Genomic DNA, 123,056 nt, shown 5'->3' with positions numbered 1-123,056 from the left:
CTTCATCACCACGGCTGGAGCACATGATCTCCATTTCTTCTCATTAAAAAAGAAATCAAGTGCTCCCTGGAATTCACTGCATTGCTGCAGAAAGACTGATTTTGCAAAAACCATGAAGCATTACTACTAGCTGGAACTGCTAGGTGTTACTGTAGCGTTGGAATGGAACAGGCATAGATCCAGCCTGTAAGGACACAATGCAGTAGAGAAAGTTCTGTTGTCTGTGTGAAAGGAAGGGCTTAGAGGAGCATGGGCAGTCGGGGCAGTGCACTCTGCCAAGGGGTAGGAAATCAGGGAAGGCTTCACAGAGGAGGTGACATTTGAGTTGTAACTTGAAGTGAAAACTGCTCAAGAAAGCACATTCCAGACAAAAGAGAAAAGCATACCCACAGAGAAGAAACATACTTCTCTGCACCAATAGTAAATGTTCAAAGTGATTAATTTCTTTTTGTTATTGTTTTTGCTGCTGTATTTCCCATTTCTTCTTGACACTTTAATCAGCGTTTGCAAGTAAGTGACACCCATCCTGCCACTCCACCCTGCCCCCTTCCTGGTCAGACATCTCCAACTGGGCACAGGACTCCTTCCTGAGAGTCTGCTCAACGCTGGGCTCCATGATTCATACAAATAAAGCAGACTGAGTCCATCATTACTAGTAAAAGAGAGTGGTGGGGGAGAGAAGCGTGCTTGGTTGGGTGGAGGCATGGAAAGGGGGCTATCCGGAAGTGAGCAGAGAGGCCAGGTCCTAAGATGTCACCTGGGCAATTTCAAAAGGCCCAGACCTTAAGCCACAGCCCAGACAGATTAAATCCCAAGGCTTCAGTATTTTCCAAACCCCCCAACCATTTCCCATGCGTGGACAAGATTAAGTATGACCACCGCAAGGGGTCTCTGTTAGAAAAAGACAAGCGCGTCACAGACGTGAAGGGCTGGCAGGGTTGCTGACTGCTCCTCCTGGAAGGAGGATGCTCTAGGGCAGTGTTTTTCAACCTTTTTTGGGCAAAGGCACACTTGTTTCATGAAAAAAAATCACGAGGCACACCACCATTAGAAAATGTTAAAAAATTTAACTCTGTGCCTATATTGACTATATATAAAGTAATTCTCTTGAATAGGAATCAAATAAACACAAAGAAAGTATTTTATAATTACTTTATTATGAAATATTAAGTAAACAAAATAGTGAAAAATTATAAAATTCTTGTCTTGTCTGCACCTACGGCACACCAGGCAACATCTCGCGGCACACTAGTGTGCCGCGGAACAGCGGTTGAAAAACGCTGCTCTAGGGCAGGCGTCCTCAAACTTTTTAAAGTGGGGGCCAGATCACGGTCCCTCAGAGAGCTGGAGGGCCGGACTATATGAACTACTAATTCCTACTGTAACACCTTGGCTGCGCTCACTGCCCAAAAAACCTGGCGGGCCGGATCAGACTCCTCTGCGGGCCCCATGTGGCCCTCGGGCCGTAGTTTGAAGACGCCTGCCTAGGGCAAGAGGCAGGCCTCTGAGTCTGGACTCCGCTCAATAAAAAGAAGCCCAGAGGGCAGACCTGAGCCGGACACCGCTGCCCAGAATGCAGACCTGAGCCAGGCACCACTGCCCAGAGGGCAGACCTGAGCCGGGCACCGCTGCCCAGGAGGCAGAACCAGAGACCTGGGCTGGTCAGAAAGCTGAGCTGAGGATCTGGCCTTCAGGCTCCTTTGTTGTTGTTATTGTTTTAAATCAGTTTTGATGGACAGATGCCAAATCTACTTAGAATCGGCCATTTCTTATTTTCATTTCCGTATTTTAGAAATGGGTAAGTACTACAGCTTTAAGGACAATCAGCACAGCAACTCAATGAGCTTGATTTTGCTACATTCCACCTTCTTTCAAGATATTAAATTTGCATGCAGAAAAAAAGGTCAGGTACGTAAACATCAATGAAACTGTATCATGCCGAGTTAAAAGGAACATGCCTGCTTCAACAGAATACTCAGTGCACTGCCATTCACGTGAGAGTCATTCTGAGAACACGCTGCTTATTTCATTAGAATTTGAGGTCACAGCCCATTGAGAAAACATGGCTTTGGAAACAGAGCCAATATCAATACCATCCAGTATCTTTGCAAAAAGAGAGAGTGAGAGAGAGAGAGAGAGAGAGAGAGAGAGAGAGAGAGAGAGAGAGAAATCTACCTTTTCATAACACCACAGTGACTTGGAATCCTAAGGGAAAGTCTTCTGGTCTCCAGCTCATTCAGAATGTTTAGAGCTCCCTCTGGGAGGAAGGTGGAGAGGGAAGCGCATACCCTAATGTCCTTTGGCCTTCCATTGTAAAAGCGTGTCTGTACTGACACGGCGCTGTGAAATAAAGACAATCGGAGGGTGTAAGCTTAAAAGCAGCTCACTGTTTTTGCACAAGGAACAATTTTACTGAGTTAAATGAGGGACTTATGGTGGGGGGAGGAGAAGGGGCGGCCAAGAAACAGGTGATCTGAGACCCAGACTGGCCGAGTCAGTGCAGCCGAGAGCCTGGCTCCCAGTGCATGGACGGCACCTGGCAGCTGTGAGCACACGGTGGAAGGGGCAGGGGAGCTCTCCCCTTCATGTGGGCTCCATCCTCATGACCTAATCACCTCCCAAAGGCCCCACCTCTAACAGTCACCTTAGGGGTTAGGGTTATTTCAACCCATGAATGTGGGGAGACACATCCAGGCCACACAGCCCATCGTAGGCCCGTTGAATCGGAACCTCTACAGGAGTGGGGGAAGGGAAGGATGGGGAGGAGCAGCAATCTGGGTGCAACAAGCCTCCGGGATGTGGACTCCACACACTACATCTTATTCTAACACGCCACCCGAGATGTCAGTGTCACCATGAAAGAAATAATTAGAGGCACTAACCTACCCTGCTCCTCCAGGCAGAGGGCACGTACAGCTGACTGCATCAGGAAAACCACAGCGCTTCGACGGAGGAATGCCGCGTGCCCACACTGTGGTTTAATGAACGAGAAAGGGCTTGCAGCGGCTCTGGAACGATCCCCAAAACATGGCTTTAACGAACGACTGTGTCCCTTGATGACAATGAGAAAGCCCCCTAAGTGTGTGATGCCAGAGGTACAAGAGGAGAGGGGGTAGCCCAGCACCCCCCAGGATGGAGCACCTCCGGGCCATGGCGCGGCCTCTCCCGCCAAGCAGGTGCGCTCCGCCGGCCCCGCCCTCGGTTATCCAACTGCACAGGAGGCCCAACGTGCCGCCCCCTCCCCCATCCGGGTGGAAGTGAAAATAACAATAAACAACAAAAGACTTCCTATTTTTATAATCTTTTTTATTTAACATATATAGTACATGTAAACAACCGGCATAAAAGTCATAAAAATACAACGCTCCTCTGTGACATCCCTGTTCCTGATGCAGCCTCCCCTCCCTCCTCACCCGCCCCCTCTCACTGCACTGCTTCTGCGAGCACTGCCAGGGGCTGATCTTCTCCTAGAAGCACTGCCCCGGCTTTGTGTGTTCCCCTCAGAGCATAGCTGTCTTTACCGCCTCCTTGCCCATCCTCACCTTCCTCACCCTAAAGCAAAAATATCTTTAAATGCTAAAAATAAAGTGTAAAACACTGAACTTTAATACTGTTTTGTCACATTTATGAAACCTACTGCTACGCTGTGTTGCCATAAAAAGAGATTTAGAATTTGCAGCACCGGCTGCCCCAGACATGACCGTGACAGAGACCGAGACCGAGCGGGCCACACAGCTGGACACCTGCCCGCACCATCGGCTGAAAAGCAGAACCAGAGCTGCTTGGAGCCACGTTACAAACACCGGGACCAGCAATCTCTGGAATGACACCAACGTGACCACTTCCCCTCTCCCTGCACAGGCAGCAGCTGCCATAGCGCTTAATGTGCAATCACTACATGTGACTTACCAGGAAGGAGATTCCTGGAGGGTGGGAGGAACAGAAAATAACTTTAAAAGTACCATTTTTAAAAGACTTGTAACCACTGAATACACAAAACGGCCGCCTTTGGGTGGGAAACAGCTGCAGACAGAGGACAGCGTGTCCCTCTGCCGCCCTGCACGCCCTCCTCTCGGGCTCGAGGGCACTCTTCCCATTTCTCGGGATCGTTGCAGCTTTGCTCAAATTCTACTCCTTAGTCGCAACTCCCCGGCTACTTCCCAAGAAGTAAGTCACCCAGCAAGTGGCAAAGAGGGGGGCCAAGCACCTAAAGATAGAGACAGAATGGGGGGAGAGGAAGAGGGGTTGGAAGGAGGTTCCTGGGACGCAGAAGGGGGTGGAGGCCGCACCCTCAGGTCTGCTCACAGCTAGCACGCCCTGACCTGGCTGGTCCTTGTCTGTGAGGAGGCAGAGATGACAGTGATGCTGGCTCCAGGGTGGACACCGAGACCCTCGCAGAGGACTCAAGCTCAGGGTGCTCCGGCTCACCTGCCTGTGGTTCAGAGACACTGCATGATTCACTGGGCAGTCCGCCAGAGGCGTGGTTTGCTTAGAATTTAGAATATTAAAACCGCTTCTCAGAGCTACAAGGGTTCACTGTTTTTAAAAAATCTCATTTCACACAACTTCCAGAAAACAAAAATTCATAATAGGAACTCAAAGGCGGTTTGGATATTTTTCAAAATAAAAATGAATAGGAAGAAAAATATAAAGAGGAAAGCTGAATATATTCATTCCTCACACTGAAATGGTTTTTAGAACCAAAATGGTAAGGCTTAAGGCTTTGTCTTATTAAAGACAGGCAATTTTAAAAGTAAAATATAAAACTCCATTCAATATTATTATTCATTTACTTTCTGACAGAAAAATTAGTCATGTGGTAGTATATCTTAATAGTAACAGAAAAATGACCACACACTACAGTCTATTGTTCCATTGCAAATTATGTCTACAGAAATATACATTAGTTTCTGGATGTATTACATTTGAGGTTGTTCAAAATAGTTTTTCTTAAAACTACAATTAAACATGAAAAATTTTAAAAGTGGTTTAAAGGTATTAAAATATACACATTTGAATAATACTTAAAAATGAGAAAATATACACTCGCCATTAAATATTTTTAAACCAAGAATAAGTACTTGATAAGGAACTAAATGAGTAAATACCACTTATCTGACAAAGAATGCTGGGATGGGGGAGCAGGCGGAGGGAGAGGAAACGCTCACGCCGCACTGCTGGCTGGCACAGCCATGGACCGGACCGTTAGGTCTTAGAGTCTGGATCATTAACCGGCAGGACACGCTTCGTTAACAAGAGCAACAAAGGAACGAACAGGGAGAAGGGAAGTAAACAGGTAATTTCACACAGCCACCACCACTGCAGCCCCGTCTACCCTGATGACAGGGACCCACAGGACTGAGGTGTTCCCGTGATCGCTGGCGTGTCCCAAAGACAAGAGCGAGAGGCAGACGCAAAAGCAAGGGCATAATAGTCTGTGAGCTGTGAAATCAGCCTCACAGAGCTCAGAATCACTATATTTTCATATCATCTTTGTTATCACCTGTTTATTTTGTAGACAGGTAGCTTTGCTCCTTTTAGCACAAATGTCTAAGTCAAATACAAGCACATACTCATTTGCATAGCAAATTTTAAGGGGTGCATTGAAATAGTACCCAATTCATAGTGGTATACGTACTTTTACAATCAAAATGACATTCGAATCGACCAAATAAGACATTTTCCTGTTTGAAAACAGTTGGCTATAAAAGTTTTTGGGATCTGCTTAAAAACAAAGCATGAGTTATTAGCAAAACGTTAAAACCGTGACTGTCCTCTGGAGGCCGAGGTCATTCTTCGATAACTTCTAAGACTTTGTAAACACTGTTCTGGAACACGGTGGTGAAGTGAGGCTCCGAGTCCTTCACCAGGAGGGTGCACAAGGGCGGCTTCCCGGCGTTGGCGGGGTCCTCCACATCCCAGATCTCAGGCATGCTGCAGCCGGGCCTGGAAGATGCAAGCACGGGAGCCAGTGGGGTCAGAGCGCAGGGGAAGCAGAGCACACGCTGTATTCACGCCCTCCCTCCTTTCACCTGCTCCACCTCAACTAACTGAGTTCAAAAAATCCTCTCAGAGTAACTGACAGAGTGTGCGCCGCCCTAAGCCCTCCTTAGAACAAGGGGAACACAACCAAGCTGGTGCTAACGAAACACACCTATCAAGTACATGGATGCAGTGGTGGGGAGAGAGCTGGTTACCTCTGCCTCAGCTGCTTACCAGAATGTGCATTAGGACAGTTCGCTCAGCCTCACCCCACATTTGTAAAACAGGAATACCCCTGGCTTGGCTGTGCATAAGGATTAATAAAGACACTGTATCTAGCATCGTACTCAGCACGTAGGAAGAGGTAACCTATTATATTAATTTTACAAATTTTAATTGGCAAGTTTACTTAGTTCATATTTATGCAACTTTCCATAAACTGTATTCCAGAATGAGCCAACTTCAAGAAAATGCAGTAGTGTTACGCATAATTCAATCTTGAAAGCGACATACTTATTTAAAGAACAGAAGTAAAATTGGTATTGTGTGACATTTGCCCAAATAAGATTAAGGTCTTTGAGATAACATTTATTTCAAATCTAGAATTGATAGCTTTTGCTAGGGTTCACATTTTCCTTTTTTTTTTTTTTTTTAGCTTTTGTATATTGAAGATTTTTATATTATACTGCAAAATGTCAGTCTTTTCTTTTAGAGTTTATGACTTTTGTCTTGTTTAAAGAATTCTTCCATACCACACTATCATGAACACGTACGTTGCGTATTCTCCCATGAAAGTTTTAAGTTTGCTGTGTACATTTAAACCTAGAACTCAATTGCAATTAATTTTTCTGTATGATGTGAGCTAGAGATGTGATTTTAATTTTTTCCCAGTAGCTCTTGGCCCAATTACTGTTTATTAAATCTATCCTCACATACCCACTGATCACATCACTTTCAAATCTATATTGCCCAATACTTAAAAGCACTAAAGTAATCATCGATTCAGCAAGGAATGAAAATTGGATACAAAGGGTATCTGGTGAAATGCTGTTGAGAAAGGGGATGAACAAATGGCCTCTACGTACCACTCTATAGATTTCTCATTAATCATAAAGGAAAGCTGTCTACTTAAACTGGAGTAAGGACATGCTTCAATCACGTGATGGGACTTAGCCTCACGGATGACGGAACGGAGGGATGTGCACTCCTAAGGGACACGGAATGGGAAGCGCACACGACTTCTCTGCCAAACTGAACCTAGTCCTGAGGGTCGCGGGGGCAAGCCCACGTGTGGGACATGCTACACGACACTGGCCCAGTCCCTAAAACAGAGAAGGTGAACGCAAGTTCACAATCTTCTATTCGCTTTGAGAAATTTATAAAAAACAGAAAAATAAAAGAAATTATAGAGCGCTGGCAACTGCTCATGTTTTGTCACCATTGCTTCACTTTTTTCTCAGAGAAAAAGCCATTCCCAGCAAGTCCCTCTATTCCCAATGGCAACCCTGCTCACTACCCTCCACCGGGGGCAAGCACAGTGGCAGAATGCAATCCTTTCCCTTTTCAGAGCATCTTTACTTAGAGGGAGTCAATCATCCAGAAAGTGTCAGCGTCCCCTCCCAGCCATCCTCAGAGGGGGCTGCTGCAGAGCCCGGCACATCCTGGCCAGGCCTCCGTCCTCTGGCTCACTCAGGCCGCGGAGGCACGGGCAGGTGCGTGCACTGACGCCCAGGGCCGCTTTCACACACATGAGTTGCTCGGGGCTCCTCACTGGCCAATGAAACGTGGTCCTTTCCATCTCATTACATACAGACACGCTTTACTCTTTAATTGTGGCAAGTACTCCTATGCATTCTATAACCACTCTCCCTTGGGGGATATTTAACTGTTTCCCATGTTACCACAATAAAGCCACACTTGCATCAACATTCCGTGCCTCTCTCCTTCCGCAAGCTCCGCTGCTGGAAGCAGCGCTATCACCGTGACGAAGGGCGACACGACTTTCACGTGGCCTCCGTCAAACCATCTCCACGGGAGGTTTTCCCCACACGTGTTTGGGTGCAGAGTGTTCGATGCAGTTTTGCACACCGTGGCTCCCCCCAGATTCTACAAACACTGAACACACTCGACTGGGCTCGGCTCGTGTGCCTTCTCGTTCTCTCCAGGAGCCGAGGCCAGGCTGCTAGCACACACAGGCCAATGCAGCCGAGAGTGACCTGCACAGGAAGCAGTAACACCCCGGCTCCTGAGCTCCCCTGCTCGTAGGAGGAAAGAGAAGGCAGAGCTGCCTTGGGGAGTTCTGTCTGCCCAAGTGTAACATCCCTCAGTCCCTGTGGAGTTCCCCAAGTCTCCCCAGGCCTGTCAGCTACATCTTCAAACAGCATCAGTGAAAAACTGAATAGTTTTCTCCTAAATTCATGTATTTTAATTTCATGTCAACTGTATCATTGGGACTAATGAGAAAGAAAGCAGAGAATTGAGAGCAATTAATTAAAAGCTCATCTATAACTTGCATTTGAGTGTATTTTCATATGTTATTGGAACACGGGGTGTCAAGTGTAATAAGGAATAATCAAGGCACACAATTAAGCCACTTGTAAAAGAGATGGTATAATTTAGGGCTCACCCAAGTGCCGGCATGAACCAAACACGAGGTAAATGTTAGTCCCTGTCCTTTCTTCTGGCTGTGAGCTCCCCATGCTCCGCTGGTCGGGCAGGTTGCTCTGTCCTGGCACGCAGGTGTCTCGGGCCGGCATGGCGGAGCTGGGAGCGAGGGCCCAGGCGGGGGAGAAGGAAGATCCCAATGCGGGAGGAAAGTCTGCCAAGAAACTACAGCAGCCCTCGCCATCAGTCTTTCTCCCCCGAGTCCGCTCTGAGCGCCGGTTTGCTTCCCTCTCAGAACGGAAGGCACAGTGTGCATTTTGTTTCAAGGACTAAGTCCTGAGCTGTCCTGAGCTTTATCATCAGTCTGGCTGAAATCTTGCAACAGATCGGGTGTGGGGATAACGGGTTAGAGAAAGTCACTTCCTTCGCTTCTGCCTCCCCACTTCTGCTGAGCAAACACAAGGGCAACTGAAGGTCGCCGTGGGGACGCCAGCACCCCAGCATCCACCTCTGAGTCCTGTGCTGGCAACAAGCTCTGTCTCAATGGGGCTTCACTGCTGACTGTTCAGGGTGCAGGCTAACTGCCTGACCAAATTCCTCATGTACAGACAGCAGGGCTCTGCTGGGAGTATGTGAACTACAACTGCCACGCACATCCCGGGTGCTCCCACCTCAGCACCGGCCCACACTCCTCTGCCAGGCCCAGAGAACATGAAGACTCTTGAACCAAGGTTCGTCACTAGCTTGGGTGGCGGGAGATCATGAAACATGACATTTCTGTCCCCGAGACCTACAGCTGTCTCAGGCTGGCAGAGCCTTGGAATAAGGCCAAGCACAGTGAAAATCACCATTAAAAAAAAATGGAGTGCTGCACAGTGTGGCTCAGTGGTTGAGCATTGACCTATGAACCAGGATCCACAATCAGGGCACATGTCCAGGTTAAGGGCTCAATGCCCAGTGTGGGGCATGCAGATCAAAGATTCTCTCTCATCACTGATATTTCTCTCTCTCTCTCTCCATCTCCCTTCCTCTCTGAAATCAATAAAAATGTTTTTTAAAGGAGTACTTCTGACAGCAGATGTCAGCCCCATCCAGTTATTATCGATAGAAAGACCTCATAAAAAGTGTGAGAAAAGTTTAGAATTTTTTGTCCTAAATTTATCCAAGTTAAAGATAAGTATATAAACTTCATATACATTCTTATGTTCAAAAGGACTTCAAGCATTTTCTAAAACATGACTCTAAGAACAATAATATTTTTCATAAACCCTGATTCAAGACAAGTCACTTGGGACATATTCACAGAAAAACTGTTCAATAATCAACAACTGTTGGAGTTTCCTGGTGGGCAACTTGGACAAACCGTGTCCCAGAACTGCTTTTACTCCTAAGTCCATATCTAATTGGTCTGTCTGAACACCCTTGTGTACATTGAAATACACGTGAGTAAGTATGATCAAGCCATTGATAGCACTCTCCTGACGGCTTCTGTTTAGCTAAAGAGCAGAGAGAATGAGCAACAGGAGCATTCCATAAAAATCCCCAATTTCTGAGGAGACGCTCACGTCCTTGCCCCGCCCGGAGCCAATGCTTGGTGTTCCAGCAGCACGCTGCTGTCCTCGCTGCCCAGTCACCCGGCATAGCTGCGGCCCACTGTGGACCACACTAGCTTTGAGGGTCTTACCAACTCTTGCTGCTACACCCTTAGTGAGCGGCTCTGTGAAACAGGCATTTTTTAAAACGGTAAGCCCAAGAGCATATGGGTCAGGGTAAAGTTAGCTCTTTTCCCACTCAAATAAGACGTGAAACAGCAAGAGGGAAGTTTCTATCTAAGCTGCTACTGGGAGGGCCCCTCCATCCAGGCCACGGGGTGGCAGGGACACCCAGGCCTCACCACGTCATCACAACCAGAGTCTCGGCTGTGTGGTCTCAGCCTCTGCAAGTCTTTTAGAGAAAAGACATCCAATTTGAAATAAAAGATTAAAAAATATCACAGGCAAATATTAACAATCTGGGAAATTATCAATCAGTGCCTGTCTACTGCCTTTTAAGGAAGTGTACATGTGCCAATCATTATAAAGAAACAGATTTCTGTAATGGCGAAAGGAAAAAACACCAATTCAGTTATCTTACAAATATTTCCACTTCTACTTTGCTAAGTGCTGTATCTCACCCTGACGACTGAATGAAGCGCCTGCCCAGGAGCCTGCCACCTTCCCTGGCCCCGGTCGGCAAACACGAGCTGCGGAGTACTCACTTGGATCTCCTCACGCACCACGACTCCTCCAGGATGTAGTAATTCACTTGTAACTTGACCAGTTCTCGCTTCACTTCCTCGGCGGCTTTGCGGCTATACATCGAGTACACTATTTTCGTCCTGGCTCTTTGAAGGAAAAGAATCGGGCAGAAGAGTGTGGAGATGCAAAGGCGCCAAGGAAACTGTGCCAGGAGGCTCCACACAGGAGCCCACTCAGGGTTCGGGGAGGGGGCAGAAGGGAGGGAGGAGGAGGCACCGGAGACCGGGAGAGGGGCTCCCACACGTGGGCTTTTTGTCTGTCTGCTTGGTTTTGTTCTAACGCGTCACTCCCACAGCAAGAGGGGGCGGGATGTGCTGCATAAGCACAAGCTGGGCTCTCCCGCGGCCCCAGCAGCCCTGACCCCGGAGGCCAGCGTCAGCGGCTCTCCATGCCATCCATAGGTTTGCAAAAGCTAAAATCATCCAACATACTGCTCTGGAAATCAGCTTGACAGGAATGCTTTTTTTTTTTTTTTTTTTTTTAATAATGAAAAGCTTTTTATTTATAAAATGTATATCCCACTGTTATTGCTAGGATTCACCCAGTCCCTTAGGAAAGGAATAGCTTGACCTATCCTAGAAATTGCACGAAAATGGAGTCTATTTCCTTTTCAAAAGCATACTTTTATGTTTTTAAGGAAAAAAAAAAAAACAAACAGTAAAAGACAAAACACAAAATTATCTTAACAGGTTATACTGGTGAAAACCAGAATAAAAGCCCCTTTGATTGGAATTTCATAAAAATGGGCCATCAGAAAACTTCCAGAAGCTACAGGCTAAGGCGTCCCCAGGCGCCTGAGGAGGACGAGTGATAGCAGAGTTTGGGAGCCTGACTGGGCTGACAGGCTGGGCCTCCTCGGTGCCTGGTGGGAAGGTAAGCCCGGGGTGGGCTGTACTGCCCTGTGGAGCCTCACGTTGGCAAGTAACTTAGCATCTACCTCCAGCTTCTCCCAACTCTGTGAGGCCCAGTTCACCGCACCCCTGCTGAAGCCAGTCACTGTGCGGCCCCCACCCTGTGTGTCCGGAAACCTGCCTCCCGGTCACTGTGCGGCCCCCGCCCTGTGTGTCCGGAAACCTGCCTCCCAGTCACTGTGCAGCTCCCACACTGTGTGTCCGGACACCTGCCTCCCGGTCACTGTGCGGCCCCCACCGTGTGTCCGGAAACCTGCCTCCCGGTCACTGTGCAGCTCCCGCCCTGTGTGTCCGGAAACCTGCCTCCTGGTCACTGTGCAGCTCCCACACTGTGTGTCCGGACACCTGCCTCCTGGTCACTGTGCAGCTCCCACACTGTGTGTCCGGACACCTGCCTCCTGGTCACTGTGCAGCTCCCACACTGTGTGTCCAGACACCTGCCTCCCGGTCACTGTGCGGCTCCCGCCCTGTGTGTCCAGACACCTGCCTCCCGGTCACTGTGCAGCTCCCACACTGTGTGTCCGGACACCTGCCTCCCAGTCACTGTGCGGCCCCCGCACTGTGTGTACGGAAACCTGTTTCCAGGGGAACCCTGTACCTCAAACCTGCATCTTCATAGTGCGGGTGGTTCACAACAGGCCGCAGGGCGGAGAGTTTCACACTCGCCATAGTGGGCATGGCGCCCGCAAACACCGCGTCTGCAAAGCAGGAGCCACGTCTTAGGAGGGCGCTCACCTCAAAGAAGCGGAGCCCACAGAGGCCACGTAACGGCTCAGGGCAGAGCCACAGTCAGTCCGATGGCTAATAACGAAGCAGCCGCCACCCAGCTCCCACCCAGCTCCAGGAGCCCTTTTCCTCGGAAGACAGAGCCTCACAGTCTCCCTATTGAGGGTTTTGTGTTATGTTACTGTACACGTCTTGGATAGCTTTCCTAAGAAATACGTATCAACTTGACTAAGAAACTTTTATAGCACCAAAAATTTATGAAGATGATTTCATATTCAGTCATTTGATACTCAGATGACAAAATCTCTCTCTTTAAACATAAAGATCCCATGAGTTCATTTCAAGATTATGAGTTCATTTGGCTAAGATTAAAAATTCATGAAGAAAACAAGCATAAAAATTCTTTCAAATAGTGGCATGTATAACTTTAAAAAAAAAACTGGAATTTATGGAAAATAGCAAAATTAATTAATAAAAAAATAAGCCTACCATTTCCTTTGCGAACCACTTAAGCAAGATTGACACCTTACCTGGCCCGTGTGGCTCAGTGGTTGAGCGTTGGCCTATGAACCAGAAAGTCATTGTTCAATTCCCAGTCAGGGCATATGCTAGGGTTGTGGGCTCAATCCCAGTAGGGGGCATGCAGGAGGCAGCCAAGCAATGGTTCTCTCTCATCACTGATATTTCTATCTCCCTCTCCTTCTCCCTTCCTCTCTGAAATCAATAAAAATATTTTTTAGAAAAAGACTGAAATCTCTCCTCTGGATAACCCACGAGCAGCACTGATAGAAAGAGTAAGGCTACTGGCAGTTCCTGGGGTTCAGGGTTTTGGAGTGCATGTAAAATTTGGGCAAAACACTACTTTTCTTTTACCTGGTTTGGTACTATATTTGATCCATTCTATAAGTTCTTCTTGAGGTAAATTGCTGAATTCCCCTACGATATTCCACTGGGTTTGCAGATTTGCAGAACCTTGTATCGACATTGCTGCCAACAGAGCAAAAACAACGGCGCCTGGGTGCACTTTGCAGAAGAGCCATCCGAACAGCTGAAACCAAGGCAAAGGCACAGGGCGGGCAAGTGTCAGTAGGAAGCAGCATGCTCCAACACGCACACGTTCTTCCCAGAGAACCACCTCTGCGAGGGCCCCAATAAAGCATGGGTTACTCTACGGAAAAGTTCCAGAGACAGTGACCGTGGGAATCAGAGGATTCTCCCACCACTCCTTACACTAGCGGGCAGAGATTTAAGAAGCTCTTCTCTCAACTCACTCTCTCTCCTCCCAGTCAGACAAGGCCAGGCCAGGCCACTGCAAGATGAGAATGGGGCCCCTTGTGTGAAGACTATGAGATCACAGGAGCCACAGCAGAGCACGGAGCTCGGTGCAGGGTCCTTCCCCAGGTGGCTGTGCATGGAGCACCCGCCCCAGAGGCCAGCCCAGGGTACCTAGGACCTCAGTCTCACTGTGGGGGAGAGGAGGGTCATGGAGAGATGGAGTACAGGGAAAGCTTCCAAACAGCCTCCTTCCTGCCAGGCTGGGGGGCTGCAGGGCGGGAACAGCAGTCTCCCTGCATCGACCCTGGAAAGCAGTGCCTCTCACACCCAACAATATTCGGCCTGGGAACCAGAGGCCGGCTGGTGTTTTCCTTATCCAGAGTCCACTCTCCATAACAACACGTGCCGCTACCATTCTCTCCCAAAGATGGCTTCCGAGGACAAACACGGAAAATGGTGCCTTAAGGTGTTCCACCCATTGCTCTACCCTCATCCCCAGAACGTGCTTTAGAAGCCTAGTAAATACTGCTACGTTGAAAGAGGTACTGCTGCCACACAGGGCCACCTGACTGATGCAAAGGTGACACTGTGGCCCTCGCCGGTTTGGCTTAGTGGATAGAGCATCGGCCTGAAGGGTCCCGGGTTCGATTCCAGTCAAGAGCACATGCCCAGGTTGCGAGTTCAATCCCAAGGAGGGGACATGCAGGTGGCAGCTGATCAATGATTCTCTCTCATTGTTGATGTTTCTATCTCTCTCTCCCTCTCCCTTCCTCTCTGAAATCAATTTAAAAAATTAAAAAAAAAAGTTGACTCAGTGGAAGCATAAATCTGTGACTACAGAGCAAGGAGGCAGGTATCCAGGCAAAGAAACAGCAAATACCCAGCAGGCTATTTTAAACGAGAAGCACTGAAGCTTGGCATACATCTATCTGTATGCACTTGTGGACTCAATGAAGATCCTGTAAAGCTCAATACGGAGAGAACATGTAACTTGAAAGTACTGGTCAAACAAAATCAATTGTTAGAATTCTTTATGATATGAATGTCAAAGCAAACACATTATTTCTACAGTTGAGCTCTGCTTCCCTTCAACAGCTGTAGTAATCATTCCTGAATTCACGGCACTGATGGTTGTTTGTCAAGGACTGTTCTAGAAGTTAGGAGCTAGAACATAATCAGCTTTGGCTTTGTAGGAATAATCAGTACAAAACCATGAAGAGCTTCAATGATGATCATTTAGAGAAGTCTGGGTTCTTTGTTCATTATTGTCTCTGGTCCCTCAACAAGGGCTGTGACGTCAGCGCAGCGGCTACGCCGAGCCATGCCTTACCTGTCTCGAGCAGATCAAGGAAGCCATGACACACATGTGTGGCGTCAGGAAGAGCTTTAGTCTCATAATTAAAACACCGAGGGCTGTGTACGCGACCAGCTGCAGTGCATGGTAAGCCAGCTGGAAGGAAAAGGAGAGTTTCACCCCGGCTGTTTGAGACGACGGCGTTAAAATGGTGGACATACAGAAAAGGTAGTGCTTCTTAGTAACAACATTCTCCCTTCTGAAATAAACAAGTCCCCATATTCACTGTCCAACCCTCCACTCTGTCTGAGGGCTCCAACTCCATCATGGAGGCACGCTCTGAAGCTCCCTCACACTCGCAGGCACCGGCGGGAGCGGCAGGCAGAAACTGCTGCGGTTAAGCCGCACTGTGCTGGCCCAGCCACCAGGCCAGGTGGAGCGTGCGGTGCGGCCTCACTGGCTGCCTGGCCATGCGTGTGCTGAGAGGAGAGCGCAGAGGCCATCAGAGGGCAGAAAGGGCAATTCCTGTAGCTGAGTAGGGTGGCGGGAGTTAACTAGACATGTTGTGTTGATGGTTTTGCAATGTATATACATTCCAATCATTATGTGTTGCAGCTCCAACTATAATATAATGTTACATGTCAATTATACCTCAATTTAAAAAGAAGAGAAAGAATGGGAAAACCCAGGCTGAGTCACCAGGAGCCGGGAGCAGCAGCGGTCACATCTCCGAAGCCCCGGGCAAGGCGAGCCAAGGGGAAAGCAATCTCCAATCAGCCAGACACTCCGCTGCCTCTGATGGCGCCAGAGATGGCTGCTGTCACGTGGGTGCTCACAGAGGAGAGGACCACGTGGGTTCCTACCTAACATGACAGTCACGTCTGTCCTATTCTCATCCAACACATGAGGCCTAGTCTGAAGGTGAGTAGTGACACCGACTAGTAAACTCGGAAGGTGGGACTGGGGAAAAACATCCACATAGACAAACGTTACGTCTTTACCTCTCCGTGCTCACACTGGTGGTTTCTGAAATGGGAAAAGAAAAACTGCTATTAAATCTCCGAGGAAGCACTTCTTCAATGGTTTGCATTTTTATGGTACAAATGTGAGTTTTACAGCTCCTGTAATAGTCCCTCAGGACGCATCTATGTAAAGCCGAATAACTGAAAGTGATAAACCCAAACCGGCTACAGCCCGTAAGACAGTTTACTGGGAAGAAAGGGCGATGCTGCACGGGCCGTAGGTCTGACGCCATGGACGTTCGCCAGGCCGCAGGGAGGCAGGGAGCCGGCCGCTCACCGCAGCCGCCCCGCAGAGCGGCACCAAACCCTGCCCCCACCCCGTGCTCCCTCAGCCCCCCTAAACTGTAGCTGCTACAGAGACAATCGAGGAAGCCACACAGCAGATTATTTTAGCAGCAGCTCTGGAATACAAAAGCCTCAAAACCCCATCTTTAGCTTTGCCAGCTTGAACTCCCTGAGGAGGATGTGTGCTTGAGGCTCACACTCCCCCTCTGACCCCGCCTTGTGCCCCACCTTACAGATGCCTTCATAGTCCCCAGAGCAACCTTGAACATGGGAATCCGGGCCGCCACTCCCTGCCCAAAACTCTCCACTAGGTCCTCGGTAACTAGCAGAAACTCAAATCCCTAACGCGCCGCCCACCGCCTTCCTAAGCTGGTCCCTACTTCTCATCCTTGGTCAGGTCCCTCCTGATCACCAAGCTCTAGTCATGCGAGACTCCTGCTGCTCCTGCCGGCCTACAGGAGCCCTGTCCCCACATGCGGTGCCCCCTCCTCAATCGCCTCATGTCCACTGGTGACATGAGTCACCATGCTTCCCACTGTGCCCCGTCCTCAGTCACTCCCATGTCATCTCCCTGTGTTACTGCCTCATACAAACACCGTCATGGGCTTACTAACTATCATCTCTTCCTACGAAAGGAACCCTTCAGGACAGGGTGCAAATCCATCCATGCGCGCCATGTCCCTGAGCACAGAGGACACTGGATGTGGCGTGGTGAACACGGAGGGAAATGCCCTTTGCCCCCACACAGCTTACAGGGTGGGGAGGAGGGGAAAGGCAAAGGAAGGGGATCCCGGTACTCACATCTGATACTCAATCGTCTCTCCTACCCGCTCCCTGTCTACACTGCCATCCGAGTCCGGCCCGCCCTCAAGCCCTGCCCTGCTCCAGTGACCTGCTGCCCAGTGGGCTCTGTAGGTACTGCCACAGCCAGCGGTTCTCCCAGGGCCGCTCAGGTCAGGACAGGCCGCCCTTCGCCTCCAGAGTGGCCTTCACAGCTGTGGCTTCCTGTCTTGTCATCTGTACAAACCTTGAAGCTCTTTGTGAAAAACTCCGTCTCCAATGGAGAGAAATGCTGGCATTTATACCAGAAGCCTTTCCTGCCCTGGCCCCCAGAGGCTCCAGGAATAAACACGACCACGGCCATGGCAAACGTTTCTAAATGAGAACAAAGACTGTCTCTGGGTACGGGTGACCATTTCTCTCTAGTTGGTAGAAACTCACAGGTGAGAGAATAATACAAACGACTGTGTGTGTTCAAGTTATATATATACAGTATGTAAGGATTGAAGGCATTGGCCATACAGAAGAGCCAGGCTAAGGGGCCAGGGGCAGGGCAGGTATGGACTCAGCACGACCACTGCCAAACCACAGAGGCAGGGAACCACTGCCTGTTCAGGGGCAGAAAGGGAAATGAGAATTCATTTTTCTCTCAGTTGCCAGTTTGTGTCCTTCACTCGTTTTGTAATAGATTTTTATCATTTTTCTTATTAATTTACTGAAATTCTTTAAATAAGATGGCCCCTAGTCCTTCGTCATATATTACAAATACTTTCCCCAACTTGTCTTTTTTTTTTTTTTTTTTTTTTTAAACGATGCTTATAATATCTCGCCAAACGCAGGTATGTATCTGGTCAACCCTGTCATCTTTTCTTCTAGCTTATAGTTTTTATGTCAGACTTAACAAGGCTTTTCTAATCCTAAAATTAGAAATAAAAATTCTCGGTTACTTTTGAGGTTTCATTTTCCCCCCTGAATCTTTTTTCCATTTGAAATGTATTTTTGCATAAAAAGTGCAGTGTGGATCCCGTTTCATATTTCCCTGCCCTTCTCTGGTCCTGAAACCATCGACAGAATCCTATTTTCCCTGCTGAACAAAGCACCACGCTGTGTCCCTCAGGCACAGACCGTGAGCAGGTCCTGTCGGCCTGGGCGGGGCGGGGCCTGGAGTGTGGACAGGGATGTGCTGGGCTCTGCACACACGTAACAAATAACGAGGAAAGCGAAGAGGGGATGACAACCAGGGAAACAACGATTAGCAAATGTCGGTATACAACACAGAACTATGCACTTAACACACTGTATTTACTTTATAATAAATAGAGGAAGTATAACATTACTAATATTTATTTACCTTAGTTGTGTCTGTGGTTTAGATAAGACACCCCACATGTCACTAATGATCTGCAAAAAGATTTCAAACACTTCAGAATAGCTGTTTGGGGAAAAGCAGAATTTTAACTCAAGTGTCTTCTGAACTTTCAAACTTTTACTTAAATAAAAGTGTGAAGAGAAGAGATAACTCAGAAAGTAATAATTCCGACGACACAACGTTGTATCTGCAGAGTTCTGGAGCAGACAATCGGGCAGGCGGTCCCGGGTCCTCGTTTCTCAGGTGGAGGAAGCGGGCTCCCGGGAGGAGAGGGGCGGAGCCTTCCCTGGGTCTGCAAACCAGCCCTCTGGCTCCCGATTCACACGCGGTGACTTCTTCCCTCCGGCCACCCCGTCTCAGACACCGAGACTGAGAACAGCCTTTTCAGGCTGAGCAGTCCCTGGGCGGCCCTGTGACCGGCAATGCCATCCCCGCAGATGTCCTCCGGGCCCCCCTAACCGCTAACCGGGTTAACCCAGCTCCGGAAGAGCCACCGGCTGCTCCCGAGTCTGCAACACTCTCCTAATCACTTTGGATCAGTTCTGGTCAAAGGTCCTGCCTCCTGGAGTTGGCCATAATTCTAAGGAGCCAAATGAATGTAATCTGATTTCCAAGTGGCAGGCTTTTAAATATGGGAAATACTGAACTTCTTTCCAGTCGAATCTTCCTTCTTAAATCAAACATCCCCACTTCCTTGACCCAAACTAAGTCTCTGTTGCCTGCAGCCACCAAGATGGTGTCTGTTCCATGCCCTCTGAGTTGCCAGCATCTAGTGTTTTTTACTTCCTTCTGGGTGCAGACCCACATAAAGTGTGCAAAAGTGCAAAGGAGGCAGAGCCTGGCCGACAGCAGCACTGACGGACCTAAGCTGATCAGACTGGCCTGGGCTGTGAGGCTCCAAGCTGGATCCCGCACAGGCTGCTGGGGAGGAAGGTGTGGGTTCCCTCCCCGCTGCCCTAGCTTTCCCGTGGATTGCGGTGAGGCAGGGAGCAACCTCTCAGATCTTTTGATTCCACATCTGTCCAAATGGGCAACCCACAGGGCTGTCAAATAACCAGCTGAAATAATGCACTTGATGTGTTTTGGGGAAGTGCCAGTATATAATGTGACCGACAATTATAATGCAGAATATCCTACAAATATGCAACATTGTATTAAACAGACCTTATTAGCTACAGATCAGAAAACTGTCAGGGTCTATCACCTGTTATTCTATTACAGGTCAATCTCAATTCATTCTCTTAAAATGCCTACGGTTAACTCCACCAACTCTTAAAGAAAAAAGAGAGGCCATCACACCCGCTCTTTGCTAAAATTGCAACTTCCCTGACCTATATCTGGGCTTAAAGTTTCAATATCAAAGCCAAGCTGGGAGTCTAACCATTTTATTGAGTTTAATAATATATAGGTACTATTCTATTTTTCCTTTTGATTAATAATAAATTCAATCCAGGAGTTAGTGAACACTGTGCAGATGACTCACAAAGGCACATGTGAAAGATTAGGGAGCTACTGCATAAGAGTTAAAGCAAGTTGGTAATAATTTACACTGGCGGAAACCACTGTATCTGGGTCAATAAGGCCTCTTTGATCTTGTCTTTCAAATACATGCCTGTCAAGCCTGAGCCACCTTTTCCTCGGGTCTATTTTGAGCAGGCAGACAGCGGGATGTTTTAAGGGTTATTAATGTTCCTCCGAGGCGAATAGTAAGAAATAGTGACTGTTTCACTAAGTCCATGTGCTGGAGTAACATGTAGCCAGCACACACGCCTCCTCAGAGGAACTGGTAAGGGCTTTGCAGCAAGAAAGAGCGGACGTACCTTTCTGACAATCGCAGCAAACACCACGAGGACCACAGGAAGCAGCAGCGTCTTCGTGTACCTCAGTGGAGTCTGAAATGCACAGGGATGCTTTGTCAGAAGAAAGTGTTATTGTGAACAGACAAAATTTCATTTCGAATAATGAACTAAGTGAAGGGAAACATGAGCATGCACCCAGCGAGGGTCCAATCTAACCACAGACTCCTGTTATACAAATGAAGATGCGTTTCCATAGAAACAAATTTCCCCAAAGTGTTGAGTTGAAAACACTAACAGATCCTCACACGTGAGCGTGTGAAATGTGATGAGGGAGATGACTGTTCGCCCTTCACACCAGTTCCCCTAACGCCTGGGCCCGCCTGACATTCACCTGCAGCCAGCACGACTCCTTCAAGGGCCCGGGCCTTCCTGTGCTTTTTGTGGGGACCTGGGCCAGGCCCAGCTCAGCAGCTGAGCATGGACTTATGAATGAACCAGGAGGTCACAGTTTGATTCCAGGTCAGGGCACATGCCCAGGTTTCTGGCCTGATCCCCAATAGCGGGTGTGCAGGAGGCAGCCAATCAATGATTCTTTCTCATCATTGATGTTTCTGTCTCTCTCTCCCTCTCCTTTCCTCTCTCTGAAATTAATAAAAATGTATTTTAAGAAATAAAACCTTAATCATGATCCTATCTCTCTTTGTCTCACACACACACACACACACACACACACACACACACACACACTGACCAATATTTACAAGAAGAATAAAGCATGTTGGCATTTCCTTTATAACAGATTTTAAAAACTACTGGAAAACTTCACTAACAGCCTGGCACATTGCAATCCTATACACCTCTCGATAATTTGAGGTCACAGTCTTAAACAGTCCTGAACTTGAAATTTCTAAATCGCAATTGATTTGCTTGTCACCAACACTTTCCCTCACAAGAAATTCTATACTATTTTAAAAAAGAAACATGTTTCGTAGATAATAAAATATCATAAATCAGGGCCACATGGGTGGTATAAAAAGACACAAATATATGCATGTTTGTTGAACCAAACCAGCTCACAAGGTACTGCAAATACTGTTTTCTATAAAATACCATTAAGACAGCAAAGTGCTTTGCTGTGCGTGTCTTCTGTCTGCAGCATGCTGCTCATGCCCAGAGCTATGGAACCGGAAGGGAGTCCTCTGTTCCAGAACATGAGGCCACACTGCAGGTTTGTCTTTCAATCCGCCACTCTCTGCTTTCCTCCAAACATCTCAGTGGAGTTTTAACAGAAAACTGATGTGGGATAAGAAACTTGTAACGATAGTATTCAAAGCAATGTGATCATTCCAACCAGCACCACAGAGTGAGTGCAGTGCGGGAGCCTGAGATCCTGGACGGCGCTGTGCCTGGCAGGGGTGGCTGGAAGGAAGACTGTTTCCTCACCAGCTGCCGTCTGGGTGCAGGCTCTGCACTGTGAGGTGAGAGAGGACCCAGAGTCCGGGGAGCCGCACCAATGTCACAAGAACAGCTGCCTCTAAGCTGCCAGGTTTGCCTTTTCCTTCAAACTCAGATAACAGCACAGGGCAGAGCCTAAACCATAGGAATCCCCTTTCTGACAGACGAGGGAGCCACACCTTAAGGGGAAGACGAGGAACCCTGTCTTACCTCCTTCTCCATGAAGTCAAACTCCGCTGCGCACGTATACAGCAGCGTGTCGAAATCCTTGTAGCTGAAGAATTTTGATGTTAGTAAGTTGCCAATATGAGCCTAGTAAGGAATGAAACGAGGTGCCGTTAGATTAGGCCATTTATTGTAATAATTCACTTCATTCCTAAAAGTACCTGGAAGTAGTTGTCACTACATGATAGAGCTTCCTATTCCTATACAGTGAGCTTTGGTGAAACAACAAAGCACTGTACCCCCAATTGCCCAGTTCCCTCTTCTTTCACTGACAAATTAAAGCTCCAACAATCCCCTGCTTCCAAAGTCAATCATCCGCACACCCAAGCCTTTTCCCCTGGGTTTCCCTGCTCAGTGAGTTAACCCTGGTGCCCTACACTGCACACCACTGCCTGGTAACACACAGACACCCCGCCACCCATCAACGGACAGCATGGACACAGCAAAGGAAATGACACATCAACTCAGCTTTCTGAGAAGGACCGGAGACTTTCTACAAGAAGCAGGAGGCGGGCAGGCTGGGAATAACTGCGCTTTTCGACCGACAATCGACATCTGTGTAACCTTCATGTTACCAAGTGCTCCTGCCCACCTCCCTCCCCTCCGAAAAGCCATGCGAGAAAAGTAGGTTACTTTCACTTAAATGAGACATTTGCCAAACTTCCAATTCATTATTGTCTTAAAAAGGGGTAACAAAGAAAAGGGGGGAAATGACCTATAAAATAAAGCCTAACTGAGATCCTCTGTGGTGTCCAGACGGCGGGGGTCAGGGTGAGTAGGAACTGAGGGTGCTGGGGCATGCTCAATTATTTCACAGCACTTTCTTGTGCTGGAGAAGAAATGGGTGCTGATGACTTTGAGAAATCAACAGGAGAACAAATAGCACCTAAAACAGCCTAAGAAAACCGTGTGTCCAATGAAAAACAGAGAACATCTAAAGAGTAAGAAAAAATAGTTGGTAAATCTCAAATAAAATGCAAGCAATAGGCCCAGCTGTAATGATAATTGTCTGCCACAGAAATAAAGAGCTTACATCACTAATTAAAGAACAGCTGCTCAATTGGGCTTAAGGGGGAAATAATCCCATGTTATATTGTCTATGCAAGACATACTTAAACCAACGTCTGCGGGAACGTTGGACAGAGAAGAGAACAAGCCATGCCAGAGACTGAACCAAAGAAGCCTAGGCCAGCAACCTGATATCTCACAAAACTGAATGCAAGCAAGACTGTATGGAAGAGAGTGGCTAATACCACACACTGACGAAATGAATAGCAAAGCACGATCACACGAACATAAGCATGTTTACATTTAACTTTATAGACTCAATTTGTATAAAAGAAAACAACCACCTGGCTGGTGTGGCTCAATGGTTGAGCATCAACCTATGAGTCAGGAGGTTACAGTCGATGCCCGGTCAGGGCACATGTACCCCAGGTTGCAGGCTTGATCCCCAGTAGTGGGCCTGCAGGAGGCAGCTGATCAATAGCTCTCTCTCATCATTGATGTTTCTGTCTCTCCTCCCTTCCCTTCTGTCATCAATAAAAACGTATTTTTTAAAAAACTAAAAACTGTAGAGGAAATAGGTAAATGGACTGTGTTCACTAGAAATGTTAAATATTTCCATCTAAGATAGAAAAAGCAGACAAACGTTAATATAAAATCTGAATAATACTATTAATAAGCACACAAACATAAAATACTAACTTCACAACGAGAGAATACATGTTATCCTTGCACAAAAGTAAAATGTTTTCAAAAAAGTTCACATGGTATGCCGCAATAAATTTCAGTCATATAGTACTAATTGTATTTTTTATCATAAATACAATAAAATCGGAAAATGATAACTATAAAAGGCTTTAAAAATCCTGTTGGCTAGAAATTAAATAACATAAAACTTAACCTTAAGGTTAAAAAGAAAATCATAAAAGAGTTCATTGTAAGAGACACAGAAAAAGTACTGCTTGTGTGGAAATTTATAGCTTTAATGCATTTATTGAAAAATAAGAGAGGCTGAAAACGAAGGAGTCACACACTTTCCCTCAAGCATCAGGAAAAGCTCCAGAGCAAGCCCACAGCAGCGAGAGGATGATGGACGTGGTGACGAAGGGAAACACAACAAAGTCGAGGAGGTGGTGCTTGGAAATATTAATACCTAATGTCAATTCCAATTCCAAATAAGGAATCTGAATAAAACAGAAAAGACCACTTCACACACATGCAAAACTTCAACCTGAATGAACACCTTGGTCTGCCTTCCCCCGTGAGGCGGCAAATTCCACAAACCTAGGACTTGGGCTCTCTCACTTTTCTTCCTGCTCACTGTCCCCATCCTGGCGACTCAATCACCTTCTGCTCCCACCCCCCAGCTGGCTGCTAGGAGCCTCCCTGACTGCTGTGTCTCAGTGCTGGTGCAGCCACACTGTGTCCCTGCAGCCACCCTGTGTCTCCCGCAGCCACACTGTGTCCCTGCAGCCACACTGTGTCTCCCGCAGCCACAGTGTCTCCTGTAGCCACACTGTGCTGTAGCCACAAGGATTTGCTCCTCTTTCCCACCAGACCATGTCTTATTAGCTTTGTGTCTCAAGGGTGCACTCTCCTGCCAGCCACACAGCAGGTACATATTGTGCATGAACACATTTTAGACTACAGTGTCATACTTTTAAAAATCTTTCTGGAGGTTCTAGACCACCCATTAATAGCCTAATTGTTTTCAATCTTTCTTCAGCAAAAAATTCCCTTGATCACATGAACCTGTATCCATGTACAATGGGTAAGAGCTGAAAGCTACACTGCCCGGTGAAGGGGGCCGGGCAAGGGGACTGGGAAGTGATGGGCCCCAGGACTTCACAGAACCCAGTTCCAGAACCATAGACAAAGGATGGCCAATAAAATAAAGAAAATGTGTGGCTTGCTTTTACTCTTTCCATGTTGGTTCTTGTGTTTGTTCTTTTTAAATTTAATTTAATTTGCTTACTAAATAGCAAAGTAAAATAGCCAAAGCAAAATTATGATATGAAGGGTCCTTAATTTATGTTATAAAGCAAAATTCTCCTTTTAATTTCTCTCCTACCCAAAAAAAAAAAAAAAAAAAAAAAAAAAAACAGAACGACAAAAACTTCACTTAATAAAACTAACTTGGAAAAAATTATATATAAAGGCTCAAAAATAAACTTCTCACCGAGGGGGAGGAAAGAAAAGACTCTATAATATGACCAACTGGTGAAGATGCTCCGAAGACAGCGTCTTCACTGTGACAGAGGGGACTGCAGAGAAACCAGTGAGAAACCAGGACTCACTGACCTCAGGACGTGAGCACACGTCTCTGGAGCTTTCTCGCCTGAACATTTTATAATTTGGGCGGGAGCTGGGAGGAGGGGATTAGCAGGGGGGGAGATGGGGGGCATCTGCAATATTCTCAACAATAAAGGTAAATTTTAAAAATTATTATCTTTGTGATATCGAAAGACCAATATAACAATTCTATTGAGACATTAATTGTAAAGAATATAGATTATACATAGTCACATTTACCTCCTACTATGGTATAATAAATAAATAAAATAAAGATGAATAGACTTCATCCTGGGAGCTGGTTTAAATGGTGGCATTTTAATAAGCCAAGTGATTTGTTTTTAGCCTGTTTGATTCTTTTCAAGTCTTTCAAGTTGAAGCGAAAATGCACTTACATCATCTGCAATGCCAAAGATTTTAGATGTCAGATACTTGAGTATGACAGTTCCAAATAACCAACAACATCCTTGGATGACCTACAGAAGAAAAACACAACAAAACAAAGACTAGCTGATGCTTTACATAGCCATTCAGAGATAGCTCAGGAAGAAAAAATGCTTTAATCACACGCTAAATAAATAACTGCATCCAAGAGAAAAAAAAATTTTTTTAAATGCACCTTAAATTAAAATAATGATCCTCTAAAATCCAGGAGCGATCACTAAAAATATAAATGTATAACTTATTATAAAAAGTAATATACTATACAGAAGATTTATACAGCAATTGCAGTTAAAGTCCCCCTCAACAGTTTCTTATACATGCACCACTCCTTAGGAAAAAAATGGACAATAAATACAACTGGAATTCTTTAACTACCTATCAAATATTAACCTTAAATTGGGTCATGAGAGGGCAATTTAGTACATGAAATTGAGCCCTAATGTGTAATAAAACTGTTAGATCGCCTGTATTGCATACATGATTTCTTTAAAAGTAAAACATAAAACCAATGGCATATTTTAGAGAGGGAAAACATATGCATTGAAATAGATTGATTCTTACCCATAAACTAAGTTCAGATACATTTATTTTGAGGAAATGTGGTTTCATTGCCAGCACACCCTGCATGGAGAAAATAACACAGCATACAGTGAATACTTATAAATCCAAGTGCCAGAAAATACTTCTCAATAATAAGATTCTCAAGCCTCTAAAATCCAGCACACTGTCAGTGTTCCACATAGCATCACCACAAGCTCACCGACTTCAAGAACTAGCCCGTTTTAACCAAAGCAGATTAGGTCAGTTAGCGCCTTTGTAAAGAATCACCGTGTATTAATTTTTATGAGTGATTTTATATCTCTGACTCACCTAAGAATCAAGAAGTGTAAAATAAATTTAGAATTTCAGACAGATGCCTTACAGTCATAAGATTTTTCTTAAGTTAAATATTATTAATTCTTAGGATAAACATGTCCATGTATATGACAAACTCCAAAAATAGAATATCCTATCATGATCTAAATCTCCTTCAAACTTGGCAAAAATAAGGTTAGAGATCAGAACATAAATGCATGAACCAAATTCAATCTTTTCACAAGTTTCTGAATATCTGCAAACACAAAAAGATGCTAAGATTCACGTTTCAAAGTGATAACTATAAATAAAAATAGGCAAATGTTTGTTTATGCTTAAATATGCAAAAACATGCTATGTTCTGTAACTGTTAGCATCACATGTTTTTATACAAAAATATGAAATATCTATACATAAATACGCATCATTCATACCTACGACACACCTCAATGTCGAGCACCTAGTAGGAGAGCTGACACACTGCAGGTGCTCAACAGAACGAAGAGCAGTTCCCTGCAAATGTGCAGGTTAGAGGTCACTGGCATGCAATCTTCCATTCAATGGCTCCCCTGGGCACAAGTGCCAAGAGCCATGTACTTTAGCCTGAGTGACAGCGGGACTTGCCCATGAACACATGTAAAATGAGAACTGAGCACGTTTTCACATTTCCTAATTACATACACAATTCACTAACTATAAGAACTATCATTAATTTCAGAGCATAACTACTAAGTTAATGAGTTTTCTTGGTCCTTGTTGGAAAACAGCATCACCTCATGCTAATTGCTACTTTCTGTGACTAAGTATACCGAGGTCACACAACCTGAAAGGGTGTTGGTCCAGACTGGGGAGAAGCAAATCCTTAATTGGGAAATAAGATCTTAAATAAATGTTACTTATAAAATGGGACAAAGAAATAGGAGGTTCCAAATTTGCTAATGGGTCCTAGAAATCAAGAAAGCCAAAATGCCCTGAACCTTAAATGATTATTCAAAAAGTAGAACACATTTCATTTAAGACAGAACAGTATGTGCTGGTCTTCCAGAAACCTACCTAGACTAAACAGGAACAATTTCTTTCTTCTTAGGGTTACAAAACTCAGTACTGGGGAAACCCGTTGATTAAAAAAAAGGCATAAGCCCTCTGAAGTCCTTCCATTCAGGAAAGTTTATATTTAGAAAGTCATCTGACCAAAGTGGCAGAGAAGTTAGGTGGCCTTTCCCTGTTTTCTCTGATTCCCCACCACAGTGTCCTGACCATGTAAACCTGTAGTGATCTAGCAAACTCCAACAGAATTACCACCTGACTTAAACTACCCAACTCTCTCATACAAGTCAGCACGGGGAAACCCTAACACCCAAGGCCTCGAGCCTCTGATCCCATGGAACAGGAGGAGAGACTGCTGGGAGAAGCCACGGGCAGGAAAGGGGGTCAGAGTGTAGAGCAGGAATCGCGTAAAAACCAGAAAGAGAAGAGGACAACAGGTCCCTAAGCTGGGACCAAAGCTTAGGTGACAGAAAAGATGAGGTAGGAGGAAGGGTACATTAGACATGAGGAAAGTGCCAGGCTTTCCAATAGCAACCTCTGTTGTGTGGGTATTCTATGCACACAGATGCATTCACTGAGATGCTTCTTAGAGAAAAGCCCTCACAAATCCCGAGCCGGTGATAAAGAAACTGATACCCCTTAATTTCAAAACAGCCATGTACTTACAGAACACTTACCCAAATAATCACCAAAGAGGAAGCATAATAAGAAGTTAATAACATTGAGTTTCCAAACATCAAAACAAAACAAAGTGCAAGAGAAATCTGGAAAAATCCAAGAAAAATATAATTAATACACATAAAACAAAATAAAGTTTTATTATTATTCTGGAAATTGCACATGCCCACAATAAACAAAATTCAAGCTGTTCAAAAGGGAACACAGCCCAGGTGCAATGCCACACTTCAAACCTGAAAGGTCACTAGACAGGCAGTACTCAGCAAGTGAACACCCCTCATCATTTTAATAGAGGCCCAGGATAATTAAGCATTCTGTGCTTCTCTTTCATGAATTATCCCTCTTACAGATGACGTGTAAATCAGTCACAGACTCAAATCAGAAATATGACCCAACTTAAAACTCCTGGGTGGCCTATTTAAAACAGGTCCGTAAATTATGTCATAGTTTTTGAAGGACACTTGTTTTAGTTATGGAATCATGGAACGACCAGTTTTAACCATAAACAAATCAAATAATAATCAGGAGTTTGTTTTGAGGTCAAACTCAAGGGGGAAAAAAACAAATTTAAGAACCATTACCATATGTATATAAATGATCTTCTGTAATTTGCATATATCAATGTATCCCACAACATATACTGTGAATAATGAGGCAATCTGAAATTGAATAAAAATTAAGTCAAAAATAAAAATTATATATACAATGAATATATACAATGAGTGAAAATTATATATGCAATTCAGGTTTCAAATTGATTTATATTTATTATTGAAAGTAAGTTCTTTATTTTCCCTCTTATCTATCAATTTATTATTGAACTAGAGGCCTGGTGCATGAAATTCGTGCACCAGAGGCAAGGTGTCCCCTAAGCCCAGTCTGTACCCTCCCCAATCTGGGACCCCTTGGGTGTTGTCTGACTGCCAGTTTAAACCAGCAGTCGGACATCCCTCTCACAATCCTGGAGCACTGGCTCCTAATCATTCATCTGCCTGCCTGCCTGCCTGGTCGCCCCTAACTGCCTCCCCCCGCCAAAAGGTCTGGTCGCCACTCAAACCCTCCCCACCAGCCTGATCACCCCACGAAGCCTGCTTGTTCAGTCATTTGATAGGCCCTCACTAACCTCACTGCCGGCCTGGTAGTAGGCAGCCATCTTGTGAGGGTGTGAGGGTTAATTTACATATTATCTCTTTATTACATAGGATATGGATCAATATATTAATATAGCAAACATCAGTTGATTTCTCTTATCCATACACAGCTCTCTCAATTAACCATTTAAATTACCTACTCTGTGGGTTAACCAAAATACTCATTTCAATGTCAGGGTTATTCTATTGTTAACAGGTAAAATTACAAAGTGCCTTGCCCAATCAAAAAATATTAAAATTTAATTAAAACACTATGATTAGTACATAATTGAAGGTACATTAAACTCAAAAAGTAATTGTGTAATGCATGTGTATAACACATTAAGTTCTGCTTGTTAGTCATGCTTTACAAGTATCTCTATTAATGTTCTCCTTCATAAATATTCAAGTGGTAGTTATCAAATTTGTCAAGTTTCAAATAAGAAGTACTTTCACGCCTAAACTGGGTTGGCTCAGTGGACAGAGCATCGGTCTAAGGACTGAAGGTCCCAAGTTCGATTCTGGTCAAGGGCATGTACCTTGATTGTGGGCACATCCCCAGAGGCAGCTGATCGATGATTCTTTCTCATCAATGTTTCTAACTCTCTATCCCTCTCTCTTCATTTCTGTAAAAAAAATCAATAAAATATATATATTTTTTAAAAAGTACTTTCACTACAAGGTATTTTAAACTTTCTTTATAGTTTTGAGGAAAATTTTGTATGTAGGTACCAAGAATTCTAAAAATGCCTGGGTTATTTCGAGGATCTGATTGAATGGGGAAAGCGCACCTCCAAGAAAGCACAGATGCTATGTCAAATGATGCCTCTCCACCCTCCTTCATGGAGAAAGAAATTCAAATTGAATCCCATGCTTCTACTACTACACAAACAGGGTAAAAGACTGCAAACAGCTAAATACTTAAACACATGACGTAAGTTCCATTCATCAGATGGTTCATCTCCAAAGAATCTACAACACATTTACTATTAGCGAGAAATCCAAGTTCCCTTCGCCGGGTTTGTCCCCTGGAACACTGCGCTGCCTGAGTGACTGCCATGACCCAGTGACAGTGGAGAAGTGGGGGTGGGTGGGTAGATGGGTGGGGGACCCTCTCTATAAGCGAACCTGACCTTGTTCTACAGACCTCTGTTTAAAGGGCAAGGGAGACGAGGGCATGGAAAGACAGATGATACATAGATCACAGATCATAGGGGAGTTCCACAAAGCACAAACTGCTCAGCTTCCCATCCTATGCCATCCTCTGTGTATGTATCCCAGGTGTAAGAATGCACAACTCTTCCTAAAGAAATACGTTCACCAAAGAGAAATACCCAAAGTCAGAGCCCTTGTCCTCTGTTAAACACTAACGAATACTGAATAAGGCTGAGAGGCATTCCTACAATCAATGCATTCCACTAGTAGGTAAATAACACCCATTATAAGTAAATCTTATGTATTCCTCTACTCTGAACTTTGTTAAAAAGAATTAACAAAAAACATTCTAGACTTAGAATCATATAATGTCTGTTTTACAATTTTATACAAATGTGATCAAACACACCGCACGTAGTCAGTTTAGAGAAAGAAGCTCTTACCTGAGTCAGAAGCACGAACTGAGCGAACTGCCACGGAAGCATGAAAAACACATTGGAGATGCACAGCGCGACCAAGCTCCCGCGATAGAGTTTCGGGGCCCTCGAGAGGATGAATAAGGATCAGTGAGTTTAACAAGCATCCAAGCGTGGCTCCCAACTGCTGCAAATTAGAATCTCTAAACATGATCTGGTTGTAGCATAGAGTGGGCAAAGTGAGCCAATGGGTTAGAAATTATACCTCCTGTCACTCAATTACAACCACCTTCTATGAGAAGTAAATACCCATTATTACTACAAAAACAAAGCCAGGCGGGGAGAGGCACCTGAGTGGCATAGCCGCTTAACTTTTTCTACCTACGTCTGGCAAATTCTTAATCAGGCACGTGTAATGCCCAGTAGACCCATTTGGAGAGACCGAGGGGGCCTGAAAAAGCACAGGTGCAGCACATGCAGTGCTCTGGATTCTGCAGGCAAGTCCTGCAGGGACTCAGCTGAGCAGCTAAGGAGGGACCTGGGGGGCGGGGGAGGGATACTGGGGAGGATGTGGGAGAAAAGCATCAAGCCCGCTGGGTGGGGGGTGCAACCTCAGGTCCCCCAGCCCAGCACCGGGGCGGGGAGGCACACCTTGAGGTCCCCTGTCAAGCCCCACTAGGCTGGGGGGGAAGGGAGGTCACAGCCTCAGGTCCCCCACCCTGCCCTGCACCACGCAGCCTCAGGTCCCTGCTGATCGCTTATTACAGGAACTCTGCCTCCACTGTGGGCACAGCCATCTTGTGATGGTGTGCTTGTTAATTTGCATATTACCTCTTTATTATACAGGATATTGATTGTTTTTATCATGGAAGATTAAAAATCCTAGCTTAAGTTACTCGATGCAGAAGAAACAAAGTCCAAGTCACCTGAGGATGTGAGTGACGAGCAGCATCTGAAGCACGAGGAACGGGTAGGAGAAGCTCTCGCGGAGCGGCGGCGTCCACATCACCCGGGTGCACTAGAGAGAATCACAGCGCGAGGTGCGCGGCGACACTTGTTGAGACACACCAGGTGAACGCTGCCGTTTCTACCACAGAGAAGTTTTTCCACTCGTAATTTAGATCGTGTGTTTTCAAACATGTTACCAAGTTTCCACCAACAGCGAAACTGGGAAGTGGGAAATGTTAGCGAGCAGGAGACACACAGCACAGATCACTGTGGAATATTAACATCGGGACGTGTCAACAGCAAAGAGCTGCCATTTTAATGTGTATCCGAATATTGTCATTTACTGCTTATCTGCCATACAAGAATATTCTAAGGACTCTGAGACTATTTTCAATGTTCTGAGAATTTCTTTCCAAATCTCATATAAATAACATAACTATTTCAATAAGTAATCAGAAATAGATACATTTATATTAACATTTTCATCTCAGTTCAGTTAAAAAATATTTAAGGAACTAATACAGGTCAGAAAAATGTTACTGGGAACAGAAAAGGTAATTAGATATGGCTCTAAATCAGTCCCTCTTCATACTTTGAATTTCTTTGGTTTAAAAGATTTTCCTTTTTATATGTGCATATCTTTACATCTGTGAACATGGTTTATATAAAACAACTTCAGTCATGATTGAGAGTAAGTTTCTAAATCTCATCATGAAAAAAGAAACCTATTTCACGTATAATAAATTCCTAACAGTCAAATTGGGCAAAAATGTTTCCTTTTTTTATATGTGATCTCAGTGCTGTTCAATAGCATCATGCTAAGGGTCAAGCACGCTTCATACAGCGTGTCTCACCCGAGAAAGCAGCTGAAGCAGAGCAGGTGGGAGCTTGTATCTCAGCCAGAGCTCTCCATGGGGACAGGACCAATACGGGAAGAAACCTAGCAGTCATCTGCATGGTTTCATTATGAAATGTACAACCTCAATATTATCGATCATTACTCTCAGCAACTAATAGCCCCTTCACTGAATGTTCACGTTTCAGATTTAAATTTCTGTTTTAAATAATTGGGTTAACCCTTTCTCATACATTTTGTTTGTGCAGGCAAAAATTTTCCCTTGTAAAAACCATCTGAGAGAGATTATTTTTAAAAATATGTCATACACTATCTTTGACTGAAGTTCAAAGCAAACTAAATAATGGAAATAGAACTTAAAAGCCAGTAACAATTCACAACTATTTTCTGGCACATAAACTACTGGCTTCCATGATTAAAACATCTCTGCTAAGAAAGAAGGGTCCCGATCAGCAAGCCCCCAGCAAGCCCAGAGAGCAGAGCACGTGACCCTGTGGGAAGTTCGCTGAGGGACAGGCACGGCTGGAGTAGACATCCCTCCCCAAACAGCAATCCTATGCTTTAGGCGACATGTTTAGAAGTCAGAAAAAAAAGGGTCTGAAAAATCTCACAACCTGAAAAATAAAATTATAATAAAATAGTTCTCAGTTCCTTGAGTTCTCACCATTACTTTACCCAAAACTTCAATGTATGCTCTCAATTTTAATATACATCATTACTCAAAATGGTCCTTTTCTACTCCAAGCTACCCTTACTGGTGTGAGTGCCATGACTGTAAAACCACGGTTCGAATCACATTGAGTCACCTTTTCCTAAGTAGAAAGTGATAGCTCAGCATAGCCAAATAACAACAGCAATTAGCTGAAAAACGAAAAATCTATCCACCTGGAAGAGGAACTGAACAGTCTGGATTGCATCGTTAAAAACTAGAAAGACTTCGTAAGGAATGATGCTCATGCTCCATGAGTATCAGAATTATATGAAGGACAGAAGGGCCGGAATTGACCCCTAACACTGAGGTAACATCAGGCCTTTCCGCCGGACAAACAGCATCTTTAAACCCTGGTTCCCGTTCTTAATGAATCTATGGGTGACACTGTTCATAAAACTGCACAGGTGTCTTCCTGCAGCAGCTTACGTGGACTCCCAGTGCTCCCCCTGGCTGGCAGCCGCATCCTGTTTCATAGTTATTGGCACAGAAGTTGGGCTCTATGTTTCATGGCCCATACTGACACTGAGCAGCATCCAATCAAAAAGAACTAAATAATTCCTTGTTTTTGCTCAAAACACAGACCAAACCAATTAATTGATGTTTGTATTGTAATCATGTCAAATGCCATCACTCCAGCTTTAAATCTCTGTGATTCTAAATACTAAGCAGGAGTTAATTCAATATCCTTTAGTAACCCACTCAAATTCTAACAGTTCAATCTTGGCTGCACTGTGAAGTGCAGTGACTCCTGGCAGAGCTCCTGCACGTGTGCATCTGCAAGGATTGCAGCCACTTGGTGTATAAATCAGAAAGCAAGCTGACCTCTTACTTCACATGAAAGAAAGCTGTCCAGAGGTACCTTACTAGGAACTCAATACGACTCTGATTTAGTGGAAGGATTTCTCTGGCACCCTGAATTTACGTTACACTTTAATCTAAGTTACTAACAATACAGACTAACAGTTACAGAGCAGTTGCCATTTGTCAGAGATGGTCTCAGGCACTGTACACATCTGGATTCACTTAATGCTCAATAACCCCAGGAGGCGGGTCGCACCTTTGTGCCCAGGTACAAAGAGGAAACATAGGCGAGTGAGAGGCAATGACTGGGCCAGGCCACAGCCACCAAATGGCAGAGCCAGGGTCTGAACACAGGGGGAGGGACCCCGAGTCCATGCTTTCTACCAAGCTGTCTCTTAAGAAAGCCCTGGGGCATGTGCACATTTATAACTAAAATAAAATACTATACGAAGGATACTTAGAGTCTATCAGGGTTTATTATACATACATTAAAACAGGAATGTGTGCTATAGCTCCTATAAGAGGATGTTATCCCCACACCAGGAAGTTAACTATGTCCATGGCTGGCTATGTCAGTAACAGCTAACCCGTGAGCTTTCAGTCTGGAGTTATATAAAGCATCGACAGAAACCCATGATTTCTTCATCACTAAGAGATGCACCACATAAAAGCTACCACGATGATGAAAAGTTAACTTACAATAAACACTAGTGTTTAAAATTTGAATCAAAGTAAGGCCGAACATTTAAAGAATGCTACCATAAATTTTAAAGACATTAAATTTTAAAAAGAAACCTGCATTTCTATAAGTAAAATTTTAAAAATATTTGACTATCATAGAATAAACTCCATATTTCTAGGAGTAAAACCCCCTCGAGGACTTTGGACAGAACCCTGAGGCTGCCTACCTCTCCGTGATTGAAGAAGAAGCTCAGCACGGTGACCAGGCCTCCTAACCGGCTGCCGCTGCAAGAGAGAAAACGTGCTCAGGCCACAGAGCCCAGGCCCAGCCACCGGAAATCTCGGTGTGCGTCCATCCTGCACACCTTTCTCTGACCCAATCCAAACAGATTTTAACGTGATCACATTATTAACATGCCTCTGGAACTTTCTAATTAATTTGTCCTGAAGATTATTCCTGATCAATACATGTAACCCAAGGCACTCTTTTGAACAGATGTCAACTATCACATAATATAAGTGAATTGCAGTTTATCCTGCCCTTTTGTTGTTGGACAGATGTTTTTCAACTCCTTACTGTAATAATTTTAAAAAGTTCAAATAAACACCTTTGAACATGTTAATGCCGGTGCTTTCATTCTATAGGACAGGCCTAACCATAAGCCAGCCAAGTCCAAGAACATGAACTTTGCAGAAAACGCCGCACCATCCATACCCCCTCTCTGTAACAGACTGACAGGCCCATTGGATACATGTCCCACACCATCCACACCCCCTCTCTGTAACAGACTGACGGGCCCATTTGCCACCGCACAGGTGGACATGTGTTCCCCGCTGTCATTGAGCTGTACTTCCTCGGAGTGGGGCTGTTTTTGCTTTGTTTTGCTGACAAGATGCCATTTTCTCTTCTGTGAGTTGCCTATTCACATTCTTGTTTATTTTCCTGTTGGGCTGTCTGTTTCCCTAGTTAAAGATTAGGGAAATCTTTTTTTTTTAAAAATCATTTCTGTGACAAAGTCTCTTGGTATAATTTATGATATATTCTACCAGAAATCTGGATTTTATGTAGTGAGACGTCAATACTTTCCTATAATTCTTCTGTATTTCCTGTCTTCCCGAACACCTCAAAACTCTTCAGTTCTACCGTAATGTCCAGGGGATGAGCATCTACCCTGAGTGCAGGCAGCTCTGCTTAGCCAGCCAGGAGGCGGGTTTCCTGGTGCGCTCCAATGCCTGCCCCTCTACGAGAAAGGCTGCGCTACAATCGCTGTGGCACGATGTGACTCCCAATCACTCCACAATAGTGTCCAGCGCTTCCTCTCTCCCCGCATCCTTAGAGCATAAACACCATAGGTCCTTTTATTTCGCTACATAGAAAAAATGTTCTAACCAGAACACTTAAAATTGATTTTTCCCCCCGTTACAGTTGATCAGTTGATATTTCAGCATCCCTAGTGGTTATAAAAAGTTTCTTCTGCAATATGACCACCAACTGTCAGAAAATACAAAACCTGCTATGGTACAAATTATAAAACGCTCTGAGCTTGCTAAACATCTACCACTTTTGCTCATACATCTCACTTACCTTCTGGGCCTGGAGTTCGTTAGATATAAAATGAGGGGGTAAGAATGTAGACGTTTCAGTTCTGATACTTACTAACCTTATAATTTTCTTTTTTCCTACACCTTTCATTGACATGGATTCAAAGCAATCATGTGCACCTGACTAGCTATGTGACCTCGGGAGAGTTATTTAATTCCTTGTGCCTCAGTTTCCTCACCTAAAAATGGTTACCTGACCTCACAGGGCTAACCCTAAGGATTAATGAGTTTATGACAGTAAAGAGCTTCGACTAGCGCTGGGTACATAAGTGCTACATGTGTATTTCTTCCATAAACAGCTAGCTCTAAGGAAAGAGTGGAATCTACAGAGGGAAAGCTTCAGACGAGTCCATTGGAAAAGTATTTCCTAAACTAGTGAATGCCCATGAAGTTTATGTGATAGATAACATGTTCTTAGTGTGCCTTTCATACATGCAACCCTGAGCTCAGTGTTTCATACATGGCAACTCTGCACTCAATTTATTCACTTCATTCAATTAAAAACTGTTCTGAGAGCAGGCATTCTTCTGGTGCCTTGCAAACATTACCGTATTCTATTCTCACATCGAAGACGGTGTCTCCGAACTTACTAAGTCTCCTTCCTACCCACCCCTTCTTAAACATGCTTCTCTACAAAACTGCCACTTCAGTTAACCTGAAAAACACCTCACCCCATGGTCCAGCCCTGAAAGAAAGATCTTGTTGCAATACATACTATATATATGTATGTTGTAAAGGCAAACCAAAGAACTGGCAGTAACTCTTGCTTCCCATGTCATTTACTCAAATAACATAAAAACACAATGTAAATGGGTTGCACCCTTCTCAGAGCGTCCACACAGCACGTCTGCCCTCCAGCCTTCATCACGACAGCCTAGGACTATGGACAGCTAAGGACACTCTGCAGTGGGTACTGTACCTTCAGCCTTTGAAGCAATGGTTATAACAGGCACTTAAGAAAATTATACTGAATGATGACTTTAATAAATGCACAGAAATCCTTCTTGCAATGAAAAAAGAGCATGGCTATAGATTAGCGACTCAGCAGTAATGTCATTTCCATATTTTAACTTCCTTACTTAAAATCCAATCTCCCAAATGTAATAAAGCCATCCGTAAGACAGATGGGCAGTGCTCGGCAGGAGGACCCAACGCCAGCAACCCTCCTTGCTCCCAAGACACAGGGCCTCACTCCCCAGGAGTCAGCCTCCTCTCCTGATCACCATGCACTCTGCGTTAGGTTATCTTGTTTCAAAAACAAAATTTTCCACACATTTTAATCATGTATTTTCATTTCCATCTCCCCCAATTAAATCATTAAAAATACTTTCTTAAAGCTAAGTCAGAAATCTTAGCATCAAAGTAGCTTCAATCTATATGCAAATATATTCTGAACTGATATACCTGCTACCTCATTTGATAAATATGTATTGAGTAGCTGCTATATACTCAAACACTGAGTTAAGAACTCAACAGAGGCACTAAAATGAAATGCCACACTTCCAAAGCAAAGCAGACAATGGGAGAATAGCAGATTCAAACCCATTAACTCCAATTGAAAAGCATACGTATACTATGTCCACACTTCCGTGCTACAAAAAATCAGCAAGCAGAGAAAGGAACGTTCTAAGGGTACTCTCACGGCAAAATAGTTCAACAAGTAAACAGCGTGGAGACTTGTCAAAAAAAAAAGAGCGATAAACAGAAAAAGCCTTAGAAAATTCTCAAGCTTTCAGTTTTAGGAATGCTGCTCAATTACTAGTAAATCAGGTCGGACAGTAAATACCCGCACAAAATATATGCCTAGTTTACCATTAGTAAAGGAACAGCCACTGACCTCACCTGATAACGAGTGGTCCTTCCACTACATTGTATGTAAGTAACATATATTGCTTATGCTCAAATGCTATATAAATACCTAACATGTATCGCATATGCCCATCATGTTGCATGTAAGCCTCTAAAATGATTTTCAGTTTGGCTGGCCATGACAATGGTGAAATCATCCAAATGGGACGTCATTTTATATCTACAAGCAGATATACCAGAAATGGCACTGTTATAAAATGGAACTACACTTTAATGATACTCTCACTGTATAGATTATTCTAGCAAACATTATTAAAACATAAACTAAAATATTCTCAATGAACAATCTTACCTTAAGTATGTGCCATAAATGAAGAATAATGCCATCATCAGTCCATTTAAAAGGAAAATGACAGCAACATAAAAGCAAGCAGGATCTCCCAACCCTTTAAAGGAACAAAAACATATGCTCTAGAAATCGCTTTATGCATCTGGAGATTTATAGTAAACATGCTTATTTTGCAAACGGTTGCCTTGGTTTCCATCCATACACACACCACTACTGCGGACCTCAGGTGAAAGGGTGGCAGCCGTGGACAGACACTCCTCGTGTGGAAGTAGGGGGTCTACCTCCAGCCTTGGGGTCTGACTGGGCTTGTGACTACTTCACGGGGAATGCAGAAGCCACACGACGTGGGACCTATGTAAAGCTGAGGCCAGGCCCTGGGAGGCCAGCTGAGGTGCACGCTATATAAAAGCCACGCTGCCCGGCAAGGGAGCAGGCAGGCGCCCTAGCTGAGCCCAGTCTCGCAGTCATGGATGAAAGTGCAGCAGCCCCAAGGTGCCACCAGTCTTCCCAGCCACTGGAGACTAGCTGAGGCCCCCACATCAAGGTAACAGACCAGCCCCGCACCCCTGCCCAAATTCCTGACTCGGCGCGTCCATCAGCAGAATAAAACGGTGGCTGTTCAGACCCTAAGTCTGGGTGAGTCTACTGGGCTGCAGCCAACTGGACAAAGCCGCAGAGAGAAACTTGCCTTCACAGCTCTCGATGGGACTGAGTCCCTCCCCTCTGGTGACCGTCCAGCATATTTTGGTCTGAATGCCAATGAAGTCCATTATTTTGGTATAAATCCGGTACCAGCTGGCTAAAATGACCTAATTTTTAAAAAATGGAGACATTATGAGAAAAGATATTATCCTGAAAAGTTTCATTACTGGAATATTTTGAAGATACTTGGTCATTGTCCAATTTTCCCTCCGGTACCATCTTCTCGGCATCTGAGGTCTAGTAAAATGAGCCTCACACTCCCCAACACAGACTCCTCGCTAGTCAGTCCTCAACACTCACCCACCGGCAAGAATAAAATATAACCAGAAACATGCAAGATTTATATGGTCAAGAGCTATAAAACTCCACTAAGGAACAGAGAGGAGTTGAACAATCAGAAAAATGTCTTCATGAACAGATATAATTTTTTGAGATGTAAATTCTCCCTCAAATTAATTCATACAAATAAAACAATACTAAACAAATGTCAAGTATCTGTCAGGAACTTTTACCTAGAAGAAGGAGATAACTGAAGAGACTGTCCTAACACACATAAAAGTACTATTACTTACAACTAAAATAGTGTGGTCCTGGCAAAAGAATAGCGAACAGATCATACGGGTGGTGGACTGCGGGTGGTGGACTGCCACCCAGAACTCCAGGGCTGAGCCCTCCCGCTCCAGCAGCTGGGAGGATTGTAGCTGTCAGCTCTCAGCTGAGTCCCTCTCTGGAACTACCCTCTGCTAACCAGTAAATTCACTCAAGGTCACACTCACTGTCCAACGACAACTACATCCTTTGACTGACTAGTCCCAGAGCCCTGGCCTCCAGGTAGGACCACTGTGCAGCGCCCTCCCAGCTCCAGGGCCTCCCTGGGATTGGCTGTAGTCTTTATTGTGAATGCATCACCGCCCAACTCCTCCTTCCGCCTTATCCTGCTTCCTTCTTCCCATCCAGGCACTCACCCCAAGGGCACCCCCTCCACACACATCCTGCAGGAAATCTCAATCTCCAAGTCTGCCTCCGGACCTCAACCTAAGGCCATACTGAATGCAAAGTCCAAAACAAGCAAGAGCCCTAGCTGTTTTGACTCAGTAGACCGAGCATCAGCCTGCAGACTGAAGGGTCCCGGGTTTGATTCTTGTCAGGGCACATGCCTGATTTCAGGCTCAATCCCTAGTAGAGGGAATGCAGGAGGCAGCTGACCAATAATGATTCTCTCTCATCACTGACGTATCTCTCTCTCTCTCTCTCCCTTCCTCTCTGAAATCAATAAAGATATATGTAAAAAATAAAAACAAAAACAGAAGCATAAATGTATAACCATGTTGTATATAATAATGAACGTGGAGAGAAGATGGAGCACACTTCAAAGTGTTAGGTCACCCAGACGACCACTGTGAAAAAATATGATTACACTCCTACCCCACACGACGCTAAAACAAGTTCCAGACAAACCAGAAATGCAAATCTTACGAACATAATTATCACAATTAAAAAGAGGATTTTTTTTACGTGTGGATAAAAGAGAGAGAGAGAGAGAGAGAGAGAGAGAGAGAGAGAGAGAGAGAGAGAGAGGAAGTGCAAGTGCAAAAGATTACTCAAGGCAGCAAGGATTCAGTAAACAAGCATTCTCAAGAACACTGCTAGGGGAGTTTCAACTGCTGTAACCTACCTGGAAAGCACTTTGGCAATAGGTACAATCATTCAAATATGTATTCTGTTCAATTCAACAGTTCCACATCAACAAGTTACAGTGTAAAAACTAAGGATATGTGCAAAGACTGAGTTTAAAATGCTTTCTGCAGTGTTAGGATATTTTAAACAGTTGAAAACAAGCAGAATTTTCATAAAACATGCACTAAATAAACAATGGTACATTGTGCACACAGCCATTAAAAATGATGCTATGGAAGAGAAGATGACATAGGAAAACAGTTATAAATAGTCTTAAAAGACAAAAGGCATTTATTTTAAAAACTTGCCATGTGACCCCATTTTTCTTGTGATCCTCTTTTTGCAAAAGCAACTGTGTCCGTGGTTACAGAAAGTACTCAGGAAGCAGGAAAGCAATGAGCCGTGGTGGTACTTTACCGGCCTCCGTCTGCCCATTAATCAGCCGGGCCAACTCACTGACCTGCAAGTTCAACTCCTCTGGCTCACTGAGAAAGGAGCAGAGCCCTGCTGTACTGGTCCTGAGCCAGGGCTGGGACCCTGCAGAGACCGAGGCCTCCCGCCCTGGCATCGGGCCTTGCTGTCTGGCAGCCGCTGTGCTAAGAAGGGATCCAGGGGAAGTGGTGTAACTGGAGCACCAGCCATCAGGTCAAAGAGGAAGCACTGAGGCAGGCAGGGCTCAGCTGAGTCCCGGAGGACGCAGGGATGGTAAAGGAGAGCCCAAAACCAGTTACTGATGGCACTGCCTTCCTGCCTTGCCTTGTGGTGGGCCGCCGGAAGAACACACCTCCAATTAAAGGGAGCAGCCCAGAGAAGGAAGCAGCACTGTGGTCAATGATATGTGACAAGAAGGGTGCTGCCTTGTTATAATCCCCGCAAGCACCCCACCTGGACAATCTGCACATTTCCTAAACCCGCAGTCAAAACAGTCCCCACTGCATCTGTGAAAGCCCTTCTAAATTAATGTTCTTCACATGCCTTTCCGAGAAGAGATACATGCTTCTTTAAAATGGGGTAAAATTTATCTTGAATCATATCTTAAGATTTAGAATTAGCATTTAATACAAATAACACTCTCTTTTTAAGAAAATCACAACTGAAAAAGGAACTTACCTCAGGGTATAGATTGAACCTTTTTAACGTATTAATAACAAGGGGGTATTCAGTCAGCTTATCATTCATAATCATCCACACTCCGTTCAAAAACGAGGGTGCTTCCACAATAGTCTTGAAGTAGGAATAATACAATCCCTGAAATAAGCACATATTATAGTTATAATAAAGTGTACATAACTACTACACCGCGTATTAGCTTTTAAAAAAACGTAAAGTACACTGTGTTTGAAAAACAAAGCAATCAAGTAAGTAATAGCTATACTCAACTTCACAGGTTTTTAACCACTGATAAATTCTTAGATTGTAAAAACCTACATATTTTAGTATAACTTTGTCTTAACTGGACTCAAAAGAGCTTCAAAAATAGTTTCTACATTAAAAAAATAACATAGCTCAGCATACCTCATTTAAGGAAATCATATAATGTAAGTATTGGAGGAGGCTATCTTACAAATAGGGTGAGAGGTTTGCTATGGAACTTAAAATTCTTCATGAGCCACAAATTCTTAGCTAACCAAAAATGTCTCTCCTAACAGCCTATTTGAATTCTTGTTCTGTAAGTTTGATTTTGAAATCATGTAAATATCTTATTTAATCATAAAATTAAATGTAAATACCTATATGTCAAAAAAGTTTTAAGGAAAGAAATTAACTATTAATTTGGGAGATGTTTTCCAATAACTTTAAGATATAGTAATTTTACTGCACATCCCTACTATGTGCCCTTAAGTCATATTGAAATGAAAGGAAGTCTTAACTTGTTTTCAGATATCATATTTTAATCACATTTTTAACAATACCATTGGCACTGTTATTCTTCAAAAGTAAGTAATTTCAAACCAAGATTCTCAGGCTAACAGAAAAGATAGAAATTTAATATAAAATAAGTAAAAACCATGAAATCCTAAATTTTAATTTAAAAATATGAACATAAATTCACAACTTATTTTCTCTTAAAAGGACTGTTTCCTAATTCTATTTTACTTAAAAGGCCAATCTAACATAAAATAGCAGCAATGAGCATATCTAGCCCCAAAACTGTGGTCTCTAAATACCATCTGCCACTGAAAGGATTCAGGGCTTCTTAAAAAACCGGACACCTCCAGGTCAGGAGATAAAATGTCTACAGAACCGGAAAGTAAGGACGCTATATAGGGCAGCAGGGAATCATGTCTAGGGGACAGAGAGCCAGCTGCAAGGCCCCAGCACCTACAGAAGGTAAGTTTATACACCCTGTTAAATGCCATCAGATCATAATGAGAAGATGCAGGAGAACCAACTAATTTTTCCGAAAAGTGGTATCTAGAAAGAATCAAGAAGGACCCCATCTTATCTGTATGAGGTACACCCCAGAGAAACCAAATAAGTATTATGGGAAAGACCTTTATAGAAGAGGTACAGTCAGTAATGCAGAAAAGGAAATAGAATAGATAGCCATCACCTGGAAATCCTAATGAAATAATTGATCTAGGGTGAGGGCCAGCTATGACAATACCTAAAGCCATTGATCAATCTCAGCATCACAGAAACACGACCAGTGACGATGCCTCTTCACATGGTACAGTCAGTGCACAGCCCCACTTTTGAAGTACCCCCGTCCCTCCCCCCAAAACTCAAACATCTGGCTATCGAGACTCTTATCTGTCAATTTCCAGGACATCTGGGACAGTGGAACATATTAAATACGTGAATTACTGAAGGTAATTCTACAGGACAAAAGGTCAGGATTCTTCAAAACATAAATAGTAAGGAAAACAAAACAAGAATGGAAGAGGAACCTGTAGATTGAAAGGCTTAAGAGAGAAATAAGAGATACATCAACTAAATGTAATATTTGGATCCTGACTCAAACATACCAACACACTAACTATAAAAAAAAAAGATTTTTTTAACAGGATTGACACTCAACGTTATTAAAAATTGCTGTTCATTGTTTCCAAGAGTGATAAACCTCCTTCCCAAAAGATCCATATGAAAGTGCTTCCAGATGAAATGATACAAGGCTGCCTGTCCTTTGAGGAGAGAGGAGTGAGGTGTGGGTGGGAAGAAAAAGGGCTGTGTCCGAGGTGCTGAAACTGGGAGGTGAGAGATGGAAGGTGCCCACTCTTCCTACTTTGGAACATCGTTGAAAATCTCCATAAGAAAAGGCTTAACATGTTGAGATTTCTAAAATACTCCAATCAAATGCCACATGAAAACTAACCATTTCAGTGCGAAAAGCCATCTCCCTTTCCAACGTTGAGAGGTGAGAGAAGTGCCGATCATTTTCAAAGAGGTGTGTAATGTGGCTCCTGCAAAAACGAAAGAGCAACAGAGCAGCCATGCTGAAACTCACATGAAGCAATCTCTCAAAGAAACACTAAACACAGAAATAAAGTTATCTAATAATTTGCAGATAATTTTGTAACAACACGCAAATACACTGGTGCCCATATTTGTTTTCCTGCTCAGTATGTCTTACATCTGTACTAAAATTTCTCTCTGCAAGAAAGCACATTCCAGTTACATTTTAAATGTAAAATGAATCAGGAAATACTTTAAGCCAAGCACAATAAAATTTGTAAACTATAAATGTCATCAAATTACCATTCCAGAAATGTCTGATTAATGAATTCATATTTCTCTCTATCCAGGAGATTAAAAAAATTAATCTTCTTCGCAACATGAACACTATACTAATGTTAAGTGAAATAGAGTCTCAAATATAACCTCTTCAATAATGCATCTCTTTATTAAAAAATTCTATTACTCTGACCTGATTTATCAATTAAACTACTTTTTCAGACGCCTGTGTTGCATGTGATCATGTATATTCCCCCGATCAGACTGAAATGATGCCCTGACAGCGAAGCTAAGTCATAACCACCTGCACAGACAGGGCCACAGGAGGAAAGCGGTCTTACCAGTGCAGCACGGCGGCAAAGGCAGCTGGAAGGGGAAAAAAATAGATTATTATGTTGACATAAAGAAATGTTTCCAACCTAGCAGACCCTCACAGACATGCACTGCACAGTTAGGGATGCATATGTTAGGGGCTGTGAGAAGAATACTGTCTCTTCAAAAGAAGCCCCAAGACTCAGCTTAAAATACCAGTTGGTTGAATTGCAAAGGAATTAAGCAAATTAAGGCTATGTCTACAATTTTCACTGGCTCTTTCAACAAAACATATGAAGGCCTGTTATTTGCCAAAACCTGTAATGGTAGCTAGCCTCTTAGGGAAATCGCCACTAACAGAGCCGGGATCAGAGCACAGCCAGTGCTGAGTGGTGACCTGGGATGAAGAAAGACGCTCACTTCCGAAAGGGGCTGGGGTGGATAAAAACAGGGAACTGTAACTTTTACATATATATATATATTGTATATTGCTGTAATACCTGAATTTTTGATAAATTTTACTATTTTTAAACAAACTTAAAAGGAAATAAAGAAGAGGTAGAGAGGGAAAAGGAATAAAGAAAAGGTAAGAGGGAGAACACACGCTAATAATCAAATCAGTGCATGAGAATTGTTAACCAACAGACCACAGTGGAGCTAAGCCCCACAGCAGCAAACCACGACTTCATGCCAAAGGTAACTGCAGCCGCAGCCTGTGCAGGAGCATGACCTGTGACCAGTCAACCTGGAATCACCAGCTGCAGGAAGGCCCTTCCGTCCCCTCAGGAGGGAACCCTGGCTGAAGCAATGCGTTCCTGGCTAATAACCCACCGCCCACATCCCTCTCGCCTTTAAAACCTTTCCTTCCCACAGCCCAGCGGGCTCCTTTCTACCAGCCAGATGGGAGGCTGCCCGATGCATGAATCAGTCAATAAAGCCGATTTCGATCTTTACAATTTACTCATTTGAATTGTTATTTAACAGAATCAATAGTTTGCTTCTGTCCAAGTACAAAGAACATATTAAGATGAATCTAGAAAATACCACTCAATTCTCTTATATCTCAATGTTCACCTTACTACAGGCTTCTGATTAAATAATTACTAAGGAACCGAACAATGAAAATAGCTCAGATCTTTGCCTGATTCTTAAAGAAGTGTTTATGTTCTTTAAAATAATACACTTTGCCTAGGAGATATCAATGGTTATAAAAGATAAAGGGTTACTCTCTAGATCAATGAACCTGCAAATATTGAACTAGGTTTGTCATCTGACATTTGTTTGTATATGATACTTTGACCTTTGGAAATTGTGATTTTTTTTTCTTATTGACAAACACCATTCGCTTCCTTTTCATTTCAAATCTTCACCCCACCATAATAAAATCTGGGCTTTACTTTCTCAATGGTCTCAATAACCATAATGTTCTGAATAAATCATTCTTCCCTCATAGAACGTAAAAGCCACCTTTATCACACTGAAGACTTGTCATACTTTGATAATCCCTTTGGGAATATAATTGGGATTTCATTTATACATTAATTTTTGGAAGAATCCACATGTTTACAGTATAATTCCATAGGTTCACATCTATATACATGATATATACTCTGCATTATTCATCTTGCTTTTCAAGTGCCCTCGACAAAAATCCTATCAGTGGAGTTAATACACATTTAATACAGTCAATTCATATTTCTTATTAAGCTTTCCTGGGAATTTAATGTGTTTTTTTCTATCCACAAAATCATGTTTTCATTATATAAACTAGATATTGTTAAAGTATTTATTTTTCAAGTGTATCTATTTTGTAATACATGTATTTATGGCTTTTTTACTAAACTATTAATTCATAGTTTGGTTTGTCATCTTCAATTCTCCATTTTAAACAATATTATTTGAAAATAATAATGCTTCTCCTATTTTATAATGTTAGTTTCTTCTTCCCATTTGACAATAATAAACCTGTAGAATACTAAACGATTCTCTAAAAGAGTGCATCCTGTGTTTTACTAACAGCAATGCATTTCACGCAATACCTTTAAGCAGGCCTTGACCTCCACAATTCCCGAGTGATGGACAGGATTCCTCCAGGATCATCCCTCTACTTTCTCAGGAGAAGAGTGTAAGGTACAAAGTGGCCGTTGGTGCCTTCTGTAATTCCTTTCATTCAATTCCTACAGCACTAGAGTAAACAATTCTTGGGAGTTCTTGGCATCTGAATGGCACTCTTTCATAATCTCTGGGTCCATTAATAATGTGCTCAACATTTTGAACTCCTTTGTTCATTTTCATGTAGTAAAAAACATGATAAAGCAGCTAATATGTGAATTCTTATTACAGGCCAGAAACTTTTAGTGCTTTACTTGAGCTACCTCAATAAATCCTCACACCTACCCTATGTGGTAGGTACAGATATTGCCCCAGTTTACAGATGAAAAATTGAGGCCCAGAAAACTTGAGTATCTTGCCCAAGGAAACAAAGCAAGTAAACAGAGAAAGGGAAGTTGCAGGCAGGGACTGTGACCTCAGAGCCATACTGAGGGGACTAGGGTGTGGGGAAGACAAAGGCCAAGGCCTCCTTATTCTCAAGTATCTTATTCTTCCCTATCTTTTTTTATATTAAAGATAAAAGGGGGAAAGTTGCAGTTCATCTGTAGATTTAGGCAGTATGTTTTATAGAAGATATCCTATATAATAAAGATGTAATATGCAAATTAACCCTCTTAAGATGGCTGCCTATGAAAAAGCAGGTTGTGTGGGACCACCAGGCCGGCAGGCGGGATAGTGAGGGATGACCAAACAACTGAACCATCAGGCTGCATGGGACAACCAGGCCGGCAGGGGGGTTAATGAGGGACAACCAAACGACTGAACAGCAGGCTGTGTGGGGCAACCAGACTGGCGGGGGAACATAAGGGGCGACAAGGCTGGCACGGGGGGGGGGGGGGGGGGGGGCGCAGTTGGGGGCGACTAGGCTGACAGGTGGGGCAGTTGGGGTTTACCAGGCCAACAGCGGGGTCAGTTAGGGGCAACCAGGTTTTCTCACTGCACAGAATGCAGTCAAACACTGCTGCAGTTAAATATTTTACCCTTTGTTCTCCCTGCCTGATCTACAATAATAATCTGCTTTGTGTTGATGTTTACTGCTGTGTTGCTGACAATTAACTGAAAGAAAAGTTGGGGTGCTTCACTGGGCTGAAAAATGTTTAGCTACATCAGAAAGCAGGTCTAATTAAGCAAGTTTACTCCATATATATAAAAGACTAAGTTGTCTCACACATGTGTGACACATATAAAGCTCTCCTGAAGCCAATCACATGCATGTGTTTCCATCTGTCATTGTTGATTGAAAATTTGGTTGACACTGCTATTACAGAGAAAGGGCGAATAGCGATATTAAAATATTTCTTCTAATTAATTTCCTTTCAATGTTCATGAATTTGTGCACCGGACCACTGGTTTTTATATAAAAATGTAGAGCTATGCTTTCATTTATTAAATTGAAATAAATTATCGATATATGTATGTCATTTCAAAATGAAAGCACAAGTAGATACGGCCTTGTGAGCATGTAATTTAAGCATCAACACATAAAGCGATAAAAACTTCTGAAGGCCCCCTAAAGAACCTTTCTTGCCTTCTTGCCTACAAAAGAGATTAAAATTGATTTTCTCTAAATTTATTCTAGTGATTATCAAAGCAGTTTATACTCTTTTTGGAAGTATCACAAAATTGATAATCCATTTTAATACATGTGCTATATCTTGTCATTCCAAGGTATTGAGGTAAGTATAGCAAGTTGTTTTTGTTTTGTTTTTTAAATCAGAACATAAACCTATTCAGTAACAAGAAGGTGCTCAAGGAAAGAGGTTTGCTTCGTGGTCTAATTCAATATTGCAATCTTATGGCTGAGAAATGGGAAAGGCTCTAAGTTTTGCTGAAAGCACATAAATCACCCCCACTCTGAAACGAAATTGGACCCTCTTTCCTCTTTCTGATCAAAATAATGTTGAATCAGAATACATGTCACATTAGATCAATTCTCAGTCCTATGGGACTTGAGCAGCCTCTTCTCTTATCAGGATCTTGTTTAAACGAAATAGAATATTACTGAACTTTCCTAGAGCACTCAGCTGAGCACACAGCCAGACGCAAATGTTTGCTGAGCTAATGCGTACAACTTAGTATCACTAAGGGGGGAATGAAATCACCCTAAACCATACCCACATAAGGACCCCAAGTTGAATATACTTTGATTCATGGACAGACACACACGTGTGAGTAATAGCTGTTTCTGTTTTTTTGTTTTGTTTTTCTTTCAAAAATAGTCACCATTGAGTTGGTGCAAATAAGCCCCCTGCTTCCTGTGCTTGGCAGCCCAAGCTGGGGTACCAAGGAATGGAGCTGGGGTACCAGGAGCAGGGAGCAGGCCTGTGCTCCACCAGATGGGGCTCCTGTGGTCCTAAAGCAGCTCCTGTTCCCCTGATGCCCCTCCTTCCAGCCGCAGTCCCCAAGGCCAGCCAGGCCTTTGTTCTTGCCCTCTGCTGGCTCCATACAGGCAGACCAATGCCCTGCCCCGCCCACTGCCTGGGCAACATCAGCAGCAGTAAGGAGGGCAGGAACCCAGAAAGAAAGCGGCCGGGGTTCTTCCCTTCGTTCTGACCATCCTCAAGGGCTCTGCCCACCGAGCTCCCTACCTCTCACCTCCCCTCCTGGGTCCTCTCCAAGCACCCCACCCCGCCCCTACCAAATGACCAGGAAATAGAGCCCTGCAATCTGCATTTTAAAAAACACATTTTACTGATTTGAGAGAGGGAGAGGGAGATAGAAGGGTCAATGATGAGAGAGAATCACTGATGAGCTGCCTCCTGCACACACATCGACATGCCTTCCTGACCAACACATTTCCCACCGGGACATTCCTTCTCCCTGACACGTGACTCTGTAATGAGCATGTGCTTTAAAAGACCCAGCACCTTCCCGGCTCTCCTTGGGTTCTTACAGCAGCTGGAGAGTAAGGACAACGGCCCCAAAGGCATTCTCCCAGGCACACAGAGGGTGAGGGGCAAGCACTGGGGCCCAGGCCTTTTCACTCCCAGCCGGACAGCGGACAGCCCTGCCTCCTTCCTCGTTTGTGGGCACAGGATGGCCTCACCTAGTGACAATGTCTATTTGGAGAAATACATTCTCAGCCCAAAATATGGAGAAATGCATTCTAAGTCCAAAAGACTTGTGCATTTTAAAAATTATAAAAATAACCTTATTGAGGTTAATCCATGCTTAAAATATTCTAAAGAATTTTAGCATCCCTAACCCTCAAGTGACAAAATGACAAAAAGAGGGTAAGGGCGCCCCTTCAATCTATTAGGCGAGGTTTTCAAGCCAGCATGGACAATTCTACACACAAACCCTTCTTCTGTGACTAACAACTTCTGATTGTTCTCAAGCATCCATTCAGAGGGAGAGGGGGAGGGCTGAGTGGAGGTGGATAAAATGGGGGGCGAGGGGGGGAAATGGGGGACATCTGTCATGTCAACAATAAATAAATGTTTCTTTCCAGAAGCTGAGTCACCAGTAAAGAGCATCCTGCCCCAGGTCAACTCACGGAGAACACAGTCCAGTCCCACGTGTACAGGCCTGGCACCTCACCCCTTGTTACCCTGTTTCCCCGAAAATAAGACAGTATCTTATATTAATTTTTGCTCCCAAAGATGTCCTAGGTCTTATTTTCAAGGGTTGTCTTATTTTTCCATAAAGAAAAATATGGTACACATTTATTGTTAAATGAAAATAAAGGAAATGCATTACCTGTATACGGTACGGTAGTACGATAGTTGTCAACACAAACCAGACAAACTGTGAATCCTACAATATCAAGAATTTACTCTTTTATTCAGTGACAATCATGTCATCATCTTCTGGAACATCATCATAACAATCCAATTCCTGAATTTCCTGGTGAATTTCTTGTGACTCCATTTCTTTCAGAATCAGTGGACCAAATCTCTCATGTTTAGCCTAGGGGGCCTTATTTTCGGGGTGATGCCTTATATTTCACTCAGAAGAAAACTGTAAGTAAGTCTTATTTTCGGAGGATGTCTTATTTTCGGGGAAACACGGTAGAAAAGCCCCAGGACTCCCATGGCTCACACCGGAGCCCCTCGACTAGCTGATTTCCACTTAACCCATGCCACACAGTCCTCAGGCTGGGCGCTGGGCAACAACCCCCTAAAATGCCAAGTGCCTCTGCTCGCGCCTGAGACGCCTCCTCCGTCCTTCCACACTAACCAGCATCTGGGGAAGCCGCCCTCGGCCCAGCGGTGCCTCCGCAGCCCTGGGAGCTGGGCACCCCGCAGGTCCCCTGCTGGAAGCAATGCCGAGAGGCTGAGCTCCTGGTGAATTCACCTCACTCTCTCCATCTCCTGGCATGGCGCCTGGCATAGCACTGGGTTAGAATGTTAACTGGCCATCACCGTGTACGAGAAATTATAGCACGCACTCAATTCAGTAAGAACCTAAAGGCAACATTTAAGCATTTGAAACTGCCCAAAGCCTGCGCATTACAGAAGGAAAAGTGCATTATAAAACCAGAGAATGCAATGAAATAAATACTTCTGGGCTACCGTGTCTAGAAGGAAACAAAGCCCAGTTTCTGTGCAGTAAACTGTCAAGTGAAGACATTCTTTAGGCCGGGCTGGGAGAGGAGGCAGTCACCACACCACCCGCTCAGCCCCGCCCGCTCCAGCACCAGGATTCGTGTGGTTTTAGAGTCAGCAGATATCTAAATGACTACTAGTTGCACAACCCCTTTTCCCAGGAACCGAGAAGACCGTTAAAGAAATACTAGCCAGTCTGTGTGCCCTTGGAGAGCCGACCCCTGAGATGAGGTTTAGGTGCATAAATAACGAGCACACAATGGGCGCTCAGGGAAGTGGCACAGTCCGTGAGCGGGGCAGAACCTGAGAGGCAGGTCAGCAATGACCTTGTCAGGGCAGGTTTATCACAGTGGGGCTGGGGGAGCTCTCACGATATGATTACAACTTAGGTGGGGCCTACGGCGAGTGGGCAGAAAAGAAGACAGCTGTAAAAACTGTCCAACGTGACAAAAGAATTTCCATCCCTAACGGGGATGGTACGGAACGAAGTGGCAATGGCAATAATGAGAGACTATCTATTGCGTCCCACTCACTATATGCAGCCGTGGGCAAAAGTAGGTTTACAGATGAGCATACGCAAAATAGTAGCATTGTGTATTACTTATTGTATTACTTATTTATCACTGTGAACCTACCTTTGCCCACTCTGCACACAGTATCCAGCTCTCAGAGAGCCATGAGCACCAGGAGGGGGGTCGGCAGGCTCCCCAACCGAAGGGGCCTGGAGTGCCCAGGCCGGGAGTGCCTGAGTCCAGTAGCCAGAGGATGCCCTGACGACAGGAGTGAAGTCCTTAGAAGTAACTGACACATCAGGGCAAAGGCTTAGGGAGCATAGGCAGTGCGTCACCACCTGAGAGAATGTACTTAGGCAAGTAAACAAAGACTAAGTGAATTTTCCCATTCTTTCAGTATTTATGTGAGCGGCAGCCAGCAAAAGAGTTGTCAGGTGGGGAGCGTGTGCGGTCATCTTCCCATTCATGTAGGGGTGACGGTCCTCAGACCGCAGCTCTGCCACCCACACCTGACAGATGTGCTGAGCCTGGACTTCAGCCCCGCCTCACCAGCGAGCTCTCTGCTGATGCAGGGCACACCTGGCCTGCACCCCTCCTCCCGGGGAACCGCAGGAGGTAACCTTTACGAAATCTCCATGGAGATCACAGATGAAAAAGGAGTGAGAAAGAGGTCTTTAAAAATGTTAACCATCATAGTGGAAAACAGCAGCACTGTGCCAGTTACATAAGTACCTCATGATCAGAATTAAAATGCGGGGACAAATCCCGAGGTTTCACAAGAAGCCGTGATAAGGGCCAGGACATCAACAGCAGGAACGTGCAGGGCAGGAACGTGCAGGGCAGGAACGTGTAGGCAAGCCGGAGCTGCTGTAAGAACATGAGTAAAGCCTCGCTCTTCTCAAGTATGACACTCTTCTCACGCTAGAAAAATTGTCACGATGGCAAGTGTTCAAACGTAATTAGTCAACTGACTTCCACCTGTGCTTCAGATCAGCAGGTGCTGCTGACGAACCCCTGCATCCTCGCTCAGAACAGTGAGTCACCCTGGAGCCCTGTGCTCCATTCTGGTGACTACGCTGCTCTGGTAACATTTGCTGCTAGAAATTAAAATGACAAAATGCCACCTGAACACGGATTTTGTGCAGGGACAGGGCTAAAAAACACACCTGACAATCGGTTACTTTGGCAAGAGAATTGAACAAGAAGACACATGACAGACAAACATGAAGATATGTGAACTATTAATTTACATGCATTCAAAAAAAAAAACCACACACACAGTGAAAATGCTGAGAAAATACAGTATAACAAAGAAAAAAAAACCATTCCAATAGTTGTATAATAGATCTATGTGCTCTGAAAATTATTTCTTCTACTTTTTACATTTATTCCTATTCAATGATTCTTGAGTTTACGAAAGGTCATCCATGCAGAATTGATCTTTCCTATGAAATGAGACCGCCTTTTATAGAATTAAACATCCACATAATGGTCTTTTCCTAGAAATAGATGTAATTTTCACTAACTCTGATGACTGGTAATCATTAGAATGGTAACAAAGAAAACAGCGACACACAGGCTGTGGTCCCTATGATAATGTATCTCATTTACATAAAGTTCTTTTTTTTTAATCCTCACCCAAGGATATTTTCCATTGGCTTTTAGAGAGAGTGGAAGAGAGAGGTTAAGAGAGAAAGCCTGCAACCGAGATACGTGTGCTGCCTTGACCGCCTTGACCAGGACTTTTCAGTCCGCAGGCTGATGCTCTAACCAGTGCGCCAAACTGGCTAGGGCACATTTACATAAACTTTAAGAGAAATTAATACAGCCAAACAGTTCAGTGTGTAAAACTTATAAAAATGGCTACCGTTCAAATTTTAGCAACATCCAAATATGCATATGTATACAATAAAATTGTATTTGCTTGTACTACTGATGCCATAGTATGACCACAAATCAATCACAAATTGGTAATATATCCTCATATTTACCCTAAACTCATCACATTTGTTATTTATTTGAGCAGTCATGAATGTCAGGTTCAGAGTCCTAATTGTACCTCTAAAATATGTTTAAATGAATATGAACATTCTTTAGAGTTAATCAGAAGTCTATTTTAGAGAGAAAAAAATGGCTTTAAACATTGAAAAAAAAACAAAAAAAAACACCTCTTTTAATCCTGAATTCCCACCCTATTCCCTGGCTCTCCAGGGAAATGTATCGGTCCGACACCTCCTTACGAATGCACCTCAGCTCCAGGCTCAGCCATGCCTCTGCCTTTGAAAGCAAGCCCACCAGGCCAGCCGTGCTCCTGAGCCTCAGTCCTCAGCTCTCCTGGGCCCACGCCGCCCCTGATACACTCTTCCCACTTCTTATTCCGCTCTCGGTGTGGAGTCCCTCTCTCCCTGAGGAAGGGAGAAGCAAGAAGGGTAACGCTATCGAGCACCAAGTGTTGGGCTTCCTCTCTTCCCTCGGCATACTTGCCTGCAAAGGGTGAAACACAGCCTAGTGGTTAGAGCACGAAGCCTGGTGCCCGTCACCTGGGTTCAATCGCTGCCCTCCCACATTCTAGGGGTGATCGTGGGTGTGTTACCTAACATCTGTGGGCCTCAGACCCCCCACCTGGGTAGGTCAGTCACAGCGAGTGAGTGAGTGAGCAGTGAAGTGAGTCTCAGGCAAGTGAGTTCATCTCAGACCCATGCCTGGCACACAGTAGCCGTGTCAGGAAAGATGCTGTGACAGCTCCATGCGCTCAATACCACCCATTGCCGATGGCCCCTATGCCTGTTTCCACTCACACCTCTGCTCTGAGGTCCCATCACCGGCTTGACATTTTTTTTAAATTTTTTAAATATATTTTTATTGATTTCAAGGAGGAAGAAAGGGAGATAGGGAGATAGAAACATCAATGAAGAGAGAAAATCATTGATTGGTTGTCTCCTGCACGTCCCCTACTGGTGATCAAGCCCGCAACCCAGGTATGTGCCCTTCACCGGAATCGAACCCAGGAACCTTCAGTCCACAGGCTGACACTCCATCCACCCACCCAAACCAGCCAGGGCCTGCTTGACATTTCTACTGGATGGCTCAAATGCCTCCAGGGGAACACGCCCAAGAGAAGACAGAATGCTTGACCTTTTCTTTCTGACCTGTCCCCTCGGACCCGGTGGCTTCCAGCACGCTAGGAATAAAGCCCAGCTCCCTCAACGAGACCTGTTTGTGCCCATCTCATGTGCCCGCCACCCTCTCCTCTCCAATACGCTAACGCTGCCCACCGCGGCGCATGCTGCCCGCTACACCCACGCCCTCCTCCTCTGTGCACCTCGCACCTTCTCTTCCTTTCCCCGGGGAAAGAGGGAGGACACACAAAGGGGGGGGAACAGCAGTTTACCACCGGCTACCTTTTCCACACTCAGGTTAGTTCTTAAAATTTTTTATTGATTTCAAAGAGGAAGGGAGAGAAACATCAATGATGAGAGAGAATCAGTGATCAGCCGCCTCCTGCACACCCTACACTGGGGATCGAGCTCGCTACCCGGGCCTGTGCCCTGACCAGAAATTGATGCTCAACCACTGGGCCACGCTGGCCAGATAGGTTGCAGTTTTTATGATGTTTGCTTAGTAAATGGCACCTGACATTTTGGTCTTTCACCACAGACCAGCTCTGTTTTACATTCTTCACTTCCACAAAGGAAAGCACTGTTCCCTGATTCTAGAAACTCAGAGCCTCTCAGGTGAGAATTTTGTCACTCTTCTTCAAACCCTAATACAGATAAGCCAAATCAGGTAATAAATGGCAACTCAGAGCCATGTCGGGAAAACCATTGAGACTGGGAGAAACTTCTGCACCTGGACTGTGTCCCCATTAGTTCCAGGGGACTCCCCGTGGGAAGGCAGCGCAGGGACGGCAGGCAGCTGCTCCCAGTGAGCAATGGGGCCTCAGGCTCTAAACCGCTGATGCTCCCCGCTCCACCCCGGCCCATTCTGACTGCACTGGCCAAGCTCCCTGGGGACAGCCAAGGCTGAGGACACTGGTGCAGTCCAGATCTCCATCTTCACGGGGACAGACAGACTCAGAGAAGCTAACCGCTGCGCTCAGGCGCCTACCTCGTCTGAAACAGGTAGAGACAGAACGCATCTTCTAAGGCAGTGTTTGCAAACTGCGGGTCAGAGCAGTAGGTCAGGAAACAGCCTAATGGCTCATAAACAGCATTTTTAAAAAGGGCAGACAGGAAATCAGCATGTCCTCCACATGTGGGCTAAGTGTTCTTACATGACCCTGCTGAGTATGTGCCCGTGTGTGCTTCTCCAAATGCGAGTTCTCCTCTCCTCTGCCTGTTCCCAGCCCCGGAGGCTGACTCTACCCACCCTCCAGCTGGGCCCCTGGGAAGGGCTTCAGGTGGTGAGCAGAGAGAAGCACCAGCAGATCACAGCGCTGGAGGAGCGTCTGGAGCCACTCTTCTCGGGGGGGCCTGTCCCCCGGCACAGCTCTCCTGGGGTACAGCTGCTGACAGCGCCCCCCCCCCCCCCCCTGCAGACCCTGAGGTGGCAGCACCTTCCCACTGTGCACAGTGCTGGGGCTTCAGGACCCTCTGTGGACTCCTCATGCCTGCCCAGACTTCTGAAAACAGCCCTGTGTTCGATGTTCCCGCCCGGACATACAGAAATAGACAGAGAAGCACGTGCTACATGCAGCGGGGTGCACTTTGAGGATGTGTGAGGACTGACTTCAACATAAATTATTGCTCACTGCGGGTTGTGGTCTGAGCAGTCTGAGGAGCACTGCCATGGTTTTCCTGTCTACAGCACGGCCTCCCTGATGGATACAGGAAGCTACTGGGTTGAGACGTCCAAGAAACATTTCAAGAAGCCTTCTTTACAACTGTCAGTGTTCCACAGATCCTAAGTCATGTCCCCAAATGCGAAACGCATGCGTTTACTACAATGGCTTTTTAAACGATGTCTAACACTGCCCGACTGTGGGGAGGGTCCCCTTGGCAGGGAGCACTCAGCACTTATCAAAGAGATGAGAGAAACTGCCTTAGGGGACCATGGAGGCAGCTTCTGACTCTTAAAAATTTGTAGTTTTATCAAGGAAACTCAGGTTTTAAAATTTCTTCCCAAACATAAATGAAGCCATTTCTGTCACATCAAAGTCCCATGTAAAGACTGTACTGGGTCAGCCCAACTCTCCCTCACTCTGCAAGGGGAAGAAGAGAGGGAATGAGGCGGTTTCCAATGTCTGTGTACTGCTCCTCTCTGCAAGATCGAGAGCAGAAGGCCAGAGAAAGAAACGAACATCCCAGGTCGTATGGTTCTCCAGAACCACCTCTCACTGTGTCCTGTGGCCTTTTGTAGCTGCTCAGCCAGGACAGAAGTCTCTAGACCTACGTCTAGTCAGTGGCCAACGAAAACCCAAGAACATGAGACAGCTCCTCACTGAGCCTCCTTCCGATGGCCACAGGGGTGAGTCAGACAAAGCGGCCCAGTGTGACAGTAACACAGCACTGTATGTAGGTGTGGGCGCCGCTAAACCCAAACACAAGCCACCCAACATGACAAGATCCCAAGAAAATGCAATTACAAGAAAACAGGCACCAAACAAAACGGCAATGGGCTTTGTTTCTGACTGGTTACTGCACCTCCTTGAATTAGCTCCACCATCCCCTGGTTCATTATAAAGCGGTGAACGTTTACACTGCGAATGTTCACGACTTCATTCTGCCACTAGAAGCCGGGTAGTACCCACACGCCTTCATAAAACGTGTGAAATGCTTTAGACACAAAGTGCCTTTCCACAGACAGGGTGTCCCCAAAAACGTATACACACACGTGGAATCACCTTAAAGCCAGTGTTTATTATAAAAAAAATATATTCCACGTTCAAAACTGAGCTAGCAGCTGCGGACGTGTGTATACGTGTCTGGGGACACCCCGTACAGTACCCACCCTTCAGTTCCGCTCCCCCGGGCATTCCCGGGAAGCAGGGAGGGGGCAATCCCTTGCCAGAGAGAAGGGAAGGTTCCCAAAGGAGATGACTTGAAACTCAAACCAAACTTCACCACCGGGCACAGAACCTGGAGTGGGCCTCATCCGCTGTACCATGCTGCCTCCCCCAGGTGAGCTCACCTAGCCTGCACACACACCGGCTTTCCCAGCCCGCGACTGAAAAGAGGGGAAGGAACAGTACTGAGAGTCTGGCACCCCAGGAACTGTAACAATCTTTCTGAGCCCATCTCAGTCACACACACACACACACACACACACCCCACACACAGTGATGTGTCTGGGTTTTTATGAGTAGAGTGCTCTCGGGGGAAGTTGATTTTGCTGGGTTCTATTTCTCGGCCTATACTGAGGTCCGGATTGGAGAGGTTAATAAGAGATAAATCACCAGTGGTTAAACAATGCAGGAGCCAGAGCCCTGTCAGTGGCGCTGCTAGGAGCAGCAGCCTTAGAGAATGCTCCCGGTTGGCTTAGAAAAACCAGGCCTGCCATCTACACCGCTCTGACTTGGCCTTATTGGGATGCAGGTCACGAGACAAAAGGCAAGCTGATGGAGGTCCACACAACCAGCGAGCGTTGCCACTTAATTTTGTTCAGCACCTTGCACACCATCCTTTGTGCTGCCTGGCCGCGGGGGGGGGGGGGGGGGGAGGCCGAGGCCTCCCCACCAACCGTCCCAGGTCCCAGGTCCCAGGTCCCAGGAAGACAATGAGGCTGGGGCACCCAAAAACGCCCTGGAAAGTGGCTTGCTGATGGGGAATCACAAACCAAGGGCCCCCAGCGGTGCCGGTGGCCAAGAAGGAAAAAGCAGGCTAACATGTAATAAGTTTAGCAACTTTCTAGGACAGGGAGTGTGCTCTTGCTTTGGGCCGGAAGGGTCACTCCTGACTCAAAGCAGAGCACCCTCCGGGCGCCGATCGGCAGCGCCCGGGCCCCTGAGCGCGGAGCGGCCAGTCCGCGGCGGCCCCGCCGCTGTGGATCCCGGGGCCATGTTCTGAAAAGCGGAGCCTGGAGGGGGGGGGGGGTGAAGGAGGAGGAGAAGGAGGAGGAATACGAGGAAGAGGAGGAGGAGGAGGAGGAGGAGACGCGGCTGTCCCAGGAAAAGTCCGAGCGGGCTGCATGGCGGGGGCCGGGGGCGGGGCCGGGTGGCGGGAAGCGGGAGCGGAGCGGAGGGGGACGGGACCCGCGGCTCAAAGTTGCGCGCCCGGCGGCGGCGGCGGCGCGGGGTGCTCACCTAGCAGGAGCGTGGTCCAGGTCCGGCCGCGCCCCGCGCGCCGCAGGCCCAGCGCCCCGCGCAGCGCGGCCGCCAGGCGCCCCCCGAGGCCGCCACCCCAGGCCGGCGGGGCGGCGGGCTCGGCACGGGGCCCCTTCCTGCCCGCGGCGCCCTTGCGCCCGGGGGCCGGGGACGCGCGCTCGGGCCCGGGCTCCCCGGCGCCCGGCGCCCCCCTCAGCGGCGACTGCGAGGCGGCGCGGGGCGGCTGGGGCGACTTGGGGGCCGCGTCCCGGTGCTTGTTCCGCGCCTGCAGGACCATCTTGGCATAGTCGCGCCCTCTGGCTGCGCGCGCCCAGACGGCGGGGCCGGGGCGCCGCTCGCTGCCGGCGGAGGGCGGGCCGGGAGGCGGGGAGAGCGCGGCGAGGCCGGGCGGCGGCCGCCTGCCTAGCGCTGCCAGCGGCCGGGAGGAGGCGCCGGACTTGCGCGCCCGCCCGCCGCCGCCGTTGCCTCCGCTCCGGTTGCCACGGCGACCGCGGAACGCCGGGGGCGGGGGCGGGGACACCCGGCGAGTGGCTCCGCCCCCTCCGCTCCGCCCCTCTGGGCGCGCGCTCCCGGCCGCCCAGCGCGCACGCGCAGACTTCGGCGCGGGGGCGGGAGCCAACCCCGTGGCCGCCGGGCGACCCCGGTCCGGCTCGGGACCCGCGCGGAAGTCGGCCGGGGCGAGCGCACGCACCGCCTTCCGGGCGCGGCGCTCCGTCCCGCTGGGAGTGGCGGGAAGGCGGCGCCCGCCCTGGGCAGGGGCCGCGGGTCCGAGTTTTGAGCGGATCCAGGCTGCGCGTGGAGCCCCGCGGAGCTCCCCGCGTGGCCAGGAGGCGCGGCGTGGGCTGGCTGGCCCCGGGGGGGGAGGCTCTTGGGACGGCCACGCGGGGGCGCTGTGGGGGGCTCTGCGGCCGCTGAGAAGCGAGTGGATAGAAGCCGAGCCCCCTCCCACGTTCACGCCGCGGCTTCCACTCCACGGCGTGGGGCCTCGCAACTTGGCAGGACGTGGAGTACAGCCCGCGGGTTCGCTCCTGCGATGGACGGTGCAGCCCGACTTACAGATACAGCGGCATGCTTAGGGTCACGGGCTGTCACCTTGCAGCTTAAAAGAAAGCAAGAACTTTATTTGCTAATAAAAAAAATTTTTAATCGAAAACGTGGGGTGGGTTTTTTCATAGCCTCGGAATGCATGAGTAAAGGGAATCTTAAGGGCTGGGAAAATCCGGGCGGATGAGGGTTGTCCCTCCCCTCCACCCACTCCCCCATTCCCCACACCCCACCCCCACATTCTGCGCGCAAATCCTTGAACCTCCTGGGAAACAGTCTAGTTGGTTTATCCCAAAAAGTGGTACCTAAGTCGCAGTCTTGTAATCCAAGCCACATGGTTCTGATTTGATGATCTCCGTTGTACTTCCAGGGACTTCACGGGCCTGTGGACCCTCCCTCTCACACAGGTTTATTCATTAAGGAAGTTACTAACTGGCATTCGCTATGATGCCCTTTTTAAGGGACAATGCATTATTTTGTAAAGGGAATTTCTTTTGCATGCAAATTAATAATCCCGCATACGCTACATTTTGTGGACTTGGATTTTCAGATATCTTTTTTGGAGCTGGGAACAACTATTTTTAGACACTTGTAAAAAAAATTAAAAAAAAGATTTGAAAAGTGATATGGCAGAATGCTTGGATTTTAATACAATGTGTCAGGTGGATCCAGTGTTACCATCTTGGATTAAATTTGAATTTATTACCCATTCTATGAAAAGAACCCTAACTTAATGTCTATTAAATGTAATACAAATAATTTGTTGACTGATTTTTTTTTTAATTGGAAAAAACACGTGGAAGCGAGGTTTGCTATTTGAAGTACTGGATCGCTTATCTGTACCTGGTGGAAGGCTGTTTCACACACAGGGATGGTGATGGTACAGAAACTAGAACATTCATGAAAGCCTAGGTTTCGGGGACTGCCTTTCAGCTGGTACCATTGGGCCGGAGAAAACACTTTTTGGACGTTGGACGAATAAATGAGAGACTCAGTGATTGAATGCAGGTGATAAAAAAAATCAAATGCTGATTCGTTAGGCTGTGTTCAGTACTGCACTTGAAAGTCAGTTATTTCTCTCCCATGGTTTGAATTTCTAGAGGGCAAAGAATCTTTCTCACTCAGCGTCACATTGAGCCACAGAGCCTGTCCCAGGCCTGGCTGTGGCAGCTTGCTGAAGCTGAGCTGAATGGAAGGAGCCACACCTATATTGAACACACACCCAGCGGGTTTTTTCTCAGTCCCACCAGTGCTGACCAGTCCTCTTCTTGGGTTAGTTACCAAGTAGTGAATCCCAGAGAGGACGGTGTAGGGTATTGGTTAAAAAACATGATAGCTTTCAGGCCTCATTCCAGTCTTCGCTCTGACATGTAATAACCCTGTGATTTTGGCCAACATACTAGATATTTTTGAGTGTTGGTTTTCTCATCCCTAAAATGAACATCATAAAAACATCTCCATAGCACAGGTTTGCAACAATTAAATAAGACAACTGCCCTGCCAGCGTAGCTCAGTGGTTGAGCGTTGATCTATGAACCAGAAGGTCATGGTTTAATTCCCCATCAGGGCATATGCCCGGGTTGTCAGCTCTATCTCCAGTGTGGGGCTTGCAGAAGGCAGCTGATCAATGATTCTCTCTCATCATTGACGTTTCTCTCGTCTTTCTCCCTCTCTCTCCCCTTCCTATCTGAAATAAATAAAAATATATTTTAAAAAAATAAACATGACAATGTATAAACCAATATATTTTTAAATATATTTACCTAGCAATTACTTCCATGGAAGTAATTTTTCAGTAAATGTTCAAAGCAGTGGGTGGTGTGTAAGGAAGATGGTGGCTCCTTGGCCCTCCCAGAGCCTGAGGCTGCCAGGGGGCATTAAGCCTGGACAAAATAGCAAGCAACTGCTCTTGCCCTTCTCCACCCTCCCAGCCTCCGGAAGAGGAGGAGGTTTCACACACAGGGAGGTTGGTGGGACAGAAACCAGAACACTCATGGAAGGTCACATGTCGGATTTCGTCTTGTCTTTAACACTGAGCTCCCCAGTGCAGCCGTGCGGCTTATGCAGAGCTGTCTCCTCTGGCCGGTGCCTGCCACTTAGTGGTGGATGCAGGGAAAGAGAAAAAACGGAAACCTAAGGCTGACTTCACACTGTGTGGGGGACCGTGCCTGGATGATTCCAGGAATTGGTTGCAGGTTACAGTGACTGTAGAGAGCGTGGCAATGACTGACCACCTTCCTGTGCAGCAGCTCCAGGCACACGTGAGAAGGTATTTCCTCACGTGACTGCAGAAATACTGGGCCAAGACAGATGAGTTCCAAGCACAGGGACCCGCCAGAGCCACCACTCCGGAAGAAGCCCTGGGCTGGTGCCCAGTGTGCAAACCCAATCCTTTTCTCACTTAAATGCCCCACTGTGGGCATTGAAACTTATTAAAAAAATTTTGTTAATTGAAAAACAATTTTTAATAACTTTGGAGATGGAGAAAGAGGAGATTAAAAGGAGGGAAATGAGCATAAAATAAAGAGGGAGAGCATAAAATAAGAGAGGCAAGCAAGTAAATTCCCAAAAGATAGAGCACAGGAGAGAATATTGTGAAATGGGCCAAGAGAAGACTATGCTGGGAGCCTACTTCCTTCTTCTGCACATTGGATTTTAGTTTATCTCTTAATATATATACATATTTTTTTTCTTGATTTCTGAGAGGGTGAGGGAGAGAGAGAGAGAAACATCAATGATGAGAGAAGATCACTGACTGATGCCTCCTGCACACCCCACACTGGGGATTGAGCCTGCAACCCAGGCATGTGCCCTGACTGGGAATCAAACCAATCGATGCCCAATAAAACTCCCAGATTTCTACACCGTGACCGCCAAAGGAGAACCCTGACTGTGGCACCCATTTCTCACTTCCTTGGACTAGGTCACTGGACCTCTTTATTGGAGAAGGAAGTGTCTCAGGGTGAGGTTCTAGCTTCTGGCCATTGTTGCTCATGCTGAAAGAGGAACTGCACAGGCCCAGCACACTGCACGGTAACATAAAGTGGGCACAGCAAAGCTTATCTGTGCGACACCCACCCGGGTCTCAGCAGATGGCCAGCATTCACCGGGCGCTGTGTTGTAAGAGTCCTTTGGTTTCTGGGGAGGACACATGTAAAATGCTACTCTTTTGCTTTTCACATTTATCTACTGTCTTCCTCCTAGCTGACTTTGTCATTTAAACTGTTCATGCTCCGGTGAGCATGCCTGAGAAACTCAGAGTTCATTGTCAGGTCTGGTTAGAGTTCATGTCTAGAACCACTTTATCCCCCCGTCAGTGTGGCTCAGTGGTTGAGCCTTGACCTACAAACCAGTAAGTCAGAGTTTGATTCCCAGTCAAGGCACATGTCTGGGTTTCAGGCTTAATCCTCAGTAGGGGGTGTGCAGGAGCAGCCAATCAATGATATTCTCTCTCTCTCTCTCTCTCTCTCTCTCTCTCTCTCTCTCTCTCTCTCTCTCTCTCTCTCTCTCCCTTGCAGAGGGGCCTGACTCTCTAACATGCAATTTCTGTTATTGAGGCTCGCTATGTCCTTTGGACCCTAGGACGTATCAACAACATTAAAATTCATATACTAAGTCCTCCTCCCCAAAGGGCTTACAGTTGAGTGAGAGAGGCTGGGTAAGCTGGAACAAAACATAGTTACATAGGAAAAGACACGATTCAGGGCCTGAGTACAGAGAGAGCTCCAAAGATAAGAGACCATAGTTGCCAGGACTGAAGAGTTCTCGAGGAAGAGAGAAAACGTGATCTAGACCCTGTTAGAACAACAGGTTTTGTCCGAACAATGGAAACATGAAAAAGGCATTCCAAACAGAAAGAAAAGTTCAGAAACTCCTGTGTGCCTGACACATAGTAGGGGCTTGTATAAATTTTTTTTTAATTTTATTGATTATGGTGTCACTTGTATGAATATCTTAAATCCTTTTCCAAATGAGGGAGGGAAGAAACAGCAACGGTAGGCTTGAGCAATCATCAGATGGATTGCAAAGACTGGATCACCTGGAACAAACTTTTGTTGCTGGTCAGATGAGATGTAGGGTTCATATGACTGGTTCCTTGGTCACTACAGAAGTAGGAGTCCCACAGGAGTTCAAATCCAAGGTCAGCCACTTACTGCCTGTGTAACCTGAAGTGGGTTACATTCTCTATGTCTCTGTTTACTTCTCTGAAAAAGGAGGATGATAATATCTGCTTCACCAAGTTGTTGTAATACTTAAATGAAATGATGCTCGTAGAATACTTAGAACAGTACCTACACATAGGAGGTACACAATCAAGTGTAAGCTATTGTGTTGTTGGTTTTAAACTTAGGATAAAATCCAATTTCTTTGCCAAAAGAGAAAGAAGAAAAAAAAAAGTGCACAAACGAATGAAGCAATAATTGGAGCAGAAAATACCCAGAGTTCCCCAGCACTGATCCTGGCTTGCAAAGCCCTGCTTATCAATCTAGCCCTGAGCAGACTCTTCCCAGAAGGATACTGGTCATCCCCTATACCCAGGTCATCCTCCACCTCCAGCCTCTGGTCCAGGCCAGGACTTGCTTGCACCCAGCAGTCTGGGCCTCTCTCTCACCTGCCCTCAGACACAGAGAAGGAGGGGACTGACTTCTATCTGTAATTAGGCGCCCCCCCCCAATTCCTGCCCCCATTTATTCTCCAGGGTAAGCGTCTGGATGTACCACACAATTTATCCTCTCACCCCCAACCTCATCACACACCCCCTACAGAGAGAGAGAACAGGAAGGAGACACATTGGAAGATGGGTGGCTCAGGGGAAAGGGGAGGCAGAGAGGAAGGACACTGAGGTTGGGGTCTCTCAAGCAGCTGCATGTGGAACCGCAGGGAAGTGTCCAGCACAGGCCACCTGCTGACCCCCGACCTGCCTCATCACGGAGGCACTCCACCCTCACCAGTTTTTCTCCAGGATCCCATGGACACTCTTATTTTAAAGATGGCTCTGCATCTTTAAAAATTCAAGTCTAGCCCAGCCAGCATGGTTCAGTGAACCAGGAGGCCATGGTTCAATTCCCAGTCAGGGCACATGCCCGGGTTACAGGCTCAGTCCCCAGTGTGGAGTGTGTAGGAGGCAGCCAATCAATGATAATCTCTCGTCACTGATGTTTCTATCTATCTCTCCCTCTCCTTTCCTCTCTGAAATCAATAAAAAAATATATTTTAAAAAATTCAAGTCAAGCAAAATTCCTAGGAAGCTCACTTAAAATGCAGATTATTGTCCCCTGCCTGCAGAGAGGGCGGAGTTTGGGGTGAGGCCACAGTGGCCTGCATTTCTAGCCAGAGGTTTTGACCACCCTCTGAAGAACCTGGCCTGGGTGCTGGTCTAAGACTCATTGACTCCAAAAGAGGCAGCTCTGAGTGTCTGGAGAGCCCACTCAGTACATCCTTCCTTTTGCCTACCTTTTGCATTTTTTAAGACAATTCTCAAATCCCCCCATTATGAATATTTAACAGTCTGCACATGTGTGGCGGAAACCAGTTTGGCCTTTAGAATGAAGGGAAAGAGCAGTGGGCATGCATGCTCACCAGAAGCATGCTTCATCCTTCCCTTTGGAGTGGTGTGTTGGAGGAACAGCTATTGAATGTCCACCGTAATTCTCCTTTAGTGGTTTAAGATGGATCTTAGGAACAGGTCCTAAAAACACTGCCAAGAAAGCGAGGCCCAGTTCTGTTTGTAAGCCCTTTGGGACGAGGTTACACAGATACTATGTATTACATTGCTCTCCGGTGCCACTGACCCTTTCCTCGGAACCGGAAGTGGGGGAAGGAGGTGAGGGGACCCCCACAGCTGCTCAGTGCAGACCCACAGGCCTTCCAGGTCTCACCCCGGGGGCTCTGGCCACGTTAACCTCACCTGGAGCCTTTCAGAAACACGGATGCTTAGACCTCACCCGGACCCGTGGAATCAGACAGGAAGGGCGTGTGTGCCTTTAGAAGCTCCCCAGGTGACTGCCAGAGGGTGAGGCAGGGGAAGACGCAAAGCCTCTCTATTTGTGTTGACTATCAGTGTTTCCCAAACTTTTGACATATGTGTACCCCTTCTATAATTTTTGTAACTGAGTGCCCCTCGTACTCATGAGAACGGAGAATTAGGCGCAGCTAAGCACGGTGCAGTGCATATCCCCACCAAACTCCGGTGCAACGCGTACCCCCACCAAACTCTTCCCGTACCCCTGGAAGTATGCGTACCACACTTCGGGAAACAATGGACTGGGTGATGGATTAGTAACACACATTAATTTTCTTTTACACAGTGTCTGTCCAGTAAGAAGAAAACACAATGGCAACAAGGAATGCAGGGTGTTGGTCTGCCCAAAACGCAGGTGTGGCGTTCATGCATCAGAGCAGACCTTGGCCTTGCTGCTGGTCTCCCTGAGAGTCCCTCCTTTGCGTCTCTCCAAAACTCAGCTCAGGCCCGGATGCCAACTTCACCTCAGCACACAGCGGGACACAGCACCGCCTAGAAGCCACTTGGAACCTCAATCTGAAATGCCAGCATTTGCCCCTTCCCTCAGCCCGCCCAGCTTTGCTACAGCTTGGAAAGCCAGAGCAGGATCTCCCCTGCCCCTTCCTCATGGACTGGCCAGAGAGAGGAAGAGCGAGAAAGTAATGGCTACCGGGGGGTGGGGGCTGAATCAAGGTGCAGGTGTGAGGAGCCCGTGAAGAGACTCATGCAATACAGAGAAAACCTCCTTGTACCAAATCCCATTTTTCTGGAGCTGCCCACACCCGAGACACGGTGCTGGAGCCAGCCAAGAGGCCCATGGAAGCACAAGGACCAAACAGAGAAATCCAGGCTGAGGCACCGCACGAACTCATGTGCAGGTGTGACTCAACATAGGAATGAGGCACATGTGTGTTCTTTACACCCAAACAAAGCCACGACAGGTGAAACTTCAAGGGAACCCCTCGGAAAGGAACGCCCGCAGTGACAAACAGCTGCCGTAAAGCTAGCCTTTACCGGTGGCAGGCACTGGTCTGTGTTTCATGCACATTACTCCACCCTACGGGCGAGAACTTTAATTTCCCGGGATCCACAGGGTGGAAAACACAGAGAAGCTGAGTAACTCGCTCAAGGTCAGGCAGCTAGTTAGAGGGGATGCTGGGAAATGATCCCGGACGCAGCGCTCCTGTTCTGGAAACTACCTCACCGCTCCTGCCACCACTGCTTGTGATGCTAGTGTCATCGCTGGCTTAGAGGCCTGTTGTCCTCCCCCAAGGCAGAGGATGTATCTCTGCGCTCTGAGCTCCGCCCTCTTCCGGCACAAAGCAGGAATGCGATCACTCTTTTTTTCAATTGTCTGACTTTGCCTTAAACTTGACTTTCAGATTCTTGGCATGAGTGATGGCAATTTTTCTTGGCTTGTTAAACAAAGCTGATAAGAACACACCACTCCTGTCTGAGAGCTAGCCTGCCACCCCAGGCCTCTGATCCCCGAGATAAGGGTCCACCCTTTGGCAACATGGGCGTCCTGGGGCTATTAGGGGTGCCCACCCCAGTCCGGAATCTTCTCCACTTCTGAGACAGGAAACTAAACCTGGGGCGGCCAGATGTCTTTCAATTCAATCAAAAGCTATTAATCCCCATGAATAGATCGAAATGGGGAATCTGAGTCACCCAGACTCAGAGCGGCAGTTCCGACCTCGCTTCCCCTCGGCTGCGGCTGCACAGCAGACGGCTCCACGCACAGGGATGGGCACTCATCTTCACTCTTGAGGAAGGACATCCTCCAGAATAGGCTTTCTGACTTCCTGCTGCTCAGACCGAATTAACCACCACACTTCATGACATCACTGCTCCACAGTAGCCTTTAACGAGTATTTTAGTTTAAAAAAAAAAAAAGCACTTACAATGTTCTGGTGTATGAGTGCAGTCAAGGCCATTTCATGCTATTTTCAAAGGTTTTCAATTTACACTAGAAGCCCAATGCATGAAATTCATGCAAGAGTAGGCTTCCTCCCCTCCCCCATCCTTCCAGCACCTGCTTCCCTCTGGTACCTGGGACCCAGGCTTCCTTCTCAGCCCCGCTTCTTCTGGAAGGTCGCCTGGAAGCACATCCAGTCTAATTAGCATATTACTTTTTTTATTATTATTATTATAAAAGATACTTGGGGAATTTTGCATCCGATGTCATCTCAGTCACTCACCTACGTGTTTCAGATGGAGGGCCCACCCGGTGTGGCTGAGGGCTGCATGCACCTAAGGCTGGGGACAGTGCCACACCCTCGGGGCTCCGCAGAATTTCACTCTAGCACCCTACTCCCTCACAATGGCCTCCGCAGGGAATCTGATTCTCTGCAGAGTTTTTAATCCCAGGGAACAGGAAATGGGGAGTGCTTCCAAGGCCCGCCTCTAAATTCCTGCTGAATGCAAACCCAGTGCAGGAGCCACGTGGCAGGGACCCTCGGTGGTCTGCATGGAAGATGTCTGAACTTACCCCAAGAGGAAGCCCAATCGTCTCCAGTTTGCCAGCGTGCCCGCTGCAGGGCCGTCAGCGGAAGCCTCAATGCTGCCTTCAGCTCCGAGAATTGGCTGCTGAGTGCGGGGATAGAGAGAGCGGGGTACTGCTATGGGCCGAGTGCCCGGGTTCACAAAACACCCTGCTTGCCTGCTTCCCTGTCCCTCTCCACGGGTGTCTGATGGAGACCGTTGCCCCTGCCCCTGGTCAGCCCTGCCTGCACCTCCAGGCCTACGCCAACCTGGGCAAGGTTTGGGGCCAGGAGAGCTGGGTGGCTGCTTGGGCAGTGATATTTGAGGCAGTCCTTGGGGTGACCTCTGGAAGCGAGGTCTTTACCTGCAGGGGTCACCCTTCTTTCTCCAGGGTCTGTCCTCAGCCAGCTCTCCTCGGTCCTTCCTCTCCCTCTCCACCCGGCCCCAATAGAAAAGGACCTCTCCTGGTCCCTCCCTTTCTAGACCTCCATCTACGTCCCCACCTTGGTGAAGGCAGTCCACCCAGGCAGTTTGGGTGCTAAGGAGTGATTCCTCCACTTTGCTTTGTGTTCATTGGGGAGATGCTGGTCAGAAGCCGCGCTGTGGAGGTCTGGGTGTAGCGGTTCTTATTTAATCCCTGGAGGGAAAGTCCACCCGAGTAAATGCAAAGTTGTAAAGCTTAGCACCAGGGGATGCCACCAGCAATCCCGCAGGCTGAGCTACAGTCATATATTTGGGGCTGTGCGCATTTTCTGTCTGCAGCATAATGGCTTCTTACAATTAAAGATATTCCTCATCAGAGAAATAGCACAATAGTAAAAGCTTTCCAAATGGGCATAGCCAACGACTGGTAACAGACTCTGGAAGGCACAGTCGGCCCCTAAAGAATAAACAAATTACTGCGTGGAGAATAGGAGGCCCATCCATCGCACTCAGTGCTGATCCGACTTGAGCAAGAACCACAACAAAAAGAGCAAACGGCAACCTCCAGGGCACGCCTGTTTCATGTGTGCTACATGCATTACCTCATTCCCCCCCCCCCTTAAAACACCACTTTGAGCTGCTAAAGGACAGAGCTCAACCAAGTAGATTTAAAGACCTACATGGACTTTATTAAGCGATTCATGAGTGGAGCAGCATCTGATCCAGCAGGGGCACTCAGCAGGGTTGTGCAAAACGGAAGGGTTTTATAGGGAGAAAGATGGGGCAGAGGAGCTGCTCACTAAAGAGGAGAAAGGATTATTTTTTAGACCATAGCATCTTTCAGGGGGTTTTACTATGCAGATCCCCTCTTCTTCCCACAGGGCACGGAGAGGGCCTGTGTGACAGATTACCTTACTGGTGTTGACCAGGAAAGTCCAGTCTCATTAAGATTCTATTTCTGGGAGAGCATGAGACAATTAGGCCGGCTATTAAACCGAGGCATGGTTATCAAGGACTCGGGCACAAATGAGGCCATTTGGGGCTTGTGGTTTTTCTCTTTAACAGAGGAGTACAGGGGTGGGCAAAAGTAGGTTTGTAGTGCGAGTACACAAAATATTCTTGCATTATTAATTTAGTATTGCATTATTTGTATTACCACTATAAACCTACTTTTGCCCTCACCCCTGTATACCTTTTATATCTCCATTTTGCACGGGAGAAGCTGTTTAAATGTTAAATAAATTGCCCAGCTAGTAAGTGGTAGAGCAGAGATTCAAACCCACTCCTCATCTACAGACTAATATTTTGTATTTGGTCCCCAGAACACCCCAAACAGTGTGTGAGACCTAAAAGACGTGTTGACCCATTTGGGGAATGAATTAAGTATGTAGTAGAAACAGCAAACAACAACCGTCACCCAATGGGACCACCAACCACCCTAGCTTTTTCCCTATGTTTGGACCAGTTCTTTTCCATGTGATCCCTTCATGCAGCATTTACCGAGCACCTACTATGTGCTAGGCTGGCACTGTGCTAAGAGGAGCACAGAAACATGGCATAAACCCTATGTTCAAGTAGCTCATATCTCAATAAGAGATTCCCAAAGCTGAAGAAGCGGTTTTTACAGGATCAAACACCATGGCAGACCACAGAGGGGATGGTCAGGCAGGCTTCCCGGAGAAGGGGACAGCTGAGCCACGAGGTAAAGGTAAAAGCCGGGAGAGGAAGTGAGAGAACAGGTAAGACTTCCACAGGCTGAGGCGACAGAGTGAGCACAGCCAGAAAAGAGGGATGCTGGAGGTTTCAAGCAGTTCCTTGTGGCCCACGTGAGAAATTGGGAGTGTCAATCACCCTGGACAGGAGGAGGGGACCCAAGTGAAAACCTCCTGAGGCGTCAGAGGAAGGAGATGTGGAAGGAATAGTGGAGATGTGATGAGCAGGGCAAGGGAGAACCAGGAATTACTGTTCCGTTACTGCCTGCAGCGACCATCACAACGCTAAAGAAGTGCAGTTAGCACTCTTGAGTTCTCTCTTTCTCTCTGGATTTCTCCCATTTTCTCTTAAAACATGCAAACTAGTCCCCCACTTTTCTGTACCTGTTTCATGACAAGTGTTACATTACACAGCCAGCAGATGGCGCCAAGTCTACATAAAATATTTTGCCCACTAACAGTTTTTATTCTTATTGTTAAATATATTTTTGATTTGAGAGAGGAAGGGAGAAGAGAGCGAGCAACATCAATGATGAGAATCATTGATCAGCTGCCTCTTGTACGCCCCGTACTGGGGATCAAGCCTGCAACTGATGCATTTGCCCTGACCAGGAATCGAACCACAGGGACTCCTGGTTCATAGGTTGATGCTCAACCACTGAGGCATGCCGGTTGGGTCCCACTAACGGTTTTTAGCGGGTATTTCCTTCTATTCATTTTAAAAGAAATTTTTTATAATGCAGTACATTATTTCACTAAGTGTGGGAATAAACAACTGCATTTCAGATTAAGATAGTTTTGCTTTTTACAACCCGGTGAAGAGTCTAACGAAGTCCAACCATCTGTTTACAGTCTCTGGATTTGGCAGGAGTATTCCTATGACCAGCTCCCATGTTTACCATTCCACAGCTGTGCACAGTGTGTACACACGGTACCTTCAGGTGTACAGGTCTGGGCTCTGCTGTTCTCCACGGACTCTCCTCCCTCTGGCAGCTCTGAAACCAGACGAGGATCTGGCACTGCGAGGAAGTGCCAGACCCTCATAGCCACACTGCCCCTCTCCTAGCAGCGGCTGCTGTGAGCAGGTAAAAACGGTCACCTTTTAAAAAAATAAGAACCTCATTTGTATTTTTCTTATAATAGAACCTGGTGTTTGATATACAAAAACTATCAAATACACAGATGTGCTTCATTGCAAAAACAGAATTCTTATCATATGGGGGCTACCATCCAGCTTTCCTGCTGACTGTTGGGAATTCAGAGAGAACCCACCAGGTAATTGACATTCCTGAACTGGCTGTTCAGTGAGCGGGGAGAGGGAGCACAGGGACGAACATCTGTGGAGTCCTTTCACACACTCTTCCTCATCCTCATAATGACCCTTGCCAGGATGTGCTGCGACTTCTGATTTACAGATAAAAAACAGCAGCTCAAAGTCAAGAAACATGGCCTAGCTTAGCACAGAGCCTGGCATTCAGCAAGCGCTCGATAAATACATTTTGAATGAAGTGCCAGGATTCAAACTGGGACCCACCTGGTTACAAAGCCCATACTATTTCCGCCACATATACTGTCTTGTTTGTGAGACTAGGCAACTGTTTTAAAATGGCCAAGAAGTATCATTGCCCAATGTACACCTGGTTAATCAATCCAGGAACCTGCAGTTTCTACCTTCAAGAACCATTTCAGGACGCACACTTGGTCAAGGATGGGGGAAAGGAGAACACACGTAGAGACTCTTCAAGGTTTCTTTTATTTTTTAAACATACATAGCACATGAAAATAACATAAATCCTTATTAACACATTATAGCTACATGGAACATTTCATGAGTTAGTACAACTTGTCCCATTTTGTTGAATTCTGCCAACTTTAAAAAAAGTTTCCTTTGAAAACATCACCCAATGTGTTAATTTCATGAATGTTAGGTCTCTTTTTCTTCTTTGCCCCACACACCAAATTATTTGAAAGAGCTAAAATAAAATACAGCATACTTTCTTAGCTGATTTATATCCTGTAATAAAATATTTACAACTATAAAAGTTGAAAAATAATTTTATTGGCTTTCTTGTATTAATCTCCTACCTACTATATGTGAACTAATCTATGGAAGTAAGTAATTTTGTTACCTCAACTACAGAGGACCAAGAACATAAGAGAATTACAAAAATTCCAAGATGTTAATTTAAAATAGATGCACATTAAAAATACTATAGATGTGGCATACTTAATATCAAGCATAGAGTGTGTTTATGTTTGCATTTAGCAACAATATATTCAAGATCACTACCCCTTTTCAAACCATTATTGTTGGGTAGGTTTTATTTTAGGGAGAGAATTTATAAACCACCGCCTTCCTCATTGCATACCAAAAATAAATGAGGACTTAAAATGTTATTACAAAAGAGGGTGACAAGAACGAAAGATTATGTCCCATGCACTATGCCCTACAAGGTGAAATGCCTTTGCCTCATTCAAGATCTGGAACCTGAAAATCTTATTTGATAAACCTAACTGGATTTTTTTCTGATTATGTCTAACCCCAAATCATGTCATGTACAATAGCAATTTTTATTTTATTTGGATATTAAAAAGAAAAACCACTGGGTCCTAAAGACAGATTAATAACTTGTTAAACTTAGGCTGACAACCAACCAGTGAAAAAAATATTTATCTGGTTGGATAAAGATATTCGAGAAGTTCAAAACATTACAAAGCAAGCTGTTTTTTTAAAAAATGCTTAAGTTGAAATGATAGGAAGTATTAAAGGGAATAGAGACCTTTCCGAAGGCTAGTAAAAGCCGGAAGACACCCCTAATAGCGGCCTGGCTACAAGCAACGTCCCCCAGGGAAGAAGCCGTGGTGTCGGGACCCGAAGTGTCACTTCAGGAACCGCTTCCGTCTATCCACACGGTTTCGAGAGTGAACACCAGTGCATCCTGGGACTAGAGAAAACTGGAAGCAATTCACCTCACTGGATTCAAAAGGACATACATACCTTTGATTTATTAAGTAATTGCTCTTTCACATACAATTTTTTAAAACATTAAGATGTCCACCTGTCCACGCTGTGTGAAACAATTTAATTACTGAAATGACAAGCTTAACAAGGCTGACATTTGATGGGAAACAAAGAAATAATTTGCTCTTTAGTAATCAGAAACACCAGATCGTTGTACTGTCTTCTTTTTGAGGGCCCCTTATTAGAGATGGTGATTTTTATGTATGCAAATAAGCCAAAGCAATTGTGTCCGATGCACTTCTTTGCGCCACGGCAGCCGCGGCCGCCTCAGGCCACCTTCAGCACCCGGTACATGCTGTTCTGGAACACCAGGGTGAAGTAGGGCCTGGGGTCCCTGAGCAAGGTGCTGCACAAGGGCGGCTTGGCTGCATTCGAAGGGTCTTCCAAATCCCAGATCTCAAGCATGCTGCAACCAGGCCTGAAGACAGGGCACAGCAAGCCACGTTAGCAATCCTTCACAGCCAGAGGAAACAGAGACATTAAAACACAGCGCCTACATTTGGAGAGACTAATTTTTCAATAAACTAAAGATTTTAAGGCACCGTTTCAAAAAACATAAGTTCAATATTTAGAGACAAAAAAAAATTCATTGCATTTTCACGTTCCATGTAATCAATATGTTACTGAATCAAATAAAGGATCCATATACATTCAGAATTATATATTTAAAAATTCATTTCCAAAATAAGTGTATTTCATAAATGATATAACCAACCAAACATAAGGCCTGTAAGTACTGGAATGAGGCATTTTTAAAAAGTTAACATAATTCCTGATGAAACTCGTATCCTTGAGTTTAAGGTATGAAAACATAGAACACAAGACAGGGAAGGGAAGCTCTCACACCAGGTTTGTTCCCCTCAACCCGCTCTCATTTTGGTGGCTCCATGAGTGGACAAATGAAGTAGTATTTCTCATTAAACAGTATTTTCCTTAGTTACTTGACTACTGAGTTGCCATATTATGATGATCTCTGAATGAATAATAATCTAGCCTCAGCGAAGGGGAGGGGGAAGGGGAGGGGAAGGGGAGGGGAAGGGGAGGAGGAAGAAGAGGGAGAGGGAAAGGGAGAGGGAGAGGGAGAGAATTCGTGCATGGGTAGGATCCAGCCTGCCTGGCCAGGGGGGAGGGACATGGGCGGTTGGCCGGCCTGTCCTGTCTCCTGGTTGAACTCCTGGTCGAGGGATAATCTGCATATTAGCCTTTTATTATATAGGATATACAGTAAGTAGCCAGATTATTATGCATTCAGAGATCATAATAATCTGGCCACTCAGTGTATATTTGTAATAGCGGTATGGCAGGTTTTGACGGCCATATCCAACATCTGGGCCTATTTAAATCAGTTTCTACCAGCCTTTTCTCTTAGTATTGGTCACACTCTGTTTTTTCTTCTGGTCTGATAAATTTTGGGTTGGAAACTGGACACTAGAGATTACCAATGGTCATGATTCCGGAATCTGCTTTGTTCTTGTGATGACTGTCATCTGTAGTCAATGAACTTGCCTGGGTCCCCAGGCGTGTGCAGCAGGATCTCTGCTCAGGATTTCCAGATTCTAGTGATCATTAATCTGTAAGAATTCTTCATAGAAAGTATATATGTAAGTCCTTTATCAGGTACATATATTGCAGCTGTTTCCTTCCAGTCTGTGACTTGCCTTTTCATTTTCTTTTGAGGAAAGTATTTCAATTTTCATGCATACAGTTAACTTCTGTTTGATGGTTAGTGCTCTGTGTTCTAAGAAATCTTTACAATTGTAGCTTTTACATTTAGTTTTGCAATCTATGTCAAGTTAATTTTTGTGTGTGGTACAGTGTGGGTCATGGAACAATTTTTCTTCTATACAGATATCCAGTTAGATCAGCAACATTTTTTAAAAGACTCCTTTTCATTCAAGTAAAAAATATACTTTTCATATTTCCTTTGTTTCTTTGACCCATAAGTTATTCATACGTTTATTGCCTAGTTTCTATTAAGTACGGATTTACTAGATATCTATTTATTACTGATTTTAATTCAGTTCTGTACAATTTCATACCCTGTAAGCCCACGAGGCTACCTTCACAGCCCAGCATATCTTCCCTTCCCATAACGTTCCACGCCCCTTTAAGAGGACATGTGGTCCCCAGCTGTTCGTCGTAGTGGTCTACACATGCCAACCAGACCAGGGTATCTGATACTGTTTGTTGTTTATATCCTCGCTGGCTTTTTATCTACTTTTCTCTGTAGAGAAAGGAATGTTCCCATTTCCAGCTATGATTGAGGATTTGTTTTTTCTTTTAGTTCTGCATATTTTTACTTGAGTACTTTGAAGTGCTATTTAGATGTATATACATTTATACTTATTATAAATTTTTTGATAAATCAATCCTTTTGTCATTATAAAACACCTATCTCTATGACAATAAGCCTTGTTCTGAAGTCTACTTTGTTTTATAAAATTTCAGCTAATGTGATATGCACACACATGAACATTACGATATTCCCGATTCTTCTTTTGCGAGATGCCAATTCTTCCTAATACATTTACTAGATGTTAAAATGGTATATAAAAATAAGCTACTTAAACTGCTGCACTTAACTTGTTAACACTGTTATAGCCTAATTCCCAATTATCCATAGGATAAATGAACATATTCAATATTGGCTTAATACAACTAAGCACTTCTTAGAACAAGGAGTCTAAAACAGGCTTCAGGTTACCCAGTAAACATTTTTAACTATGATTTTTAGAGATTCAAAATTCATAAATTTAATACTTTAATTAAAAATATTACTATGTCCTTTTAAGCTATGTGAAACTTCTCATAATCTTATAAATTCAATGTAATTCACCTGTAGTAGCAAATGCTAATATCTCCTCTGCTGTAAATTCAAACCTGTATTTCATACATCTACTAATAAAAATTATCATAAAAACAAAAAATATTCATGAAAAAAATGTTTAATATAATCCATTAAAATTTAAAAATCAGGAAACTAAAAATACCCTAATTTTCTGAAATTAAATTCTACTGAAATGATAATTTACTTTCCTACAATAAATAATTTTCAATAAAATATTGTAATAAAATTATTTTAGAATAAAAATTCTTCAAAAATCAGGACTGCTTTAATAAAGTAAAACCATTGTTGCTTAAAAACGTCATAGGATCATACTCACTTAGTTCTCACAACACACCATGCCTCTTCTAGAACGTAGTAATTCACATGTAACTGCAACAATTTATCCCACACTTCTTTTGCAGTTTTTCGACTATATGTGGCATAAACTATTTTTGTCCGGGCCCTTTAAATTTAAAACAGGTTCAAGAAATTTTAATACATGGTAATAGAATAAAGAAATTTTGCTAGCAAATTAAAATGTCAATGCTCATTGGATGGGGCATATTTATATGACTCTCAATAGCAAGAATTATTTGGGGGAGGCAGTTCCCACACTCCTATTCCCCACATGCTAAAACATACAGCAGTTTGAATCTTGCATGTGCTGCTTGTTTATAAACTGGTTTAGGGTCTAGAGTTGGAGAGCAGGATGATCCTTTAGAATATAAAATTTCTTGGGGTAATTCATAAATTACTCTGGCTCATGGAACACATTCCGATAGAGGCTAACTAGAGTGACAACATAGATTTCAGTAGCCAATTCCATCTATAGCAGCTCCGGAAAGCATACGGGTTGAAGCTGAAGGTAGGGGACAGAACACTCACTCAGTGGGTGCCTAGGGTAGCGGTCAAAGTACCTTCACAGAAGGCTGGGAAGCAGGGATGCATACCAAAACATGGTACAATACATGGCTTAGCCCTACCTGGGAGTTTTATTTGCCATTTATGTATTGGGCATTGCTTAGGAGTTCAAGCATTTGGGATGCCCAAACTCCATAGCCAGACATAAAGCTTTTACTAATTTAAAATTTTACCTTTAACAATAGACCAAAAATATATGCAAAGGCAAAGATTACCCTGACAATGATTAAAATAATTTCTGAAAATCAGTTACTTAAGAAAAACATAATTTTCAGATGTCAATGGAAACTTGAGGTCCCAAAACCACTTAGTAAAAGAACACCCTAAATTTTCATAAAAGCATGTAATACAGCAAATTTCACATACTTTTCCTTTTTAAAAAGGCTTGCCATTTGCCCTCAGTAAGGTGGAGAAAGGTTTGTAAGTCAGACGGAGGGGCTGTGAGTCCAGAGCAGGGGCTGGAAGAGTATGGCCAGCTCATCACACACACACACACACACACAGAATAGTCATAAGGATGCGACACATTATGAGGATGAGAGAGAGAGGGAGAGGGAGGGAGGGGAGGGGAGAAAGGGAAGGGGAGAGAGGGGAGGGGGGAGAGGGGGGAGGGGAGAGGGGAGAGAGGAGAGAGAGGAGTTGCAAGTGTGTCTAAACTATCCCACCAGCTGCCAACCTCAGGTCTGCGTCCTCATAATGCGGGTGATTCACGATGGGGCGCAGCGTGGACAGCTTGATACTTGCCATGGTAGGCATGGCGCCCGCAAACACAGCATCTAAGAAACAAGATTGCCTTCCTCAGTGACAGGCCTTGGAGAAAACCGCGAGTTACTCACCCAGCACGTGTGAACCCAAATGAGGAGCAACAATGACCCCGGCACCATTATTCTCTTCATGCGATAGTGACGGACTGTCCGCCGCGAGAACAGCCAGCCTTCGGTAATGTCACCCTGGTGCCGGGATCTGTGCTAAACACTGCTATCGGGGCCAACATTTAATTCACACAACTGTCCACGGTGGGTTCTGTGCGATTCTCAGTCTGTGGACAAGGAAGCTGAGACACAGCAAGGTTAAGCAACCTGCCCAAGACCACACAGCGAGGACGCGTCGGAGTCCCCTCACCACCCCCTCACCTCAGCTTCCCGCAGCACCAGGCACTGTGCTAAGGTAGAAAGAATTGTGGGATTACATATCTTGCTCCAACAATTTAACCAGTAAACTGCCACGATATTTTGAATTTAATTTAAAAAGGCCCACGGCTTGCATCTATAGACGCTTACAGCCTACAAATGGTTAAAATGCCAGGAACTGGTAGGCTCCAGGGCAAGTCTCGTGACTCATTTTTAGAACCACTTGTGTGGGTTGTGGACTGTAGTTCTGAGGACCTGTCAGAGAAATGCCTTGCTTTCTCCCCTTGGATTAGCTTTAAATGTTCATAATTTGTTTCCCATTTGATTTTATAATGTATACCCTTGCAGTAATGGCAGGTATAAATGTATAACCTTTTGTGTAACTCGGGATTCACCAAAGCCCACTACCTGACTTCACTTCCAGTTTCTTCTCTTGGAGACAAAAAGACCAAACACTGACCTGCAGGCACTTCTATATAATAAATCATTGTAAAATTATGAAAAATAGAATCATTTTTAATCAGCACAATAAAATCACCAATAAGAACAGACTTATAAATAACTAAATGTTTACTTTCAAATATAACCAAGCATTCTAAACGTAATTTTGAATTGAAATCTTTTTATATGCCGCTCTGTTGACTGAGTTTGCCAAAAATATTTAAAAATATTTAAGCCAAAGAAGTAGAAATGTGTATGGAATATGGCAAGATTAATAATGAAAAGCTGCCGGGTTAGAGCCGCGGTTCCCCAGGAGTGACTTTGGCTCCTGGGGACAGCGTCACTGCTGGAGACGTGTGGCTGCACGCTGTGGGGGAGGGGCTGTGGGTGTCCGAAGAGAGGCTGATGCTGCACACTCTGCGACGCACAGGACAGTCCCCAGTCAGCAGAGCCTGCCAAGGCCGAGAGGCCCTGGGCTGGAGGCCCCCAAACCCAGGGCCACCAGAGAGACACTACGTAGGTCTGTCCAGCAAAAGCTGGAACCACTGAGGAGAGATCATCAATGACGGAGAAAATAAGAACATGACAGGGAAAGGGTAGGCTATTTTCCTTTAAATATACTGAAGTCTGCCCAGTTGGTTTGACTCAGTGGTTGAGCATCGACCAGGAGGTCACGGTCCGATTCCTGATCAGGGCACATGCTCGGGTTGCTGGCTTGGTTCCCAGTGGGGGGCGTGCAGGAGGCAGCTGATGGACGATTCTTTCATCATTGATGTTTCTATCTCCATCTCTCCTCTTCCTATCTCTGAAATCAATAAAAACATTTTTTATTGTTTTTAATAATGTTTTTATTAATTTCAGAGAGGAAGGGAGAGAGAAAGAGAGAGATACATCAATGATGAGAGAGAACCGTTGATTGGCTGTCTCCTGAACGTCCCCTGCTGGAGATTGAGCCTACAACCCAGGCATGTGCCTTTGTCTGGAATGGAACCTGGGACCCTTCAGTCCACAGGCTGACACTCTATCCTCTGAGCTAAACCAACTAGAGCTATGAACATTATTTTTAAAAGTTACAGCATGGAGCTGTGAACAATCTTTAATTTCTGATGTTAATGAAAAATCTTTTTGACGGTTATCTCAGGGGAATTGAAAGAGGGCACAAAACCACTTTTTGAAAAGCTTTGCTTCAGTGAGTACTGTAAGTAGCCTGCTCGAAGTCTCTGCAGGCATGAATGACTGTATGTGTGGGTGCATTTTTACACGTGTGTGCATAAAACATGCTGTGCGTGTAACTAGCAGGCGCACACCTGGCCTGGTGTTGTATTTGATCCACTCGATCAGTTCCTCCTGAGGCAGATTATTAAACTCTCCCAGGATGCTCCACTGACTGCGCAGGTTGACAAAGCCTTGGAGCGACATGACTGTGAGGAGACCAAAGATGACATTCTCAAAACGAACTTTGTAAAAAAGCCAGCCAAAGAGCTGAAATGAGAGAAACCGTTTGTCATTCATTCTTCATTTCTCTGTAGAATTACAGTATTACTGATGTCCTCTCTTTCCCAGACCACCACCACCCTCCTCCTGCCTTACAAGAAGAGTGCTGTATGGTCAGTAATAAATTCGCCCCCGGCTACTTAAACCACTGGTCGGCAACTGCGCAAGCCACGGTTTGCCACTCTGTTGACTGAGTTTGCCAACCACTGCTGTAAGGCACTACCCTTACCCAGAAGTTTTGACTTCAGGTTAAAGACATTAGTAAATTATTAAAATTTGTATGTGTTTTTCCCGAAGGCAGTGGCCGGCAAACTCATTAGTCAACAGAGCGGCAAACTGCAGCTCTTGAGCCGCATGTGGCTCACGGGCTGCAGTTTGCTGACCCCTGACTTAAACCAAGGTGGATTAGCACTTGAGGATGCCAAGTGCACTAATAACTTACAGAAGTACCATCCCCTACTGTTATAATCAGCAAGTATTTGGAATTATTGGGCCCAGTTACAAAAGGAAGCTAGCTCTCTTCTCTAAAGGAAGGAAGGAAGGAACCACGAATCCTTCCAGTACTGATTTACCCCCAGGGGTTAAGGTCAGCAAATCCCCTATCTGAAGTGTCCTGCGACTCCATACTGCAACTCCTGCCTGCTGCTACGGACATCCTGAGTAATGAGGGGAGGCCCGTGAGCATGGACATGGACATTCCTCCAGGAGCGTCACAAGACGCTCATGATCAAAACTAAGTGAGGAGTTTCTGGAAGCACCTTGGTCTCAACATCCCAGCTGTTTGTCTAGCATCGTGGCTGCAGTGGGGACACCTCCACCGGGATTGCCTGGCCGGCACACAGCGCCAAAGCAATCACTGCATCCTCTCGTGGCCAAAGAGTACCCGGGGCTGGGGCTGATGGGCCAAGACTCTTGCCCGGACCTGAACTCCACCCACAGGGCTTTGTGGGGAGGCCACTGACAGAGGAGAGTGCACCACGTCAGGTGTATTAGAAGTAGCAGCTGACATCTGGGGGCAATTCCCACAGCTGCGTGGAGTTGCCTTTCTCCCTCTCTCAGAAAGCATGACCTAACGCCGAAGGTGTCACTAGTGCTCTGGGGCTGGGTTACCCCGCAGTCAGGGCAACGGCACCGCAGTGGCTACAGCTATCATCACGCAGTCAGACGAGGTGGCCGCCTTACCCGCCAGGAGCATATCAGGGAAGCCATCACACACATGTGCGGAGTCAGAAACAGCTTCAGCCTCATAATTAAGATGGCGAGGGCAGTAAACGCCATCAGCTGCAATGTGTGGAAAATTAGCTGCAGAAACACAAAACAAAAACACGGTAGTGTCACTTCACAGGCTTTTAAATTAATGAAGTATATTAAAACTAGTATGATTCATTAGGATAGAAACTTTTAACTTAGCAAGAAGTCTATTAATATTTATTCCTTTATTCAACGAAGATGAGTTGAATGCCTATTATCTGCCAGGTACTGTTCTGGGTGTTGCAGATTCAATATATCAGTGAGCAATTTCTGCCCTTGTGAGGTTTACGTTTTAGTAAAGAGAAGCAAAGTAAAAATAAATCTATCATACAGTCTTTTAGGAAGTGGTGAGCACGATGGAAGAGAACACGGAGCAAGGGACAGAGACAGGGAGCACCGGGGGCGGGGGGGGGGGGGGGGGATTGCGGCCACAGGGGAGTGGCTGCGAGAGAAGTAGAGCCACCAGGCTGGGCCTCAGGGGAGAAGTGGTGCGTGTGCCAGGACCTGCCCCAGGTGAGCAATGGAGCCAGAGAGAGAGAAATGTGCAGCGCTGCACAAATCCACAGGTCACTTAGACAACAACACACAATACAGCAAAACATAGCCTGGATCACCTTAAAAGCAGAGGGACTATATAAACACATGGAGTCATTAGCCTGACACCCCATTTTGATTAAGATGGAGTTCCACTAAGCAAAGGTCTCAAACGAAACTTTTCTAACAGACATATTCGTTAAAATATTCACCAATCCTGCCCTGGAAAAGCAGAAAGAATTAACGCAACCAGAAGTAAATGGCAACTCAAAATTCATGTTCTAACAGTCAAACACAATGTCAAAGGTAATAAGGTGTTTTCATCTATAAAACTGACAAAGAGTAAATGGACACTAAGTGTTAGGAAGGCTGCTGTGAAGCGCAGTGAAGTAAACTGGCGCCTTTTCCCGAGACTGAGCACATTCATCAAGTCCCCGGAAGAGAGCCCACCCCTCCGACAGAACGTCCCATTCCAGGAGCGGACCCGACGACGACGACGGGAGGAACCAGAGCACAGAAATGTGTCTGCAAGAAAGGCCACTGCAGTGACCTTGCAGCAGCAAAAACAAACACCCTAAGTGACCAAAGAGGAATTACTAAGGCACTGCCCTCCCACAGGCACACGGCCACTCAGAGATCACATAGCGGAGGATTGCTTAATGGCATGAAAAAGGGCTCAGAGTGTTGAACTCTGTACAACAGAATGACATGGATTCTGTGTGTGTGCATGCCTGTGTATGTATACATAACTATATACACATTCATGCGGGGGGGGGGGCGCAGAGGGAGGCAGGGGGTGGGGAAGATGACCTGCAAGAATATATGCCTAAAAGGTAAGAGTTTATTTCTGAATCATAATTTTTCTGTGTTTTCTAGAATATTTAAACATGTCATTTTTATAAGCAGAAATGCATAATTTATATTTAAAACAGAATTGCAAAAACTCTACCAAGAGCTGTTTCTTTCCCTTTTTAAGTAAAGATGTTTAAAAGTGAAATTTGTTACTTCTTTTTTCCTAATTAGGGGACCCAAAGTTGGAATGTGGAACATTTATTTCAAAATCAATCCTTTTTCCTTTTTGTAAAATTCCCCTTTGGGCACAACCAGGAGCCTGTGCAGGGGAAAAGGCAGAACGCTGCGGAATAGTAAGCCTCTAAGAGAGGTGGGTTTTAAGTGCTGTCTGATGAAATATAAAGTGAGGATGTGAAGGCAGAAGTAAAACTTGGAGGAATGTGACATGGCCGATGTACATAAACGCAGTCACACTAGGGGCAGCAGAGTGACGGCTAACGGATGGATGCTGCTCAGCACACTAGGCTCACGTCCTCCTCAGTCCACAGAGCTGGCCACTAACCTCTCTATGTCGTAGTGTCTCTCATCTGAGAAACAGAGATAACAGTCCCGGATTTAACTACTACTAAGTTATGTTAGTGTTTATCTCTCTAACAGGTAGTATCACCTAATTAACAATTTTATTTGCAAAATGGGATTATTATGAGAACTAAATAGCAAGAGTGTGTGGCACATAGTAACTATTCAGGAAAAGAGTAGTTGTCATTGTAAGCTATTCCTACTAACTTCAAACTTAGTTGACCTTTCCTTTAAGACTCATAGTTCTATCAGGAAATCATATGTCCTTTATGTGCCACAAAGTAGTTTAGCACTGAATAAAATGCTGCTTTATCTGTTTCATGTCTCCACTGAAAATCTCTGCACATTTGAGAGGGCAAGAACCCTGCTGTAAAGTCTTTTGTAACGTGTAGCACTGCTAAAGCTTGTTAACTGACCATCCCATCTGTGCGGGGCAGGAGCCCACAGGTAACCATCCTGATGGCTGAACAGGCAAAAAGGTAACGTTTGTTATCGTCAAATGAATGAAAGAATAAAAGTATGGGGGCAATTTAATTTAATTACGCTTCATGGTCATACATCAAGCTTCTAGCTTTCTAATCCTTACTACTATTCAGATTAAACAGAGCAGATTAAAACGAGAGAAGGACCAGCAGTAATTTACCACCACGCCTGAACCACTCAAGCAGTGCTGATGGTTGCCAGCAGCATGGTTTAGACCACATGTGTCAAACACAAGGCCCACGGGCCAAATCCGTCCCGCCAGGCCTTGCAATGTGGCCCGCACCGCGCTGTCATCACTGCACTCCGCTGCGTTTCCATCACAATGACAGTTTATGATTGTTCAGTAAACCATTCAGCCCGTGATTTAGGCTGGATTTTAGATTTTGGCCCCTTCTCTGATTGAGTTCGACACCCCTAGTTTAGACAAACTGGCCTTGAATTAGAATCAAATACACAAGTCTACCAGAGATGAAAATTAAGGCTTTACCTCACCATGTTCAAGGAGCTGTTTTCTGGAATAAAACAAAAATATTCTCTACTTACTAACCGTCCACTTTATGATTACATAAAAATAAACTATTTTTTTTAGATCTTACAATTTTGATTCTCTCTAAATTACTTAAAAGCATAAAAGGAAATAAATATATTAGGTAAATCAGCGATACAAAAGGAATGATTTACAGTCATCCTATTTAAGGTGTCTCTTAAGATAAAATAGGTTTGACTAACTGCTGGAGAGTGTACCTCTGAGCAGGGATAAGAAGAAGACTGTCTATTATATATTCAACCATATACAGTGCATGCAAAACTTTACATAAGCATTGCTGGACTTCAGAACTGTTTTCATTTTTCACAATTATAAACACCATGAACATCCTTCTACATAAAACTGGGAGCATCTCTGAGTACTTCCTTAACATAAATTCCTAGAAGTTACTGGGTAAAGTCTATAAATATTTTTACTTTCAAATTTACTAAATATTCACAGCTATATACTGACTAAATGTTTAGGGCACTCTGTTCAGTGAACACAGAATAAAGAGCACTGATATCGGCTCTATCCTCAGAGAGTTTGTATTAGATTCACACAAGAGTATAAGACTGCCTATTTTTATGTTTTATTAAAAAGACTAGATATTTTAGTTTTACAGCAAAGTTTTACAGGATGTAGAGGCCTCTTAATATGGATTTCTTTAATCATAATGCTTAAGTTTAATGTCCATTAATTTGAAAATGAATGACAGCAAGTCATTTAATAAATATAGCATGATTTAGAAATAACTATGATAGCATTACCTTTGATAAGTGTTTGAAGATAAAACACATAAAACATCACGGAAAGCCTGTGAATAGAATCAATGAAAGTTTTCTAAGAAATTATTTGACATTTAAAATGCTCTCATTCATTATCATAAATACACCCAATATAAAGTTGTTCTTTTTTCATCCTCACCCGAGACTATGCTTTTCCTGACTTTTTTAGAGAGCGAGAGAGTAAAGGGGAAAGAAAGTGAAACATCTATTGGTTGTCTCCCATACCACAACTAGCTATCTAACCTGCAACCTGGGCATGTGCCCTGACTTGGAACTGACTCCCACACCCCCACCTTTCAGTGCATATGAAGTGTTCTTATTGTCCAAGTCATTTGGTTTTTACCAGGTGTCCCAGTTATTGGGGTTGATCAATTCCCCAAGCTGTTGTGGGTTGAGCAATTTTCCAAGTCATTGGAGTTGACCAGTTATCCAAGTCATTAAGGACCTGGATCAGGGGTGAAACTACAGAGATGTGGAGGAGATGCCTTTCTCATTTATAAATTACTCACATTCTATGTGAAAACAAAGGAATGAGAAACATGGGAACTGGAACTACAGAGAGAAGATAATCAATTTGATTCTAAATACCAACAACCAGTTTCAACAGAGCACCCTTGGTAGGAGACAGGGTAGAGAAATCACGTTATTGTTATCTGCCCAAAAGCATAAAATAAATATACTAGAATAGTGACTTAAGGCAAGACAACTTGTAAACCATATAAAACTAGTTCAAAATTGCTAAAACTAAGAACCCACTGTCTTTAACCAGGCTTCCAGATCAACCATTCTGAGACCAAGAAAAACTACCAGTTTAAACATTATTTCTTCTATAGTGATATGTTCTTTGTTATAAAAACAATGAACACATACAGATGGTTTTTTAATGGCTATAAAAATTTCTTCTGTGCATATCTCCAAATGGATCAAAATTTCTTTGAATGAGCTTTATACTTGAAAGATGAAAGCTGTCCTATACTTCATTTTCATAGCATCCGACACAACTATAACTCTTCAGCCATATGTGTGGTTGTTTACGTCCCCCAGCTCCCACAGGCTGTGGGTTCTAAGGCACGGGCCTTTTTGACCCATTGTCCCTACGATGTTAACATCGTTTTTGCTACATGGTGGGTGACTGATAACATGAAAATACCTTTTATAATGTGGCTTTCTGAAACAAATCAACAAACATAATACTAGATTTTTTAAAAAGTTAAATAGAAAATGGTTTTTAAGCGGGGAGGAGTTCATCCTAAAAATAAGATAAAATTCTGAGACATTATCCCTCTACTATAAGTTATTATCTTTAACTCAAAGTGTTAAAAAATTTAAATACCTTTTTTAAGATGAAATAAGTAATCGTCATAACAAGTGGAAGCAATAATGTCCTTGTGTATCTCAGTGGAGTCTGAAATAAAACCAATTATTCAAAATAGTCATTTATTAAGTTTCAAAGTGAGATTAGTGGTGTTCCTTTGCTGGCAATGTCTTGTCTAAATTTTTTGTAGTAATTGGGGTATTAACTGAAATAAAACTGAATTTTTAAAAAACCTAAATAAGAGTTTGGATTTACTTTTTCTGGGTAGTCCCATACCTCCAACTGACCTAGATTATTACAAGTGATTGAAGTGTCATAACAGTCATTCACTGTGGCTCACATGACATGCTAAGCACCCTCCTGGACTGTCTCATTCAACCACCACCACCAACTTCGTAAGATAGGAGCCCTTGTTTCGTGCTTTTACACGAGAAAACAGGTGAGGAAGGCCATGTGATTAGCAAAGTAACTGTGAAAAGTGATAGGGTAAGAGTCAGATGTTTCTGAATGAAAATTTTGAGTTTCAGATTCAAAAGAAAACTTAGGAGCAAAAATTATCATGCCAGTAGAGAAGGAAAAAAACAAAACAAAAAAACATACCGCTTTTTCCATAAAGCCAAATTCAGGAGCACAAGTGTAAATTAAAGTATCAAAATCTGTAAACCTCAAGATTCTCGCAGTTATTAGGTCACTCAGGCGAATCTGGAAGAAAATAGAGTAGAGCAAATTAAAATTATGCCAATAATTGCAGTCAATAACAACTCGTTTGATATCATGGTAATAAAAGCTACAGAGCACATAAATCCGGTACCTGGTGTCCCTCTCAAAGGAAAAAGAAAATACAGTGAATAATACAATGCATGCTATATGCTGAACTATGAAAAATAAATGTCAAGAGAAATGAAAAGTTGAAAGAGGTCAGAAAAAACAAGCAGAGATGATAATGTAAAGAGTGAGCCAAAATCAATATTTGCTGGGCAGAAACCACCACGCAGTTAATCATGAGATTTTATAATCACATCATTTACCAAGGAAAAGCAGTTTCATGTTAAGCCCTTTTACCACACATTGTAAATCATGAACCAATTTTCTATGCGCTGTCATTTTCATCAAGCCTCATGCACTGATTACAACTTTTGGTGCTTCTTGAATTTCTCAGACGTACCATCAAGCCATTAACGTGACAGCTGTCCTTCAGAGGAGTTACAACAACTGCGCATACCACTGGGAGTTCCCTGATCTCCAAGGACTCTAACATAAGCACTACCAAGCACCCCCACGCGGGACTCCTGTGTATCACCTGCGGTTGGGGAGACAATGCTTTTCCCACTGCATTCTCCGACGGCCAGATTAAACAGGGAAGTAGTTGGTATGAGAACCTTAATTTGGAGCATTTTACAAAGACAGAAATTATTTTATATCAAGCTTATATGGTTACCTGTGGTTATTCATGGTTCCCATCACCTACCAGGACAGAGGATGTGGGGGAGGGGGGAGGGTTCCTTCATGGTTCTAACTTACAGCAAGTCTGGTGACTAATAATTTAACCAAAACACATTAGTTTCAACTCTTTCTCACTGCTGTCTCAGAGGAAGTCACTTAATAAGAGTACCCAGGATATATGTATATGTGTAAAATTTGTAAAGAGTCAGTTGACAACATGCAGCAAGGCAGGAAAGAAAAACACAGATGAACCACAGAACTAAAGAAAGTTTATCATAAAATATATACTCCCCAAAGAATAAAAAGAACAAAGGGGGAAAGAAAAAAAAGAAAATTGTCAGATATAGAGAGAAGAGTAGCAAATACCCCTAACAAACTACTATGTAAAGCTAGCAATGAATAGCAAATAAATCCCCACATTCTAAAATTGTACTTAACATGCACACTTATGCAAGTTTAATTTTATTGGATGACAGCACTTGACCTCTTAGAGAAAAAATACCACACTCCCTTGTTAAAGCTGAAGTGATCTCAGCATTCCATAGGGTCTTAATTGGACAGTACTAGGTAAGATAAACCTCAGAATAGATTATTGCAGGATTCATGCATGTATGCTCATATCCCAACAGTAAGTGCTAAAAATCAAAAGTAAATTCATTGTTTTCTATTCCTTAAACTAATTTTTAAGTAGGGACTTATGTTTTTAAAAGGGCCATTATTAAGGCATTAGCCTTAAAACATGCAGAAATGCCATACATGAGGGGTAAGTGGTCCATGTATTTTCCAGAAAATAAAAAGATAGCGAACTTTTAAGAAAAAAAGTTTTTAAGACATCAAATCACCTCTTGCATTTAAATCATAATTATGAATAAAAATATTGGTGTTTTAAGAGTTCTATGTTTCAAAGCTGAGTACAGACTGCTCATGTGCTAACAACATCTGCAATAATTATTTAAACAAATAATTATTTGTATTTCAATTGAAATTAACTAACTACTAAACATATTTTTTTCCTAGAAGGCTAAGTCAGCACTCATTGATACACATTTTTCTCAGTATTTACTAATAATTAGCTTGGGGCCCTTGAAGAAGGCACTTAACCTATATAAAATGAAGGGGTAAGAAAATAGTTGGTTGCAAAGTTTTCACCCAGGTATACATGTTTACAAAACGTTTTATGTTTTAACTGGCAAGTACTTACATGATCTGAAACACCTAAGATTTTAGTTGTCAGGAATTTCAAAATGATTGTTCCACAAAACCAAACAAAACATTGAATTAGCTAAGGAATAAAAAAAATAGAAGTCAGATACTAAAAATTACCCGGTTAAAATATTCAATCATATCAATAAATGGCATAGAAAAAATTTAATCATTCCAATACCTCACCTGTACAACCAATGAAGGATAAAAAATTATATTAGGTTAAGAAAACTCCCTGCTATTTCTACTGTGCTAAGAGTTTTTACCATAAATGGGTGTTCAATTATATTCAATTCATTTTCTGCCATCTAATGGGATAAGTCGCTTTTCTCCTTTAATCTATTAGTGTGATAATTTATATTTATGGATTTTCCAGAAACATATTTGCATTTCTGGGATGAATCCAATTTGATCAGAATGAGGGTACGTAATTATATACAGGTGTTTTCTTTCTTTCAAGTGGCCCCATGACAGTAAAGAATATTAAAAATAGATTTTAATCAATCTTAAGTGACGTTTCTTTTATTTTTTATTCTCACTCAGTATAAAAATAAGAGCTTCATTGTTTTCAAATTTTCCAGTTATGATAGAGTAAGATATGCAATATAATCTTTATTCCACTACCATGAAAGAATTACTTGAGAAATAAAATAGGTTTTTTGCAAGAAAAAGTGTTAATTCACAAAATATCTTTGCTTTTCCTTTTTGACTGGCTTTTTAAAAGACAGGACATCTTCTGCATGGTTTTAGATGACTACCCTGATTTCTTTTTCCCTTTTGGCGATATAAATTATGCAAATTTCAAAACATAAATACTAGTATGTGCTGAACCCTCATTATACCTCAACTTTTCTCTTCTTAAAATATTGTTTCTCTTAAATTACTTAAATAAAAGCATAATTTTTATTCTTTCCAGTCTAAAACTGAAAATATTTAAAACAATAAATTTGCCTCTGCAAATGTTTTGACAGAATTCTCTAAATGTCCAAATACACTGTTCTATATTATTTTTCAATAGTTTATAAATGACATTTTTCAATTTATTTGAGTACAGTTATTAAATAAAAACTTTGAATTTTCTGATTTCTTAGTTTAATATTTTTGAGAAAACATTACCATTTTTTTCTGAAGAAAAATTTCATGTATTGAAAGGGTCATGTCACCAATAACTTAAGGTTACAAATATTTCTACATGTTCATCACAAGTGATAGGAGAATTCCTCAACCAAGAAGAAACTGGCAATACATTCCACTTTATTCTTTTGCTTTCTGAATTGTACTTTCTTTTCTTACCACAACTTTCCCTGTTTTACCCCATCATTATCAATATATAATCACATAGTCCTTCAATATGGCAGGTCTTAATTTTTAATAGAAGTAAATCAAAGAAAAACAGTGTCATCTGCTGATAGTATGGCAATAAGTATTTGCAGTGCCTTCCTAATAATATACTTATTTTACTTGGAAACAAAATACACAAACATAGAGGTAACATGGCCCACGCATTTGTATATTTGGAAGGAAGTCAAAGATTAAGTAGTGTCTAAGTTGAAATAAGAAGAGGCTAGGAGATTGTGGAGAAATGCTTAAAGGACAAAAATACTAGAGTCCACACTTGAAAGCATAGAGGAAACAGAAGGAGAAAAGTAGTAACAGAACTACAAATGTAGTTATTTTGAAGAGATGGTTAGTCAGTTGAGAGAGACTCACAGCAAATAGAAAAAAAAAATTTTAAATAGGGTAGTGGGGGTATAGCAGAATGGGAAGTAAAGGAAGAAAGGCTGAGGGTAGTACCAAAATAAATGAACAAGTTTCTTAAAAATGACTTGTAGACAGATAATAATTTAATAAATTAAAAAAAAATGACTTGTAGTTGCCAATATCTATTTCCTACCTTAAGAAGTAGCTATTTATAAGATTAACTCTAAATCATTCCTTTTGAAGTACATTACCATGTTTAGTTTATAGAAATGAAGAGTAAAGAAATTATGTTTAAAATGTTGAATCTTACCCAGAAGTTGAGTTCAGATACAACCAATCTGTGAATGTTATTTCTCTTTAGAATTATCACCTAAAGAGCATGTAATAAAAAAAGAAACAAATTAACAAGCATATTTCATATGAATTATGTGTTTCAAAAATTACACAGCCACCCCCATCTTCCATCTTGCCTACATCAGCCATTTTCCTAATTGTTGATTTTTCAAAATTTAAAAATGACAAATTTTCCTTGGTATGAGAGATAAATGCTGTGTGTGCTAAAAAGTTGCCTCTAGAATCAAGTTAATTCCTTACTGCATTACTTGGAATGTTTTGTGTAGGGCAACTCCTTCTGATAAGGTAGATAGTGGATATATGTAAGTTATTCAGCAAAATTAGCGGTTTAAGTTAATTTAAAAAATCCTTCCTCTTAAATAAAATGTTTTGAAAAAATTTTTTAAACCTGACTTTTAAGAAAATAAAGGAACTTTCCAGATTCCAAACAAAAGAAGGCAATTTTAAAAACAAAAACATTAATTAGGAGAGAACCTATGGCAGCCTTTAGGGAGGACTGCAGAGAGAGGTTATGACCATATGCTAGTATTAAAAAGGAGGACAGCAGGGGAGGGCTTGGAGTTATGAAAGGTAAGAAACTGAGACTGATTTATAAAGCCAGGGTCCTCAAAAATCTCGGTTCTATCAATGATACGTTCATGTCCCCACCAAATGCAGGTGCTGACACCCTAATCTCCAATGTGACGTACTGGAATGAAACCAGTGGAAGGTAATTAGATCTCTAATGAATAGAATTAGTACCCTTCTGAGGAGGATGCAGTGAAGGTATCTGATTACACATGAAGAGAGCTCTCACCAAGAATCAAACCAGCTGCATCTTGGTCTCAGACTCGCCAGACTCTAGAACTATGAGAAATAAGGCACCCAGCCTCTGGTACTTTTGTTGTAACAGCATCTCTAGCTACCATTTCCAGGGCCTCATTTGTGCAGGGCCATACCGACACCTAATATTCTATCCCTTCCGGTGAAGGACCCCTTTAAAAGTTCTCTTAGTGCAAATCTGGTTATGGAGTCTTTAATATGTCCTCATTTTTGAGCCATATATTGCTAGGTATAGAACTATACATTGACATTGTTTTTTTCTTTAAATGTTATAAAGATGTTGCTTAACTGTCTTATTGCTTGCATTTTTTTTTCCTTATGAAAAATCTGCTGATATCCTTACCATTTGTTCTTCTATATTTAACACATCTTACTTCTTTGGCTATTATTAGTATTATATTTTTACCACAGATTTTGAGAAATTTAATTGTAATATGCCTTACTACAGCTTTCTTGGATTTGAGATATACTGAAATTCTTTATCTCTGAGTTAATAATTTTCATTAAGTTAGAAAATTTTTGGCTGTTATTTCTTTAAATATTTTTCTACTTTTTCTCAACTCCACTCATTTAGATGTGTACTTTTATTTTCCCTATACTAACTGCAAATGATCAACTGGTCTATCACCAATTTGCTATTTTTATTGAGTTAATGGATCAGTTACAAAGCATTGATGGCTACTATCATAAAAAGGGAAGCTCTGAACATTGTGTGCATTCTGCTAAAAGAATACTACTATGCTAAAGGGATAAAACCTTAACCTATCCAAGTTTTAGATTCAATTATTAACACATTATAAATACAGAAAACAAAGGAGGATGTAAAGTTATATACCATAAGAATTCAAAGAATAAAATCTAGACCATAGCATCCTCTACATGTTCAATGACCTAGGCTCTTACATTTTCTAGGAAAGAAAACAGGCAGATATATAGGAAACCTATAGATTAAAAATAGAGATACAAGTTATAAAAATATAAAGGAAATCTAGGAATGATTACCATAGTCAAGTCATTATTGGGGCAGGATGGTAGGAAAAACTGATTTTTTTTACTTGATGTCAGTTTATTTGCCAAAAACAGTTCATTAATAAGTACTTTCAGTACTAGTGAGTACTGTCAGTACATAAAACACTGGTTTTACGCAATTTTCTGTATTTCAAAATAAAATAACTTCCTTAAAAAGAGGTGGATGAGCATACTACTACAAGTCTTTTGTCATGCTTAAAAGGCTTGACAAATTTTTAAAAATGAAAATCCTGCATTTTTGGGGAGCAAGAGAATGGATTACTTATTGTAAAGAGGGAAAAGAAAAAAAAAGTGTGGGAAGCAAAATATGTTAAAACATAAGGGCAATCTCAAAAGGTTCAATCAATAATTTACATGGGGAAGTGTTCTATTTTGGTATTACTGTGGTTGGCATCATTTTTGGTAACTGCAGAAAGAGAACATGCCAGTATCATTCCAGTGGAGAACATTATAGGTTCTGGCTTATGGATATCAAAAGTGTGACTATAAAGTAATAAAGCCAATTTACTGAACCACTGTTCCAAATACAAATCCAAATGGTTGTCATTCAGTGAAAGTCAGTCACATGAGGAGACTACTTACCTATTTTAATTATGTTATCATTGCTCACAACAGTTTGGAACTCCATTTTCTAAACTACCTCCCGAAGATAATTTAGGTATGGGTGCAAGAAAATAGGTCTTATTACTTTAATGTCACACCATATTTTGATCAAAATCTATATATTACCCAGCCCAATCACCCACCTTATTCACAAGACTTTGGTTGTTTCCAAAAATCAAATCCACCCTTGAAAGACGAAGTTTTGCCACCATTGAGGATATTCAAAAGAATGTGCCACAGTCTGTGAAGGCAATTCAGAGGAGTTCCAAAAATGTTCTGAGCAATGGCAGTGTCACTGCAATATGTACTTAATCTACTGAAGTGACTTAGAAGGAAATAACTAATCTTGGTAACAAATTAATGGTATATTTTAAAAGCAAATCTTGCCCAACCAATGTTGTTCATTGGCCAAGTGTCGACCTATGAACCAGGAGGTCATGGCTCAGTTCCCAGTTAGGGCACATGCCTGGGTTGTGGGCTCAGTTCCTAGTTGGGGGCATGCAGGAGGCAGCTGACCAATGATTCTCTCTCATTATGGATGTTCTCTCTCTCTCTTCCTCCCTCTCTGAAATCAGTAAAAAGAAAAAAAAAAAGAAAAAAAATTCTAAAATAAAAGTCAGTCTTACCTGCTAGTTTTTTTTTTTTTTTAAATATTTACTTGGATATCTGCCCTACAATGGTAACTTTGTACCATGTTCTTTTCTAAGGATGATATAGAAAACTAGTGGCCCAGTGTACGAAATTCATGCACATTAAAAGGGAATTAGAGGAAATATTTCAATATTGCTATTTGCCCTTTATCTATAATAGAAATATCAGAAACACTGAAATTCGTTTGATTCAGTGGATAGAGCATCAGCCTGCGGACTGAAAGGTCCCAGGTTCGATTCCAGTCAAGGGCATGTACCTTGGTTGCAGGCATATTCCCCAATAGGGGATGTGCAGGAGGCAGCTGATAATGTTTCTAATTCTCTATCTATCCCCCTTCCTCTCTGTTAAAAAAAAAAAATCAATAAAATATATCTTTTCAAAAACTTTTTCATATGATTAATAAACAGGAAAGGGCCCTATTTGTTCTCCTAAACCTATATTAGGTGCATTAAACCTCCTATTTCACAGGTTACAAAAACAAAAACAAAAACTTCATGAGCTTAACAAATACTTACCCATGTTATTAACAAAGATGAAGAATAATAAGAAGATAAATACATTGTATTTCCAAACATCAACACAAAACAAAGGAGAACTGAAATCTGAAAAGTGAAGGAAAGAATGTTTCATCATTATTGGATTTATAGCATAACTTTGTCTACAGGCATATAGCCATTCCAATACAAACACTTTATGCATAAATAAGATTAATAAATAGATCTTGGATGAATGATAGAATTTCAACACAGATAGATTCTAAGTAGTTTCAACATTATGAATTCTATATAGAAAAAATTTTTTCTCTGCTACTTGGTACAAAGAAAACTGCAAAAAACTATTATTTCTATTGATTCAATAATGGAGTAATATAATAAATAAAGCTTAGTTGTATTAATTTTTTATCTTATTTTTGTTGCCCTACCTGATGATTTTTATTACTAAGGAAGCTTTACTTTATGTTTTTAGCTAGAAAATATTTGTTATTAAGGGAGATGTGTTTGGAAACAAAGATAGAAACAAAAATGCAAAACCAAAATTTATAGAGTGTCATATTCATGCACAGTGCTAGAAATTTCAGGTCTCAGGGAAAAGGTAGTTTCAAAAATAGTGACTAATAATAACTAAAACATAAAAATAAAAGTTTCAGAGAGTATGTTATAATATGGTATCTATCATGTACATTTCCATTTTGGTGTATTAAATAAGACTTTAAAGAAGGCGTCCCTGAGATCTTATTTTAATATTTGACTTATAAGTATGAAAAACGTTACCATGTTCATATAAATGATCTTCTTAAATTTGCTTGGCTCAATGTACCCCACAACATACATGGGAAATAATGAGGCTATCTGAAATAAAGATATTTAAAAAAAGCAAAAGTGAAAAAAAATTTAGAAAACAAATACTTCACTATTCATAAGCAAAGTACATGTAAACAGGAGAGTCATATTTCTAATAATGATACTGAAGTAATTTCAACTAACCTCACTGGGAACTAGAATAGCTAGGGAAAATACCTAAATAAAAGCCACAAAGTACCAACAAGGCCAAAAAGAAAAAAGAATTAAGAAGCTAAGACCGGAGAAAAGATGGAAATCTGCAGTGCTAAATCATGACAATTTGGGGTACTTTTCTCCCAGAGGCCATTTGCCAATTCCAATAGTAGCAGATGCCTGCCAGCTGACATGCAGGAGGGAGATTTCCACACTCAGAAGTGAAAGCCCACCCTTGCTAAGTCCACAGGCTTTGGCGTGGGGCTTCAAAGAGCTATACTAAAAGAGCCAGAAATCAAGCAGTGCTCAGAAAGGTGAAAGCCCACCTTTGAACCATATCCTCCTCTGATCACATGAGGGTGACTCAAGATTGTGAGCATCTTTATTTGCCTACTGGCAGCAAATCTAATCTTCTCTGGAAGATATTAATATCAAACTAGTCTTAAATGAACAATACCAGTGGTTGACAAACTCATTAGTCAACAGAGCCAAGTATCAACAGTACAATGACTGAAATTTCTTTTGAGGGCCAAATTTTTAAAACTTAAATTTCTAACGCCACTTCTTTAAAATAGACTTGCCCAGGCTGTGGTACTTTGTGGAAGAGCCACATTCAAGGGGCCAAAAAGCCGCATGTGGCTCACAAGCTGCAGTTTGCCGACCATGGAATTATACCATTGTTAATACACAATGTCCAATACCACATCAAAACTAACTAGATATAGGAAGATAAGGCATTATTACAAACACAATGGAAACAGATCCTTAATCTACTTCAGGGGTCAGCAAACTTTTTATATAAAAAGCCAAATAGTAAATGTTATACTCTGCGGGCTATTTATAGTTTCTATTGTATACACTAAGTTACCACTCAACATGGTCAATAGGCTTCAGTGACTTTAAGCTAAAAGACATAAATGAAAACAATTTTACCATAGGCTAATTGATATAAGTTCTCGTGGAATCTCATCAATGTTATAACAATACAATATTAAATGAAACGATGGTTGAGGACTTGCTGTATTCTTTCTTGGTTTTTGTTGTTGTTAATCCTCACCCACAGATATTTTTTCCATTGATTTTTATAGCGGATGGAAGGAGACAGATAAGAGGGAGAAATATCGATGTGAAAGAGACACATCAATTGGTTGCCTCCCCCATGCGCTCCGACGGGGCCAGGGATCGAGCCTGCAACTGAAGTACATGCCCTTGAGCCGAGACCCTTTGGTGCATGGGCTGATGCTCTAAAACACCGAGAAACCCGGCAATGGTTCTCTTTTATTTTTTAACAACACTTTAAAAATATAAAAACTACTCTTAGCTTACAAATCACTAAAAACATGCCTGACATCATCAGGCAATGACTTTATGTTTGACATGTGCAAGGAAATAACAGATAGGATTGAAAATTCCAGGAGAGTACATGAAAGCCATTTAAGAAAGAAACAAGTTGAAAATATACAACTAGACACTGTAATAACCAAAATTAATAAGACAAAATGGGTTTAAAAGCAGGTTAAACCAGTGACAAACTGAAAGACAGATCAGAAGAAAACATCTAGAAAAAAGCATAAAATGACAAAGGGGTGAATAATGTATGCAAGAACATGGGAGATGTAGAGTATATGTTGTAAAAATCTAATATATTTTACTTTACATCTCAGAAAGGAATAAGGGAATTAAGTAAAAGCTATATTTAAAGAGGTTTTACCTGAGAAGTTCCCAAAATTTATAGAAAAAAAATCAAGTACTGATTTATAAACTATTACAAACCCCAACAAGGGATAAATTATAATAAATAAACCTGACCACACTTAGGCACATCATAGTAAAAACTGCTCAAAGCCAAAGGCAAAGAGAAAACTCTCAAAAGCAGTTGGAGACTAACTGACTTTAAGACTTTCTACAAAGCGGCAGTAACTGAGACACACAATATCGCTATCGGAGAAAGAATAGACAACTGACCAGAGGAATAAGAGAGAGCTTAGGAACAGATGCTCACGATTACAGACAACTGAGCTTTGACAGAGGAGCAAAGATGATTCTATGGAGAAATTATAGCCTTTTTAACCAACAGTGCTGGAAGATTTGCACACCTGGGGACAAAAAATAAATCCAGACCTAGACCTTACACATTTCATGGTCACATCTACTGATATCCTCCTTTATAGCATAGCTCAATGGTTGAGCATACACCTATGAACCAGGAGGTTACAGTTTGACTCCAGGTCAGGGCACATGCCCAGGCTGTGGGCTCGATCCCCAGAGGGGGCGTTCAGAAGGCAGTCAATGATTCTCTCTCATCATGTTTCCATCTCTCTCTCACTTTCTCTCTGAAACCAATAAAAATATGCATATTTTTTAAAAACTCAGATCAGCTTCTTGCCATAAAGTACTGAGTTGTTTAGGTAAATAGGATATGGTCTCAATTCGCTCAAGAAATATCACAATTAAAATTGAGAAATGGTGTCCAGCAAGACTGTGCTTCAGACCAAACAGCTGATGTTTAAGCTGGAGCAGAAGCGGCACCATGAGAAATAGGATTGGTCCTTACCATGTTGCATACAGTATTTTCCGGCGTATAAGACGACTTTTGAACCGAAAAAAAGTCAACCGAAAATCGGGGGCAAAAGACCAAAATTGCACAAAAATTACCTGCAGATCTTGACGGCAAAGTAAGTATTTTCTTTGAAGTGGGGGGTAGTCTTATACAGCGAATATAGGCCTAAACCTATGTTTTAACTGTAAAATTAGGGGATCGTCTTATACGCCCAACATAGTTCCTAAGGCAAAGACAGTCTGCAGGTAGGTTTGTTTACAGAGCTCACTTCCAATGCCAACAAGAAAAGTGTGAACTCAAATAATCAGGAAAATCCTTTTCATGCTGACAATGAGCATCTGCCTAACTAAGCAGTACACCAGCAGACTATAGATGATATGACTTGTTATTTTTCAAAATCACACATACATCTAAACTTCACAATTACTCCACTTTTTTTAAATCTATCAGGGCACAAATATAATCGCATTGTAACACAGGTAAAGAAACAACCAAGTACATTTGCATTCAATTTGAATTGGTTTAATCATCTTACCTGCGTAAAAAGTATAAACTGAGCAAACTGCCAGGGGAGCATGAAGGCAACGTTGGAGAGGCAAAGCGCAATGAAGTACCTCCCGCTGCTGTGCGAGGGCCTGGGGGAGAGAACGGACACCAATGAGTGTGCCACTAAACAGGTCAACTAACCACATCCAACAAAATGGCCACATCTAACGATTCCCTCCTCCTTCCTAGAAGACAAGGTGCAGTTCACTTTTAAAAGCTCATTTAAAAGGACTTAAATGCTACTTGGGTTATAAAAATGTTTAGCATAAAACTATCTGAATTAGAGCTCTGAAAAGAAATATCAGGCTTTGTTTATCTGTAAATATCATTCAGTGAGAGGGCTCACTAACTTGTGAAACCTACTTCTATGATAAAAGTATTAATGGGATTCTACTATTCACACCTTTTTTTTTTTTTTTAACACTTTTGTTGTTGCTGCTGCTGCTGCTCAGACCTCTTCAAGTCGGAAAGGCTTAAAAAATTAATTCCAACACAAATAAATGTGTCCAAGAAAAGCACTGGAGATAAACTGATGGAACTGCTAGAAACATCAGTGGTTAAGAAATTTTCACAAATGTCTAAATATATATGCTCCTTGTCTAGCCTAGCATTTCCTAAGTTCATCCTTGTATGGGACACTCCTTTCTCGGAATATATATTCATGTTCCCTCAAAACCACAGGTGGGAAAACAAGTCGGATTACATAAGCTTGGAAGGGGAGAAATTTATAGTTTCCTTAAAACCTATACACATAAAAACTTATGTTTTTTATTAAAACATCATGTAGTTATCGAAAACTTAGTATTTTAGATTTTCTTAAATGGCTAACTTATTTTAAAAGTGATTAAAAAAATCAGCACCTACATTTGAATAACTTTTTCTTTTTGAATAACTTAAAAGGTTGATGCATTTTTTAAGAAACGTACCTTATAATACACTTAGATTTGTTTCATAAATACAAATTACCTGAGGATCAAAGTTAGAATGCACATCTGAAGTACAAGAAATGGATACGAGAAACTTTCCCGGAGAGGTGGAGTCCACATCACGCGAGTAGCCTGAAACCAGTTAAATGCGTATTCACTTTCCATTCCATTGCAATAAACACTATTAATCTCAAAATCATGGCTGGGGCCTGGCCAGTGTGGCTCAGTCATTAAGTGTCAACCTATGAGCCAGGTCACGGTTCGATTCCAGGTCAGGACACTGGATTGTGGGCTCGAACCCTAACGGGGTATTTAGGAGGCAGCCAATCAATGATTCTCTCTTCTCATTGATGTTTCTTTCTCTCTCTCTCTCTTCTACTCCCTTCCTCTGATATCAATAAAAATATACCCAAATCATGGCTGGGCTGGTTTTACTGCTTTTAATATCACACTCATTCACTTCTGAAAATGCACGTGTAGGAAACGCAAAGTTCAAACAGGATAGTAGGAAGAGCAGCAGTAAGAGTCTGGGAAGGAAAAATAGACCCACATCCCAGCACTGCAGGGATGACACGGCATCCCAAGGCTTGAAGAGGCACACACACCCAGGAAACACCTAACCAGATGTTAAGATGTTAACTCGGGAACTCACAAACATCATCAAGGCATCATCTTTTCACATGAATGTATTTGGTGAATAACAAGGCATTCGTTTGCTTTTAAGTTACTATATTTAATATATTTATCTATAATTTTATTACTCCCTTGTCTAAAAGATTTTCTTTAATTAACCATCAACCTGTCTCAGTGATAATGAATAAAGGTCATACCATGTATAAGCTGTGCCATAACATTTTTTGTAAGCAAAATTACATATTTTGCTTACAAAAACAAGCCTTTGGATTCTCTCTCTTCTTTTCACTGCCACATCCTCAGCACCTGACAGAGAGTCTGGCACATGTCAGTTGGATGGATGGATCCTATTCTAAACACTTTTTACAAACTCTCCTAAGGTGGCACATCCCGTTGGATGGAACTGGATGCGTTCTATTCTGATTCAGCATTTTGTGCTACTGAAAAGGCAGCAGCATCATGTAAGAGAAGAAATGAGGCTTTAGAGCCAGACAGATGTGAATGGGAACCCCGGCCTCCTCATATAGCGAATGTGAAATCTTGGGTACAGATCTTAACCTCTGTACATTTCTATTTCAAATCTTCTGTGAGGATAACAGCCATCTTCCCAAAAAGGATTGGTAGGAATAAATGAGATACAAAGTGCCTCACTGGTAGGAATAAATGACATACAAAGTGCAGCAAGTACATTATTTCCCTTTTCTGTGAATTATATGTATATGAGTGCACACACTAAAAATCAGGTAAGACATTTCATGTCACAAATTCTAAGTATGTAAAAATGTGGGTCAACAGGATTAAATGTCAATTTATAGCACAAGGCTCTTTAAAGTATTGCAAAGTCCTAAGTAATATGCAACTTATATACTGTTTTGATGGATATATTTTTTTGTTCCTATACAGCCCCTTCTATTTCTTAAAAATTATTTTCTAGGAAACAAACCTCTCCATGGTTGAAAAAGTAGCACAATACTGTAATTAGACCTCCAATGTGAGTCCCACTGTAAGGAAAGTATACAATCATAATTCACACAAAACATAGAGAGTGTTACACAAGATTATCTTAGAACTTAAAATCATATTTAAAATGTGGTAGTACTAAGCCATATAAAATAATAGTAAAAATTTTAAAAAGTACCCATTGTTGTTTTAATGTTGAATGTACAAACATATAAAGTGTACATATAAAATAATCTGAATTTTATATTTATTTTCTAAATAAAATTTATAGGATGTGAACATAAGATAACAGGCCACACATCAGAGCCTCTATTGCATTATTTGAATATTCATACTGGAGGCAGATTTTTGTCTTTTGACTAAGGGATGAAAACAAGAGTCTAACAGTTTCATTTAGCAGTCACTTTAAAGTCTAAATTCCTTCAAATATTCTTGAGTCCCAATGAAACTAACAATGTAAAATACAAAAAGTCAGATGAAGGATAACTATCCACAGTTGAGAACCATTTCTTAAAGCTGACTTTTCTCTGTATGTCGGTCATCACTTACAACCATAGCTCCATGCCTGGAAGACAATAAGTATTGGCTGAATGACTGAAAAAGGAAGAAATTGTGTGGATTAAAAAAAAAAAAAAAAACAGAGGAGAGGAAAGCAAATGAGAAGTGATTTGCCATTTAGTAAGTTTTCACTAAAGGAAATTCAAAGGGTGCATTTTGCAAAGTAAGAAATTGAGAGAAGGAATGTCTGAGAACAATACTGTTTATACCATAGAAAGTAGGAACATGTTGGTAGAACCAAGACCTGACAACGTAAATAATAGAGGAGTACACACACAAAAATTAAGTCCTGTGGAGGGGCAATAGGAGTATTAAACTGTGGTGATAATTGTGAGATGCCAGGGGCTGTCTCGAAACAAGGGATATAAAATTCCCTGTACTGATCAGAAGGACAGGGAAGACATTAAGTGTACATGTGATGAAGTTAGATATGCATGTTAAAATGTTAGCCTTTGCCACCAAAACAACAGACATGGAGCAGCTGCTTTCCACGTTGGTGCTGGTGGGGGAGGGTACCACAGGAAGAAAAACAAAATATCCCCACAAATTCCCATTTCTCTTGTTTCTCTCTGCCACTCAACATCTCGGTGAACACCGATGGCCAACATTTGCTGAAGACAGAAGCTTCCTTTGATATTCCAGAACTATGAAGTAATTTAAAGACGACGATACACTGCCATTGCTCAGCAATGAAAAATATAAATTTTAAAACGTCTTGGTCTTGTGTAACATTTTCCATGTTCAAAAAAGCACAAGATATACAAACTACTTTCTAAAATAAAACATCTTTAAGCCTTACACCATAATCTTAGGCAATCCTTTCCCCCCGCCTCAAAAAATCTGTGATGTGCTTCAGGCTATTTTTCCTGTATGACATAAATATAGGAAAGTACATAACAATTCTAGAGAATTTATGGGGTAATCATAAAGTGGACATCCCTACTACCACCATGTCACTGATACAGAGAACCGATGGCACCTGAGTCCCTAATCGTCACTCCTTGAGACAGCCACTATCCTGACTTCCGTGATTATCAATGTAGCCACTTCCACATGCATATCACACTATCACTTACTTTCATGTTTTTTCAAGTTTAGTACAAATGGAATTATGCAAGATTTCATTTTGTGCCTGCCTTCGTTCATTCAGTTTTATAAGATTTGTCCATGTTGGTGTGTGTAGCTGCAGCTCTCATCCATTCTCACTGTTGTATTCACTATACTAATAAGTGTTGTACTCACTATATTAATAAGCTGAAAAAATATTCAAATGTTTCTACTAATAAATGGATCTCATTAATTATCCTTTTCATATAATCAACAAATGTCAGACAGGCCTTATAAGCCACTACAACATCTTATAATACAGTAGTCTTACCTCAAACACACACCATACACGAAGAACATCGACATCATTACTCCATTTAAAATAAAAATCACACCAACATAAAAGCAAGCAGGTTCTCCTATTCCTTTAAAAAGACACAGATCATTTAGTATTTAATAAATAAATGCCTATAAAGTAACTGGACATAATTATTGCAGTGCTTTGTAATCAAGAACTCATGAATTTGCTGAAAGTATTTGCTTTACAGATTGCTGCTCTATTAATAGTTCATTAGTACTTTCCCTTTACATGAGATCAGTTACATCATATTTTATACTTTATTGTGGCTACATTTATACTTCCCCCCAATTAATTATTATTATACTGTAATAATTAGTTGATGCTTCATTCTATTTGGGCAATAAGTACTGCTATTGCTTAGTATCTGGAACTGTCTGTAGAGTCACTTGATGAATTACAAGGGAAAATCCATTGTGTTATTATCTTTTGCTTGGTCCTAGGATGAACAGAATATGGGCCCTGACCTCAAGGAACAGATTTAGACTATATGAGATAACCAAGTTATCTGATCCATCATTATGTCTATAGTCAGAACCTTAAACATTAACATATAATGAATCCCATGCATAAGACTAGATAGACAGACATGTATAAAATATTTTAACACACAGTGGACTAGGTACTTTACAATCTTCATGTCATAATCCTCAAAACAAATCTATGAGATTAGTTGTTATAAAAATAACTTTTAATGATTGAGAAGACAGAACTTAGAAAATGTAAATAGCCCAGCCAGTGTGGCTCAGTGGTTGAGTGGCGACCTTTGAACCAGGAGGTCATGGTTTGATTCCTAATCACAGCACATGCCCAGGTTGCAGGCTCAATCCCCAATGTGGGGTATACAGGAGGCAACTGATCAATAATTCTTTCCCATCACTGATGTTTCTATTTCTCTCTCCCTCTAAAATCAATAAAAATATTCTGAGTGTTGACTGTTATTGCAAACAAATCCATAAAACTATATAAAATATACTAAGTAGTCATGTTGTGGAGAATGTGCAGAAATAAAGAGAAAAACAACTATGTAAATGCTATGCAAGTAGATACATGTGACTTAGAATATCAGTTTCAAGGGACAGAATCACACGTAGTCTGTAAAAGTGAGAAATCACACACATCTTAAATAGTAGTAACAATTACAGATCCTGGAAAACGTGACCTGTTCCAAAAGTGGTTCTGTGACTAAGATACCAATGTGAAGGTGCATATGAAGAGTGGGAAATACTTCTAAATCAATCTATTATTATATATCTGATTTTATGTTTCCATAACTAAATTTTTATTTTAACTATCACAGGTAGATATTTCACTGTTTAACCTACATCCCCACATTTATGTATTCAAGCTAGCCTAAACTTTTTTTTTGTATCTTATTCTGAAATGGAAGGAATGACTTAATGTCAGGACTGCCTTACACTGAGGTATATTAATACTCATGTTAGTAAGTACGTAGTACTTCTCAGAAAATTACTTTAAAGAGGAATCAATTATAGTCTTTTAATAAAATCAATTACTAGTTTACAATAATTCTTAAAATAAGTCTTAACAGTATAAGATGTTTATGCAACATTAGTGACAACATAGCATTTTAAGAAAAATAAACATGCCTTCACAGCTTTCAACTTCACTCAGAGGTTGGACTCTTGTGACATTCCAGCAGGTCTTAGTTTCTATCCCAAATAAATCCATTATTCCCACAAATGTGCGATACCAGAAGGCCAGAATCACCTACAAAAGATAAAAACAAAGGAGAGAGTGAAGGAAAACACATTATATTCATAATGTTTTCAAAATATCAGTTCATGATGGTTGCCTTAGACATTATAAACTTTGACAAATGTATTTCAATTTCTCTTGAGAAACAGTCATTTTAAAATTATGCACACACATTATAAACTACAGTTATGTATTATAGAGTAATGAATATCTGTAAGAATTTCTGATGTAATCAGCATGCCTGTAATATTCTCTTATAATCAACTCTAACATAATAGTAGCCGTAAAAATCAATTATAACATTCTATATTAAAACATGATGATTAATAGCAAGATACAAAGATTTATATAAGTATTTCATAATAGGTTTTTGAGGCCCTTAAATTTACTTCATTGTCAGCTTTCAAGTGTCAAAGAACTCAGAACATCAAGAATACCAAAATATGTACAACTAGCTCACAGGAAGACAGAAAAAGAGGGAAATGAAAAACCAGAAGAGTAAACAAAAAATTACAGACTTAGGCCCAAACATATTAATTACATTAAAAATACACCAATCAAAAGATAGAGGTTGACAGATGCTATATATATATATTCAAAATCAACTGTATCTTCTATACAAAAGCAACAAAAGATGCAAAAATAAAATTTTAAAATATTACCATTTACAATAGTAAAAATAGTACTTATAGAAGACTGTATGGCTGAAAAATACAAAAAACTGCTGAGACAAAATGATTGGAGATCTACTATATACCATCATCATGGATTGGAGGGTTTAATATTAATATGTCGATTCTTTCTAATATATGTATAAATCCAATGCAATCCCAATCAAAATCTCAACAAGATTTTTGGAGAAACTGATAAACTGACTCTAACATTTATATAGAAACATAATTTTGACACGGAAAAACAAAGTTGGAGAACTACCTTGTTTTAAAACTTACCATAAAGTTACGAGCATCAAAGCAGTGTGGTATTGGCATAAATATGGACATAGAGAACAATAGAATAATAGGGAATCCAGAAACAGGTCCATACGTAATATAGTCAATCAATTCTTAACATATGTGCCAAGGCAATTCAATGGAAAAGGACAGTTACCACGATGATGCACATGGAAACTTGTTGGTATTATTTTCAATGTTTTATAATTCAATGGCAGTTTGGTTACACAGTTTTATACATCTGTCAAGTGTATAACTAAAAGAACTGCATGCTCAAAATGGCATGTTCTACTGCATGCAAGTCACACCTCAACAGGGTTAAGTGAAGAGAAAGCAGCCAGAATGAGGGAAGATATGTCAGCATGTATGACTAAGGATTACACTAGAAAGTATATAAATTATGCCCACAAATAAGAAAATAGCCATTAAACAGGTGACAAATATCAATAAAGGTAATTGATAGAAGAGTAAGTTCAAATGTCTATTATACATGAAGATATTCTTAACTCCACAAACAATAAGGGAAGGACAGATTAAAACACACCCAGGAGAGGATTTGATACTCTAGTCAACTATAAGGACAGATACAATCAATAAACTTTAAAGGTCCCCTCCTTTATAAAACATCATTGTGTTCACCTACTATTTTTATCTAAAAAAAAAAAAAAAAAAAAAAAGAACCTAAATCACTCAAATTTTATTCACCTCTGGATAAAGATGGAAGCGTTTCACTGTGTTGATTACAAGGGGATATTCAGTGAGCCTGTCGTTCATAATCGTCCACAGTCCTTCCAAAAACGAAGGTGCTTGAATAATGGTCTTGAAGTAGGAATAATAAAGTCCCTTAAAGAGGCACAAATTGTCAACGTGAATAAAATCTGAACATATTTATTTTTATAACTCCTTTCAGAACAGTTTTTCTGTAGGAAAAGGTTAATAATAAGGCCTCCTAATTTCTCCTTGCTACTACTGCATTCTTAGACTCAAATGGCATACTTTTTAGGTTATCAATGCGCTATTCTTTCATAAGTTCTGTAGGTTTAAATGTAGAGAAATATTTAAGGTGATTATGTTATAAAGTGGTTAGGATAAAGAGATGTAGAGAAAGGTAAGACTTCTATAGCTCATTACAGCTAATGAAATTATAATAGCAGAAGACTGTAATAAGTCATGTATTACATTTTACAGATTATATATCAAAATAACAGAAAAAAATAGAGGTTTTAAAGTTCTATCTTAAAAGAGATTATCTTGAAGTCAAGAGCTAAAAAAATAGGGGGGGGGGGGGAGTTGAGAAAAACCTGGGGTCTCCCAACTCCAACCCGACAGCAAGCATTTCTGATAATATCTGATGCCTATGTCACTTAAGTATTGTCTTTGTTCTCCTCTTCCTCAACTATTACAACTGACCTTTATTATCTTAAAGAGAAGTCCGTATCAGGACAGGAGGAGAGAAAATGAGGTAAGTAAAAGAATCCTGAAACACTTTCTACGTGAGTAATAGCACTAAGTCATAGCTTGAGGAACAAGGCAGTTCACCAAAAATGCATTTCAGTTCCTCATAATTGCCCGCTAATCATGTCCATAAGTTAATTCATTAGAAAAAAAAGAACTTAACCATTTCGGTGCGAAAAGTCATTTCTCGTTCCAAAGATGAGAGGTGAGAAAAATGACGATCGTTTTCAAAAAGTATTGATAAATGTATCCTAGAAAGAAAAGGAAAAAAAAAGCACACTATTATAATAAAAACGTGTTTCAGACAAGTCCTAAAATAACTAAGTTCTAGACAAAGTACAAAACCATGAGAAGGAAAAAGAATAAATCTTTACAGTAAACACTGAAAAAACTTTCTCATTTGTTTCCTGGCTTGTCTGTCTTCAGGCACTCAGTCCAGCACAGCACACGGCTGACACAGCTCCAGGCCTCTCGGCCAGAGGAGAGGCTGAGTTTGGGCTTGTTAATTCCACAAGTGCCTCCAACGTGCCAGGTTTTGGAAATGTCTGTCTCTGTGGAAAAGCCTGTGGGGTGTCACTTTAAATAAAACTACCGTATTTTTCAGACCATAAGACGCACCAGTTTTTAGAGAAGGGAAATGAAGAAAAAAAGATTCTGAAACAAATAGTGTCCTAAAATATTTTATGTACATTAAAACCCAACATCACAGTCATAAACACATGTAATCAACCCTGTAAACAGCAGCATTTAGAACCATTTTAGAGCTGGGCAAGCACACAGAGACCACACAGAGCTGGGCAAGTAAAAAAACTTTTTTTTTAAAGTATATGTGTAGGCTATATTTGGACCATAAGACGCAGGGACTTTTCTCCCCCACTTCTGGGGGGGGGGGGGGGAAAGTGCGTCTTATAGTCCGAAAAATACGGTACTTTACATTAAAGCTATTATAAATAAGGATAATTCCACATAAGGAATCAGCTTTCAAGCGTCCAAGAACTCAGGACATCAAGATGTTTTATTGTTGCAGCTGAAGGCAACCGCTGCAGGCAGAGGAGACACATGTATGCTGAGCAAAAGGAGTCCAGAAAGCAAAGGGAGCAATCCACTTTCCTTCATGTAAGCGACAGACTCTTTCCAACGCACAGAAAACAAAGCAAAATCCCACGTGCCAACCCTGTCTCCACGCACCTTCAGCTACACGTGGACGGGTGCCAGGCTACCAACAGCTGCAAGGAGTATTTCTTACCCTCACCGCCTGAGCTCCAACATCAAAGTGCCTACGCAGACCAAATGGCCAGAACAGCACTGTCCCAAACTTCCCAAGAAGAGAAACCCCGGAGCACAGGTAAAAACAACAACATGTAAGAGGAAAAACTATAATTTTTACCAAAAACATCACTTGTGCAAAATAAGGCTCATGTGCACTGAAGTCTCATTTAACTCCATAATGCCACCGTGAGTCCTGATCTTCATTTCTACCTGATTTCCAATTGACAGGTGCTATTAAAAGGTAACATCTAAGCTTATGTCAAGTAGCATACACCATCACTGTACAGAAAGGAAGTTTTTTGGATGGAATAAGCATGCAGCGTATACAAGAAAATCTAAATATTTAAGAAATACAGGAGTGAATCCTTTGGTAAAGCACAAGTATTGTAAGGCATAAGTTACTATTCCCCTAACGTACCCATTTTGTAAATGCTGCTTCACATTATGAGGTTTTTAATAAAGTAATCTGGCCCTACCAGTTTGGCTCAGTGGATAGAGCATCAGCCTTCAGACTCAAAAGTCCCAGTTTTGATTCTGGTCAGGGGCATGTATTATACCTCAGTTGCGGGCACAAACCCAGTAGGGAGTGTGCAGGAGGCAGCTGATCAATGTTTCTAACTCTCTCTCCCTCTCCCTTCCGCTCTGTAAAAAAGTCAATAAAAAATATGTTTTTAAAAATATAACTAAATAAATAATCTGGCCCTCGTAGAGCGCTGGTCTGCCAGGTTCCTTTCCGACTGAGAGCACATAACTTGGTTGCAGGCTCCTCCCTGGCCCGAGCCCTCATGCATGAGGCATAGATGCTTCTCTCTCTTCCACGCTCTCTAAAAGATCAATGGAAAAAATATCCTTGCGTGAGGATTTAAAAAAGGTGTTAAAACAAAAAGTAACCTGTATGTGTCAACTGATAAAGATACATATACAGATGTTCTATACATATACCAGGTATTACGATTTATTGTATGTAACAATTTATTGATGGCAATTTTTAATTAAATGCTTTTATTTATTTCAAACTGAACCTAATCTTACCAGTGCATAATTCCCACAAAGACACCTGGAAAAATAAAAATAAATAAAGTCATTAAAAGTTGCTTTATGTTATAATTATAGCATATCCTCAAACCAACCATTTCAAATGCATTCAACGTGTGTCTAGTGAGAACGCGCAAGCAAAGTGGCTAATCCTGTCTACATCAATTGGGAAAAAATCCAGAAACTCACAAAACAAATTGTGAATAGCACTTACCTCTGTAGGGGGGATTTGTGGAGTAACAGGGGAGACTTGGGAGATCATGTCTCCTTCACAAAATTTGCAAAAGTGATGAAATTCCTGATGATTTGGACCTATTTTTTTCAGTATCATTCTCTCTTATTATCACTGTTATTCTCTATTTCTTTACATCAATTTTTAACAAAAGAATCACATATGCACCACATGACCAGTTCCCTCCTTCCAGAAGTGACTCCGATCACAGGAGCCCCCAGCCCACTTCCCCTCCTGCTCACCAGAAGGTGGCAGAGGCAGGAAATGCATCCTCAGCAGAGCCCCTCCCCAGGCTCCGGGCCTGGGAGCCCCCAGGTCGGCGCTGTGGGAGTGAGGCTTACAGGGAGCTGCCCCTGGGCCCTCCTGAGGACGGGCCTTCTGAGGAGCCACACACTGTCTGAGCCCTCCGGGGCTGGCACTCTGTCTGTTTTTAGGGGCACCGTGGAGCTGGGGGGAAGGGATGGCAGGAAGCCAACTTAAACCACCACAAATCCCCTGTTCTTACAGGGTTTCAGCAGTTTTTCTTGAATAAACCCATTGTGGAGTGTTGTAAACCTTTGGTTAATTACCGAAGATGTGAAAAAGTTTATTCTCAGAATATTCCAAGTATTTTTTGTTACTGTCACAGAGGAGTGAACTTAGCTCTTCCTGATGTCCTGTCTCCCCGCCAAGGTTTTATAATGATATGTCTTAGGGTTGTCCCAAAATACACTTGGCAATACATTTTACAGACTACACCGATAACCCCTTAAAGATTCAAAAAAAATTACTCAACTTGGCTAACAAAATAAGTGCAAATCAATAACACAACTAGTAACAACAACAATAAAACACTGCAATGGTCAAGACTCCCAACCACACTTCTCAGTCTTCCTCCACATTAATAAAGTAATTATTTATTAATTACTAGCCATCCTGGGCTCTTCCTCACCGCTGCTCTGTTCACCTCCTAAAACCTGCTTGTTTCACACCATCCTCGGCAAACTACAGCCCTGGTCTGTTCCCGTCCCCTAGCTGAGCATGGTGACTTAAATAATTTTAATGTATTTTCATTGATTTTTAGAGAGAAAGGGAAAAGGGCAGATAGAAACATCAATGATGAGAATCATGGTTCGGCTGCCTCCTGCACCCCCCCTACTGGGGATCCAGCCTGCGACCCAGGCATGAGCCCTGGCTGAGCGGGAATCACACTGTGACCTCCTGGCTCCCAGGTCACAGCTCAATGACTGAGACACCCCGGCCAGTTCCATTGTTGAAGGTGGTAAAAATAAGGAGGAAGAACAGACAATGGAGACTGTATGTGGCCTACTACGTGGCTCTTCACAGAAGTAGATCTTCACAACACATGTTGGCACTTTTTACTATTGGGATAACACAGAATCAACTCTGGACCACTCTGAACTTCAACCTGCACCTTCACTCCCAGCTTGGAACAGGCGCCCCTCTGACAGGGCTCCGTTGGCTTTGAATACAGACACGGGCCCTGGCCCATGTGGCCCAGTGGGCGCCGCCTCGGCCTGGGCACTAAAAGGTTTCCGCTCAGACTCCGGTGGGGGCGAGCTGAGGCAGCCACTGTTTCTCCCTCTTCAAAAACAAACACAAAATCAATGAAAAAACAACCCATAAATAAAGTGCAAAGAGACTGTCCTATTCAGCTACATTTGTATCTTCTTCCTTATTCTCCAGACAACTACACATCCTGGTGAAAACTCTTACAAGTCACGTTTAAGGAAAAGGGAAAATAAAGCATCCGATTAAATCCGCCTGGCTTTCCAAAGTCCTCACCCCCGTTCCTCGTCTCCCTCCCTCTCGTTCCCCTCGTTCCCCCCTGAGATCATGGTGAGGCTGAGAATGGCAGCCGACCTCCCTCCCTCGGACCGGACCGGCCTCTGCGTGGCCGCAGCGGAGACCCCGTGGCACCAGCGCCCCGACGCTTCACCCCCCACCACCATCCCCCCCCAGCCCTTCTCTGCACCTGCTCCTCACTGCCCCCCCCCCCCCGCCATCTCCCCGGGGCCCCTCTCCCCCTTCCCAACGTTTGTCCCCGAGGCTCACCCTCCTCTGACAACCGTGACGCGGTGCCCGATTGAAATACTCCATGGGCGTCCACTGGCCCGGAACCCTGACAAGTGCTTCACAACAGGGGCTCTGTCCCCCCGGACCCTGTCCTTCCCCGCGGCCACAGGCTCGCCGGGGCCCTGACCCTCAAGGCGCACCCACCCTCTCCGGGCTCCCGGCTCCCAGGCTCCCGGGCTCCGGGATCCCGGCTCCGGGGCCCCCGGGTCCCCGGCCCCCCGGCCCCCCGGCCCCCGGGCTCCCAGCCCCCCAGCCCCCGGGCCCCAGCCTCCGGCCCCCGGCCCCCCGGCCCCCGGCCCCCCGGCCCCCGGCCCCCCGGCTCCCAGCCCCTCGGCCCCCGGGCTCCCAGCCCCCCGGGCCCCGGGCCCCAGCCTCCGGCCCCCAGCCCCCGGCCCCCCGGCCCCCCGGCCTCCGGGCCTCGGCCCCCGGGCTCCCAGCCCCCCCGGCCCCCGGGCTCCCAGCCCCCCCGGCCCCCGGCTCCCCGGCCTCTGGCCCCCAGCCCCCGGCCCCCCCGCCCCCCCCGCTCCCGGCTCCCCGGCCCCCGGCCCCCGGCCCCCCGGCCCCCGGGCTCCCAGCCCCCCGGCCCCCGGCCCCCCGGGCCCCGGCCCCCCAGCCTCCGGGCCTCGGCCCCCGGGCTCCCAGCCCCCCCGGCCCCCGGGCTCCCAGCCCCCCCGGCCCCCGGCTCCCCGGCCTCTGGCCCCCAGCCCCCGGCCCCCCCGCCCCCCCGCTCCCGGCTCCCCGGCCCCCGGCCCCCGGCCCCCCGGCCCCCGGGCCCCCAGCCCCCCGGCCCCCGGCCCCCCGGGCCCCGGCCCCCCGGCCCCCGGGCTCCCAGCCCCCCGGCCCCCCGGCCCCCCGGCCCCCGGCCCCCAGCCCCCCAGCCCCCCGGCCCCCGGCCCCCGGGCTCCCAGACCCCCGGCCCCCCAGCCCCCCGGCCCCCGGCCCCCGGCCCCCAGCCCCCCAGCCCCCCGGCCCCCGGCCCCCGGGCTCCCAGCCCCCCGGCCCCCCGGCCCCGGCCCCCCGGCCCCCGGCCCCGGCCCCCGGCCCCCCGGGCCCCGGCCCCCCGGCCCCCGGGCTCCCAGCCCCCCGGCCCCCCGGCCCCCCGGCCCCCGGCCCCCAGCCCCCCAGCCCCCGGCCCCCGGCCCCCGGCTCCCAGCCCCCCGGGCCCCGGCCCCCGGCCCCCCGGCCCCCCGGCCCCCGGCCCCCGCCCCCTCTCGCTCACCTAGGCCCACGGTGGTGCGGAGCGAGAGCTGGCGCCTCCGCAGCAGGTGCACCTTGTGGCGCAGCTGCTCCAGGACGAAGCCGAGCCCCTGGAAGCGGCCGAGGAGCGAGCCCGGGGGGACCTCCAGCCGCACGCAGTTCTGCGCCCTCCGCTTGCCGGGCCTCCGCGGGGAGCAGGGCCGGGCGCCCCCGGGCGGGGAGCCGCCGCTCACGGGCCTGCGCGGCCCCGGCCAGTCCGCCTCCGCCCGCGGCGGCCGCTCCCCCTCGGGCTCCCCGGCCCCGGCCGCCCGGCCCCGCCGCCGGGGCCGCGTGCAGCGGGGAGAGGCCTGCCGCGCCTTCGAGGCGGCGTCTTTGGATCGGTTCCTCCTCTGCCGCGGCATCTTCTCATCGTCCCTGCTCCATGGAGCGCGTCCTCCCGCGGGGCCCGGCCGGGCGCACCGCCTCAACGACTTGGCCCGCCGCCGTTGAGACCCCTGGAGCGGGCGTGAGGTCCAGGCCCACGTGCGCGGCCTCCCACGTGCGCGGCCTCCCACGTGCGCGGCCTCCCACGTGCGCGGCCTCCCACGTGCGCGGCCTCCCACGTGCGCGGCCTCCCGATTTCCTAGATTTCCTTTTTTAATCCACTTTTTCTCATCGCCTGGAGTTTCCCATTGTCTTTGGATCACTCCGTGTCCTGCAAATAAAGCATATTCTTACCCTGAAAAGTACAACTATGGTCATTTTTATCACAAAAACTTTTTTTATTATAAGAATGCCCATTATACGGTCATGTCTATCAGTCAAAAATTAGAAATAACCTCAACATCAAATAAATGGTAGAACACGCGGACACTGCGGCATTTGTTACTGAGTTGACTGAAGTCATTTTGAATGAATGAATGATACAGGAAAATATACTCATGGTTTAGAGTTAAAGGGAAAAGAAGCAGGAAATACTTATATGATTCAGATATATAGTGAACATGTAGAATTAACCATCAGCTAGGTTCCAGTCCAAACCATTTACTTAAAGGTTTAATCATCTATGGGAGATTAGCAGTGTATGACAAGCAGTAGATTGGCAAATAGTTTAGCCAATCTACTATTTATTTCCTCCTCTGAAAAATGCTGAAGCACCTGAAGCTTAGTATGTGCTTAATAATAAAAGTTTTTATATCTTGCTAGATTGATCATATTCAGAATAAAATGATGCATAGTAGTTTTAATTTTTTGCTTACCTGGATTGACATTAAGTTATATGTTAATTCCAATTATTAAACAGTGATACAAGTTCTAGGTACATTAGTTAACTCAGAAAACTGGCCAACAGTTGCCTAAATTACTCGGCATCCTCTTACTTAGTGGAGAATGGGTTTTGTTGGGGAAGAAAAAGGTGGTTTTATTCCGTTTACTAGAAGATGATGTTTTCATCATTTCATGATGTCTCTACCATTAGTCACTTATTTTGACCTACTAATTTTGAGAAGACAGTTGGTTCAGTCATATTTAGCCACCTACTTAACGACAATAACTTAAAATAGTACAATAGTATGCTGTGGTGAACTGACAATTAAAATAATAAACTATAATTTGATATAATACAACATATACTCACCTTATCTTATTCCTTTTGAAATGAAGCGATCTCATGATTTAGCACATCATTGACTTCTTTCACTTAGAGATTTTGAATGTAGTCATCTATATCTATAAACCTCACCTCTGTTTTCGTTTTCCCTTTTGTCTTTAAATGAACCCGATTGGTAATTTTTGCAAAATATGCAATGACACTGTATAACCAGCAGATGGCAATAATGATTTGTAAATCAGAATTTAACATTTTATGTAGTTTTAACTTTTATTTTTAAAAAGAAATATCACTGTTGTAATTAATCAGTTTATTAAATATGAAATTTAGGAAAATTCCAAATATAACTGCTAAACATATTACATTGCATATTTCATTTTTCAAAATAATTAAGATATTCATCATGGCCAATGTTTGGTTTTCCATGTAATATAGTAATGACTTTGCTTTAATTGATTAAGATAATTTTTAATCAAATTTAAATGTTACTTTACACAAATTCATAGATATAAATTTAAGTGGATAGCTCAGTTATGTCTCTGTCTAGCATGGTTATAGGGAACAGGAAAGATAGCAGTATGTTTAACGAACATCATTTTGAAAATTTAAATTTTCCCACCTGAAATTTGATCATTTAAAATAGTAATTTCACTTCACTTGATACTCTCTGCACAAAAGATGGGGTTTGTATTTGTGTTATTTCACAGTTTCTTTTTTTTTTTTAATATATTTTATTGATTTTTTACAGAGAGGAAGGGAGAGAGATAGAGAGCTATTGATAGAAACGTCGATGAGAGAGAAACATTGACCAGCTGCCTCTTGCACACCCCCTACCGGGGATGTGCTCTTGACCGGAATCGAACCTGGGACCTTTCAGTCCGCAGACTGACGCTCTACCACTGAGCCAAACTGGTTTCGGCTATTTCAGTTTCTTTTACATTAAAGTACTTCAAGTCAGCCTGAGGGTCTGACTCTCTGCAGTTCCCCCCACAGTGTGACCCCATCCTGTCCTCCAGTGGCGACACCTCTCACCGCCAACCCCAATGAGCACAACCAGCCTCCCGCTAACCTGTTTGCCCAGCCGCCACCAGCTCCCACGGCACTCCTGGTCTCTTCCTCTGGCTCCTCCCTGATGACTTCACTTGCTGTCCAGTCTCTAAGTGCAGTGGCTCCACTGTTCCTATTTTCTAATCATGCCCACCTTCTCGTAGGCTACATGGCAGCTAGAATCTGTGCCCAAATGAGGAGTAGGCGCTTACTACATCAAGCCCAGCAGACTGTCCCTGGGCAGCAACGTCCTGCTTCTGCGTGGCTATTACCCACCCACAAAAGAGGAAGGTGGAACTTCAAAATTCCCTTCTGGCCTGCAGTCTGTTCGAACTCTTCTTGAGACAATTAACAGTGACAATTTAGTCGATTAGGAGAAAAGGTGTTGAGTTATACAGTTTTTATGTTTCTTAGTGAAGGCGCTGTACCTGGGCTCCGGGGGGAAAAAGGCAAGAGAAATGGTGTTGTTGTTTTTTAATTCTTTTATTTTACAGCTATTGGTGTGAGGAGTTAGTGTAGTGTGTTAGTTACAAGTAAAGGCAGAACCTGGGGATCTGGCTTTCCCACTTACTGAAGGTCACTTAATCTCTCTAAGCCTCAGTTTTTGCATACTTTAAAATGGGAGTAATAATGGCTCCTACCTCATAGATTTGTTGCAAAGATTAAGCAAAGTAATGTACATAAAGTGTGTGAGTATAGTGAATGTTTTATAAAAGGTAGCAATTATTACCATGTCAAAATTCAGGATGGAGAAGAATTATATTATTTTCCCAAAGAACCAGATATAATTTCCTCTAAAAATAAAATAAAATAAAATAAAATAAATAAATAAATAAAAGAGGGTGTAAAAATAAACTAATATAAGTTGAGGGCCCAAGGCCACACAATGCTCTCAAATAGGCAATATTATCTTCTTTTTACCAATAAAACAAATTGAGGCAGGGAGAAGATTCTAGACCACTCACTCTTAACTCAAAAATACACGGGATTTTACTTCCCTGGAAGTTCTCAAAGTTGACAAGTTGGGCCCTAAAGAATGAAAAGAGATTTGCTGGCTATCTTTTTTTTTGCTTTTTAAAATAACAAGCGTTAGTGAGATATAACTCACATACCATCGCATGCATTCTTTTAAGTGTAGGATTCACTGACTTGAGTATATGCACAAGGTTGTGCAATGTCACCACTATCTAATCCCACATTCTGGGAGTTGTGTAGCGCTCTCTCATTGTTGTTTTCATTTGTGTTTCCCAAAAGGCATGGGATGTTGAGCATCTTCTCATGTTCTTTTATGATCTGCTTATCTTCTTGGGTGAACTATCTGTTCAGAGATCAGTTGACTATATTCATGTTGGTGTCTTTTCTGGGTTCTCCATTCTGTTTTGCTGATCCTCTCTATTGTTTCACCAAGAGCATACCATCTTTATTACTGAACCTTTTTGGTAGTTTTTGAAATTTGGTCCTGTCAGTCCTCCAACTTTGTTCTTCTTCAATCTTGTATTGGATATTCTGGGTCTTTTGCCTCCATCTAAACTTTAGAATTGGTTTCTTTTTTTTAAATAAATATATTTTTTATTTATTTCAGAGAGGAAGAGAAGGGAGAGATAGAAACATCAATGATGAGAATCATTGATCAGTTGCCTCCTGCACACACGCACACCCCCCCCCCCAGTGGATTCCTGTCCACTGAGAGAAACAAACACACCCCACTGGGCACATTGGGCACCCAGAACTCTGTTTCTGATACAGATCCCCAGCAAAAGGAATTGCTTATAAACCCAACAGCAGGGATGATGATGATGATTTTGCCATGAAAGATGAAGAGAGGCTGGGGAACTTTATCAGCTTACAGGGAACTAAAGAAACATTTAAAAATGCAACATGTGTCCCTGCTCTGGATCTGTCCTGAGGGAATAGATATGCCACAGAGAACATCACTGTGTCATTGGACACCACTGGAGTACCGACGGCAGATCACAGCATTGTTCCATTGCTAAAAGTCCTGAGGTTGCTAACTCTACCGGGATGTTTCATGGGATCTTCTTGGTTTTAGGAAACACACTGTGAATTACTTAGGCATAATAGGTATGGTATGTGAAACTTACTCCCAAATGATTCAGAAAAACAATCTATATATAAAAAAGCCTAATATGCAAAATGTCCCCTTAGGAGTTCAACGGACCAGGAGTTTGCTTGTTCACTATGACATGCACTGACCACAAGGGGGCAGCATGGGATGAAGGGAGGCCCTGGCCAGCAGCTGGCAGCTGCTAGGGACCCTACCTGTGCACGGAATTTCATGCACTGGGCCTATGGTTTGTATATATTACTTGTGTGTGTGTGTGTGTGTGTGTGTGTGTGTGTGTGTGTGTGTACATGTGCACACGTGCACGACTGTGAGTGCAAATGCTAAAAGGAATGAGTCAAAAAATTAATAATTGGCCAATCTAAGTGAAGAGTATACAGGGTTTCTTTATACTACTTGTGCACATTTTCTATAAGCTTAGAATTACTCCAAATAAAAGACTGTTACAAGGTTGGTGTTTGGCATGCACGGAAAATGCCGGGTAACAGATTAGACTTCTGCGAGAGCAGGAGGCGTGATAACGTCAGCTTCTGAAGGACTGTCATGTGGAAGAAGGATTAGGGCTGCGTTTGGCTAATCTTATTTGGTGTCAGCCTGCTGGGTAATGTCATTACATCACATCAGGAGCTCAGGGCTGGAATGAGAGGCAGGCGTCCTTTAAGCTCTGTGGCGTCTCCCTATCATCCTGCACAGAGGGCCACGTCCCCGCACTCTGAGTGCTCACGGGGAGAGGGACGAGGGAAGGGGACCAAGTGTGGCACATTTAGAACTAGCAGGGACTTGAGAGCAATGTCTTCTCTGTGGGATTTTCAAAAGGTAAAACCCAAATCCTGTGTAGTAGTCCCATGGGCTGTGTCTGCCCGGGAGTGGCCAGCCAAGACCTGTGACCTTACCAAATCTTCCTCTTTTCCTTCAAGGGTGGAAACGGGTGCCCAAAGTCATGGAGCAAAGTGTGCCGGATGGTGAGAGGCGTAACTGTGTGTATATGTATCAAAACCACACCGTTTTTCATGAAAGAAATGAATATGCACACATGTGTACTTCTGTACAACTTTGGGTAATATATAATTTTAAGCTGTTTACAAATAACATGTAATGCTTCAAATATTACATAATGTTGATAATACATTTCTAGCAGAAATAAATATATTGCACTTAAAAAGAACTTTGTTAGATGTTACTTCATAGTATTAAGCTTATAACTTCTTTTTTTCCATAAAATATTTCCCATGCCCTCCCCTCCACCCCCACCCCCACGCACACATTTCATTACAGTGACTGCTTTCACGCAATTCATGAAGCAAATGAGCACAGCAAACAACAGGCCGGTGATACGCTCTCCTAAAAAGGCTAATTCTTTTTTTCTTTTTTTTTCCTTTAGGAAATCAAAGAGTTTTTGGGGGGTTCTGAAACTAATTTAAAAAAAACACACAGAAAAACAAAACAACTAAATACACTATTATAATGTACCAGAAGTAAAATACAACAAACTGTATTTTTTGTCCAGATGTAGCATTTCACCAAACTGTTTTTATTTTCGTATTGCCAGGGTTGAGGGGGGTGGAATTACTTCGGCATGGACAGAGGAAGAAGGGCCGGAAAATACCTGGGGAGTCTCTGCCTGTCAAACATTTATCAGTGAGCCTTTGCACATATAAGCATGCTGAGGAAAGGTAAGAACTGGACTGTTTTATAACTGGCATGGAATGAACAGTAGTGAAGAAAGCATTTTGATTTTCCAAAGTGAGTTTGGAACCTTCCCTTTGCTTGTTTACATAAAATCTTTGCATTCTGAAATCATACAGAAATGTATAAAATCCAGCATCCACCCCAGTGGGATTCTCCAGAGGAGCTGCTGAATTCCATGCAGGGCTTTCTTTCCGTCTAGGCCATCTAGATTTAGGGTATAGCCCTAGCTGGTTTGGCTCAGTAGATAGAGCATTGGCCTGTGGACTGACGGGTCCCAGGTTCGGTTCCAGTCAAGGGCATATGCCCAGGTTGTGGGCTCGATCCCTAGTAAGAGACATGCAAGAGACAATGATTTTCTCTCATCATTGATGTTTCTCTATCCCTCTCCCTTCCACTCTGAAATCAATAAAAATATATTTTTAAAATGTTTATGGATTTAGGATATAATATTGTCATCCTGGTGATAATTATCAAGTGCATACATGTTTAATCATGAAAACAGTTTTCCTTACCTAGTGAAGGGAAGACTGGGTAAAAGAGGGTTTTTCTTACATGTGACCCTGCACATTGCATAGCCAAAATTTTAAACTTGAGTTACCGAGTCATGGCGAAGCTAGTCTGCCTCACTAATGGGTGGTGCAGTCACTCCACCCACTTTATTGGAGCCTTATTTTCTCCATATAATTCAGCTTAAATACAAGCAGGATGGCCTGAAAGGCAAGTGAGAACTTCAGGATGGGGATAACTACCCTAACTAACATCTTTCGGAAAACTCAGAGGCAGAATGGGGTGAGGATGCTTTACCTAAGAACACTCATTTCTTGGGCTTTTATAGGATTTCCTTTTTCTTCTTTGGGAGGGGCCGGGGTGTTGTTCAGTGATAGATATGGATAAGGGGGGGGCGGGGTGTCTCCCAATCCGTGGGACTCTGTATCAGAGCCCCATAGCGGAGTTTCGTTAGATGATGAGTCATCAGGACACTTTGTATCGCTCCTCCCGGGTGCCCACTCACCAGGAACGGGGGTACACCTCCCGGACATCGTACCGTTGCTATCAACTCAGAGGGACCGGCAATGAAATATAAACCCCTTTCTGTAGGCCTTGTGGCCCTGTAGTTTGGGATGTACTAAACACAATCTGAATGTGTGTGTCTTCATAGTGCTAAGGGTGGGCAGAGGGGGCAGGAGGGATTTACTAAGTAGAATAAATAACAGAACTTAGAGTTATTGGTAAATGCTTTTAAAACAAATTGCAGATGCAGGCCCTACTAAGCTATGAATTCGTTTCTTTGGACTCGAACAGCAGTTGAGACTGGGCCTCCTTCTACCAGCTCTGACGTTAGCCATGCTTTTGATTCCCTAGGGGAGACCTTGAACTGACACCACGTAACTCCTGCTCTTTCTTGTCCAACTGGCATTCCGTGATCTAGTTCTTGTGATGACTTTCGGTAAAATACACTTAACCGTCTTAAATCTTGAACACCCAAGGAGTTAAGTAAGAATGAACAACCTGAAAAGTTCCTAGGACTCGGATGGGGTGAACACCTACCCTTGGTTCCCATGCCGATAGTGACTGACGGGTGGAGCTCCATGTCCCTTGTGCTTTTTTTTTTTTTTTTTTTTTTTCTGGTTCAAACAAAACCCCATACTAATACATCCCATTTAATAATTCGGACATGACTTTTTAATAGCATGTCTTGCTGTCTTAGTCTTCTTATTGGTAGTCTTATTGCTTGATTACCAAGGAAAGTTATGAAGTCAGGAAATACTGGTGTAAACCCATATTTAACAAAAACATGCACCCTCCTTAGAGACACGCTGATTGGGAAAAATGTCAACATAGTATTAAAATGACCCTTTCCTTCTCGCAGAAAGCAAAGTCCAGGTTAGGTTTCCTCCAGCAGACCAGCAATCTGCCAGCGTCTTGAGGAGCATCATGTAAAACAGCATCTACTTCTGCTGTTCCTGCTGGAAGCAGCCACTGTCTTCAAAGGAGCCACTGGCAACAGGCCAACTATTAAATACCAAACCCCCATCCTAAGTTCAATGGCTATTAAAACATTACTCATTACAGCTTTTCAAAGGAAATGCACACTGCGCTGTGGTTCAAAAAAACTACCGTGGAGACGAGAGCAGAGCATGCTGGGAGCTGTACGCCAGCCACAGGACCCAGATGCTGGGCGGCCTCAGCCCAGGTAACCCCTCTGTAACCTGGGAACCGCAGGGAACGGCCGTGGCAAAGTCCAATGACAGCATCCCATGTACCAGCTGTGCCATCTCGCCTCGTCTCATGAGCCGCAAGCGCCCGAGAAGAGCATTTGACGTGGCGAGGCCTCATGTGGGAACAGCCCACTGAACCCCCAGGGGCGTCGGAGGTGGTGAGGGTACTGCGCTTGCTCTGAAACACACCCCTACGCTCTGCAGCAACAGTCCCCATCACTTCGAACAGAGTCAACACTTT

At 43.6% G+C, this 123,056-nt stretch overlaps 2 protein-coding genes across 5 annotated transcripts; both read right to left on the bottom strand.

The window, feature by feature from the left end:
- Window positions 1-3,289: 3,289 nt before the first annotated feature.
- On the bottom strand, window positions 3,290-60,035 carry DPY19L1 (dpy-19 like C-mannosyltransferase 1). 3 transcript variants are annotated; one of them, XM_036429882.2, is made up of 23 exons: window positions 59,837-60,033; window positions 59,582-59,806; window positions 45,200-45,224; window positions 44,500-44,587; window positions 42,294-42,431; window positions 39,493-39,613; window positions 38,808-38,901; window positions 35,272-35,329; window positions 31,973-32,064; window positions 31,074-31,173; window positions 28,927-29,004; window positions 28,345-28,431; window positions 26,327-26,386; window positions 25,717-25,797; window positions 22,010-22,111; window positions 20,366-20,437; window positions 18,528-18,577; window positions 16,091-16,115; window positions 15,126-15,245; window positions 13,394-13,568; window positions 12,393-12,492; window positions 10,844-10,969; window positions 3,290-5,946 (listed from the first exon to the last, which is right to left on the bottom strand). In XM_036429882.2, exons 1-23 carry the CDS (start codon window positions 59,877-59,879, stop codon window positions 5,790-5,792), a joined length of 2,217 nt encoding a protein of 738 aa, XP_036285775.1. In that variant the 5' UTR covers window positions 59,880-60,033; the 3' UTR covers window positions 3,290-5,789. The 3 variants fall into 3 exon arrangements, with proteins under 3 accessions (XP_036285775.1, XP_036285774.1, XP_036285776.1); XM_036429881.2 differs by having other exon boundaries at window positions 59,582-60,034; XM_036429883.2 differs by lacking the exon at window positions 28,345-28,431 and having other exon boundaries at window positions 59,582-60,035.
- A 12,965-nt stretch (window positions 60,036-73,000) lies between these two features.
- DPY19L2 (dpy-19 like 2) lies at window positions 73,001-114,444 on the bottom strand. Of its 2 annotated transcripts, XM_036429884.2 has the most exons (22): window positions 114,212-114,444; window positions 110,682-110,706; window positions 108,544-108,631; window positions 107,631-107,768; window positions 105,867-105,987; window positions 104,230-104,323; window positions 102,277-102,334; window positions 100,741-100,832; window positions 99,764-99,863; window positions 96,447-96,524; window positions 95,691-95,777; window positions 92,027-92,086; window positions 90,014-90,094; window positions 87,970-88,071; window positions 87,388-87,459; window positions 86,037-86,083; window positions 85,228-85,252; window positions 82,284-82,403; window positions 80,915-81,089; window positions 78,713-78,812; window positions 77,453-77,578; window positions 73,001-74,706 (listed from the first exon to the last, which is right to left on the bottom strand). In XM_036429884.2, exons 2-22 carry the CDS (start codon window positions 110,687-110,689, stop codon window positions 74,556-74,558), a joined length of 1,923 nt encoding a protein of 640 aa, XP_036285777.1. In that variant the 5' UTR covers window positions 110,690-110,706; window positions 114,212-114,444; the 3' UTR covers window positions 73,001-74,555. The 2 variants fall into 2 exon arrangements, with proteins under 2 accessions (XP_036285777.1, XP_045434599.1); XM_045578643.1 differs by lacking the exon at window positions 77,453-77,578 and having other exon boundaries at window positions 114,212-114,295.
- Window positions 114,445-123,056: the final 8,612 nt, after the last annotated feature.

Source organism: Pipistrellus kuhlii, unplaced genomic scaffold, assembly GCF_014108245.1.
Source record: "Pipistrellus kuhlii isolate mPipKuh1 unplaced genomic scaffold, mPipKuh1.p scaffold_m20_p_10, whole genome shotgun sequence".
Classification (NCBI taxonomy): Eukaryota; Metazoa; Chordata; class Mammalia; order Chiroptera; family Vespertilionidae; genus Pipistrellus; species Pipistrellus kuhlii.
Note: the sequence above shows the minus strand (reverse complement) of the source record. Positions and strands in the feature narration are given on the sequence as shown.

What these genes read in the sequence shown, in the direction of transcription:
- DPY19L1 (XM_036429881.2), bottom strand. Translation starts at nt 59,879, where the DNA reads ATGGTCCTGCAGGCGCGGAACAAGCACCGGGACGCGGCCCCCAAGTCG. An exon ending in CCTCTTTGGTGATTATTTGG is followed by an intron (nt 26,387 to 28,344) that starts GTAAGTGTTCTG and finishes TTCTCCATGCAG; the next exon opens with GGTGTGCTGGCAATGAAACC. An exon ending in CCTTGATCTGCTCGAGACAG is followed by an intron (nt 13,569 to 15,125) that starts GTAAGGCATGGC and finishes CCTTGGTTTCAG; the next exon opens with CTGTTCGGATGGCTCTTCTG.
- DPY19L2 (XM_036429884.2), bottom strand. An exon ending in TCTTAGGTGTTTCAGATCAT is followed by an intron (nt 88,072 to 90,013) that starts GTAAGTACTTGC and finishes ATTTTCTTCCAG; the next exon opens with ATTCGCCTGAGTGACCTAAT. An exon ending in CAAATACAACACCAGGCCAG is followed by an intron (nt 78,813 to 80,914) that starts GTGTGCGCCTGC and finishes CTTGTTTCTTAG; the next exon opens with ATGCTGTGTTTGCGGGCGCC.